The following is a 141206-nucleotide window of genomic DNA, read 5'->3' as shown; positions in this document are numbered from 1 at the left end:
TTTTGTTTTGGTTTTCACAAAAAAGGTTAGTAGCGATTGGACGTCTAACATAGTGAATGCCAGTGAAAATGAGGTAGGATCAGAGGCTACAATAGGGAAAGAACAAGTTAAAAATTACTTAGACAAGTTAGATGTCTTCAAGTCACCAGGGCTTGATGAAATATGTCTTAGAATACTCAAGGAGCTGACTGAGGAGATATCTGAACCATTAGTGATTATCTTCAAAACGTCATGGAAGATGGGGGGGATTCCAGAGGACTGGAAAAGGACAAATATAGTGCCAATCTATAAAAATAAGGATAACCCAGGGAATTACAGACCAGCCATCTTAACTTCAGTACCTGGAAAGATAACGGAGCAAATAATTAAGCAATCAATTTCCAAACATCTAGAAGATAATAAGGTGATAAGTAACAGTCAGCATGGATTTGTCAAGAACAAATCATGTCAAACCAACCTAATAGCTTCTTTGACTGGGTAACAAGTCTTGAGGATAGGGGGAAGTGGTAGATGTGGCATATCTTGACTCTAGTAAGGCTTTTGATACTATTTCACATGATCTTCTCATAAACAAACTAGGGAAATACAACCTAGATGGAACTACCATAAGGTGAGTGCATAACTGGCTCTAAAAACCGTTCCCAGAGAGTAGTTATCAGTGGTTCAGTCATGCTGGACGAACATAACAAGTGAGGTCTCACAGGGATCAGTTCTGGGTCTAGTTCTGTTCAATATCTTCATCAATGATTTAGATAATGGTATAGAGAGTACACTTATAAAGTGTGTGGATGATACCAAGCTGGGAGGGGTTGCAAGTTCTTTGGAGGATAGGATTAAAATTCAAAATGATCTGGACAAACTGGAGAAATGGTCTGAAGTAAATAGGATGAAATTCAATGAGGACAAATGCAAAGTACTCCACTTAGGAAAAAACAATCAGCTGCACACATAGAAAATGGGAAATGACTACCGACAGAAGAGTAGTATCTGGGGTTTATAGTTGATCACAAGCTAAATATGAGTGAACAGAGTAACACCGTTGCAAAAAAAGCACCCATTTTGGGATGTATTAGCAGGGGTGTTGTTAGCAAGACACAAGGAGTAATTCTTCCGCTCTACTCCACACTGATTAGGTCTCAACTGGAGTATTGTGTCCAGCTCTGGGCACCACATTTCAGGAAAGATGTGGACAAGTTGGAGAAAATCCAGAGAAGAGCAAGAAAAATGATTAAAGGTCTAGAAAACATGACCTATGAAGGAAGATTAAAAAAACTGGGTTTGTTTAGTCTGGAGAAGAGAAGACCGAGAGGGGACATGATAATAGTTTTCAAGTACATAAAAGGTTGTTACAAGGAGGAGGGAGAAAAATTGTTCTCCTTAACCTCTGAGGAAAGGACAAGAAGCAATGGGCTTAAATTGCAGCAAGGGCAGTTTAGGTTGGATCTTAGGAAACACTTCCTGTCAAAGTTGTTAAGCACTGGAATAAATTGCCCAGGGAGGTTGTGGAATCTCCCTCATCGGAAATTTTTAAGAGCAGGTTAGACAAACATCTGTCAGGAATGGTCTAGATCAGGGGTGGGCAAATTTTTTGGCCCGAGGGCCACATCTGGATGGGGAAATTGTATGCATGGCCATGAATGTAGGGCAGGGGCAAGGGGCTGGCAGTTCAGGGCAGTGGGTTGGGGTGCAGGAGGGGTATGGCAGGGGGCTCAAGGCAGGGAGTTGGGGGCTTAGGGTAGGGGGTTGGAGTGCAGGGTGCAGGAGGGGTTTGGGGTGTGGGCTCCGGCCCGGGCCACTTACCTCGAGTGGCTCCGGGGTGGCAGCAGTGCGCAGTGGGGCTGCCCTGCGCTGCTCCGCTCCCGGAAGTGGTGAGAATGTCTGGCAGTGGCTCGTGGGGGTAGGGTGGGGCAGGCGGCTCCACTGTGTTCTGCCCTCACCTGAGGGTACCACCCCCAAAGCTCACATTGCTGCGCCACAGGGCTGGCAATCCTGCGGGCTAGATTGAAAACCCCGATGGACCGGATCCAGCTCGTGGGCCATAATTTGTCCTCCCCTGGTCTAGATAATACTTAGTCCTGCCATGAGTGCAAGGGGACTAGACTAGATGATCTCTCGAGGTCCCTTCCAGGCATATGATTCTATGATTAAAAAGAACATGCACCATTAAACCATGTATGACCACCATGATACTTGCCTTTTCCTTATTTTAGTGTCTGCCCATGCAAATAGAGCAACTGCTTGGATCAGAGATACACTGTCAGTTCCTAACCAATATTCTATTTTCTGAAAGGTCATAGAAAAAGGCATCTGGGACAAAAACAAAAAAAGCCATTTTGACTTCAAATGACAATACAAATGACAATATAATAAATAATGGAGTAGGTCTTCCACCTGCCCTAAACCTCCTGGATAGAGGCAGTTACTTTTCTTGGTGCCAGTAGACTGGCCTTCTGTGTAAACTGTCTGCATGAACTGAAAAGGAAGAGCTATAGGGGTCCTCCTTAGCATGTTATTACACAAACTCTAAATATCTGGCATATCCATGAGTCTTTTGAACAAGGGGGAACCAAGGTGACATATTTTAAATAGAAACAAGTGCAATATCCATTTGCTTATTAATATCCTCTATTCTTGACTTCATTATGGATTTCACATTTTTAAAACTTTAATCATTTCTGATTTTGAGAAACCTAGTGAATGCAAAGACTTTTGAGTATATTCTAACCAAGGAAATTTACATGAAAAAGTCCAGCAGAGTAGTGCCACTAAGCATAGCTTTGGCAATTGCTGTGAGTGTATACTGTGACCATGAAGCCAAAAATTAATATTACTATATTGCCATTTGGGCAGAATAGAGTCCATACATGTCTTGGCTCTCAGAAGAGCAGCTGCGTTATTATTTGGAAGACTGATAATCTTCCTAAGAAATTTGTTTAGAATCACTTTCCAGTCCCATGGTATCATTCCATCCCCATATTTCAGCACCATACAAAACTGAGCTTGTACCTTGGCCTCAAACAATGTGAGGGCTGGTGCAATTAAGAGGCCTCCATGAGCCCAGGAAAAACATAACACAGCTTCCGTTGAATTTGAGGCCTTCGCTTTCGTCAGTAATCATGTAACGCAAGAGGCTGGTTCCTGGAAATAACGGATTGTGCTCAACTGTACTTGCCTGACATGTTGCTGGCTCCATCAGAGATTTTTCCTCTCAGCTTTTGCAATGGAAATTCAGGCTAAGAAGTAAACCACACACCATTCCATAAATATGCTTTAAAAAATAAATTTTGGAAATTTTAATTTTCCCTTCTCTCCCCTTCTATTCCCTCTTAGCCAACGAGTAAAGTGTAATGATTAACGTCCACAATTTAGGGCTTTTTTTTTTTTTTGCTACTCTGTAACTTTTCACTTAAAAAAATTACAGAGTGAAAAAGGGATGAAGAAAAAAAAATCCCTGAAGTCATGAGACTACTGCATAGGACCTTCAGCTTAATGTTAAAATTGAAATCAGGCCCTTAATGCCCTCAGACTATCTTTAATAATAAGTCCTTTTATAAAATTTGTAAATAAAGGAAGACAATATTGATACTAATTTTGAAATTAAAAGAATAAATGGAAAGTAAGATTGGAATTTGAAAAAATTGCTAATAATTACTATCAGTTTGTAATGACTTCAGTGGGATTACACAGAGTACTGCTAACTTCTTTCACATGGGAAAGAAATTACAATGGTTACAGTTATGCCAAAAACGCCACTTAAGCTTTTTTTAAAAACAAGACTGAAGATAAAAAAGAAAACTTGAAAGTACTGCAATAGGTCTAGCACTTTCCGTACTTATTGGTGGGATTCCTGTGTTATTTTGGTATGTTTGATGAATAGATGTGTAGAAGATAATTGTTTGTATTTACTGCGTATGGTTTGAGTTACTTATAGGCCAAAACACAGGAAAGTTTGAACATGAGCAGAATGTGGTATTTATGTGAAACGGTTATTTTCTTGCTTTAATTTTCACTGGTTTGTAATATCCTAGAAGCATGCTTTTTATATAGATTTTTATATTAACTCTTACCTCTTTTTTTCTTATGTGAAATAAATAAATAAGGATATGGAAAATGACATACTGTGGGCCACTTACTGCCTTAGGTCTGCATATATAACTGCAGCTGATCTCAATAGACATCAGTAATACCTAGCTGTTCCACACCATGGTACTTCCCATTAGAGGTGAAGTGATTTGCCCTAGGTCGCCCAGAAGGCCTCTGGCAGAGCCAGGAATAGCATGCAGATCTTCTGAGTGTCAACCCACTGCTCTAGGTTCACCAGGCCACATTGTCTCAGTGCAGTAATTGTTAACCTTTCCATGATGGTGACCCCTTTTGCTAAGTCAGAACTTTTGCAAACATCTTCCTCCCCCCAGTTACATTTACCTAGAAGTAAGAATAAAAAAATGTATCAGTGATCACAAGGGTAGGCCTATATAATGTATTTTGTGTGTATGTTTGGAGAGATGGTTACAGATTGCTTCACCTTGAAGGGGAAGGGTGTGCAGGAGGTAGGAGTGTGATACTTTCTTTGCTTTAGATTGTGCAACTTCCAACTGTATAACTTCCAAGGCCTTGCACTGCCCTGACTACCTTTTGTGTGACCCTCTGGTTGTGAAACACTGTCCTAGCAGAGCAAGAGCACAAAGTAGCTTCTACTTTAGAATTTGGGATCAACTGCGTTCCCTCTAGAAGTAGCAGCACCAGGCAGGGAACAGAAATAGACAAAGTGCGGCTGACATTTCTGTTTTTGATTAGGCTTGTTTGGCCTTTCATTGCCAGTTTCAGTTTTTCTTTCCTTTCTCCTTGTTTTGTTTTAGTGGGGGCCATTTCATTGGTTTCACATTTTTTCCCTCTGCTCTTTCTGAAAAACAAAATGAGAGGCACAGCCTAGAAGATGAGAAATAGCCTTTGCCCTGTCCAGTATTGGGTAATATTTGAAGTATTGGGGACAGGCGAGTCTAGGCCTGCCCAAAACTAAAGACTCTCCCCTCAATTAAGGGGGAGGATCCATTGATCCCAAACAACAATTGATTTACTGGGGACAATGAATGAAAAAACAGGAGTGGGAGTGGGGTCAAAGATTGAAAATCAGGGATCTGGTGGGGGACACTGAGCAGAGAACCCTCGATAGCACCCACTGCTAATCAAACGTGTCTAGGGAGTCAGTGGTTGCTCCCCAGAGGAACTGTGCCTGGAGGCATGATCATACCAGGGATTGGATAGGGATACTATTTTCCACTGAGTGCATCCGATGAAGTGAGCTGTAGCTCACGAAAGCTTATGCTCAAATAAATTGGTTAGTCTCTAAGGTGCCACAAGTACTTCTTTTCTTTATGCGAATACAGACTAACACGGCTGCTACTCTGAAACTAGACCATCTAGAGATTACTGAGTCTGTTACAGCCTTAGCTAAGAGCCACATGGCTTTTAGCTCATGCAGTAGAGGCTCCTGCACTAAGCTTCAGAGATCCCTGGTTTGATCCTGCTGACAGACACTCACAGTACTGTTAGTATGATAAAAGCCCCCAAACCACTGTAGTATGTAGCACTTCCCTGGCCCTGCTCTACTGGAAGCTTCCCCTCCTAGTGTATGTGACCCACCTATCCTTTGTTTTGTGTTTGCTAGGAGACTGGGAATCATGGGTGGCAGGTATAAGACGCTAAATGGGGCAAGAAATGCCAGATGTGGCACGCCTCCCTTTGGAAGTGTGCATGCCCTCCACCTTTGGAGTGCTGCCTCCGGAAGCTCCTGAGAAGTGGGGGCCACAGGTGCCCTGACCATGGCCCCACCCTTGCTTTGCCTCTTCCCACCTCCGCTCTGCCTCTTCCCCCAAAACCCCCCTTGCCCGCCTTGGGGAGGGGGGATACAGAGAGGTGTGAGTGGCGGGAAGTGGGGCCTCAGGGGTTGAGAGGAGCGAGCGGAGGGAGGCCTTGGAGGAGGTGGCGGAGAGGCACAAGCAGAGGGTGGGGGGCTCACGGAGCAGGGGTGGAGCGCAAGCTAGGCCTTGGGGGGAGGAGGCTGAGCCGGGGTGAGGCCTCGGGGCAGAGCAGGGGGATGGCCCATCCCCCACTTCTAGGGAGCTTCTGGTACAGATGCCCAGCCTCCCCAAACAAAAGAGTCACACACCACGTAGGCTGGGGATGATTGTGCTGAATCATACTGAGTTGGTTACTCTGAAGTGCAGAGGAGGGTGTTCAATGAGAAGCAGTCTTAGTTTGCAGGCTTGCACAGATAGGGAATTGCAAGGTAGAGTGTTTCATAGGTGAGAGAGGGGAGACAGATTACCCTAGGCATGAGATGCAACTTTCCTTTGGTGAAAAAGGGAAACTCGTTGGCTTCAAAAAATTGAGGCTCCCATCTGCTATTTTGGTTTTTGCTACAGGGGACATGTTGGTTGTTCCCTGATTTAAAGCAAACCAAAACCTCTTTGCCAATTTTCTGTCTTCATTTGCAGTTCATGTTCTGTGCTAACTGCTGTTTGTGAGCTTGTGTGTGTAGGTGCTTAAGTATGTTTTGTTTCTTTGCTTTCCAAAATATTGTACTGACAGCATTTAAAAATCTTATCTATTTCCTTAGCAGATTTTTGAAATCCCACTCACTTCAGCAGAACACATCTATGTTTGTTTGTCTATATTAGCGTACATTTTGCACAATTCAAATTTTTAGCTGATCCATTAAAGTTAATGGGATTCTGATATGTACTGTGGTCCCTAATAGGGGATCCTGATATAGTATTTGGGTGTGGCCTGCACAGAGTTCTTTTGAGGCCTGGAGCAAAATCTGAAACTGAGCTCCCTCCCTCCCCCAACCTTTCCAAATCCCCAAGGTTGCAAAAACACTGAAGGGAGGCCCTGGGGCAAGAGCAGGGAGGAGACTGGAGAGACAGCCTGCCATGCACCCAACCTGCAACTGCAGCTCCTCACCTGCAGTGCTGGGCCTGGCTCCCCACTCCCCCATTCTGGGTATTGTGATCTGACGCACAGGGTCACAGTACAAAACCTGAGTGACACTGTGACCCCATGCACTCGGTGGCAACACCACTCCCACAAATTTGTCCCGGTTGCCCCATTGTCATGATGGAGGGATGGCCAGGCCAAACCTGAGTGGCACTGTGCCCCTGTGTACCAGGTCACGTTGCCACTCAGTTTGGGGGTAGAGTTGCCAGGTGTCCAGTTTTCGACCAGAATGCCCACCCCCAACACTCCGCCCACCTGCTGTAAGGACGGACGGTCTCATCTCCCAGCTGAGGTGGGATCATACTCAACCTGAGTCTCAGGGATGAAACACAGCCCCTCCAGCAGCACCATTGGTGCCAGCCTGGTGCCCACTCCCCAAGCTGAGACACATTCAGTCAGGCCAGCTCCCAGCCATGGCAGGCAGTATCACAGCTAGATCCTGGGCAGCCCCCTGCCAACTACACTCCTCTGCAGATTGTGCACAAGGGCTGGAGCCTCATTTACCCAGGAAAACCACTCACCCAATGCTAGGCTGCCTCCAGGCTCTGCAGAGTCTCCTTTACAGTGCAGGTAGTTCGGCAGGGATCATGGGGCTTTGGGGTGTGGCCTTTGGGCAGCACTCACCCCAGGTGCCTCCTGGGAAGCGGCAACATATTCTGGTGGCTTCTAGGCATGGGGTGGCCAGGGAGGCTCCACACGCTGTCCCCAAGCACCGACTCTGCCCCCACAGCTCCAATTGTCTGTGGTTCCGGGCCAATGGGAACTGTGGAGTCGGCACTCAGGAGCAGCTCACCGAGCCTCCTTGGCCACCCCTGCGCCTAGGAGCCGCAGGGACATGTCACCACTTCCTGGGAGGTGCCTGAGGTGAGCGCAACCTGGAGCCCACACCCCACACCATACCCCAACCCCCTGCCCTAGCCCTGAGCCCCGTCCTGCACCCAAACTCCCTCCCAGAGCCTGCACCCTAACCTCTTTCCTCTGCCCTGAGACCCCTCCTACACTCCAAACCCTTCATCCCCGGCCCCGCCCCAGAGCCCACACCCCCAGCTGGAGCCTTCATCCCCCACTGCACCCTAATCCCCTGCCCCAGCCCAGAGCCCCCTCCTGCATCCTCAACCCCTCATTTCTGACCCCAGGCTAGTTCATCATTAAACCGTTACCAAATAATACTAGGGGCTGCTTCCTGGTAATAATACGTAGTGCTCCATTGTAATTGCCTGACACATTGCCGGCTTCACCAGAGATTTATTCTCAGTGGCAAATATAGGCAAAGAATGATACCACATGCCATGCCACAAAGGTTCCTTTAAAAAATTCAGTTTTTGAAATTTTATTTGTCCCATCTCTGCCCTTTATTTCTTTTTAGCCAATGAGTGAAATGAGAGGATTTTTTTGTGTTTTACTGGGGTTCTTGTTTTGTTTTTTTGTCACGTCGTAACCTTTCACTTGAAAAATTATGGAGTAGACATAGGAAAAAAGGAAGAAGACAAACAGGAAAGTTTGAACATAAACACAATGTGGTATTTATTTGAAATGGTTATCTTCTTGCATTAATTATCGCTGGTTTGTAACATCTTAAAACATGTTTTTTAGATAGAATGATATATTTACTTTTACTTCTTTTTCCTCTAATGTAAAATAAATAAATAAGGATATGGAAAACACTATGGACCCCTTACTGCCTTCAGTTTGAATGATGTAACTCCAATTGATCCGAATGGAAATTAGTAATACCTAGCTGTTCCATAATACTTCCCTTAGGTATCATTATCCAAACACAAAGAGGTGAAGTGACTTGCCACACGTCACCCGGCAGGCCAGTGGAAGAGCCAGGAATAGCATGCAGATCTTCTGAGTGCCAACCCACTGCTCTGTTCACTAGACTACATTGTTTCAGTACTGTAATTGTTATCCTTTCCATGATGGTGGCCACACTTGGGTTACACTCTGGCTCTCACCAGCCTTGGTTATGTTGCATGGTGACCCCAACACACCTCTAGCCCCAGATTTCCCCCCAGAACAGCATGTCCTGTGCTGCCCATCCCTCTCCTAGACAGTATAAATATTTGAAGTTCATTATTTCTTTAAGGGAATAATATGCTAACTCATTATTTCAAGCAGTTATTCAGACACTTCAATTTAAACACTCTGGATTAGATAAAACAGTAAAAACAAGTTTATTAACTACAAAGAAATAGATTTTAAGTGAATACAAGTAATGTTGCATAAAAATCAGAAATGGTTACAAGAATAAAAATGTTTACTAATGCCTAATTTAACAAACTATATTAGATTCAAACAAAATTTCCACCACATAGTCCAGCAGATTACTGATCAAACTGTCAGGTCAGGACCCCTCCTCCTCCGAGTCTACATGAAAGGATGGTCTCTGCTGTTTTTTTTTACCTGTTTGAATTTCCTTTGTCTTCCCTTCCTGCTTGATGACTCTGTTAACTGCTTAATGCAAATTAAGGCACACACACATTTCTTTGTTTAGAACAGACCTGTTTTCCAATTTCTGCCTGGGCAGGGCTATGGGTAGGGCCCTACCAAATTCATGGCCATGAAAAACTCATCACAGACCATGCAATCTGGTCTCTGCTGTGAAATCTAGTTATTGTAGGGGAGGAGCAAGGCTGGGGGCTCCTACTGTGGGCCAGGCTCTAGTTTTCATGGGAGAGGTAGGGGCACGAAGTCACGTTGGGGGGACACCTTTCTGCAGCCAGGGGAGGTTCCCGGAGGCAGGTCTTACCCAGCCTTGGGGAGCAGCCAATGCAAGGGAAGAGGACATACCATCCCTCCCCAGCCTGGCCCCTCCCTGGCTCCAGGCCCAGCGCTTAGGGATTAAAGGAGCCTTGGGTTGGGTCTGTGTGTGCGGGTGACCACAGCACCCCGCTGATCATGGGCAGTCACCCACTCGCCCGCCCATAAAACTGGTCCTGCTCCTCCCACTCATGTGACCCTCACTTCTGTGCTGCTGCCGGTGGCAGCGCTGCCTTCAGAGCTGGATGCCTGGCCACCAGTCCCACTCTCCGACCGCCCAGCTCTGAAGGCAATGCTGCCCCAGCACAGAAGTAAGGGTGGAAATACTGTGACTACCTACAATAGCCCTGCAAACCACCCCCCCACCCCATGACCCTTTTTTGGGTCTGTACCTCTAGGGTTACAACACTGTGAAATTTCAGATTTAAATATCTGAAACCGTGAAATTTACAATTTAAAAAATCCTATGACCATGAAATGGACCAAAATGGACCCTGAATTGGGTAGGGACCCAGCTATGGGGTTTGGAAGGTGCGTATGATGTATGAAACATCATACAGGGGAACCTTGCACCTTTCCATGCAATGTTGCCACACATATTTTACTAGCACAATAGTGCCCAGCAAATTACAAGCTTTCAAATGGCGCCTTACGAGCTACACTTTGAGCAAAGATTTATTACGCTAGCATGCAGGGGGCCTGCACACAGGGGCGCACGACAGCTTGTTTGGCTTTGATTGCCAGGTTCTGGTTCTTTTCCCTGTGGTTAGTTTTGGTGTGGGGCTTTATTGCTGGTTTTGCATTTTCTCCCCCCTTTCGGAAAAGCAGACAGTGCAGCTCTAGTGGGGGAACAGACCCAGCCTCGGCCCCGGTGCCAGATCCGCAGAGGGTGCGTCTGGGAGAGGGCTGCGCAGGACCCGCCCGTGACACCACCTGTCCTGGGGAGCGGGCACAACACTGCGTGTGCAGCCCGAGGGGCCCTGCCAGCTGCTCCGCAACCCCCTAAGACTCTGGAACAGGTATGCATCTGATGAAGTGGGCTGTAGCTCAAGAAAGCTTATGCTCAAATAAATTTGTTAGTCTCTAAGGTGCCACAAAGTGTCAGGTGTCACTAAGTGTCTCCTGCTCTTTTCTTGGAACGTGTCAGGGATCCAACCCGGCACATGGACGGCCTGAAGGCACACCCCTGCCTCCCCCATGCCACAAGCAATAGGCAACTGTGTTCATTGCCCCGCCCCTCTCTCGAGCGGTGGGAGGAGATGGAGAGCTCGCTCCGTTCGCTCCCTGGGGGCGGAGCTGTCACTGCAGCTGGCATGCGAGCGGGCTGGGGAGCCTCTCTGCAGCAGGCAGAGAGGGAAAGCGCACAGCGCATGCGTCACCTGGGATGGCATCCTCTCTGCACGTGGCTGTCCTCACTGATCTGTGACTGTGTCATTTCATTGTGTGTGGCTGGGGTCTCTGTGCGATCGTGTCACTGCGTGCACACCTGTGTCTAGCTGGGGGTCTCTGACTCTGGCCATGAGCCGGTGGGATGGTGTGCGCGCTGGCGGAGATAGCCGTACTCCGGAGGTATTAGCATTGTAAAAGCCCCACCACCAGTCTGGCACTGCCCTGCCCCAGGCTGCACCCTCCCTTCCCCCCTCCAGTATGTGACTCACCCATCTCGTTTGCTTGGAGACGGGATGATTGTGCTGACTCATGATAAGTTAGTTACAGTGAAGTGCAGAGCAGAGGGAGTTAAATGAGAAGCAATCTGTGATTTGCAGGCATTGCAGTGGCACTAGCAGCTTCAAATTTAAAAACACATACATCAGAAGATCACCTAAAATTACTGTGACAAAGTTCCTGCTCTACCTTGGGGGGTCTTGCGCTTATTGGGGGATTTGCTCACCTTGGATCTTCACGGCAGCCCTCAGCTTGGCTGTTTTTCTGAATTCACAGTCCAGGTCAACTCCTCCTGTGTCTGACCAGGAGTTGGGAGGATTTGGGGGGAACCTGGGCCCGCCCTCTACTCCGGGTTCCAGCCCAGGGCCCTGTGGAATGCAGTTGTCTAGAGTGCCTCCTGGAACAGCTGTGCAACAGCTACAACTCCCTGGGCTACTTCCCCATAGCCTCCTCCCAACACCTTCTTTATCCTCACCATAGGACTTTCCTCCTGGTGTCTGATAATGCTTGAACACCTCAGTCCTCCAACAGTCCACGTTCTCACTCTCAGCTCCTTGTGCCTCTTGCTTCTAGCTCCTCACACGCACACCACAAACGGAAGTGAGCTCCTGTTTAAAACCCAGGTGCCCTGATTAGCCTGCCTTAATTGATTCTAGCAGCTTCTTGATTGGCTGCCGGTGTTCTAATCAGCCGGTCTTAATTGTCTCCAGAAGGTTCCTGATTGTTCTGGAACCTTCCCTGTTACCTTACCCAGGAAAAAGGGACCTACTTAGCCTGGGGCTAATATATCTGCCTTCTATTACTCTCCTATAGCCATCTGGCCTGACCCTGTCACAATACTTAATAAAATCACTTTTATTTGTTGATAAACCCAGAGTATACCTGGGGGAGCAAACAGCTGTGCATATCTCTCTATCATTGTTATAGAGGGCAGACAATGAATGGCTTTACCCTGTATAAGCTTTATACAGAGTAAAATGGATGTATTTGGGGTTTGGATCCCATTGGGAACTGGGTGACTGGGTGTTGGAGATAGGTGAGCTGCTGAGCAGTTTTTGGTTAACGTCTGCAGCTTTGGGGGCATGGACCAGACCTGGGTCTGTGTTGCAGCAGGCTAGCATGTCTGTCTCAACAAGGCAGGGTTCTGGAGTGCCAAGCTGGAAGGGAAAACTGTCTCAGAGGTAATCTCAGTATATCAGGTGACAGTCCCAAGGGGGTCTCTGTGACCCAACCCATCACAGAGAGTTCCAAAGAGGATGGAGCTAGGCTGTTCTCAGTGGTGGCAGATGATAGAACAAGGACTAATGGTCTCAAGTTGCAGTGGAGGGAGGTCTAGGCTGGATATTAGGAAAGACTACTTCCCTAGGAGGGTGATGAAGCACTGGAATGGGTTACCTAGGGAGGTGGTGGAACCTCCATCCTTAGAGGTTTTTAAGGCCCAGCTTGACAAAGCCCTGGCTGGGATGATTTAGTTGGGGATTGGTCCTGCTTTGAGCAGGGGGTTGGACTAGATGACCTCCTGAAGTCCCTTCCAACCCTGATATTCTATGATTCTATGATATGGGTTAGCCTTCGTCTAGCCCTGAGTGTGGGGCAAGGGGCAGGGAGACCCAGGCCCCGCCTCTCCACTGGGTCCCAGTCCAAGGTCCTTGAAGCGATGGGTGATCCTGTTGCTGGGTTGGCAGGGAAACGTGAGGCCACTGCCTCGCTTCCCAGAAACACATCAGGACCAATGTCTTGTTTTCCTGGGCTGTTTCCTATCAGCATCTGGTTGTGTTGCTCCTTAGCTGCTGGGGCCTGGTTCCCGGTCTCCTCGCTGAGCAGCTCATTCTTCGCTTTCTCTTTGGGTTCCTCAGTCTCCCAGGGCAGCGACTTGCCTTGTCTCCAGGCCAGCTCAGGAGAGTCATCGCCTGCTGCAGCTGGTCATGGGTTTTGTGAATGGTCCAGCTCCCTGGGAAGGACATCTGGCTCTTTCCCTGGTCTGGCCCCAACTGAGCTGCAGGGCCCTTGTACTTCCTGCCCCTCCCCCACCCTTCCTGCAAGAGGGAAGGGATGGGGTTAGCTGAGCCCAACAGGGTGAGTTAACCCCCTCTGTGCTGGAATGAGGCCACTCAGCCTCCTTACAAGTGTGTAGCTCTATGCCTCAGTGAAAGGCTGTGACAGCAGGGAGGCATCTAGGAAAGGCTCTGGCAGCTCCTTGCTTGAACCAGCTGCCTCCTGCCAGAGTCTTTCCCCGCTGCCTCCCTGGTGCCAGAGCCTTTCCCCACTGCTGGAGCCTTTCACTTCGGTGTGGAAAGGCTCTGGCAGTAGGAAATGACACTGGTAAAAATAGCAGTGTAGACATGGGAGGCACTACTTGGGCATGTAGAGAGCCATGTATGGTATATACCCTAGGGGTTCAGGTGTGTAGGGCACTCTACTCATCTAAGCCATGTTTCATTGTCTACGTGCTAACTGTGTGTGCAATGTCTGTACTCAAAACGCTGTTGTAAGCATAGACATGGCCTATTTCTCAGGTATTATTAATGCTAGGTTGAAATTTGGCATGCCAATATGCAACCTTTATATTCCTTCACTAAAAGGTATTGGGGGAACATGGGGCGGTCTGATGCTGTTGGCGTTCTACTTGTGTGCCTCTTTTATTTTCAGCTGAACTTTTCAAGGCCTTTTCATGTGCTTATATTTCCTAGAGAGGGGTGCATTTACTTTCTATGTGGCATTACCCATAGTTTATTCCAGTCTGGATTCGTGGCATTTACCCAGAGTAATGTTACTTAATTTACTGTAATGAGGTATATTAGTCCATGGAGACCAGAGAGGGAAGTCTTAGATTCCAGTCTATCCTGTTCCAAGAATTCTGGACCAATGCAGATGCTGGGAGAGAGGAAGTGGGCCTGGAGTAACAGTATCTGGGAAAATCTCAAGCTATGCAATCCTTGTAGTGTAGGGTGGTACAAGGATTCCCTCTCTCTCAGCCAACCAGGACCAGCTCAGGGAAGGAGGGCAGCATATAATCAGCCTCTTCCCTCGTAATGGGAGAAGACATTGCTTGCCTGCCAATTTCTTTGAGTCCAGGAAGCAAGGACTGAGTTGTTTTGAGCCTGTCTCCAAGCTGTGGAGGAAGGTTGGAAAGCTGCATCCCAGCAGAGATGCTTAGGAGGAAAGGACTTTGTTATGAAGACTTTGAATTTTATTTGAAAAATTTGCTCCCATTCTGTGTGGAGTCAGCTGAAGGTTACTTAAAGCTAGCTCAGGACCAGTCTGCTACATTTACCAATAGGGATCCATGATTTCAGTGACTAAACCACACACCATTGTATCCAAACAATTAGTAAATAGAAGAAGAGGTTATCTTGGACAAGAGTGTCTAAATGGAATTAACATTTCAAAAGCATAAGTACTCTCAATTCTTTCGAATTATGTAGTGTTAGATTGCCAGTTGGTGTAAACCAGCACAGATCCATTTAGGACAATGGAGCTATGCTGATTTACTCTAGATGAGACTCTAACTTGCTATCTCTTGATCAACTTTTCCTTCAGCCAACTTATCATCCTATGTGGGTCAACGGATAACTGCTGTCCGTTCAGTTGAAAAATATCACAGGACGGTTACCTTTGCCAAGAGACTAATCTGCATTATTGTCGTTTAGATGTTGTCTTGTCCAGTGCTTCAGGAGCTGTCCTGCACAACTGCAACAGAGCATCTCCAGCATCACAATTATTTCCTTCACATCAACTGCTCTAGGATTCACAGTTGTGTGTGTGCACGCGAGTGCATGTGTGGTTTTTAAACAGCTCTCCCCAGCATCCAGAAACTTTTTTCACTCTTCCTTCATCAGTCTGTCTTGCTCCTAAAATCATAATAGTAAAGAAAATTGAGAGTAGCTTCCCAAACCTTCCTCTGATTTGTAATCCTGAGCCTTGTAATCAGACCGCAGCAGTATTCATTGCTTGAAGATCTCTTCTACACTGTTTACTTATTATAACTTTCCCCTTTTACAGTACTGTTTCCTAACATGCTATCTATTATCCCTGTGGGAATTTTTCGCCACTGTGCATGCGCAGAATTCATGTCCCCACAGATTTCTTTGCTTCCCCGCAAATGATTTTCTGACAGGGAAGCTGCAAGAGCAGTTATGCACCACTCCCTAGCAGTGCAGGTACATCGTTTCAGGTACCCGGAGCAGCCGGCACAGAGGTAAATAACAGCAGAGCCGGGGACATCCCAGCCAGTGACTCCTACCCTGAGCCAGGATCAGCTGCTAGTCCCGGCTGGGCTGGAGGCAGGAGAGGATGGGACTTCCTCTTTCTCTGCAAGGAGTGGCTGGGGCTGTGTCAGACCCACCCCCAGAAACCTCCCCCAGCTGCAGGAAGCTCAGCATCCTCCCCTGCTTCCTGCCCCCATCGCTCCTCAGCTGTGGCAGGAGGGGGGGTCACTGTACAGGGAGCTGCTCCCCCATCCACCCAACCCCCATGTATCTGGACCTGCCATTCCCAGACACCCCTGCCAAGCCTCACCTGTACATCCAGAACCCCCCCTAGCCCTCCATACCTGAACCCCACCCCACTGAACCTCAATCCCTGCATCAGGAGCCCACTGCACCCAGACCCCCTGCCTTTGGACTCCCCACCCCTGCACCCAGACCACCCCCCACTGAGCTTCCTGCACTCAAACCCCCACTCTGATGCCCCACCCCCTGCACTACTCTGAGCCCCCACATCCAGACCCCCATGCCACTGACCCCCAACTAGCTGCACCTAGACCCCCACCCCACCAAACCCCACTCCTCCAGCACCCAGACACCCGCATTGAGACCCCCATGCCCAGACCCCTCCGCTGAGCCCCAACAACCTTCATCTGGAAGCCCCTGCAGAGTTCCATTGCTCCTGCATTTGGAACCCTCCCAATGAGCCTCTGTGCATCCAGATCCCCCCACACCTAGCCCCCCCCCCACTGAACTGCCTGCACCCAGATTGTTCCACACAGAATCCTCTCACCCCATACCGAGCCCCTCCACACTTGGATCCTGCCTGGTTGAGCCTGCCTGCCCCACACCTGGTGCACCTGGCGCAGAGGGGTAGAGTCCCAGGGTCTTTCTGGGCACACCCAGGCCTTGTGCTGTGTCAGGGTCGGGTGCAGCCTCACTGCTGAGTCTGTGTCCCGGGGGTGGGAGGGCTGCAGGGTGATCTCCCACTTTTGTGCAGCCAGCGGCCTGTGCTCCCCACTGCCATGATGGAGCCTCTGCATTTACTTATTGAAAAATGAATCTTGCAGAATTTTAAAATATTGTGTGCAGAATTTTTAATTTTTTGGCACAGAATGCCTTTAGGAGTAATCTGTTCATACCTATCTATTCATTATAGGTTCTTATACTGCCCTCATCATTTTAGTATCTGAGTACCTTCCAGTAGTGCATGAAGTGACATGACTAATATCTGTTACTTGTAATTTGTTCTCTCCTCCTCTCCCCAGGAGGAGAATTACATGTCTTGTTTATTTTGGTAGGGTTATATTTGTGTGTGTTTGTTTTTTAAATGTGCATGCCACTGTGTGTTTAAGTTAGAGAAGGCAGATCAAAGAAGGGCATGTTGCACTTACAGTGGAAGGTGGTGAGGTTTATGATGCTGGTTTCTGCCTGATAAAATCTCTGTCTCTCATACACTTTGGCATATATTAATCAACAGTATTTTATTGCAACATCTAATTTTAATTTCCAGTTAAACCTCTAACATTACTTCTCTATTTCCTAACATCATCTCCTTTTTATGCTGTACTAAAACCACACAGAAACTGAATGCATCTTTCCTCAAGCTACATCTAGTTTGGACCTTTGGAGTTTGTAGGTAGACAGTAGCAGTTGGTCTTACTTGAGATGTTGGCTATACTTGAAACAATACCCAGCCCACCCATAGCTATCCCTTTGCAAACTATTATTTTGCAGGTATTTACATGTCATCTGTCACCATAGGATCTGGACATCTTGAATAGCGTGATAAGAACACTACAATCCCTATTGGGTGGCCAAAAACTTGCTTTCTTATGACGGTGTAATGGCAAAATTCATTGGCTAGCACCCATCTCATCACAGCACTCTAAAACCAACGCTAATTAAACAGATGTATCACCCTCATTCTTGAAGGGCAGCAAGCTGTACTCTCCAGTAAGAGGAAGTGAATTCCACAGCTGAAGGTCTTCTACTGAGAGATTCCTAAAACTGGGACTTCAGAATCCTCTTCCTGGAACGGAAAGCTATCGTGTCCCAACTGCACTGTGAGTTTGTATGTATGGATGTGGATGATGGTAATTCATTTTGAAGGGAAAATTTCTCCATGCTAGGTAGGTCCAGCATATGGAATCCCTCCTGGACAGAGTTCTTCATTTCATTAAAGCCCTCGTAGTGTTTGCTAGTAAGCCTTAGGTCTAGTTTACCCATGCAAACTGCATGTACAATACTACATTTGCATTTGAGAAGTAAGGTTGCGGTGACTCAAAATACTAGCATTCTAACAAAGTGTTTTTGGAGTTACAGTATTTTTTCTGCATTTTAAAGAAAAGGGGCTCCATTGTCTATGGGGAGAAATTTAGCATTGAGTATCAAACAAAATAGCCATGGAGGTTACAAAAAACCTTCAGGGCCATCTTGAAATACCCTAGTTGCATTGAATAGTGTTTTACAGCATGAGCAATCCCACTGAAGTCAATTAGACTACTTTTGGAACAAAACACTACTCAGGGTGAGGGAGGACCTCAGTATCTCAGGAATACAAGATCAATTAACATGGAAATGGGAGCAAATGCAGAGTGACGCACTTTTGCCTTGTGGTGTGCAGGGAGTTAGCAGTGCAACTCACATTAATATTTAAAGACTATCACCATTTGCCATACCAAAATTCATCCTAGATTCAGAATCTTCAATAATGATTAATAAGCTGGTTAATTGTGTGGCGTACTTGTGCAAAAGTGATTGAGAAATCCATGGATTCCACTTAGAACTTGACTTTTTTAAGCTCATTGGCATACATTTCCAGTGAAAATGAACTAGTTGGACTCATTATGTATTCTTTCTATATTGCTGACTGTTAGAAATATTTACATTATACATAAGAGCAAGCACAAAACATACAATAGGTGTGTCATTTTAAGCTCACTATATAATGTAAATTTTTTTTAAACTGTGCTTCTTTTCCCCTCCTCAGACTAACTAGCATTCAGGCTACCAGGTGCCAGAAGGTTTTGCATGCAGCATATAAAAACAAGTAAAGCTTTCTTTTGTTGGACAAAAACCTAGACAACACGTTTTTCATGTTTTTGCACAATAATAAACTTGCTGAATCAAGTAAAGAGAGTGATTCTTGGCAAAGCTTCAAGATTATAAAATACAAATATTAAAGTGCATATAATATTAAAGTGTTCATGACACTTAATTTATTTAAAACTGGTCATTGACCAGATGGTATTCACCCAAGAGTTCTGAAGGAATTCAAATATGAAATTGCAGAGCTGTGGTATGTAACCTATTGCTTAAATCAGCCTCTGTACCAGATGACTGGTGGATTGCTAATGCAATGCCAATTTTTAAAAAAGGCTCCAGAGGGGATCCTGGCAATTACAGGCTGGTAAGCCTAACTTCAGTACCAGGTAAACTGGTTGAAAGTGGAGTAAAGAACAGACTTATCAGACACACAGAAGAACAGGATATGTTGGGGAAGAGTCAACACAGCTTTTGAAAAGGGAAATTGAACCTCATGAATCTGAACAGGCCACAGAACCTCACCCACCCACTCCTGTATTAGACCCCTAACCTCTGGCTGAGTTACTGAAGTCCTCAAATCGTGGTTTAAAAACTTCAAGTTACAGAGAATTCAGCATTTACACTACTTTAAACCTGCAAGTGACCCAAGCCCCGTGTTGCAGAGGAAGGCGGAAATCTGCTGGGTTCTCTGCCAGCCTGACCTGGGGGAAATTCCGTCCCAACCCCAAATATGGTGATCAGTTTGATCCTGAGCGTGTGGGCAAGAGCCACCAGCCAGACACCCAAGAAGGTTTAAAAGGGATTTAAAATGGTGCATAGGATGGTGAAGGCCCTCCGCATACAGGTGAATTAAACCGTTAATGGACTGTATATAATGGTATGCCCTGAGCCACTGGGGTAAAATTGTCCTTTACTGTTCAAGAGTGGAGGGTGAAGAGTGGCCATCTTCAGTTTGCTTTTGATCACTATAAGATTCAGGGGTGCCTTTTTTTTTTAAGGAAGACATAAAAATATATTGGCTTTAACCCAATGTAGAGAAGTGAGTATTCCATAAACAATGATAATTTATGCACAGGATAGGAACTAACCATAAACAGTATGGCCAATCCCAAGTATTCAAAAATCATGAGTCAGGCCCGAAAGAATCATGATATTTTAAAGATGAATTTTTGTGGTCTCCTTTTGTCTTCTGGTTTTTGCACCTTTAGGGTGCACTCAGGTCCCACTTACAAGCTTTTCTCCTTAAGCTTGAGTGCTAGCATTTTTTAAAATAAAAACGGAGAGATTCTCAAGTATTCTGTTGGCTTAAAGAGGTGGGTCTTCAAGTAGAACTCCAACTGTTGTGCGACTCGTTGTTTATAACAATCATGAACTTACAGCTGGAAGATTTAATATGTACAGCTAACATAGTGTCAGTGGGCTGAGTCCATCAACCTTTATTTCTCACAAGAACCGGCAGATGGCATTGTGTGGCAGCACTAAAAATCAGCATGCTGAATGAAGTAAGCATTTATTTCACGAGTATTTACTGGTGGGTGGAACGTACTCATAAAAATTCCTGTTTAAGTAAAGTGTCTTAATTTATGCTTTAACGGTATGATCCAATGGCTATTGAAACCAAAGGGCATTCCATTGACTTTATAACACCAAGGACCTGAGCCAGTGTCCGTTAGACAAGTATCTGCCTTCTGACTCCGCTAATGCCGTATCTTGGAAAGATGAAAGAACAAGAAAAATCTGAGTTTGAGTGTCATTGTATGTGACATACTTGGGATAAAGTATTTATTTACTCCACTGGCTTAATGCAGCAGTTATTCTTCTAAATTTAATTATAATGGTAAGGTACTGCTTATTTTATTTCCCATTTTATAATAATACATAAAAAAGTGGGTTAAACTTTAAAGGAAACATTATAGTATAGTACTGATATCCTCACACCATGATATAGTTTATGAACATAAATATATCACTGTAAGGTCAATATAACAATAAGACAATTTTTTTTTATTCAAACTACTATTTCACTCTAGTAGAACAAGGTATGAACCTGTAACTTGAAATGCAAAGGACAAATAGTATTTATAACTTTAAAATGTTCACTTAAATATAATAAAAATGATTGTCAGAACTGGTCACCCCTTGCCTCCAAATAACTGTGCTTGTAAATAGATTCCAAAAGTATAAGTTCATTTAAAATTGCAGAGAGAAACTCAAGGAAATGAATACAGACTTTGGCTGATGAAATAATGTCAATGATAGTGTTTCAAATTGTGGTCTCAGTTATAACTACGGTCAGCTTAGAATTATTACAGAGAAAAGTGAGGTTTGGAAGCACTTGCATTCAGCTCTGCTATAGAGCTGGTTGGGAATTTTTCAATAAAATGGTTTTCATAAAAAAAAATGCTGATTGATTAAAATGGAAACTGTTCACAAAACAGGGTCAGATTTGATGATTCTCCTGACTCGAAAAGCATCTGGGGAAATTTTTTTCCAAAATTGGCAAAATTTTAATATTTTAGAAATGAAGAATTCTGGTTTTCACTTTTGAAGTAGCTTTTTATTTTGAAATTTAAGCTAACTGTGATTGACAAAGGTTAAAAAATGTCAAAATCACAGTGGAACATTTGGATTGACACAAATTGGAAAACTTTGTGACTTCCGTCCCCATTTGGGATGGGAAAAATTTTTGAATTCTCAAAAACAGTCATGGGATGGGAAAATCATGTAACATCCAGCTCTACTCAGCTATCTCACTATCAGATGTTCTCACTGTTGCTGAAAGACAATTACCTGCTCCAGTTGGAGTAAGGAGAGGCAGTACAACCACTTAATAGGTTGAGGGTGCTTGATATTGTGAGGTGAGAACTATATCCAAGTGTTTGATTCTTTGGTGAAAGAATAAATTTCTCCTGTGATGGGAGACTAGGGCCTTTGGTTTAAAAAATGCCTAGGCCAGAGGGTTTTTTCCCCCCCGGGATATGCCTATTACTGTACTGTCATGCTGAATATATTGAAATGTTTTTATTTTGCCCCTGCATTCTGATTTATTGTTGTCAAGAGAACTCAACCAAATGCACACAACAAGCTTGTCAGGATAAGGAGGGGGTTAGAAGGTGAGATAGCTGAGTTTGTTGGCGTATGGCTGCTCAGATGGTAGAAGCCTATACGAACAGAGGACTTCATATTCGGTGCAAGAAAAGAGAGAGAACACTTCAATATATCTTCATCCTCAGGAGGGTACAGCCTGTTGCCTCAGTAACTATATCTTGGGCTAAGAAACTCTTTGCCCTAGGGGTATTTTGGAATGTGAGGCTGCCATGTTTGTGGCTGACCTGTCAGTGAGGAATTCTGAGAGTTGTAGCAAAGAGACTTGCATAATCACATATCACAATTTTCAATCTGAAATCTCCTAGTATAAAAATAAAAGGAGAACAAGGAAAGAAACAAGTCTCTAGGGAAAAGCAGCGTGTGTCCTCTAACTTCTTGACATTCAACATGGCAGCAGACCAACAAATACTTAAAGGTGCAGTTCACAGAAAACAAAGCTCACTTACAGAGCCACATATACCGTAGGAAAAAATGTTCTCAGAAAATGCGTTGGGCCAGGTCCTGGGTGCGCGTTAGCAGCATTTTCTGCTCCTGGAGAGACGGGGGGAAGGGGGGACAAAGATAGCCTTATCCCACCTTTTTGCCTCCCAGCATATTAAATGGTAAAATTTGTTAAATCAAAAATTAATTATAAACACTTGAGTGTGTTTTCTGTTTAATAAGTATAGCTTTGGGCTTGGTATTCCCTTTATACATTGTCAAAATTATTATTACTACTATTTATGTTATGATAGCACCCAAAGCAGGCTATGGGCTCCTTTGTGCGAAGTGCTGTGCAAACATAGAGGCAGGCACAATTCATGCCCCAGAGAGTCAGAGCCAATAAGGTATCATTTAAGGAACTCATATTATTCTCCTGCAAAGTGCAGTAACTGTCCAGCTTACGCTTAATGTTTTGTTAACTTAGTGCTTAGTTTTTGCTGTGTTAGTCTATGAAACTTCCACATTGAGTACTTTAAAAGCTTAACTTTTAGTATATAGTATCTGAGTTTTTCCAGCCTCTCCGCTCAAGTTAATAATCTAGCCTTATTATCATGCTTGTTGATTGCCTCTGGAACATCTCAATATCCTTTCTGTACAATGCTGCCAGATACTTAGTGGAGTATTGTAAATGTCTTAAGAAAAGTAGATAAACTTATTCCTCTTGTTTATTGACAGACATATGTTGGTGTTGATGGTTTCATGATTTTGTCTCACACCCAGATTCCCTCTATGTGTTTGTGTAATATATGGGCCTCAATTTCCATTGGCTGTGCTGCCAATTTAGGATGCAACTCTGCAACTTGATTCAAACTCACAATAAGACTCATTGGGTTGCAGACACATACAAAACAGAAAGAATAATGCTTGCAGAAGCTTCTGCAAACTGAAACCTTTGAGTTCTGCACATCACTGTTTGAGTTTTTTTGAAACCTCAAACCCTGACATCTTACTGGCTGGATTATTTGGATTCTGATTTTGTTTGTGAATTGGGAATAAGGTACATTACGTTTGGTTCAGTGAAGCAGTTATGTATGTTTTCATGTGAACATCTTCTTAAGAGGTTTCTTGAAGTTTTTTCTCTATTGTACATAGTAATAACTAGGCCTTATATATTGGTTTTCATTAGAAGATGACAAAGTTACTGGTTTGGTCAATAGGGGAGAAGCGGTAGATGTGATAAATCTTGATTTTATTAAGGCTTTTGATAAAATCACACGTAACATTCTCATAAGCAAATTAGGGAATGGTGATCTAGATGAAATTACTATAAGATAGGTGTGCAACTAGTTGAAAGACTCTACTCAAATTTAAATTCAGTATACATAAGTACGAAGTACTGCACTTTAGGAATGAAAAATCAAACGCACAGTTACAAAATAGGGAATAACTGACCAGGTGGTAGTAGTGCTGGAAAGGGTCTGTGGGTTATAGTGGTTCAGAGATTGAATATGAATCAACAATGTGATGCAGTTGCGAAAAAAGGCTAATAACGTTGTCGAGTGTATTCACAGGAGAGTCGTATGAAAGGCCTCAGCTGGAGTACTTTGTCCACTTCTGGGCACCACACTTTAAAAAGGTGTGGACAAAACAGCGAGAATTCAGAGCACAGCATCAAAACGATAAAAGGGCTAGACAACCTGGCCTATTAGGAAGGGGTAAAAAAAACTGGGCATGTTTTGTCTTGAGAAAAGAAGACTGAGGGGGGACTTGCTAACAGTCTTCATTATGTTATGGGCTGTTTAAAAGAGGACGGTGAACAATTTTTCTTCATGTCCATCGAAGGTGGGACAAGAAGTAATCAGCTTTATCTGCAGCAAGGGAGATTTGAGTTAGATATTAAGAAAAACTTTTTGACTATCACTTTAATTAAACTAATTAAATACAGAATAAATGGAGATCAGCCAAATATAATAAATCCTATTTGTGGTAGACTGAGGGCCTGTCTACACTACTGCTTAAGTCAATGTAACTTACATCGCGTAAGGGTGTGAAAAAAGCCACTCCCTTGAGCGACGCAAGTTACATCAACTTAAAGCGGTGTCCACAGTTCACTATGATGCTCTCCCGCTGACATAATTTCCACCTCTCATTGAGGTGGAGTAATAATGCCGATGGGCGAGCGCTCTCCTGTTGGCATAGCGCGTCTTCACCAGATGCGCTACAGTGGCGCAGCTGCATTGGTGTAGTGTAGATTAGCCCTTAGTTAGATTATCATTTTAACAAACAAGTTTAGGATAATTATAGACCTAACAAGAAGCTGACCTTCAAATTATGATTTGGATGTTTCACCCCTTTTACTTTTTTAAGTAAAGAGTTCACAGTCTGACCATTTTTGCACAATACAAGAGTGGAAAAAGTCATTGGGTTGGATTCTCCATTACCTTGCAACCATATCACAAGGGCTACTTTGCACAGCCTATATCCGTGCAGTGTCAGAGTAAAAACACTACCATTTGGATTTACACTCACTTTACACAGACTTTGAGATACATCTATTAGACAAAAGCCATGCATAAACTGAGGGAAGGCAGGCCTGGGTCAGCCCTAGTCAAATGCAGAGTGCAGTCTTGTCAACCTCAAACATTCAGGAATTATTAATCAGCCTCCCAAAATCATGAGATTATTTTAAGCTTCATGAGATCTTAGAAAACAACACATTTTTGACTCTGTATGTGCCTTTAAATTTTTTTCATTGAGTCTTCAGTGTTCATGTTGTCAAGCTTTTCTCTGCAACAAGGGCTAAAAACATACTTTATTTTGAACGAAAACTACGATTCTCATGACTTAGGAGCTGGGGGCTGCAAGAAAAAACAGCAAATATTGTGAGATTTACAATCAGATCATGAGTTGCCAATATGCAGTAAGCAGCTCAGCTGCCCCCTGCTTTGAGGGCCCCTGAATTCCAGGGCTTAGACCCTCAGAGCACATGGCATGGTCAATTCTGGCTGGTCTCTGAAATCTCTTCACCCATTCTCTTTCTCAGAGCACAGAGAGAAGAAGCAGTGTGGTGCAATCCAAGCTAAAGAAACTCGTTTCCTGCATCCTAGTGGTCCACTGCTCTGCTCAAGCAGTTCAAACAGAACAGGGAAAGGGATTGGCACGTGACAGTATGCACTGTTCCACAGTCTCTGAGCATGCTTAATGTATTTAACCAGTGGTTGTGAAACCTTAATTCGTGGATCACCCAAGTCACTCCAGATGGTCAACAAAAGGAGAAGCTTTGTGAACCAAATAATGGGAGATTGGGCAGGGATTTGAGAAGGATGTTGCTCCATGAAAGGGGCTTTTGCTAAGTGAGGTGAATCACTGTCTGTTGTGACTAAGCAGTTTTCTATGCGATAACAGTTAATTTATCTCATAACACATAGTAACAGAGATTGTACCACAGTCCTTCCAAGTGTAAGCACATTGAAATAGTGATGAACTTGGCCCAAAAATCTGAGTACATCTTTATATTTTTTATTTCCATCAGCGGTATTTTGGGAATTAAAAGTTGGGTATTGAGATTTGTGGGAATGGCTCCTAATTTATTCTGGTTTTTTTTCTGACTCGACTTTTGTCATATTTTGCAACCCTTCTGATTGTTGTAATATACAAGAGCTGACTCTTGGTGGTATTAATGGTTATTAATATTTACGGGTATTCATTTTACTGTCACAAATATCTGTTCTAGAAAAGCTTTCTCCGATAGTTAAAAGCTTACATAGTCATGCCAAACCTTTAACCACATGATAGTCTACGACTGTTTTGAAGGACAGTAATTATGTCTGAGGGGTACTAGTGCTATGCAACTTTGTTGGAGTCTCACAAATCAAAAATAAACCAAGTAACTTCATCTCGGTTATGTCTTTTTGCCATGAGTGTTGAAATGTGCATATGTCTTGGACTTCAAGAATGTGACTTTTTTCCTTCCACTCCATTCCTCTGATAAGTGTTTTGTTTCAAACAAGCTTAAAAGTCTCAATGTTTTTTGTTGACATGGGCTCATGCTGTTATGTGCTGTTGGCAAAAGGGGCTCTTCATTCTTTGGTTACTTACTATTAAGTGGTTTTTTCCCCTTCCATCTGGCAGAGTCTCAAAGTGAAAACGAAGATTACAAATGCTATTGTGGGCAGCGTGCTGAATGTCTGAGTTACTGCAGACATTCTTATCCCATTTGTGTTAAATTTGACTATTGTCAGATAGAATTTGCATGTAAAAATTATTTGACTGTTCCATGTTGGTAAGCCTCTTGTGAGATTATATGCATTGCAGTAATGCTACTATTAAAAAATAAATACTAGTGCAAGAAGAAAAATTGCAGCCATCTTTATTTGACACTTTCCTTGGGCTAGGGCTTGGTGCTGTTTCCATTCTCTTTTCAAGAAGAGAGTAGATGAAGTTTAAAGCAACTACTTTTAACCCAGTTTAGACTGATTTTTTTAAATCATGGGTTGCCCATGAACTCCATCAACCAGTGCAAAGACCTTGTTTAAATTAATCATAGTTAGACCCGGCAGCTTAAATTTTACTGTCAAAGTTGCCTAAAACCCATCTGCGGTAACACTCTTGGGGGTGGGGGAGGGACTGCAAAACAGCTCTCACACTCCCCTGCCCACCCTCTCAGATGTGACTAGCTTTTGGCCACTCTCACCATGCCACTATGCATAAAGCCAACATTAGGATTTTGGGGCGGATCGGTGAGGTAATAATTTAGAGGAATTGTTTCTTAACTCCATCGCCATGAGCCTTCTGCTGAAAGAGAGATGGAGCCCAAAAGTTTGTGCTGGGGTCTCTATATAGCTGCCAATATTTTGTGCAGATACAAAACAAGTGGCCTTTTTCTTTTAGGCCACAAACCCCAGGAATCAGCTGGAGGCACAGAAGCTCTGTGCCTCTGTACCATCCCTGGTAGCTCCACTCCTTAGCGTATGGCATCTCTGCTACTGATGGCTACTCCCTGAAACTGCCTTTGAAGGGGTGATTCTACTGCACAGTCAACCCTTTTTATAGAAGTAAAAGCATATGTGTATTTCACCCTTGCATAACTCAGAAATGTTTGAATAGGTTTCCCCTTGAACTTCAGGGCTGATAGCCAGCCTAGGAAAACTTTAGCTAAGCCAAAAATACCTTTGGAGAAAGTTAAGAGCTTACACAAACAGAAGGTTTGTAATGGAAGTATCAAGGTAGCATACCCTATACCATCTATACTGTAACAGAATAAAAGGGTAAAATATATTTTGTAATACCATATGTGGTCTGCACACATCAAAATGTTGTCCATCAGAGTCTAAATAGCCTGATTCAATACCAATGTCATGCTGTTGTAACTGTACTGACTTCCATGGAGTTTACGTCAACATCAAATTAGAGTAATGTAGTAATGAACCGGCCCTTTGATTTAAAAATTAGCTTTCCTTATGTCTTGAAAGAAATAGCTAATGCATGATGATGCAGGTTTTGGTGTATGAGTAAGCCAGCCAGGCACCAGAGGGAGCTCACCTTAACTAAAAAGTTCTGAGGAAATAATCCTCCTGAAGTGGAGCTGAAGGACAGCAATCAACCTTTAGTAAATGAAAAGGTGAAAAACGAGCAGAGAACAGTTGAACTAAAACTTCTAATATGGCATTAAACCAGAGTAAAAATGTACTGTTACAGCATTTGACAATGTCTTTTTAAAATGGAGGGGGAAAACCATTGAAAGTCAGGAAAATCTTTTTTAATTGGAAGAATAGCTGTAAATTGGAAAAAAAAAACACCTGGGTTCTTACTATGCAATTCTTGAGTACAAGATGAACACTTCTCATACTGAACGTAAAGCAGTGCATAAAACTTCCTAGAAGGCTGTAATTCAGTGGATGCATAATATAATACAAACATCATAAACCACAAGGACTTAGCTCTAGAGACTTAGACATGTTAGCAATGTCTCTGTAATTGAAATAGGCACTTCAGAAACTTGTAATATATGCAGGATAAATTTCAGAAGTTGTTAGGCTTTAGGTTGTTTGAAGAAAGGCAGAGAGGGTACATGAGATGAGGAGGAAGATTAGTGTGGGTACAATGTCTAACAATGAATTTGTTCTCTTTAAAAATGAGATTTTTCAGGAATTTGAAGCAAACTCACACTGTACAAAAACTTAGTGGTTCTCTAAAATATTAACAGATCCATAGCTGCACAGCTCAGGATGCTTTTTGACCAGGTGTCAGTAGTACCTGCTGTTTGCCTGCAGATGGACTTCCTTCTTATGGAAAAAGTCTCTATCCCTTTCCTCCATCCTCTGATTCCTGCATAAATAAAACCCAGCTGTTTGGCTATGTTCTGCGAGCAAAGTTCAGCCTTGACATGAGGACACTTATCTGTATCAACTCCAATGACTTGCCCTGCTTAATCCACCTCTGAATCTACTGTTGCCTACAGTCTTGTGATATTTGGAGGTTTTAAATGTCACCTGATCTCTGTATTTCTGCCTTCCAGCTTATGAATTTTTCCTCATCCAAAATGTCCATCTTCTCCAATGGGGCTGAAACCAAGGAAGATGGCTGCCATTTTCCTACGGTCCTGGCATGTAGACTTGAGGCTGTCTCTAATAGAGATGGGCCCCATTCTCATTGTTTTTAAAGGGAGCTGAAACTATGATACCCCAAGGAGAAACCTACAGATGTGGCCTGACAGGCTAGCCTCCTGGGCCAGGAGCTCAGGGGAGGAGGGTCCTGCGGGTTGGATGTGGCCCAGGGGCCATAGTTTGCCCACCTCTGGCCTAGGGTGTCCCCACTCCAGGGTGCTTTCTCTGCAGTGATGATAAACTTAGTTGGTTTTACTTTTTCCTTATTGCCATCACAGCAAAAACACTGGTATGCAGAAGATAGAGCCCTGATTAGTTTGTTCTGCAGTTTCCCTTTGTGTTGGAATTGAGACCAAAAAGAGGAATGCTGAAAGAAAAACAAAGGGAGAAAAGGAAAACATGATGATGGGAAAGGTCCATAAAGAGAAATGGAAGAAGAAGAGGAATGAGTGAGAGGCTGAGAACAAAAAGGTGTAGTGCTGATCCTAAAACTGTAATCCTTTTCAACATGGGTAATTTTGACATCAAAGATTGAGTGGCCATGTGAGTCACTACTGGGCTACTAGAACTTTCTGTTTTCTGCTACAGTGGAATAGACTAATTCTGTTGTTGTCTCACCTGTTTTCTTATGAGTGCTCTATATCTGTTAAAAACAAAACAAACAAACAAAAGGGAGCTTTTGCATAACACTTTCATCTGTCTCTCATTCTTCCAAGGTAACTTACCTGTTAGATGGTGGCTCTATGGCCCTCAAGTTGCAGTGGGGGAGATTTAGGTTGGATATTAGGAAAAACTTTTTCACTAGGAGGGTGGTGAAACACTGGAATGTGTTACCTAGGGCGGTGGTGGAATCCCCTTCCTTAGAAGTTTTTAAGGTCAGGCTTGACAAAGCCCTGGCTGGGATGATTTAGTTGGGATTGGTCCTGCTCTGGGCAGGGGGTTGGACTAGATGGTCTCCGGAGGTCCCTTCCAACTCTGTTATTCTATGATTCTATGAAGATTTTTGTGGACATGCTGGTAGATTGGACCCAGGAGATTTACAGGTATGGGAAAGTGGGCAGAGAGGAATCATTGACATCTTAATCCTAAACAATGACTACTTGTGCCTTTTCATTTGAATTTGTGAAGAACCTACGGCTGAGGAACACTACCCCTCTTTCTGTTATAAGAGAAATTGAAACTGGCTGCTTTTCAACTCAGCCACTATATTGCACTCTGTTGTCATATGGTTAGATAAATTCCCAGCATGCTATGTTACCATGGGAAACTTCATATTTTTCTATTTAAAATCTCAGCTAAAGTAGATTAACAATAAATTATATTGTTTCAGTGCAGCACTTCAACATTTGAAATCAATAGATAAACTAAATGTTAGGAAAGATTATTGTTTATCTAATCTGTCTTCTAACCAGACAAAAGCTTTAGTCATATTAACTTGTCCAATTTAATGAAATTCGAGTGTGTTTTCTCTTCTCCATTTTCTAAAATTTAATGTCTGTGTTGTGTATTCTGTTCCTTCTATATCATCTTTCTAGTGGATGACAGCCCGGCGGGGTATTCTTCATGCAGAGATGCTCTGCTCAGAAGAACCAGCACATGCTCTGCAACTCTGGGTCAATTTGAGAAGTTCAGAGAAAATGGTGGAACCACAATACCAAGAACTGAAAAACAAAGACTTCCCCAAACCCTCCAAGAATGGTGTGACTGTGTCCGTCATTTCAGGAGAGGCACTGGGTATAAAGGTAAACTGTGATCATTGGTACAACTGGTGACTATGTACAAGTAATATCTACATTTGAAGCTTTAACTATTTATCATATATTTGCTGACAAGTTTAAACATCAAATGTTTTGTCAGCTCACTTTTGTTGTGAAAGGAGAGATCCTGTGAGTTTTATAAACATTCTTTGAAGGTTGCAGTTATATGGTAATTGTTCCATCTTGTCTTTTCTGTTTGGTAAGATATGTTTCTTGTAAGAAAATGCTGCATTACACGTTATTCCCTTAAGTAATGTACTATAAATCATGCATATGACACAGTTCTCCACTCAAAAAGAGCAAAGTCTGTGTGCTAGGCAGAAGATTCCTTGGCCTTTTGGAGGGATGCAGTTAACTGTCAGTTAACAGGCCCTAAAACAAGAAATGTTGTTGCAGCCCTTACTCACATTCGTAGTCCCTTTTAATTCAATGGGACTATTTGCATGAGTAGGGCTATTCAATATAAGGGTTGCAAGTTCAGGCCCTTAAACGTATATGAAGAGCTAAATAATGTTTCTGCAACAGGCTGGCAGTTCATCTGAAGCAACCCATCCTGTTAGCAAGGTTTGCTCTTGTTGGGATCAAAGCAAGTTGGGAAAGGCAGGTGCTTAACTGTTCAGCTGCAGTAGTGTGTGGGGAGGGCATAGGGATCTCAATTCTCTAGTCCCGTGTTCAACCATGTTGGGGGCAAACACCTTTTGTTGAGATGCACAAGTGGTGTGGTGAGCAGGCTGGCTAGTGGTGCCGGCAACAGTATAGTGGACCCTGCGGGCCTCGTTCTATCATGCCTTGCGCTTTGTGTAATCATTGACATCTAGGCAAAGTGGGTGTGAAATGCATCAGATCAGAATAGCAGCATTTCACACTCACTAGCACAGATGCAAATGATTATGCAAGGCATTGGGGAATCAGGCCCAGAATGAGCATGTCTGCTTGGGGCCATGACCCGAACCACTCAGAGTGCCTGGGTGGTGGCACTGTGAGGCGCACGTAGCAAATGGCTCTTCTGGGCACACTGCCCCACATTTCCAGCACCCAAACAGACTGTGTCTCTTTGGAAATCATAACGCTTCAAGCCATCTCTGCTCTCACCTTTGCAAAAGGCAAAAGAAGTTCCCATAGTCTCTGTACTCACTGGAGTCCAGCTGTATTTGAACCTTCTTTTTAAAATTTTGGCTGACTAACTGAATGTTGGCTGAATATATATTGACTAGGGCCTGATTCCCCCATTGCCTTGCCCTTTGTATGATCATGTAACATTTCTGAATCAAAATGGTAGCATTTTACAGCCATTCTGCACAAGGGGTATGGCAGTGGAGAATCAAGCCCTGAAACTATTCATAACATTTTCCCTGCTGACACTTCACAACAATGGATATCACTATTGTGCATGAAGTAAAGCTTCATGTTAATGATCAGTTAAAGGAGAATTTGGGGACTTTAGACCTGTAAATTCCTTTTGACAGCTCTTAGTGTGTACTTGTAATTCCTATTAATGGGAATTACAAGCAGCAGAAGGAAAGCTATAAAATGCTTAGATTTGTACTGGAAAAAGCAAGTTTTTGCAAACAGTGACCAGATAAGAACTGGTACCAGAGCAATTTCTAGATATTATTAGGGCAATTTGAAATATCAAACTCAACTTATTTGTTAAGTCTATGTGATTATGAAGTGTCTATTCCCTGTGTTTTTCTTTCAGCTGCAAGTAGACTTGTTGTGGAATGGACGCCAAGTAACCAATGAAATATTATTGTTTCACATTTCAAGTTCTGCTTTGAACTCATATTTACTAAAACCAGGAAAATTAATATAATTAAATCTTGGTTATTTTCATGGCAAACGATGAAGGTTCATAATCTTGGTATTTGAATCAATCTTTTTATTAGGCGTTTTATAAGCTAGTTAAATTGCACATAAATCTAGCAGCATATGAAAAAAATTGAGCCAATGTCCTCATATACATAATGTTACTAAGAGAAGACATGCCTTTGTAATCTACTGGAATGTGCATTGTAAAGGAAGACTGAGCTTTTGTATTTGCAGACAAGGTTACAAAGAAAAAACAAACTACACAGCTGGCTAGGCTGGGGCCAACTGCCCACACGTAGTGCTTGTGAGCCCGTCCCCTCCCTTTCCAAGGTGAATCCTGACCACTCCATTTTGCCTCTACATTCCACTGCTCTCATTAAACTGACCGTTACCTTGTAGAAGCAGGGCAGCAGACAGTTGTCTCTTTCAGAATGCTTGTATATTTTTCATCCACACCTAGGGGCAGTTCAATCTTGATGCCCATTGAAATCTGGGCCTCACATGGGACTGCCAAGAAATCGCATGAGCTGGAGTGATTACATCAGTCCTGCTTGAATCCTTGTACCACCTCCCTCCTTTCTACTGCATCAAGTTTGATCTTTGATCCTTGCTGTCAGGGCCCTACAGGAATGCCCCTGCCTAATTATCCAACCCTTAATTCAATGAGGCTGCATGGGTGGTGTAAGCAGGGTGGAATTTGGCCATCAGATTGTACCCTTTTGGGTCCAGAACACTTGTTGTCTTACCCTACTGGACTGTAAATCACCTAGTACGTTTTGGCACTACATAATTTTATATTGGGAGGTGGGTTGGAAGAGAACAGTCAACATGCACAACAGGAATAGTTTGTCTTGGACAACTCTTCTAGCAAGTCCATACTTGCATCTTTTAAAAGAATGATTCCTAGTCCCCTACTAAGAGCAAGTATGGCTGGGGTCATTTCCTAACTAAGGAAGTGTGAAGTAACTGGTTCCATCTGTAGCAGCAGACATTTAAATGAAGAGATGGGTGTGACAGGATCCCCAAAGTGCAGCCTGGGACCGTGGGACTGCTATGCCCCCTGAACTCTCTCCAGCCTGAGCCATCTCTCTCAATGCCTTGCTAGTGACGAGCAGCAAACCCCTCCAGGTGCTGTTATCACTCAGCACAACTGCATGTGGAGCCCAACACCCAGTAGATTGCATGAATGCTCCCAGAGCCACTCATGAATCACACAGAGAAAGGTACCAGCGCAATCCCCCCACACCAGCTCCCAGCACTGTACCCCAGGAATATACTTGCGCTCTTCAAGACAAGCCGTGTACGTTTATTAATTGGTTCACCACTTCATCAATGAAAAGTGGATATACACCAGCCTTTGCAAAACCTGAGCAGATCTGCCACACACTTCATACAAACCCACTGGTAAACATAAGCAGTAAAACAAATTTATTGACTACAGAAGATAGATTTTAAGTGATATTAGATGATAGGCAAAAAGTCAAAGTTAGTTACCAAAATAAAATAAAATATAAGCACACAATCTAAACTCTCAACCCTATTAGACTGGGCAACATCTAGATTAAGCAGTTTTTCTCACCCAACTGGATATTGCAGTCCTTAATATACAGATTTGGCCCAGGTTTACGGGACAGTCTCCTCTGTTGGAGTCCTGTCTTTGTCTTTGTTGCTTGCAGCAAAGGTGGGGGAAGGAGAAAGGCCCAGCATGTGGCCACCGTGTTCTGTTTTATACTTTTAGTCCCATGTGCTTGGGGAGCACAAATCCAGGCATGTCTGGGGGGTATTGCTGAGTCTCCAGGCAAGGTTGAGCATTTCTCCTGGTGTGGCCTCATGCAGGTGAGTCATTGAATTGTAGCTCCCTTCTTGGACAATGGTTGTTGATGGTTTGTTTGACACGCTGCTCAGGTGTTGGTTACTTTCTTTGCTGTTGCCTCTGGGGAGCTAATATCTGGCTGATTCCCCAATGTACAGCATGTTTTAGTGACAATCATATAGCACAATTCTCATAACTTCATATGCATTAAAGATATACATATATGGATAGAGAAATGACTTTCAGCAGATCATAACCTTTCCCCTGATACCTTACAAAGCATGCTTTATATGTAGATCACAATGATATAAAACTGAGGAATATGGGGGTTACAGGATGCTCCCCCAAGGTATAGAATGTCACAATGGGGAAAAAGTAAACAGTTTCAGGAATGCTCAGTAAGGCATAATCATCTTGTTGCGTTTTTTCTTGTCATTATTTTTGTTTGTTTTTGTGATCGGCACAATGCCTGTGTGGAACGTTGAGCAGGAATGAGTTAACTTTTCTGCTACACAAATATAGCTTGGTGCAGGTACTCCATTTCTGTTAAGGCTGCTCTTGAGACATAGAGAATGTACATGGTAGCATAGAGTATGGAATTTCTGTCGCCTTCTCTCAGTGGACATCAATGAACAAGGAAATAGGCTTTTGGGGAGTGGCTTTGCAGATGATAGCCTGCTACTATGGGTCCCCTGAAAGGCATTCATTGTGAACATCTTCTACAATATTTTCTACAAACTAGTATTTTATTTATTTCACAGGTCCCTTTATTTTAAGAAGTAGATACTCTCCCAAGGAATATCCATACTTCCAAGTCAAACTGTTCCCCATGAGCTTTGATCTTACAACTACAAGCATGAAGTGCTGCAACTTCATTTGTAACTCAGAATTGCCAAACAAACAGTGCTGCAGAATGCACACAGCTCAATTGGTCCAAAATCTTAGTAATGTTGATCTTGCCTGTGCTCTTGCTTATTCAGGGTGCAAGTCCTTGACATAGGGCTCGTCTTCACAATGGAGGTAAGTCGACCTTTATTCATCTACTCCAGCTAGATGAATAAAGTAGCTGGAGTCAATGTAATTTAGGTCAACTTACCCCGGTGTCTTCACTGCATTGCATCAACAGGAGACACTCTCTGATTGACTTCCCTTACTCTTCTCGGGGAGCGGGAGTCCTGGGGTCGACTGGAGAGCGCTCTGCCATTGATTTAGCAGGTCTTTACTAGACCCGCTAAATCAGTTTCTGCTACATCGATTGCAGCAGCGTCGATCTCCCCATAGTGAAGACCAGCCCATAGTTACCCGGGAATTACATTCCCACCTACTAGGATGGGATCAAATATACTCTTACATCGAAATAAAAATATTTGACTCACTACAGCATCATTATCAATATAATGGATAATAGTGAGAATAAACACACATCTGGTGCTCCACATTTGTACCTGGTGCTACAAAAATATGAATTTACAGTAGGACCTCTCCACCAGAGCAACAGAAGATGGAACTGGTCTACAAACGTTGTGCATAATATTGTGTCAGAGATGCAGTACCGACATGATGCTGGTTTTCTTCCAAATGGAAGAATTTATCTTATGCTATAAAGAAAGACCACTTATTCTCTGACTCATGGTTTGACTGGGTATCTTGTGGAGATTGTGCCGTTAGAAGCTGCTCAGCCAGGTAGAGGACACATAGACACTTGGATGTCCAAGGTGTTCTTTTGCCACTGCTAGGTAGTTGGTGGAGCCTCTTCTATCTATAGAGAAGCTAAAAGGGACTACACTGCTCAGATGGAGCAGGCTTTCAGGCAACACAGGCCATCCACATATACTCCTCTGTAAAACACCTTCTGCTGTTTCCACCCATAGTGTTTAGAACCCACATACTTGAGGTCTGCCCTCCTGGAATAATAGCCTGTCAACTAAAACAAAGGGTGTAGAATGGACTGATTGCACAATAGGATGGTTACTAAACAAATACACCAGAAAACTGCTATATTATTTAGTTTTTACAAAACACACCAATTAAAAGTTCTCAGTCTAACTTCATGGTTAAGATGGGAGAAGAGACAGCTGCAAGAGAGAAGGAAGAGAAGCCCTGACGATTTTGATTCCTTCAGTTGCTATGGCCAAAAGAAACTGGTAGGGTTGGGGCTGATGCTCTTTGTATGGTATTACCTTGCACCAAAACAGCAAGTCCTGCATGGGGGCATGTGTGCAGCCACTGCCTTGCAGAAGTTTCTGAATTTCAGAGCTGAGCGCATTAATACACCTAAGTGTGAGGGATCTATACTGACAATATCTGAAGGAGTAATAAACCTTTCGACAACACCAAGTCCCTTAAGAGTAAAAAATCAATGGGACAGTCTCAGACTTCCAAATAGCCAACTGTCTTCTAGCCAAAATTCAGTGCTATGCTTAAAAACAATCTCTTAAATAGTCATTGGAATAGAAGAATGGTGAATAAGACAATAAATTGCAGGCACTGGGTCTATTGCTACACTCAGAATGTTGGACAGAGTGTTAACTTTTGCCTGCCAAAAACTCTTTATTTTGATGCAGGAGCAAGTCCAGCAGCAGGGAGTATCCCTTGATAATCTGCATTTAGGAAATCAGTCTGAGAACCTGAAATCTATCACATTAAAACGCAAAATCCACAAAAAATAATAAAATACACTACATTGGCGTGTACCTTGTAATAACAGTATCTGTTCAGGTATAGCTACAGATATTCTCTTCTCACTCTGGAGAGGTAGCATCTGTTGTGTAGAGGGCACAATCTACTGGAAACTATCCACAACTCATTTTGGGTGTCTCCCTAACTCTCTCTTCTTACACATAGACCATAAGAATGATATCTGTTCTGTAAGACTTCCATGCTGTGCAGATATGAAACTATTAAAGTGGGGAAACTCCTTTTTTTAATGATGTAGAAAAGGAAGATCAGATGCTTCTGTTCTCCCTGTCCGAACACAAGAACAAGGGGAAGTTCAGTGAAACTGGAAGGTGATAAATTCCAAACTGACAAAAGGAAATACTTTTTATGCAATGTGTAATTAGACTGTGGAACTCATTGCCACAGGAAGTTGTTGATGCCAAAAAATAACAAGATTCAAAGCAGGACTGGAAATTGTATAGAGATAACAAGAATATCCAGAGTTATGTTTATTGCTAACAAAAATTTTGGAAAGGATATTTAAACCTCATGCCACAGAACTGAAGCCAGTCGCTAACTATTAGAGATCAGGATAAGACCTAACGTGGGAGGCCAGTTATCCAACATCTTTCTGATGTGGGGTTCTTACACTATCCTCTGAAGTGCCTATTGCTGGCCATTGCTGGAGACAGGGTGTTGGACTAGGTAGATTTTGGGTCTGATCCAGTATGACAATTCCTTTGTACACAGCACATAGAAACAAAGGGACAGTCTCCACTATACTCCATTTGAAATGAGCTAAAATTCCCTTGGATGACTCAAAGTATGCTAGGTTTCAGAGTAGCAGCCGTGTTAGTCTGTATTTGAAAAAGAAAAGGAGTACTTGTGGCACCTTAGAGACTAACAAATTTATTTGAGCATAGGCTTTCGTGAGCTACAGCTCACTTCATCTGATGCATTCATCGAATGCATTCACTGAAGGACGACGCATCACTCTCACAGATCTTGGGAGACAGGCCAGTCCTTGCTTACAGACAGCCCCCTAACCTGAAGCAAATACTCACCAGCAACCACACACCACACAACAGAACCACTAACCCAGGAACCTATCCTTGCAACGAAGCCCGTTGCCAACTGTGTCCACATATCTATTCAGGGGACACCGTCATAGGGCCTAATCACATCAGCCACACTATCAGAGGCTCGTTCACCTGCGCATCTACCAATGTGATATATGCCATCATGTGCCAGCAATGCCCCTCTGCCATGTACATTGGTCAAACTGGACAGTCTCTATGTAAAAGAATAAATGGACACAAATCAGACGTCAAGAATTATAACATTAAAAAACCAGTTGGAGAACACTTCAATCTCTTTGGTCACTCGATTACAGACCTAAAAGTTGCAATTCTTCAACAAAAAAACTTCAAAAACAGACTCCAACGAGAGACTGCTGAATTGGAATTAATTTGCAAACTGGATACAATTAACTTAGGCTTGAATAGAGACTGGGAGTGGATGGGTCATTACACAAAGTAAAATTATTTCCCCATGTTTATTCCACCCCCCACTGTTCCTCAGACATTCTTGTCAACTGCTGGAAATGGCCCACCTTGATTATCACTACAAAAGGTCCCCCCCTCCCGCTCTCCTGCTGGTAATATCTCACCTTAAGTGATCACTCTCGTTACAGTGTGTGTGGTAACACCCATTGTTTCATGTTCTGTATGTATATAAATCTCCCCACTGTATTTTCCACTGAATGCATCCGATGAAGTGAGCTGTAGCTCACGAAAGCTTATGCTCAAATAAATTTGTTAGTCTCTAAGGTGCCACAAGTACTCCTTTTCAAAGTATGTTGTTTTTCTTCTGAGCTTATGTACATATTAATATATGCATGTTGTAGGCAGTCACCTAATGAAGCTCTGGACAATGTGGATCACTTCTGCTATCTCTGCTCAATTCTTACCAGCTCACTTATCCTTGATAGGGAACTTTTGATGCTAGAATCGGCAAAGCTTCTATTACCTTTGGCAAACTTACCTCATGTATTTGGAGCAACAAGTTGCTAAACCTGAACACAAAGGTGGCTGTTTATCAGGCTTGTGTCCTGAGTACCCTCCTTTATGTTGGTGAAAGCTGGGTAATGTACTCCAAGCAGGAGTGGAGATTCAACAGTTTCCACCTCCGCTGTCTTAGAAAAATCCTTGGAGTTACTTGGGACAAACGGATCACCAATGACGAGATCCTTGAGACAACTGGCCTACAGTCTATGCAAACTACGCTGGACATTTGCAGGCTTCACTGGTTGGGGCATGTGGAGCACATGCCTCAAGATTGTCTGCCGAAGGCTGTGCTGTACAGTCAACTTAAGAACTGCTCGCGACGCAGAGGAAGGCCAAAGCTCCGATACATCAACAAGGTGAAGCAAGGCCTCAAGAAATTCAGCATTCCCACTGACCGCTGGGGAAAATCCTTCCCAAAATTGTTCAGATTGGAGAAGCTGGGTTAAGACTGGTGCAGTCACTGCAGAGAGCCATCAGACAGACCAGGCTGAGGCTTGCAGGTGAGCCAGGAAGCAGAGTATGCTTCAACTTTCATCAGGCAAGCATAGGCACTGACTTCTAATGGTGCTGGTGGATGCTTGACCCCCCTCTGCCCCCAGCCCTGCCCCGACTCCACTGCACCCCGCCCCCTCCTGCCCCCATTCCAACCCCTTCCCCAAAGTCCCTGCCCCAACTCCACCCCCTCCCTGCCCCTATTCGACTCTTTCCCCAAATCCCCGCCCTGGCCCCGCCTCCTCCCCTGAGCGTGCCACGTTCCTGCTCCTCCCGCCTCCCTCCCAGAGCTTGCTACTGCTGTTTGGCGGCAGCAAGCGCTGGGAGGGATGGGGGAGGAGTGGGGATGCAGCGCACTCAGGGGAGGACGAGGAGGTGGGGGTAGAGGTGGGGGGGAGTTTGGCTGCCGGTGGAACACCCTGGAGCTCTGGAGCACCCATGGAGTCGGCGCCTATGCAGGCAAGTGGACCTATAGCCACCGTGCGAAGGTTTGTTGCTCGTGCATCAGGCTCTTTTCCCATACCATTGCTAGGCACCCTGATGGACCGACTTTGTCATGTCTCCTTTCATCTGTCAGGATGTTGGACGTCCGTACCCATATAGCATACTGTGCGATGTCTTCATCTTAGGATATGGCATTCTTTCTGAAGGAGAGGTTCAGATGAGCAAAATTGTACAACAAAAAATAGAGTTCATGTCACCCGCACTGAGAATTAGTGTTTGGTGGAGGTGGAGAAGCTACTAGGAGAGGCTGTTCTAGATTTGATTTTGACAAATAGGGAGGAACTGGTTAAGAATTTGAAAGTGGAAGGCAGCTTGAGTGAAAGTGATCATGAAATGATAGATAGAGTTCATGATTCTAAGGAATGGTAGGAGGAAGAACAGCCAATGGATTCCAAGAAGGCAGACTTTAGCAAACTCAGAGAGTTGGTAGGTAAGATCCCAGGGGAAGCAAGTCTAAGGGGAAAAACAATTGAAGACAGTTGACAGTTTTTCAAAGAGACATTATTAAGGGCACAAGAGCAAACTATCCTACTGCATAGGAAAGATAGGAAGTATGGCAAGAGACCACCCTAGCTTAACCAGGAAATCTTCAATGATCTGAACTCAAAAAAAGCCCTACAAGAAGTGGAAACTAGTTCAAATTATAAATGATGAACACAAACAAATAACACAAGTATGTAGGGACAATATTAGAGAGGCCAAGGCACAAAATGAGATCACACTAGCTAGAGAAATAAAGGGTAACAATAAAACATACTACAAATACATTAGAAGCAAGAGGAAGACCAAGGACAGGGTAGGCCCATTACTTAATGAGGGGGGAAAAATAATAACAGAAAATGTGGAAATGGCAGAGGTGCTTAATGACTTCTTTGTTTTGGTTTTCACCGAGAAGTTTGGTGGTGATTGGACGTCCAACATAGTGAATGCCAGTGAAAATGAGGTAGGATCAGAGGGTAAAATAGGAAAAGACAAGTTAAAAATTACTTAGACAAGTTAGATGTCTTCAAGTCACCAGGGCCTAATGAAATGCATCCTAGAATACTCAAGGAGCTGACTGAGGAGATATCTGAGCCATTAGTGATTATCTTTGAAAAGTCATGGAAGACAGGAGAGATTCCAGAAGACTGGAAAAGGGCAAATATAGTGCCAATCTATAAAAAGGGAAATAAGGACAACCTAGGGAATTACAGGCCAATCATCTTAACTTCTGTACCCAGAAAGATTATGGAGCAAATAATTAAGCAATCAATTTCCAAACATCTAGACGATAATAAGGTGATAAGTAACAGCATGGATTTTTCAAGAACAAATTGTGGCAAACCAGCTTGATAGTTTTCTTTGACAGGTAACAAGCCTTGTGGATGGGGGGAAGTGGTAGTAAAGCTTTTGATACTGTCTTGCATGACCGTCTCATGAACAAACTAGGGAAATACAACCTAGCTGGAGCTACTATAAGGTGGGTGCAAAATTGGTTGGAAAACCATTCCCAGAGAGTAGTTATCAGTGGTTTGCAGTCATGCTGGAAGGGCATAACGAGTGGGGTCCCGCAGGGATCAGTTCTGTTCAATATCTTCTTCAATGATTTAGATAATGGCAGAGAGAGTACATTTATAAAGTTTGCAGATGATACCAAACTGGGAGGGGTTGCTAGCACTTTGGAGGATAGGATTATAATTCAAAATGATCTGGACAAACTGGAGAAATGGTTTGAAGTAAATAGGATGAAATTCAATAAGAACAAATGCAAAGTACTCCACTTGGGAAGGAACAATCAGTTGCACACATACAAAATGGGAAATGACTGCCTAGGAAAGAGTATTGTAGAAAGGGATCTGGGAGTCATAGTGGATCACAAGCTAAATATAAGTCAACAGTGTAACACTCTTGGAGAAAAAAAAGCAAACATCATTCTGGGACTTATTAGCAGCAGTGTTGTAAGTAAGACATGAGAAGTAATTCTTCTACTCTACTCCATGCTGATTAGGCTTCAACTGAAGTATTGTGTCCAGTTCTGGGCGCCACATTTCAGGAAAGATGTGGACAAATTGGAGAAAGTCCAGAGAAGAGCAAGAAAAATGATTAAAGGTCTAAAAAACACGACCTATGAAGGAAGATTGAAAAAATTGGGTTTGTTTTGTCTGGAGAAGAGAAGACTGAGGGGAGACATGACAACAGTTTTCAAGTACATAAAAGGTTGTTACAAGGAGGAGGGAGAAGAATTGTTTGTCTTAACCTCTGAGGAGAGGACAAGAAGCAATGGACTTAAATTGCAGCAAGGGAGGTTTAGGTTGGACATTAGGAAAAACTTCCTGTCAGGATGGTTAAGCACTGGAATAAATTGTCTAGGGAGGTTGTGGAATCTTCTTCACTGGAGATTTTTAAGAGCAGGTTAGACAAACACCTCTCAGGAATGGTCTAGATAATACTTAGTCCTGCCATGAGAGCAGGAGACTGGACTGGGTGACCTCTCGAGGTCCCTTCCAGTCCTATGATTCTATGATAATTTATTGCTTATACCCCATAAGATGATGGACTCTTAGCTAAACTTCCACCTCATAACAAGTATGTTGAAAACCTCTGCTATGCTGTGTTTTGCACACAGTGATAGTGAGGCTTGCGTTGTTCAGTATCTGATCTAATAGATTAACTACTCATGGCAGAAGCTTCAGGTGTAAGGCAGAATCTCTTTTATTTATCTGTGTATGTTTCAAACGTGTTACTTATTATTTATTTGTATTACCATAGCACCTAGGAGCCCTAGTCATGGACCAGGACCCCGCTGTGCTAGGTGATATACAAACAGGGTATGTCTACATGACAGCAGGGAGGTGTGATTCCCAATGTGGATTGATAGACTCCTGCTAGTTTTGCTCAAGCTAGCACATGAAAAAGCAGTATGGATGTTGCTGCCTGGGTGGTGGCTTGGGCTAGCTGGCTGACCTCAGACCCAGGGGGTCAGGCGGGCTTGGACTTGGGCAGCTAGCATGAGCTGCTGGGCTTGCAGTAATGTCCCACTCTGTACCCTTGGCTATTGCTCTTCTGCCAGACTCTCTGAAGAGTCTCCTACCAGCTCTTGCCTCATCCCTGTTTCTCCATGACTAAAGAACAATTCATGCCTTTCATTTCCTGCCTTGCTTGCACGAACAGTTGTGACCCAGAACTAAATCCTTAGAATTCCTTGCCTTAAAGGGCTACACTGGCTGTGCCTGTGTTTACATGGCCAGCATCCTGTTGCAGAATGTCAGAGATGGAAAAGACTATTGAGTGCTCCAGAACTTCTCCTTGCCAGTAAAGAACCATTCTCTATATTCTGATGTCTTGACCAGGCTAGTTTAAAAAGTACTACGTACTACTTCCTGTAGACAAGCCTCTCGCCTCCAGAGCACCTCCATGTGTTCAGGCACGGTATTGCAGAGGTTTTTTCAGCTTAGTACCCCCTTTAGCCATTCTTGTTCCACAGCGATCTGTCATTTTCCATGGGCTAGCCCTCCAGCCAGGTCACTACTTAGTGCATTCTCCTGCCGGCCCTTAAGGCCAGGGCACCTCATCACACTTTCCTTAAAAGATTATTCAGGACACCTCACTGTTAGGAAGTATTTCCTATTATTTTGCCAGTGTTTCCTATTGATGATATCATTCCATTACTCCTAGTTCATGCACCCAGTTAAGACACTAAATAAAAATATTGCCAACCCTTAGTTTCAGAAATCATGAATAGGCCTTAAAAATCATGAGATTTAAATTAAATAATACATTTGGGGCTCTTTTTATTTGCCTTCTGACTTCTAAGCCTTTAGAGTGCACATGGATTACGTTTTCAAGCTTGTCTCCACAAATATAGGAGCTAGATGCTTTGGTTGGTTGGTTGACTGATTTATAAGGAATGCTGAGATTCTCATAATCACATGAGTCCAGGAGCTGGGGCTTTAAGAAAAACACCAAATATCAAGATGTTGTTTTCTCCAGGTTTCTTCCCATCCTTCTGATCTAAATCCCTTTGAATGATTTTTATGTCCTGACTGCTGTTTGCAACTCCTCACAGGTTAGTAGCATCGGCAAACTTCATAAACATGCTATTTCTTCACTTTTCCAGATCATAAATTTACACATTACAAAAAACCAGATTTAGCACTGATCCCTGCACCACCTATTAGCTATCTCTCTATAACTCTGTACCTTTGCCATTTTTACCCTTCCTTTCCTGTTGACAGGTTTTCAAACCACATGACAGTGTTCCTATCCTAGCCAATTCACATTAATTTTGTAAGATTTTGTAAGACACAGGGGTCATCTACAGAGTGGGGTAATGCGCCCTATGGGGATGTGATTTCTAAAATGCATGAATGTATTGTGCATTAATGGTCCATGTAGACCTGCTGATGCTCTAAAGGTACTAACTAAAGATACGTTAAAGCATACTAGGAACCATTAGTGCACATCGGCAAGGTCTACACAGACCAATTAATGTGCAACATGTGTGTGCTTTAGAGCACATTACTTCTTCCATAGAGCACATTACCTCTTCACCTAGGCAAGCCCACGGTATGAAATGCTTTGCTGTAATCCAAGAATGATATTTACTGCATTTCCTTCAACCACTAGTCGCGTATGTATGTCAAAAAGCAATCATGAAAAAACAGTGAGCATAAGTAAATAAAGATGGAAGGTGTAGGTTTACATAAGGTATATATAATCAAGACCTCACTCTTAAGTAATATGGCAGAAACAGTATTCACAGCTGAGGCCTCCACGTCTCACATAGGTATTTTCCTTCTGCCATTCATGTAAATGGGTTTCATCTGTGTGAAGTACTGCAAATATGGCCAATATAATGAGATACCCTTGGGGTTTTATGGTTTTCATTGCCAGATGAAGCAATTGTCTGTTTTCAAAAAGGGGGGAATAGTATAACTGAAGTCACTAAAGTCTGAGATGGATACTAAACTAGATGAACCACTGGTCTGATCCAATATGACAATTTCTGTATCCCTTTGAAGCATACATGACATTATGAGAAGGCACGTTTTAGTTCCACCTTTTGCCCACTGCTCTTGTTCCTACCTCAGTACTCTGTACATTGGACAAGAGAGGGAGGCTCTGAATTAATAGTCCTGATCTCCTCTTCTTTCACAGGTCATTTTCTATAAGGTTTCAAGATTTAATAATGGGCTCTTCAGTCTGGCAGAGAAAGATATAACATGATCCAATGGCTGGAAGTTGAAGCTAGACAAATTCAGTCTGGAAATAAGATGCCAATTTTTAAAGATGAGAGTAATTAACCATTGGAACAATTTACCAAAAGTTGTGGTGGATTCTCCATTCCTGAGAATTTTTAAATCAAGGTTGAATGGTTTTCTAAAAGATACTCTCTAGGAATAATTCTGGAAACGTTCTATGGCCTGTGTTATAGAAGAGGTTATAATCATAATGGTCGCTTCTGACTTAGAATCTATGAGCATGTCCTGATTATACGCATTTAAAATAAGCAGGCCCTTTAAGGGGAAGAATAGTACTTTCTCCAAATCCCTCCCACATGAAGTCAGTTTTGTCAGCTCCTTTAATTTTATTTGTGAGTGTTGTGATAGTTGGTCATTCGCTCAAGGCCCTAGCTCCTGGAGTCAGATTATTAGGTGAAAATCTCAGCTTTTATTTATTTTTAAAGGAAATTTCTAGCCTCAATGGTTGTAGAGGAAATCTTGAAAATTGTGGTTCAGGAACTAGAAGGGAAATTTAAAATAAAAATCTTACTAATTTTTACACCTTGTGATTTTTAGGCCAGTCTCATGATTTTGGGGAGTCTGACCGATTTTTTTTTTGTAACACTTGGGGTTCTGTACTAGGTAGTCAAGCCAAATCTATCCATGCAATACCAAAAAGAGACAGAAACTTTCATCCTGACCCTCTGTCTAGCAAAAGGCACTAGCTTGATCTACCAACCTCAGGATACCACAGATGGATCGGACCACATAAGTTCCCCAATATTTTAAGATGCAGAATCCCTGTTAAGATTCATGTGGGAGGTTCTTAAACTGTTGTTCGTTTTTTCAGCTTGGGCTACAAACATGCAATATGGATAGGCTTGGCAGAATTCTACTTTTCTTCCTTTATAATTTTGATAGATGATATTGATGTTTATTTGAACCATTATTTAGATTTTTATCTATTTTAATTTTCACAGTTGTGAAAAATTATGCATTTAAGCATTTTTATTTTATTTGTATCAATTTAAATTTTCACAGTTGCAGGAAATTATGAGATGACATTATTAATGATAGTAGATGTTGAGATTCAAAAGGTTAAAGCTTTATGAACCATTTAAACACAAATTGTCAACATCGCATGTCAACACATACAAAGTAAATATCCTTAAATCAACAGCTCCTCGCTGTTTTTACTCTTCATTTGCTAGTTCAGGTAACAAACCGAATTCAAAAATCTAAATCACTGGATTTTGACTCTAAGAAGTCCTCAAGCAGCATTTTTCTTACTTTGCCTATCTGTAAACTTCGATTATTTATCAATGGAAATATTTTTTTTGTCAGTGTGTGTGCACAGTTAAATCAACGTTTACTGACATTTACTGGTAAAAATGTAATCCTTGCAAACTTAATATGGGCTTAGGCCATCCCTTCAGCATAGTCACCCCATATTTCCTATATCCTGGGATGGCATTCATCACCTGACCCAGTCCTTACCTTCCTCCATGCGCACACACATTCACAAAGGACTGACTGTGGTATATACCTGTGACTGTTTGTCACTCAGGAGCTGCTATGCTGGAGATCAGGGGTGGGGGGAGGGAGGAAATAAATGAAATAAGCAGGGGGTCATGTACACTAGTGGGGCAACAAAGAAAATAGCAAAGCATGCCCCACAGCTGTACATTACTGCGTAGTGTGGCTCTTGTTTTGCCACTATTGTTTTGTTGTATCTCCAACCAAAGCTAGACATTATTGCTCTGTGTCAGCATTGCTGGATTCTCCTGGTCTGCAGAATGTGTCTTGGAGCTTGCAGCAACTTGGCACATGCAGACAGTGCTGTTGGAACTGTCTGTTTCCAAGAAAATTGAGGTAATTTTTCAGTGTGGGAGAATGTTAGTGTTTGTGGGTCACTGTTGTTCTGACTTGGTTTATAAAGCTGCATGTGGCACTCTCTGTTGTCCAAATTGAATTCAAGGTCAATGAGATCATTGCAAACATGCCCCATATGTAGAGTGTGAACTAAATGGAAGCTTTGAATTCAGATTTATTACTTGATCATCAAACTGACAGGTAATTCCCTAACACTGACACATTGCACTGATTCTGATAGCCAGTATCAGGGGGTAGCCGTGTTAGTCTGTATCCACAAAAACAACAAGGAGTCGAGTGGCACCTTAAAGACTAACAGATTTATTTGGGCATAAGCTTTCATGGGTAAAAACCCCACTTCTTCAGATGCATGGAGTGAAAATTACAGATGCAGACATAAATATACTGACACATGAAGAGAAGGGAGTTTCCTCACAAGTGGGAACCAGTGTTGACAGGGCCAATTCGATCAGGGTGGATGTAGTCCACTCCCAACAATAGATGAGGAGGTGTCAATTCCAGGAGAGGCAAAGCTGCTTCTGTAAAGGAAAATAACAGAACATCACTGGCCATCACGTACAGCCCCCAGCTAAAACCTCTCCAGCACATTATTAACAATCTACAACCTATCCTGGAAAACGATCCCTCACTCTCCCAGACCTTGGGAGGCAGGCCAGTCCTTGCTTACAGACAGCCTCCCAACCTGAAGCAAATCCTCACCAGCAACTACACACCACACCACAGAAACACTAACCCAAGAACCAATCCCTGTAGCAAACCCCGTTGCCTACTCTGTCCCCATATCTACTCTAGCGACACCATCAGAGGACCCAACCACATCAGCCACACCATCAGAGGCTCATTCACCTGCACATCTACCAATGTGATATATGCCATCATGTGCCAGCAATGCCCCTCTGCCATGTACATTGGCCAAACCGGACAGTCCTTACGTACAAGAATAAATGGACACAAATCAGACAGGAAGACACATTTAGGCCCTGACCCTGCAGTCGGATCTTTGCAGGTGGGTCCTTGTGCCTGTGTGTAGCCCTGGTTCCTTGCATGGACACAAGGATCCACCTATGGGGATGTGACTGCATTAGTTAAATAGCTGATAATCTCTTTACCTTCTGTGTGTTGGAAGGGGGACTGGGCGGGGAGGTGTTGGTGTTTTTTTGAGAGAAGAACAGAACACTCTATCCTCTTATATAAATATTTCAGTCCCATTTCAGCTACCAGCTTCTCAGACCAGTATCACTCAATGTGGGTAAGAGATTAAGGCCCTCAATCTTGTATCAGGATTTTCAACAGCAGACCCCCTGCACTAGTATGATGTCCCATGGAAGCAGGGGTCCACACTGGCAGATCCCGATGCAGGATTGGGACCTGACATGGCTCTATACAGGAGTTAGTGGCCTGCAGTTGAGCCACCACATTCACACTGAGGTTTTTGCTATCTAGATAGGGACAATGGACAAAAGACTTCATTAAAAAAAAAAAAAGCACACAGGGTAAATGCCCACTCAGTCCTCTCAGGTCTGTGCTCAATGGAAGTCTTTGAACCAATATAAGATAAACAGCTGTTGCCCAGCCTGCAAATAAAGTGTGAAATCTGGTATGGCTTTGGACCCCTTTACAAACGGTAAGTGTAACGTGGGTACTTACATTTCACTCCTGGTAGCTTGTTTGTTCAATGATCTCATTATTAGTATTAAGGATTTTGCACAATCAGAAGTAAATTATAGGAAATACTGCTTTTGAAATTCTTCTGGGCAGGATGTGCATTTTTATTAGATTACCTCATCCTTGGAGAGAGAAGAGCAGGTCTGTCCAAAGTAGATTCTGATATAGAAGGCTGGCTGCCAGGCATAGTTTCAGTTTCTGGGTTTACACTCTCTAGCATGTAGTAGAGTTGAATGATTTGATTTCAGTGACCGGTGTGTCCAACACAACAAAATACAGAAAAGTGGTAGCCACTGTCATCAGGGTTAATCATTTTGAATTTAAAGTTTATTTTAAGTAGAAAATATACTAGACTTGTTGACATTGAATGCCCTCTGGCAAGAATTCCGCAGGTCCACATGGTAGTGTTTATTTTTTTCTCCCTTATAAAAAGAATGATCATCTTAGTCTTTCTTTCTTTCTACATACCTCTGCTCCTGATGAGCCAGTGGTGCAACAGGCTTAAATGACATCACAAATAAGGGGGGTCATAAGGTACACATCTGTCTGGGCCCCACTATCATCTTAAAAGCATGCCACGTCTGTGGATAGGTAGGGAGGTGTCTATATCTGCGTGCAACAGCCTTATCAGTCTCACAAAGGCTGTACGTCAACCCATCTGTCTCACTGCCACTGGCCCCACTGGCTGTAGTGAAACTGTCACTTCCACAATGTGTGAGACCAATATCATAGATCCTTAAAGTCCTTCGTGTGCGGGAGTCAGAGGGTATGTCTGCATGGGAATAAAAGACCCATGGCATGGCCACATCTGGCCCAGGTCAGCTGACTCAGGTTTGCAGGGCTCGGGCTGCAGGGCTAAAAATTGCGTAGCTGTTTGGGCTTGGGCTGGAGGGTAGGCTCTGGGACCCTCCCACCCAGGGCCGTCCCTAGGGGGGTGTGGGGCCTTGGACATAGGCACTGAGTTTCTATCTGCCGAGGGGGTACTCCCCCCCAGCTCCGCCCAGGCCCTGCCCCACTGCACCCTTGCCCCCCAAGGCCCCACCTTGCCTCTTCCTAGCCCTGCCTCATCTGCTCCCACCCCACCTCTTCCCCACCCAGTTCCACACCCTCCCCGAGTGCTCTGAGCCCTCGCTCCTTTCCCCTTCCCCCCAGCGCCTCCAAACACAGAAAAACAGCTGATCGGTGGTTGGCGCTGGGAGGGAGGAGGAGGCGCTGATTGGCCAGGCATGTCAGGGCAGGAGACGCTGGGGGGAGGAGGAAGTTGGTAGGGGTGCTTCTCCTCGCCCTTGCCTGCCTCCCCTCCCTGCCCGCCTCCTCACGAAGTGCAGGGCCCCCCAAAGTTCGGGACCCCATACAGTCACCCCAATTTGCCATACCATAGGGTCAGCTCTGCTCCCACCTTGCAGGGTCCCAGAGCTTGAGTTCCAGCACAAGCCTGAACATCTACAAAGCAATGTTATGGCCCTGCAGCCTGAGCTCCGCAAGCCCTAATCAGCTGACCTGGTCCAGCTGTGGGTACTTCATTGCTGTGCAGACATATCCATAGAGGCTAGCAGTAAGAGCACTATTTTGCTTGAGGCTTTCAGATGCTCTCCTGTGACATGAAGAAGAAATTTGAACTGAGTTAGTGGTTTAAGCTTTATTCTGGGTGCAAAGTCATTTGTTGCCATTTTTATAATTTTGCAATATTTAATTATATTTTTCAAGTTGTGTATGTTGCCCTGTATATGTAAATAATGTTACCATTTGTGACAGGATCCCCCTGGAGTGCAGCCTGGGACTGTGGGACCACTGTGTTCCCTTAACTCTTTCCAGCCTGGGCTGTCTCTCACAATGCCTTGCTAGTGACCAGCAGCAAGCCCCTCCAGGTGCTGTGATCACTCAGCACAACAGCATGTGGAGCCCCACACCCAGCTATATTGAATGAATGCTCCCAGAGCCACTCATGAATCACACAGGGAAAGGCATCAGAGCCAAATCCCGCCTCTCCCTACCCCCCCCTCTCCCCCCAGCTCCCAGCACTGTATCCCAGGAATATACCGTCTTTCACTGCTCAAGATGGGCAGTGAAAATTTATTGATTGATTCACCATTTCAACAATGGAAAGTGGACATACACCAGCCTTTGACAAACCTGAGCAGACCCATACTTCATTCAAACACACTGGTAAAGATAAACAATTAAACAAATGTATTGACTATAAAAGGTAGATTTTAAGTGATATTTAAGTGATAGGCAAAAAGTCAGAGTTAGTTACCAAAAGAAATGAAATATAAGCACACAGTCTAAACTCTCAACCCTATTAGACTGGGCAGCAACTAGATTAACTAGTTTTTCTCGCCCCACTGGATATTGCAGTCTTTAATATACAGGATTGTTCCTTAAACCTGGGCCAATCTCCTCTGTTGGAGTCTTGTCTTCTCAGTGTCTTGGTTGCTTGCAGTGTAGGTGGGGGCAGGAGAAAGCCAAGCCTGGGCCCCCTGTGTTCAGTTTTATTCTCTCAGTCCATGTGCTTGTAGAACACAAGTCCAGGCATGTCTGGGGGGCATTCCTGAGTCTCCAGGCAAAGTTGAGCAATCCCCCTGGTGTGGCCTCATGTAGGTGAGTCATTGAATTGTAGTTTCCTTGCTGGACAATGGCTGTTGATGGGTTGTTTGACACCCCGCCCGGGCTTTGGTTACTTTCCTTGCTGTTGCCTCTGGGGAGCTAATATCTGGCTGATTCTCCAGTTGACAGCATGTTTTAGTGACAATCATACAACACAATTCTCATAACTTCAGATGCATTAATGATATACATATATGGACAGAGCAATGACTTTCAGCAGATTGGAACCTTTTCCCGATACCTTATAAGGCATGCTTTATATGTAAGATCACAATTATATACAGATGAGGAATATGGGGGCTACAGGGTGTGCCCTCAAGATATAGAACATCACACAATTATACTTTGTTTTTCTTTGATTTCTATGTTTCAGATTACATACTCATCACAATGTGACAGCTTGGATTTTTGTGGCTGTATCCCGAGCTTCTGTAAATTGGTGGTGATATGTCCAAATTAGGGCTGTCAAGTGATTAAAAAAATTAATTGAGATTAATCGCACTGTTAAACAATAATAGAATACTATGTATTTAAATATTTTTGGATGTTTTCTACATTTTCAAATATATTGATTTCAGTTACAACACAGAATACAAAGTGTACAGTGCTCACTTTATATTTATTTTTGATTACAAGTATTTGCACTGTAAAGAAACAAAAGAAATAGTATTTTTAATTCACCTAATACAAGTACTGTAGTGCAATCTCTTTATCATCAAAGTTGAACTTACAAATGTAGAATTATGTACAATTATGTATGCATTCAAAAATAAAACAATGTAAAATTTTAGAATTTGCAAGTCCACTCAGTCCTACTTCTTGTTCAGCCAATCGCTCAGACAAACAAGTTTGTTTACATTTGTAGGAGATAATGCTGCCCACTTCTTGTTTACAATGTCACCAGAAAGTGAGAACAGGCATTCTCATGGCACTGTTGTAGCCGGCGTCACAAGATATTTAAGTGCCAGACGCGCTAAAGATTCATATGTTCCTTCATTCTTCAACCGCCATTCCAGGGGACATGTGTCCATGCTGATGACAGGTTCTGCTCGATAACAATCCAAAACAGTACACACCGATGTATGTTCATTTTCATTAACTGAGTCAGATGCCACCATCAGAAGGTTGATTTTCCTTTTTGGTCGTTCAGGTTCTGTAGTTTCCGCATCAGAGTGTTGCTCTTTTAAGACTTCTGAATGCATGCTCCACACCTCATTCCTCTCAGATTTTGGAAGGCATTTCAGATTCTTAAACCTTGGGTCCAGCGCTGTAGCTATCTTTAGTAATCTCACGTTGGTACCTTCTTTGCATTTTGTGAAATCTGCTGTGAAAGTGTGCTTAAAATGAACAGCATGTGCTGGGTCATCATCCGAAACTGCCAAAAACATGAAATATATGGCAGAATGCAGGTCAAACAGAACAGGGGACATACAATTCTCCCCCAAGGAGTTCAGTCACAACTTCACACATGAAGGAATCAAATTCCATTTTGAAGATTTCAAATTCTGTGATTAAACTGGTGGATTGTTAGTCCAAGGTTATAGAGAGGGAGATGGAGAAGAGAGAATATACACTACCGCAGGAAATAAGTTACAGGAAAAAACACATGGGATAGCTAGGAGCTATATTTCACTGTGTATATGATATTGAGAACTCCTTTCTGGGTTCGGGCTATTTGTAGCGATTTTGATATTCACATATTAATGTACAGTGCATACATTTAAAACTTTATTGCATCTTCTTATTGTTCCTGTTTAATTGTGTTTCTGGTATGTCATCCAACTCCTTCCTGTCCCATTTGGGGACAGCACTTTTTATATATATAGATGGCGACTTAAGTTATTAAATTCAATTTTGTTGTGAAAAATTGAAACAGAATTACATGTTATGTTAGTATAATATAAGATGCAGGAGCACCAGCATATTGTGATTGCAGTGGTCACATTGCCTGGGGGAGACTGGAAAAGGCTTATATGATATCCAGTCCATCTCCCTTCCCATGCATAATTGTTTTCTGCTGTACATTTTGTATTGTCTTCAAGAGTTAGCTAATTCCCTAATGGCCTAAAATGAATATATTCCATTTTTATTGACTTATATATGTTCACAATTTTCAAAGGATCCTGGGCCTGTTTTATATAAATCATTATTTTACAGGGTCTTTTTACTTATTGATTATTCAGATCTCTTGTCTTTGTTTTTCTTGCAGAAGTCCAACTTTTAAAGAGGAGCTCAGGATCTCAGCAATTTGTGAATTATTAATTTCATCCCTTCCTTTCATTTTATTGTTTAATTTTATTTATTTTGAATTTATATATAAAAGGATACCTTTCCCTGGGTGTTAACTTTTTCTTATATTTTCTGGGAGTTAATTTATCACAATAAAAATCACAATAGATAAATGGCAGCATGCCACAAAATCCTGCCCTTCTGCAGAGAAAAATAACAAAAATCCTCATCTCTTTTTCCCAAAATTTACTTCTGCCCCACTCCGTTCAGCCCTCCCCAAACGTCTTTGCAGCATGCCGTGATGGTAACCAGATTTGGGATATTTTGGACAGGAGGTTAAGGGAGAGAGAGTTCTACAGTTAGGTGGTATCAGGGTAGCAGCCGTGTTAGTCTGTATCCAGAAAAAGAACAGGAGTACTTGTGGCACCTTAGAGACTAACAAATTTCTTTGAGCATAAGCTTTCATGAGCTACAGCTCACTTCATCGGTGTGGTAGTCACTGAGCATGCCCTGCCAGCACCTCTCTCTCTTACAAACTTAATGATCATTAGCTTCAGTCCCTCTGATAATTGCAACTGTGACAGGACTGCATGGGGGAAAAAGGTGATCTCTGAAGTAGGTAAATCGTAGGCCAGTGTCAACCCCTTAAATTTCAACAGACAGCCAATGCAGGTCATGAAACACCAGTATCCTGTTCATAGAGCAAGATACTCCACTTAGCAGCAGGCAAAGTGTAGCATTCTGCAGTAGCTTCAGCTTTCAGAAACTTGGGTTTAAGGTTTTTCCCCTGCAGAACATGTTGCAGAAGTCCCGATCTAACGGTGGTGAGAAGTTCCTTCCTAGCCCTGTCAGTGGATGGTTGGTTTATGCCCAGAATCAGTAGAGTTTATATCCCTTATTTTAAAAATTCAGTCTAGAAATTCTGGATATGCTCACTATTCATATTAATTTCTAGGTCTCTCCCTCCCCTTTTTTTTAATTCGTTGTCCTTGGCCTCAATGATATCTTGTAACTGCAGATTCAACAGGTTAATTGTCATTTTCTTAAATTGTTTCCTCTTATCAGTTTTAAACTCTTCACCTTTCACTTTAATTGAATATCCCTTTGTTCATATACTTTGAAAGATAAAGGATAAGTATGATAATGGACTTGAATGACCTAAACTGTAACTCCTGAGGTTCTCTGATAACTTGGACACTCATTATTTATGAAATAGTTATTTAGTCTTTATTAACAACATTTGATTACAAAGCAAACAGTTGAAGTAAAAGCGTTTGTTTGTGTCTTTGATTTCTCTGTTGGTACTATTAACATTGCATACAGAAATATTACATGTGTGTGCAGCCTGAATCTGTGGTCCAAACTGCTTCAGGTATTCATGTTAATTCATTCATTATTGCTTGGAGATGAAAAAAAATTAGCTTCTAAATGAGTTTTTTAACAAGCCGTGGAGAATGAAAACTAAACTGTTGTGCTTTGATGTCTTGGAATTTACTCTTAGTCCTTTTAATATGGGTCAGGTAACCTAATCACAACAATCACATTCTTTGTTAGCAGTCTCAGCAGGGAAGGCAGGAATTGATTTGGCATGGAGACTAACCTCTCACCCCTTCAGGTGGTCCCCTCAGGAAAGCATGGAGGCACATAAATGGATTAGTGTGGGGAACCTTACATTGCTGGCTGTTAGTTCAACACTTTCCATGAGCATTACATTCATCTGGTTGTGACAATAGTACAGCTCTGTGCAACAAGTGAAACACAGATCTATTTCCATTCCATTCCTGTTTTCACATTTGTTTTTGTATTCCCTTTTCAGACTAAGCTTTTCCATTGCATTTGTACCCTCAGTTCATAGTAATATGATGGGAATATGACTAATGTAGATCAGTATCCTAATTGTTTTAACCAATAATGACTGATGGGTAGGGTATTTCCTGGCAGCTAGTGACCATCTGGAGGAGGCCTTTAACCCATCTGGTAATTAACTGCCAGGAAATGATTGACTCTGACGTTGTTATAATCTGTTATAAACCAAATAGATTTTTTTTTCTTCCCTCACCATGTCTATTGCACTACCTACCTCATGTGCTCTCCCTGATGAATATTTTTTCTTTACTGAATAATTTATTATCTGTATATGTAGTTGTCCAAGATGCACCAGGAGCTTTACAGAAATAAAAAATGTGGTTGCTGCCCAGAAGAGTTTACAACCTGGGGCCTCAATCCTGCATTTGGATCTGTTCAGTGGACCCTTGTTGAATTAAAAGGGGCTCTACAACAGATGCGAAGGTCTGTCCACTCAGATTCAGTTGCCATATCAAGGCCTACATTTAGGTATAAAGCTACAAAATTGGAAACAGACAACAGGGGGATTATGGGTAGGGAAAATGATGGTTACAATAATGTGCAGCATCCCTAAAAGATATATGTAGATGAATGTTTGCATGTAGGATAGTTATATAACAGTAACCACCCAAGAAGCAGCATTGACTGGCTCTGCATGAGACCTATCTGTCACTGGTCAGAAGGACACATCACTCTAACGCAGAGCCTTGAAGAGGAGGAAAAATTGAGGGACTCTGGGCAGAGCCCCCGCAAAAGTCACTATTTGCTCATACCATTCATAATGTTCCATGAATTGTGCGCAGCTCCGATTCTAATATCCTGATGGCATGTCATCAGTATGCATCTAATCACAAATGCAAACGGAATCTGTGTGATTTCTTCATTCATCTGACAGGAAACAACTATTTTAGGAGAAAAGAGCAGATAGGACCACTAATTATGAGATCTGAAGATGTGGGATTTTCATACCTCAGTTACAAATTGTAATCTGATCAAAAATTGAATCACAATTGGAAATGCACCATAGTGAATTAAAAAAGTGTGTCCTCTGAAAAACATTAAAACAAAAATATCTTTTAAAATGATACTATAAAATACTTATGGAAGCATTTGAACCCACATGTTGATAGAATTTATAACTTTGTTGGTATGTAAACTCCACTTCATTTCATCGTATTTTATTTGTTTTGTCTGAGTATGGCAATAAAGTGCCAGCATTAAAAAGGTTCAGTAAATCAGCTCTGATATGTAGAAAGCAAATTGATGGAGGACTTAGTGTGCTTTTGTCTGTCATGCTTGCATTAGAAAATGCAGTTTTGCCTCATTGGTGCAGCCATGATTTCATTGGGCTATACAGCTTACATGTGGCAATGATTTCATCTCATAATTAAGAAAACGTTTACAAATAAAGCCTGAGGAAGGAAGGAAAGAATGTTCAGAGTGATAAAAATTACAGACTTGTGAATGGGAAGTCTTTGAAGGGTATGCAGTGTGGGTAATCCTTGGTTTTAAAAGGAAATTTGTAAGTATTGATTAATGACACTGTGTTTTTTGTTTTTTTGGGTTTAATATGGAGAATCTGCATATGATTAGAATGGGCCACTGCTAACTAAAGGCCAAATTCTGAACTTCTTACTCACTGCTTGGTCATGGAATTTTCCACTGAAGCCAGAAGAGTTTATCTGAGCAAGGATTACAAGAAAATGAGCAAAGACTTCAGGATTTGGCTTTATGATTATATATCTTAGGCACTTAGGAAGTGGTGGAGATATTTTTACATGTCTGGTAGCACTGCATAGTTAAGGGTCCTTTATAAATCATCTTCAGGATGTGCATAACTTACAGCTAGACTGGTCCCTTGGGTATGTGGAAGGGGGAAATGTCAACTCCATGGCAACATATTCTGTCCCGAAGCCCTCTGAAGAGCTCTCTGTGGAGTTAATGGTTCATGAGCAGAGAGAGACTGGAAGGGGAGGGTGGAATTGGTTTACTGTTTGCATCATCTCTCCCTATTTCCCATGGGAACCACTAGGAAATCCACAGTCAAATGAATTCTGAGGCTGAATTAGCTTTTTGTATGGAGCCCTTCCACTCTGTGAAACCTTCCTTTAGGGGAGGGCTCCCAAGGCAGCTGTAAACAGGGAAAGCCCTGTCAGCACAGCTCCACCATGGTGAGTGACTTCAGAAGCACAAGGTCCCTGCATGGATAGCTCTGTCCTTTGATTACATAGGCAGATCCCCTGAGATCCAGACACTCTCTAGGCCAACCCCCGCCTTTTGTTTAGGGATGAGAGCTCCATACCTTTCCCCCATCCCTGAGGAAATGATCTGGAGGCCTCTTCAGGAGTTTACCTGTTAGTGGGCTTTTCCACAGTGGGAAATGATCTGGCCCGTGTCTATGGAAACTCGCTCTTGTATGAAGTTGGCCTGTAAGGTTAAAGCCTAGCTGCAATTTGAAGACACAGAAGAGTAATGTAACATGGCTAATAATATTTGTGCCTTTACAGAAGAATAAAAGGAGGCAAATTTACTAATTCTGTGGCCTTTTTTGTGCTGTGACTTTAGAAGCAGATTTTATTTTTTAAAGGATGGTTTTGCAGTTCATTAATCCATACATAAAACAAAGCCCTTTGGGTATTGGGTATTTAACAATATGAGTTAACCCACAAAGATGCAGATAGTTTAAACCAGTCTAGTGTACATGTGCAGGAAATAATATCCAGACGCATGTCTGTTATATTTTGGATGTGATGGATAAGGCTGTATTACTTCGTCAGCGATCTCCTACAGAAAACAGTAAATGATTTTGTCGTGAACAATATAAAATCTCTGTAAAATTCCAACTCCCTCTTTTAATTCTTCTCCATCCCAGATTTTTCTAATAGTTCCTAACCCTTTCCTCTATTGTTGATTAATTTAAGTTTAAGCACTGAGTTTATGCATTCATGTGATCTCCTTCACTGTGCTTTGCATCTGCAATGAGACAACTTATTTATTATCCATTTATGTAGGACTGTAAAGTGTGCACGGTACTTTACAACTGGTCAGCGTGCCATACAAGGAACGTCATCACTGCTCTAAGGTGCTCATGGGCTAACGGCATAAATGGGAATATTTCTTTAAAGAGTTCTCAGAAGCTGCTTAAAAGACAAGATGGAAGAGGCTCCATTGAGATCCCTGATGCAATTTCAAAGCCAAAAGACTGAGCCCATTGTGTTCATTACAATGAAGGTGAAAGTGATCACTTGCTAGTGGGAGGCTCTGCTTGGTCTTGCTTTAGGTAAACAAAAGAAAAAGCCTCCTGTTTACAAATCATCCTCTCTCCCCCTAGGATGGATTAAAGGAAGAGAGAATGCTTAATGTCAACATCCTCCCTGTTCCAACATAACAATAAAATTACTCTTTTCAAACTAGAGCTCAAAGGCCACTGAAATCATCTTGAAAATGTTACTTTGTGTGTGTGTAAACAATGAGACAAAACTCACCCACTACTTAGGAACTGTTTATAGCATGCTGATGGTACTAAATCTGTTATCAATAACTTTAGAGGCCACTGTTGTTCATTACAAACTTCATTTGTTTTGTTCCAATCTGAGTCCTTGTTAGTGTGCATAAAAGGCAATTTCTGCAGAAAGTCACGTCATAAAATGCAAAATTTTTAGTATTCTGCATTCTGAGTAAAATGAACACTACTGTAGTTTGAAAAAATATTTTGTGAAAATGGCTACGTTGTTGTTATTCAGTGACCTAGATGTGTCATGGGAGGGCTGTGTAAAAACTGTCTATTGCACCCTGCCTTCAGATTTCGCTATCATTGTTCGTTCACAGATTCTTTACAGCGTGCTCTGTCCTGTGAAAACAGAAGAAGACATAGTCCCTGTTCCAGGGATAATCTCCTGCAAACATTTACTGTCAAGTGTAGTGCTCATTGCTACAGTAGTTCCATATGATATATCTACATTTCAGAATTTTTTGTGGTCAAACATGAATCTTAAATTGGCTGCTGCAATACTGACTGTCAATCAGTGTAGATGACCGAAAATCATGTTCAAACTTGTGTCAACTCTTAGTTAATCTGCTAGCTGATGTTATGCTGAACACAATTTGCTCTAGTTTATATTGGCCAGTCAGCTGTGGTCAGCATTGTGTCAGCAAACTCAACTCTTCACACTTCATGGTAAAATTTTATAATGCCCATCAACATCTGTAGGACTAATGACACTGAGCATCCTTCTGAAAATGTCTTATAGAATTTTGAAGCGATGAAACCAATGTATTTATATAGAAATCTAATGGAGTCCAATAAAAACTACTCTAACTATAGAATTTAATAGAGAATGATAGTGTTTCTAGATTTTTTTTAAACATATAGAATTCTATAGCAGTGATAGATTTCTTTATTAAATTCTATAGGATGATTCAAATCCCTGTAGCAAGGGGTTTTTTTCTATTAAATTCAACAGCACTTTTCTAAAAGGACACTAGCTTAGTAGTAAATGTTTCCAGGAATGGGCTCTGCATTGTTAACTATTTTGAGGGAAACATTCTGCCAAGACTGCAATGCTATCAAATCTAGCAACACTCCACTGGGAGGTGACTGAAAAATCAGGAGAAAATGGCTGTCAGCATTTTGGAATGGACTGCCTTTTCCTAGATACATTCTGACAGCTTAACCAAATTATTCCAGCTAAACAACTTTATATAACAATAGTGAACTTATCAGTTGCTCCTGTATGTTTGTCATCCAGTTGTTTATATAAGATCTAAGAACATTTTAATAATTATATAATACCTTAGAAGGTTCTGAGATAGCTTTATCGCTTGTCTCCTAGGAAGGAAGGCTGTACATATTGGAGGATTTTCTTTTGGGGGCCTTTTTCATGCAAGTCTGGAAGTGCCTCTTAATTAGAAAAACTTCCAAATAAGGATAGGCCAAGTAACCTCCCCCCGACTGGAAAAAGTATTTTATTGCAGTAATAGTCCTGTTGGATATATTTATTAGTTTTATTTGCTTCTGTTCTATTAACATCTGTTGCATGCGTGAGATTTCATTGTTGTTGCTGACTTCTCTGAGGAGCGTTTTTGTACAAAACAAGGAAACATAATCATGAGAACACTGGCATCTTTCAGATTGTTAGACAGTTGATAGCCAATATGGGTATGCACGCATGTTTGCCTGTAGTCTCCAAAGGCCAAATGTAATATTGTTGATGGAGATGGGGGTTATGCCTGTGCTTAAAAAACACCTAGATTTTTTAAAAAAAATCTTGATTTTCTTCAATATTATGTAAACGATAAGAATGCATGTATATAAACCTATTTATCCAGCTTTTGGTTAGCTGAAAGTCGGGCATGTCTCTACACATCTATGCATTTCTCTTCTGCTTAGCTTTTCTAAAGACTTGTACTGTGACTATCATACCAAAAAGAGAAAAGGCTACTCTTCACACAATTTCTTTTATTGGATGGGCTGGACACTTCCCATGAGTATACAGTGTATATTCCCAAAGGAATAATGGCTTCCTTGAAACAAGCAGATGTAGGGAACATTTTAAATATTAATCAAAAACTGTTCCTCCTCAACTCCAACCTCTCAGTTGGTAACTTTGTAACCTTGGCATAATGGTTTACTCTGAACTTTTCTCCTTGATCCTGTATTTTTGTGAAGCTGCCACTATACCAGTGGAAACTCCTACCTTGACTCCATTGCTATAGAAATCTTCATCTTTCACTTCATCTCCTCTTGAGTACTGCAACAACCTTCAGTATTGAATAACTAGAACTTGGGGAAGCAGACTTCATATGTACAGTGCTGTTGCTTGCCTTCTTGCACGTACAAAGAATATCTTATCCTCAAATGCCTTTACCACTATTCATCTCTGGACCCAGTTCAAAACTGTATAAGCCTTTCCCATGAGAATTTGACTTTATGCTACTTCTCACTCCCCCTGTTCTGTTAGCACCCAGCCTCATTCCCTCCATGCAATCTCACCGTTTTTGGGTGTAAAAGCCATTTTTCTGCAGGTCTTGCTATATGGAAGAGCCTATCTGTAACTCATCACCTCATTCACACTTTCAAACATTTCATATCTCAGCTGGAAATACAGCTTTTCCCCTTTGTCTTTACCTCTTGAGCTCTCTCATTTTTCTGTAATGTATTTATTATTTAACTTTGTCGTGGAACTATTTAAGTGTGAAAAGTATTTTGGAAAATGCTTCATATGAAAGATGCTACAAAATACAGTTAAATAATTGTAGTGCTGAAATGATCTTCAAATACTGTATGGAGTGTGTAACTCAATTTTTTTTTTGTTAAATAACAATAAACTCAGTTATTCATTTGACGACATGCTATTTATTATGTGAAAGTCATTGTATGATATCAAGGTACATTTATAGAAGTGACCTTTTTCTCTCTACTTCTTCCCTAGTCAAAGGTTTATACTCGCACACCAACATTATATCTGGACTTCAAGCTGGACAAGGAGCCAAGCACATTCAGCACAAAGGTAGGAAAGATTTCATTGACCAGTTTAACAAAGACATTGAAGCCACTTCTCCTGTAATGGGTTGAGTATGAATCTCGGTATCTTTGTATCATTATAGGTAAAATATTCTCCTTATGGAGTGTTCTATATCCTCAGAGTTTAAAAGTTAGTTACCCTTGGCCAAATGCTGCCCTTGAATACAGGGGCATAATTCTCATTGATGTGAGTATCGTCCATGTATCCAAGGGCTGAAGATCCTCCCTGTATCTAAAGTATAATACTAGGTTATCAGGCCAAATTTTCTTGTCTGAAAACCATTAATAATTGGGAGATGTAAAACTAGTCCAATTCATGTAATTTTGGGAGACTGGTTTGGAGAAAGGGATGTGCCTGGTTTGGATCCACTAGTTGGCAGTGACTAAAAATGATTACCATCCTCACCTGTGTAGTGGCTTGAGTGAAAGGATTGGTGCTCTCAGATTTGGGGTTGGGGGTTCACATCACAGTTGGCACTGTAGTATCTTTATCGCTGTTCTCAGTGGGGAGATTTCAAAGTAAAGCAGCAAGAGGACTAAACTACTCTCTTCCCTTCACTGCATTAAAGTTGAAGCTATTGGTGAGAGAATTTGCACACAGTTGCCTGTACTATGCCTTGTCTGTGGATAAATAGGGCCTCCACTCTCTGGGATTGTAAATCCCAATTCACAGCAGGGTTCAGTGGCCCTTCCCTCACTGCGGGGGTGGGCCTTCCATTACTTTGGTGGACTGTGCTCACCAGTCCCAGTCATTGGATAGGCTCACCACTAAATTCACTTCAGTTGGGAAACATTAAGAAGATTAAAACCAAACCAAACTAATAAACAACCTAAAGTTAATTGGTTAGCTCTCTGTATTGGTCCATGAGAAGCCAATTCAAATATCTTCAAGAATCAGCCATTTTCCTAATTTGATAGCAGAGAAGCAGTTTGACAAATGGTGGAACATTATTAAAGCACAGACTACTTGAGCCTTAGAGTTTAGCTGTGGTATTTCAAACATTGTTCTCTCACTATTTCCTTGTATGTAGAGTTTTAATATAGCCTTTGTAGATTTGTTAATTAATAGATTACACTCTGTTGTATAGCAAATACCAATACAATGTGGAGGATTTCCCACCAAATCTACTGTAAAGAAGCATGGAAACAGTGTAACAATATGGGATTTTCATGTACATCCATTTTATTCTATAGTGACTACTAATGCACCCTATTTCCAATTTTTTTTCTGGGTCATCTTCGTGATCCCTTCAGACTAGACACATCTAAGAGTTCAGCAGCAGGTCAGTTACTTTGCTTCCTCAGAAAACAGATGTTTATGCACAGTATTTTTACAATAGCATCCGAAGCAAGTCAGTAAAATGTTGCCCATTACAATCTATGTCACTTGCAAAGAATCTAGGGCCCAATCCTCCTTCATGCGGTAACCCTTACTCTCGTGAACAGTCCCAGTGACTTCAGTAGGGCTCCTCATATGTGTAAAAATTGGCAGGACTGGTCTCATAATTAGCAAAATCTCCATCATTACCAAATTCCTTCACATTTGCAACACATTTTTGCTTGTTAGCTTGAGAAAAAAGAATTCAGTGTTGTTCATTGCTGTAACTGTTGTAAAGTATTTGCATAACAAATTGATTTTACTTCTAGTAAAACAATGTAGAGTTGTTCGCTGTCTTACATTTATGGCAGGGGAGGAGGGAGATAATCTCAGAATTTCGGAACATGCTGCATATACAGAAAAACAAATTACCTGTATATGCATTTGTCACAGATTTCATCAGATACATTACTCATGTACCATACAAATAGTAAATGTGACAAGTTTGGCCTGACATCTCATCTCAAAATATATATATACCATGCCGTCATTCTGTTTGTGTGTGAATATATAGCAAACTGTCAATCATTAACGGCTGTGTTCACTCCATTGCACATAATGGGCCAGAACTTGGCCTCCAATAACGCTGCTTTTAATAGGACAGCTGGGGTTTCTCTCAGTGTGGGGGATAGCTAGGTGCATAAAGCTGATACCCTTCCCCTTCTTGGAGGTATGTCAGGTGTGGCAGGAGGCGTGGCAGTCCCTGGCTGTGGAATGGCCCCTATAATTAGGAGACTCTGGCTTCAATTTAGTAACGTATTTAAATACCTGCTTATGTCTCATTCACTTAATGGACTTAAGCCCATGCTTAAGTGCACTGCTGAACTGAAGCCTGTAACCCAGCCTTCTGTGTGCGTGAAGGTGCAGTGCATAATTAAGCAGTATTCTATTTGCTATAAAACCAGTTCTTTTCAACCCCTTTATAAACGGTGTTACGTGCCTGCTACAACATGGATGTTTCAGAGAGTGTCTGTAGATAAGCATAATCAAATTGAGCATTACCCTTTCATCATGCTTTTCTCTCTCTCTGTATGTTACCAAATTTCCAGTACAAAATGTCAAATCTAATATTGTGCACTGGGCAGGAAGGAAATCAGCTTATGGGAGCACACAATGGCTCACCCCAAAAAGGACAACCTATCAATAGAGCATCTTGCAAGTCTTGGCTGGTTCATTTCTTTTCTTTGATATTTCTTCAAAAAGAATTCTCATTGTAATTGTTTTATATATTGTAACTTCACTGTACCTTTTTTCTTATTGTCTGAGGGTTGCTCATCTTGTGTTGTAACCGTTGAAATGCTTGTCATATGTGTGTTGCTTTTATGATGATGATGTACCTCCATAGGTGGTGTGGACTGAGAGAGAGAGCACTTCAGTAAATGTTTTTACTATACATTTGTGCAGGAGCATGGTTTCCCTTGTGTGCAAATGTGGGAGAATGGAATATGAGGTGCAGCTTGCCATTTTATGAAATACTGAGCCCAGTTCTTGCCACAGAAAGGCAGGCACAATTCCCATTGAGGGCCATCTTCTTGCTGAGGATGGTGGCAGGGGCCAATATGACTTCACTTTCTCCCTGTCCTCTTGTGGTTCCTTCCCAGTCCTTCCCCCATTGAGATAGTTTCTTCTTTCTCCCACAAGGTGCTTAGGCAGTGTGACATTGCACTCTATATGATTTTATAAAAATATGCTAATGAGTGTGAATATAATGTAACTGGAATATGCTTCATGCAAAAGGTCTCTTGTAAGGTATTATTACAAAGCTTATAATCTACTGAGTGTGGTCATCCTATTTGGATAAACATATCACTCTTGTATCTGAAACTAGTGTGACAGGGCAAGGCCAGATGGCTATAGAAAAGTAGTGGGAGATAGATATATTAGCCCCAGGCTAAACAAATCCCTGGTACCAGGATAAGTGAAATGGCAGCTGCTCCAGGTCAATTAAGACTCCTGGGGCCAATTAAGAACTTTCCAGAAGGCAGGGAGAAGGCTAGATTGCTTGGGACACCTGAAACCAATCAGGGGCTGGCTGAAAGTAGTTAAAAGCCGCCCAGTCAGTCAGGTGGGTGTGCATGTCAGGAGCTTGTGGGAGGAAACTGTGCTGTTGGAGAGGCTGAGAAGTACACACCATATCAGGCACAAGGAAGGAGGCCCTGAGGTAAGGGTGAAGTGGAGCTTGAGGAAGTGAGGGCTGCTGTGGGGGAAGTAGCCCAGGGAATTGTACATGTCATGTTTCTAAAAAGTCAGCTACTATAGCTGAAACTATTAGGGTCCCTGGGCTGGAGCCCGGAGTAGAGGGTGGGCCTGGGCTCCCCCTCCCCCCCATTTGCCCCCTGATTAATCACTGAGACTGGGAGACAGAGACTGTGCAAGGAAGGATAGCTTCTCCTCACCTCCCTCGCTGGCTTATGATGAAAATGGCTCAATAGTCTGTGACCCTTGTCTCTAGAGAGAGAAAGGTTATGTAGAGGGTCACGGTGAGCCTCTGAGGCTAGCGAAATCCGCCAGGAAACACAGGACCCACAGAGGCAAGGACAGAACTTTGTCACACTAGAAATATGACATATGACTCTGAGGTCATATTGTAGTTATGCAAAGTGTGGACCATTAATGGGTGGTTTGGAATCTTAATGGCTCCCATTAACCAGGACAATTACCTGTAGATGGCTCTGTTTTACTTGTAAGTCTTCCTGTATACCTGTGGGCTGGCAAGTGGGTAATGAAGTCTTACAGTGACACGTGATCATGTTACGTGAACTGGAATCCATCCTTAACCTAGTGCTTTTCCATTGAGAAGCTGGGTGGGAACCCAGAGGGACAAAGGATTCTTGCCTTATGCAAAAGATATATAAGTGGGTGGAACAGAACAAAGGGGGCAGCCATCATGAGAAATCCCCTAGCTACCACCTGAGATGGAACAAGGGCTGTACCAGGGAAAGGTCCTGCCCAGGCCAGGAAGGTGTCCAGTGTGTGAAAGAAATTTATTGAAACATCTGAGGGTGAGATTTTATTTGTATTCAGTTTTATTACTGTACTAGACATAGACTTGCATGTTTTATTTTATTTTGCTTGGTAATTCACTTTGTTCTGCAACACAGCGGGATCAGGGCCTCCCTGCTTATTCTTACCTCTGCTTAGAAGATTAGGGTCCTTCCCTCTGACTGGGTCCTTGTGGTGGGGGCAAGAGCCCCATGGCACCACTTGCTGGGGATCCATGGGACTGTCTTCCTGTGAAGGGGTTGCTCTTCCACCTCACTGGGGGCGGATGCAGCCCACACAATGGGGAGAATGGGCTTGATCTGTCTCCTGTTGAGTAGAGCTCATTGGGTATTTTCTGACAAAATGTTTTTTGCTGGAAAACGTTACTTCATCAAAACTGAAAGTGTTCATGGATGAATCTTCCCCTTTGAAAAAAAATGGAAAAAAATATTTTCCTATTTTGGAACTTTTCATTTTGAAATTTTCACTTATTTATATTTCAAAAAGGTTTAAAAATGTAAAGAGTAAAATCAGAAATGTTTTGAAATTATTGAAACACAATGTTTCGATTGACCCAATCAAAGTTTTTTTCATATTATCAGTTCACAAACATTTTTGAGATTTCAAGTTCTCGTCTTGGTCTGGCTTGAGAAGAAATTTCAAAATCTCAAACTCTCACAAGATGAAGAAACCATTTCCCGTCCAGCTCTGTAGTCAAAGTCACTGTGAGCCATTCCACTGACTTCAGGGAGTGCTGGATCAGAGCCAGTATTATTCACTCACTCACAAGAATGATGTGAACACTTATCAGGGTTTGCACAGTGCTTTGAAGATATGGTAGGTGATGTATGTGCTAAGTATTATTAAATGGATAGTGTCAGGTCAAATTTTTATCCACAATTTAAGGTTTTGTAAAAACGATTATTTACAAAATCTAAAACCCATGGAAATGTTACCATGGCTATTTTTTAATTCCAGTGAGAAGAGTTTTCTTAACCATACATTCCTCTTTTCTGTTTGTAAAGCAAACATCACAACATTAAATGAAGTCATGAAAACTTGAAAGTGAACATGACTAAAATTGAGTGTAAGTGAAAGTGACTAGTTTATTTTCAGTGACCACTGTGAGAAATATGCAAAATCAACAAGCAGTAGCAGGTAAAATAGTTATGTCAAGTTCTTCCACTTTTCATAATCTAAAGTGTTGTTTGCCAATAAGTAGGAAAATTAGAAAATGATTTTTTTTTACTTTTAAGGCTTTTGAGAGGAAGCAGTGCAATTTAGTGGTGTAATACCATACCCAGAGTACTAAACTGATCTAGAGCTCTTAATACATACCGGGGAACCTCTTCAATAAAGGGTTGCACAATTACACCCTGGAGAGCCTTTGTCACTCTGAAGCACATTTCCCTTATATACCCAAACATTGATACAAGGGGATTTATTTATCTTCATTCTTTTCTCACACTGCTGAATACTGACTTACCTGTATATTTTCCTTCATAACTGGCTTTTTTCCTGTGCCAGTGTCCCTAGCGACTCACAGAATTCACTCTCTTTGACAGAGGGACTGTGATGTCACATACATTGTATTAGTGTCTCAACTATATTAGTCCAGTCTGTTCTTCAGAGTAAAAAATTGTGGAGGGGAAGAAATTAGTTAATGTCTGTGACAACACTGGGTATGGTCATTTGTGGCTTTTTTGAGGATTGGGATGAGCATGAAGTGTTTTCCAGCTCAGAAAACCTGCTTCCATGCTGAAGACACTGGTGCAGCTTTGTATAGATTCACTGGCAATCGTCCAATGGTGGGAAAGCTAGTGACTAATCTACCTGAGTGCTCTCACTGTTGCCAGCACCTATAAAGCTGCACCAATGCTAGAATAACAGTGAGAGAATTTCTGAAAATCCAGAGTCTTTTCAAGTCTTCTGCTGAAAAGATGCCACAGTTGGGAAGTGAAATGAATGGAGTAAGAGGGATTTTAGAAGGCTATCATGTGAATTTGTGAGATACCTTTCTGTAGGATTGGAAAACAAGCCACATTTTATATACAGTGATTTCACTATTTAATTTTAGATCTACTGTTTTTGCAGTCTGTGATCATCATTATCATCATGGCAGATCCCAACAGGACATAGCCTCCTTGCAGTTCGAGCACCACCCAGATTGATGTCTAGTTATGTCTGCCATGCGCAATCTTACCATGCCACTGAAGCTTCTGGTGATCACATGATCGCCAGACATGTAGCAGCATTCGTTGGTAAACACACTTCCTAATTCAGGAGTCCTCTATCCTAATATAAGACTGTACCAAGAAAGCTGCTGACAGAGGTGGCTGGTGGATTTGGCTATGGATATCCTCATTGCTGATCTTGTCCTGCTGCTTAGTATGGAGTAGCTGACAAAGATAGCGAGAATCAAAACTACCAACCCACCACTCTTCATCCTTCCTCAGCACCCACATTTTACGGCTGTTCAGTAGAGCGGATGTAACTGTAGTCCTATAGAGCCACAGCTCATAGCAAGTTCAATGTCATGACAGCCCAACAGAGGCTGCTGAAGGGCCCGGGACATGGTGGTGGCTGCTGCTGATATATGAATGTCTGCAGTTTTTGAGCATCCTCCAGCACTGTCTATGATGTTGCCCATGTATTTGGCAGTTGCCACCTCCTCAGTGTCCTAACCACACAGGTTAATACTTGACTGATTGTAATCTGGAGCTGGAGGCTGCTTGATGGTAACAGCCAGGAACTTAATTTTGTCTGGATTGATAACCAGACCAATGCACTGTTTCTTGCCCAAGCAGATCAGCCATCAGCTGTAGTGATTCACCAAACTGAGCCAACATTACAATTTCATTGGTATATTTGAGGTCTCAAAGGAAAATGGTGTTCTGTTCAATGCCTACTGCCTCCTCAAGCTTGTCCATCAGCCAGTCAGTGCTGATATTGAACAACGGAGGTGACTCAATGCAGCCTTCCCGAACTCGAACGTAGTTTTCTGTTCCATTGTAGAGCTCTTCAATCAATGACACTATCTTCCCAGAGATGCCAAGTCACCTCATCGGCTTTCACAAGCTTGCTCATTGCACTGAATCCAAGGCCTGATGGAAGTCTATAAACAGTAATGTGCCCAGCTTATTAAATTCAGCCATCTTCTTAAAAAGCTGTCTCAAGGGAAAGATCTGGTCGATAGTGGACTGATCAGGTCCAGAGCCACACTAAATATCCCGGCCTCTACCATGAAGTGTATCATTGATTTGAAACATTAACATGGATGATGATAATAACAGCGTAATACCTCGATGGTTGCTACATTCGCCCTTATTGTCCTTTTCTGAACAGAGGCAGAATAACTCATTTCTTCCAGTCATCTCAGATGATAAGAGTGCACCAGATGGTCTGGAAGAGCCTGTGTAGCCATGGTACAACAATACTCTCACCTGTCTTCAGCACCTCAGGGTTGACATTACAAACCCTTTGTGGCATCCCACATTTCAACTTATGGACTGTGATCCCGGTCTCTTCTTGGTTGAAAAAAGATGGCAGTCCTGGAACTTCCTGACCCGCTTCAATCAGAAGATGCACAGTAGGCGGTGGACTGCTGAGGAGTGTCTTGAAATGAGCTTCCCATTGATACAACTCATCTTGCAAACTTGGACTGACTCTTCACTTGGCAAGCTGGTGCCATCTTCCCCTACAAACATTGCAAAGTTGAATAGAGGATGTGAAGGTTTTGCCTGGGGACAGCCTGATCTAAACAGGCTGCGTGAGTGGACCACCAGCACAATGACATGATGACGTTTTGCAACTTACACATAGGGTCAAATGCTGTCTTCAGCTGTGAAGATGGACTTACGCATACAAATTCAGCAGTGGATTATTTTGAGCTACAAGAGGAGCATATTGCAAATCTAAAAGAACACTCTGTCCCTAAGCTTAGTATAGAAATGGAGAATTTAAAGCCCCAAATATCCAGAATGTTATACACTATATTGCTGTTTCCCAGATACTGTACATACAATCACTATCAGAGAAAATCCATTATGGTGTCTTATGTCATCTTTCTCATTTTTATTCTAATAATAAGTGTGTCTTTTGGCCTGCCCATGTTTCCAGTGAAATCAATAGTAAAACTCATATTGAGTTTACTGGGGAAAGGACTGGAGCAGTAGAAGTTTTAGCAGAACTTTTAAGCCTGGGACCATAGTGCAGAGAGAGAGGTCGTTGGCAGAATGAAACAACACCTTCCTGAAACAATAGGATTATAATAATGCTAATTAAGTGCTGTGTTGCAGCTACCTGTTTTCAAGACTCTATGCTTAACCCATTTTTCCATATGTTTCTATTTATGGAGAAAGCTGTTGAGCTTACAATAGAAGTTTATATACTGAGTTTTTCCAGGCTAATGACAGACTGATAAACAGGGCCCAACTATCTGCGTGTTCTGGGCCTCAAGCCCAGAGAGTTGGGAAGATGTAGATTGTTACAGTTATTCTCTGCAGTAGTACAGTAGTACACCTATTAGATGTGTTCTTTAAATTTAGAAAAAAATAAGGACTTGGAAGGAAAATCCAGAAAGTATTTCAGAGGGGCATGTACTTAGATTATGCTTTCTTACTGCTATAACAAGTCTCCAGCATAGATGAGAACTACATAATAATAGCTTGTATATACCACTTTTAGATTTCCAAGGACTTTCCAAAATAGGGAAACTGAGGCACAGAGCAGTGAAGTAACTTACCCAAGGTCATACAGCAAGTTAGTGGCAGAACCAGGACTTGAACCTTGGTCTTTTGACTCTGTGACCTGCCTTAACTACTGTATCAAGCAGCTTTTTGCACAGCACACATCTGAGGGCGGGGTGGCAATGTAAGTGTATTCATTCTTTGGGATTTTTAAAAGAATTTTTTTTGGGGGGTGGGGGCGTGTTTTCTTTTGGAAAACTTAACAGGTTGCCTGATTCTTCCACTACAAGGATACAAGTAACTCTTAACGTCACTAGCACTACTTCTGACCTGTGCCAGATGTAACTGTAGACCAGACAAAGTTGCACTGTGTTCATTTGTTCGTTGGTAATTATTGAATTTAAATATAATTATTTGCAGAATCCTTGTTTCTGCAACATTACCATTGCAAAGCGAAAACCAACCAGAAAAAAGATCTAAAAATGTGAAGGTTAATATTTCAGCAGCAATGTTAACTTGGCTTCATTGCACAAAGCCAAATATAGGACAACACATAGGGGATATTAACCACTATACTTACGAATCTGATCATTAATTGAAAATCATATAAACCTTTTTAACTCACCCTAATGACTGGGAAACCCATGCAAATTATTGAATTTTGGACGTTACCAAGTATGTGAATGAGTAGGACCTAATACAATCACCAGTGAGAATACTATATATCTCAAATGAGAAACCACAGCTTCTATTAAATTTAATGATTTCCTCCAATAACATTAAAAGAGAGATTATTACAGAACAAGAATGGCATCCTTACATTTAATTACTCTCCTCTGTGGCTTGCATGGTGAGGGTGTGACTATCAATCAAGTGCAGTTAATAATAGAAGGAGGCTTCTAAACTAAAATATGTGGTAAAAATCTTATACCAAATGACAGAAATTGACGCAGGAGATGGTTGGTATGGATTATACAGAAAATATTTACTCAGGGTAAATTCAGCATTTCATCTTACAGAAGAGAAATGAAGAAAGTTAGCAAGGAACATCTTGGAGAAATTAATGGGCCAAATCCTCAGATGGTATAAATTGCTGAAACGACACCAGCCAAGGATCTGGCCTCAGGTGTTTAGAAGAATTGCACAAAGAAAAAGGGTCCAATTCGATAATAAACTGTTACAGCAGGTAAGGAAAATGTGTTACTGATAGAGAAAACTGAGAAAGCTCTGAGGCTAATACAGAATTACTGTGAGGAAAGTAATAAAAGTGGATACGATTCTGGAATTTACATTTCAGAGCCAGGAAAGAAAATCCATAAATATATCTTATGAAAGAAAAAAGAAGGCAGACTTAAGTGCTTTTCCATCCAAGGAGATTTGCATGGAATTTGTGGTATTTTCTCAGAGACTTTATGCAGCCAAAACAAAAGGTGGAGAAAAGACATACTGAAAATGATTTAAAACAGGCAAACATGCCTAAAATCTGAGGGCACTGGCAGGAAAGTTTGGAAGACCTCATTTCAATCTGGGGGAAAGGGACATGCAGTTAAAATGTCTACAATCAGATGAAGTAAAAGATCCGGAGGGACTATTTTGTGAATTCCGTAATTAGTCAGTGGCCTGTCTGGTCATGCAGTAAAGCTATTTAAAACATTTCTACAAAGATGGAGTCTCCCAGATTGTATATAAGAGGAAGGGAAAAATAAATCCAGAGTGTATATAAAGTACTGTGATGTGCCAAATTCTTTGTGCCACCCACAAGTGTTAGAACTGCTCAGTTTTATACAGACAAGGTGGGGTGAGGTAACATCTTTTATTCTGCCTGAAGAAGAGTTCTCTGTGGCTCAAAAGTTTCTCTCTCTCTCCAACAGAAGTTGATCCAATAAAAGATATTGTCCCTCACCCACCTGGTCTCTCTAATATCCTGGGACCAACATGGCTACAATGCCACTGCAAAAAACAATTTTACAGAAGCCTAAATCAAAATGGGGGATAAAAATGTGCCCCATAAGGGACACATGGGAAATTTTTCCAAAATGAATCATGTTGGAGAACTTTGAACAGGTTTTCCTGGCTATTTTCAGTGACCTTTCTGCCCTCTTTCTGTGCTAAAGTTCCACACAAATAACAAGAGAAACTAGATAACTTATACAAGGGAAATAGTAAAAGTGACCACAGAAAATGAAACAATAGGAAAAAATATCTAATTGTTTCCAGTTATAGCAATCTTAGGGATTACTTATAATGATAGTAGATACAAAATTTTCAGATGAAAATATGAGCTTTTAAATTGCTGGTGTCCCTTTAAACTGAAATAAATCTGTATAATTACGAGAGCCACTGTGGAGCGTATCGTGGAGAATGGAGCATACAGTATCAGTATAATTCCATGCAGTGTTAAATATGAGTACATTAACATTATGTATGCTTACCTTTAATATTGTTTGATTATATTTCAGGGTGGACATCTTGTATTTACATGCTGTCTGGCAATCTGTATGTTGGTAAGTTTCCCATTAAATTTTATTTCAGTTGTTCATAGGGAGGATTCAACTTATTAAAAATTACTGTTCTGCAGGAAAAAAGGAAGATCAGACCTACAAATAATTTAGGTCCCGTACTTAAAAAATTAAAAATAACAAAGGTATGTGGTTTAGTGCAGTGATCTGTTAGTGCAATCGTTTATACAGTGTACTTCCACTGGGTATCAATACATGTGCCATTGATACCATCAGGTTTTAATAAAAAGTATCCCAAAGAACATATTTACATTAAGAGATTATACATTTTCTATATATTTTTTTCAGATCTGTTTGACAACATAACAAAACTGATTATGGCCCCTGTCGGGCAAGCTGTTCTATGTAGGCTGACTCCTATGCCTTCACAGAGTCCTCATGGGGCTCCACACAGGTGCAGGCATCCACCCTTATAAGGCAACTTGTGTGCTGTGCTCATTAAAATGGGCTTTAGAGCAAATGACATAGACATTGTCTCGAGCAAATCAAGAAATATGACTAGTGTAACGTTCCATCTCTTTAATGTTTTTTAAACAAAGACTAGTCAGTTAATAATAATCTCTAGCTCTTATATAGTGGTTTTCATTAGTAGCTTTCAAAGCATTTTACAAATGGGGAAACTGAGGCACAGAGTGCTGACATTACTTGCCCAAGGTCACTTAGCAAGCCAATGGCAGAGCTAGGAAGAGAACCCAGTTTTCCTGAGTCCTAGCCCACTGATCTGTACACTAAGCCATGCTGCCTCCCATAAGTGGGCCCTCTCTCCTTCAGTCATTTGTGAGTGGAGCCAGCTGCTGGCTCCCATATGCTTCTAGGCCAACTTGGTCTGGGGAGAGCAGGTCACTGTTCCTAGCTCTGGGTCTCTCAGACACACTCCTGGGTGAAGAACCTTTGCCTGACACCCTTCCTTGGGACATGGGGCTCTACAACCCGGCCACAGTAAACCACCAAATCGCTGCCTCAACCCTTCCAAGCCCCCGGTTCCTTATTCACAGTGCCTCAGAGTTTCACCTAGCTGTGGGCATGCTGACCTTCTTTCAGAGACAACGTAGCAGGCAAGCAAGGGATACAGGCTTAGCAAAGGAATTTCTTAATCACAATCACTTTTAGGTAATGTGACAGGGCAAGGCCAGATGGCTATAGAAAAGTAGTGGGAAATAGATATATTAGCCCCAGGCTAAACAAATCCCTGGTACCAGGATAAGTGAAATGGCAGCTGCTCCAGGTCAATTAAGACACCTGGGGCCAATTAAGAACTTTCCAGAAGGCAGGGAGAAGGCTAGGTTGACTGGGACACCTGAAGCCAATCAGGGGCTGGCTGAAAGTAGTTAAAAGCCGCCCAGTCAGTCAGGTGGGTGTGCATGTCAGGAGCTGTGGGAGGAAGTTGCGCTGTTGGAGAGGCTGAGTAGTACACACCATATCAGGCACAAGGAAGGAGGCCCTGAGGTAAGGGTGAAGTGGAGCCTGAGGAAAGTGGGGGCTGCTGTGGGGAAGTAGCCCAGGGGATTGTACGTGTCACGTTTCTAAAAGGTCAGCTACCATAGCTGATACTATTAGGGTCCCTGGGCTGGAGCCCGGAGTAGAGGGTAGGCCTGGGCTCCCCCCCAATCTTTTCCCCCTGATTAATCACTGAGACTGGGAGACAACAGAGACTGTGCAAGGAAGGATAGCTTCTCCTCACCTCCCTTGCTGGCTTATGATGAAAATGGCTCAGTAGACTGTGACCCTTCTCCCTAGAGAGAGAAGGGTTATGTGGAGGGTCACAATGAGCCTCTGAGGCCAGCGAAATCCGTCAGGAAACACGGGACCCACAGAGACAAGGACAGAGCTTTGTCACAGTAATCACTGTAGAGTTACAGATCTTTGCAACATAACAAACAGTCCTGAAACACAGCCTGTTCTAGACTGTTCTCAGTATTTCTGAGGTCTGGTCAGCATTTCAGACTGGGCAGACTCTCCTGTCTTTTCTGTCTCCAGCACAGTCTTCTGGCATGTGGAGGTGGACATCCCCCTTCTCATACAACAGTGACCCCTTAAATACACCCTCTGGAGCTGTTTTGCAATGTGCTTATGATGAGTATAACTATTAACAGTAGGCTAACTTTTGGCTTTGCCCCAGGCCTATGGAAGGGGCAGCACATAGTTACACTGCGCCAGGAGCAGACCAGGAGCCAGATTTAATGAGTGTCCCAATCTGGTTCCTGGCTACCCCTCCTGCTCAGGGGACGAGGAGAGGTATCCATGTCAGCCCTCTACCCGGCACAGGATACTTACCCCTGTGTGCCAGCTCAGCTGCGCTTGCTGGTGCAACATGTGGATGGAGTCAAGGTCCCTCCCATTCCATGCTCCTGCCCACATGTGCAAGAATGGAAGTAGCATCACGGAGACAGCTGTCTCCTGTGTTGTAACCTTCCAGATGTGTTGCTCATGCAGGGGTGTGCGGGAGTGTCTCACATCACCTCCTCACTCCGTTGTGCAGGTCTGCTTAGGGCAAGGCACAACCTTGCTCTGTGTTGGCAACCAATAGAAAAAGAATAAGACTTGGTAGCAGTATAAAGTTTGATTGCATGTCCGGCGGTGTTTCTAGCTGAATATTTGCATTCAGTTGGTTTGGGTAATATACCTTATAATACTAGCAATTGCGGACTCTTTTCATTCTTAGCTCCAGAAAAAAAGAAATAAACCCATTGGGGAATACATAAACAGTAGCTGAGATAGTCACACTCTAAAAATATTACAATGTACATGTAGAACCTGGTTTTTCAGGTTGCTTTTCCTTTCCTTTTACAAATGTTTAGACAGCCAAATCTAACAACACTTGCAGCAGAACTATTTTCAGTGGGGCTTTTCTGAACAGCACTGTTAGATTTAGCATTCTTGGCCAAAGTGAGTGATGGAAAATATTTATCTGATTTGGCTGTATTTATAACTGACAGCCATTTTAAAAACTTTTTTTTTCTCTTGAAACTTCCTTTTTTAATTAAAGAAAAATAATGATATTGATAAAATACTAGAGAAATCACCTGTGAACATAGGTACTATCCTCTTTCCTGCTACTCGGCAGCCCTTTTGCAAACATTTTACACCTAGTCTTTTTTTGCAATATTGACTAAATTTTGTAACATCTTACATTTATTTTCCAAGGACCTACCATTCAACTATGAAGCCAGAAATTGCTAGAACGGGAACAAAACGTTTGGATTACATCTATATCTGTACCTCATTTTAAGTGATCCTTCAAATCACAACTTTATGGCTCCCATCCATGCACTATTAAAATGAGTGGGAAGGAGCAATAATCCCATATAAAGTCCGACGTGCAGTTCCTTGGCAGACTTGTGCTAGTCAAGTCTAAATTCTGATTCCCTGGAAGAACAGTAGAAGAGAAATCACTTAGGAAGCTATAAGGTCATTCTTAAAAGGATGCCGATGCTATGTTCAGAATATGGGCCACTTTAGACTTTATTTTATTGCTTTGCAAAGTCCAATTCAGTTTTCAAAATGAATGCTTCGGTGTTCTTTCTGTGTATAAGGAACAAATTCATTCCAGCAGTCTAGCACTCCTTGAATATCAGACTACGGTGTGCACACAAAGGAACACAGATGAGTATATTCACTATCCTTGTACAGCTGCCCTTTCAGCGATGCTTGATAGCTTTTAAGGAATCTTAGCTCTGTCCTTCCACGTGACACATGGCGACGCATCCTTTTCCAATTTCTTCATGATTTTGTACCAGTTAACCAAGCCTACAAGAATTACATTAATCCCAATATACAAATGTTTGTCTGAAAAGGGTTCAGTACAATTTCATTTGTCCATTTTTAAAGCCCTCCCCATGTTGAAGGGCTTAGAAATGTCAGTACAAGAAAATAAAGTCATTTCTTACTCCTACCATAATTCAAGGTGTTAGTTTTGTAAATTATTCCCACCCTGAAGCCTACAACTAACTCAGAAGTCCACAAATCAGGTAGGGACAAGAGTTTGGGATTAGGGTAGGCGTGGGGGAAGTCTTCATATCAACCAGAAAAGCCAGATCACATCCTGCGTATCTGTGACTAACAGTCTTTCAAGGTGAAAAGGGCCCATGTAAGGTCCTATTCACCACTTAGGCCTCACTTGCACCTTTAATATTGGTCTTAAGAGGGATCTAAGTGCAGGGGTGAAAGTAAAGCCAAAGACTTACCAGTATGGGGGCCGGCTCCAGCCCCCGGAACGGGTGGGGCTGGGGGTCAGTGTCCCCTGCCAGCCCTTCCACGCTGCCTGGCTCGCGCTGCCCAGGGCTCCAGAGGCGATTTAAAGAGCCCAGGGCTCTGGCCGCTGCTGCGGTAGCAACAGTGGCGGCCGGAGCCCTGGGCCCTTTTAAATTGCTAGCCCCAGGGCAGCTGCTCCTTTTGCGCCCTCCCCCCCCCCCGCTGCCCCCTCCATTGGTGGCCCTGTCAGTAGGGACCCAGCAGGCACAAAAGGGGCAGCAACGTTAAAGCACTGCCATGGCAGCACTTTAAAGTCAGCTGGGTACGGGCCGGTACTGGCAGCCACTTTTTACTGGTACACCATAACAGCCCGTACTGGCTTATTTTCATCCCTGCCTAAGTGGTAGGTAGGGCCTTGTGAGGGACTGCTACACTGGGGGTGAAATGCACTCTTAAAATCAATAAAAATCCTATTTGAATATGCACCAAAAAGCTTTCATAGGAATATGACTATTAAAATTCCAGGCACTCCCCTCCTCCCTGTCTCTTTTTTTATCCTTTTTATTAACAAGCGTGTTAACACTAGTGCAGTTCTCAATATTTTCTATCCAAAAACACCATGTTACAACAGAAAAATGGTTAGGGGCTCTTCTCTCTCCCTTCGCCTGTAGCCATAAAGAAAAGGAGGGCAGCCATCGCCTCCCAGACCTGTTTGCAATCCCTGGGTTGAGAACTCACGTATTAGTGTATCAGATGCATTCATCTCCATCACACTTCTTCTCTCAACTGGATAGTACTCTAATTCCTATGGCCATGGTCTATCAGAGGATGCACATTATAGACTTGACAGAGGGGGAGAAATGGCCTTTGTTCATCTGCTGCAGAAAGGAAATGAAAAGTAGAAGACAACTGGGGTGGACAGTGGGTATGTGTGAAAGACAGAGTGGGAGTGTTAGAGGAAGATGAATTAAAGAAAAGCATGCATGTTCTTAAATAAAATAGCTCTCAGCAGAAGGGATGACTAATTATTTCATAATTTGCAGCTTTGATCGTGTCATGCATTGTCTTTTTACATATCTCGTCTATTCAAAGGATCTGACGATGCCCAACAGAAAATAGAACCCCAGCGATATTGGATGATGGTGACTGTGTTCAGTTAGAAAACAAGGTAATCCTTATCCTCTTCTCATGCTTGGAGTTTGTAACTCAATTCTGTAAAAGATTTTGGATGGGAATTATTAACATTATTTCTTTGATTGGTATTTCCATCAAATCCCCCCCTCCCCCCCGACCAAGTCTTTTACTGCACAAAATGTGACAATTTACCATAAGAAATGTTAGGGCCAGGAAGAGGCCAGGCATCCCAGAATGCATGTCCTTTTCATAACTGGTCTTAAAACTGTTTTCTTATTTTTTCACTGTACACATCAATTCCCCCCTTGCGCTGGAAACACATCTAGATTAGGGGTGAAATCCTAACTGGGGAGCTTTGCCATTGACTTCAGTGAGGCCAGGATTTCACCCTAGGTGTTTGTTTCAGCTCCTTTATAATCCCTTTCATAATTCTGAAAATTCTAACTGGGTCAAAGTGAAGTGTCCCCTTTCACAAGAAAGGCAAAGCTCAATTTAATTAACCCTAAAAAACCAGAGAATCATAAAATCATAGAAGATTAGGGTTGGAAGAGACCTCAGGAGGTCATCTAGTCCAACCCCCTGCTCAAAGCAGGACCAACCCCAAGTAAATCATCCCAGCCAGGGCTTTGTCAAGACAGGTCTTAAAAACCTCTAAGGATGCACATTCCACCACCTCCCTAAGTAACCCATTTCAGTCCTTTACCACCCTTCCAATGAAATAGTTTTTCCTAATATGCAACCTAGACCTCCCACACTGCAACTTGAGACCACTGCTTCTTGTTCTGTCATCTGCCACCACTGAGAACATCCTAGCTCCCTCCTCTTTGGAACCCCTCTTCAGGTAGTTGAAGGCTGCTATCAAATCCCCCCTCACTCTTCTCTTCTGCAGACTAAATAAACCCAGTTCCCTCGGCCTCTCCTCACAAGTCATGTGCCCTAGCCCCCTCATCATTTTTGTTGCCCTCTGCTGTACTCTCTCCAATTTGTCCACATCCATTCTGTAGTGGGGGCCACAAAACTGGATGCAGTACTCTAGATGTGGCCTCACCAGTGCTGAATAGAGGGGAATAATCACTTTCCTCGATCTGCTGGCAATGCTCCTACTAATGCAGCCCAATATGTCGTTAGTCTTCTTGGCAACAAGGGCACACTGTTAACTCATATCCACCATCTCATCCACTGTAATTCCCAGGTCTTTTTCTGCAGAACTGTGCTTAGCCAGTTGGTCCCCAGCCTGTAGCAGTGCATGAGATTCTTCCATCCTAAGTGCAGGACTCTGCACTTGTTCTTGTTGAACCTCATCAGATTTCTTTTGGCCCAATCCTCCAATTTGTCTAGGTCACTCTGGACCCTATCCCTACCTTCCAGCATATCTACCTCTCCCCCACAGTTTAATGTCATCCCCGAACTTGCTGAGGGTGCAATCCGTCCCATTATCCAGATCATTAATGAAGATATTTAAGTGCTTCAAAATGAATTCCTTGAGGACCTGCTCCTAACATGAATCTCAATCAGCCCCATCTATACCCTATTGAGATCATCCTGCCTTCTTGCTGTGTTCTGACTCCACCTTGGGTTCGATTCTACTCCTCACTCACACTGAGAAGAATCATGGTGTGGGCAGTGTGTGTGGCAGAGACACACGGAATCCAGAGTTGCTTGTGCTCAGACACAGGCTGGTGCGTGAGTGAAAGCTCTCTCTCTGCTTAGAGGGGACCTTCTTCTAGAACTCAAGGACAGGAATTTTGAAGGAGATAGATTTATTTATGCATTCACATGTATTCACTCCATTGGTCCCAGGCCCTAAGTGCATTGCAAGGTGTAAATAAAACAACATGGTGTTGGTCATGAAAAGGGGCAGAGTGACAGCCTTGGAGATTGAGGTTCTCAATAGATTCACAAAACACATCCAGCATGAGTAGCACTAGCTTCCCTGTGCCACCACAATGTCTGAAGGCAGTCCGGGAGGGAGTACCTCAAGGGGTCAGAGGAAGGGAATCATGGGTACCTATCCAGACTAAAAATAGGTTTGTGTTGTGTATAAGGGCAATGGACTCAAGGGAGAATGAAAGGAGAACTCATTCTCCATGTCCACTTAGTACTCATTCTTTCACTGAGGAACTCATTCTTTCCTGACAGGGCTGCCAACTGGTGACACTGTTTTCTGTGTCCAAGATTCATGTCTACTAAGGACGTGGATTTAAGGTGACCTGCTTTTTCATATAGGCCACTGACCAGCCACCGGATGATGGTGACTAGCAATTAGTCACCTAGGCTTCAATGCCATCAACACAATATAAATGCCTAGACAGAGAGCACTGGATTTGAACTGGTAACCCAGATGTTAACAGCACATTACCAATCCCTGTGAATCAGCCAGTCCTTTTGGAGTGATTTTTTTTTAATAGGAAATGCAATGTGAGGGTTTAACTGGAATCTTTAGTAAACATTATTGATGGTTACAAGATCAAATAAAGATCAGGAATGTGCTAAATGAAATCTTAAAATAGTTTTTATATGTCTTAAAAGTACAAAAAAATCATCCTATTAGAGCCAGATATGAAATTTAAATATACACTCTGTATAACACATTAACTTCTATATAAACAACCACTGGGGATAGACCATTGATTCTCCCTTGCTGATGTCAGGGAATTGATTTACCCTTTTATTGACCTGAAATTTGTAAATGTTAAAATCCAGTAAATGTTAGTGTAAATAACCAATATTTCATCCCCAAACTTCCACTTGTATCCTATGGGTTTTCCTTTCAAGTTAGTATGTTGTTGTAATAGATGATCCTGGAATGGAGATGAGGCCTGATAGGGCCATGATAACTCTCATGGCTTTGCTGTCATATACCATTCCATCTATACGTTCATAGTTTATACTCCCAAGTGAATTATGATCCTTCTATTCACTCTGAAGCCATTATTGCACATGCCTATACTGCACTGAGGAATAAGGATATGTCTGTAGAGGGTATCTTAGGATCAGCAATAGGCAAAACGTTTCAGAAAAATAAATGTCATCCCGTCCTAATTTCTGCCTGCTGTCTATATAGCCAACTCAAAGCCCGTAGTTTAGCTTAGTTCGCCCATAGCTCCCTACCTGTTATCTCCATTATACCTACTATCTTTCTTTGAGAAGATTACATTATGCAGTATGGAGGGAGGTTGTCTTTATTCCAGAGCCTCCATGCTGAGCCAGGCCATCTGCTCTGTTGAGCTCTTACTCAGGCCCATATCTGCAAAGGTACTTAGGCACCTAAGTCCTTTTTTTAGGCACCACTCTGATCCACAAAACTCCCACCCAGCTGCTGCCTAACTCTGCAGGTGCCTAAACTTGCTCAATGCCTAAGTTTTTTGTGGTAAAAGTTCCCTAGGGGCCTATGTTTGATTCTGGGCATAGGCACTGCTGTCTCTACTCAAGGTTCCTGGGCACATATCTCCTGCTTAAGCCCTAAAGCAACCCATGAACTGGAGGAAGATAGGCACGCCTTTGCCTAACTAACCTGTGGGGCCAGATCTAGTAGGTCAGCTCAGAGGCCAACTAACTCCACACAAAATGGCCTGGCAGAGGGGGAGCTCATTTATAAACTTTACCCCGTGGTGAGAGCACTCATGTGGGATGGGGGAGACCACAAGTTCAGGTCCCCCTCTGCCTCCGAGGGAGAAGGGATTTGTACAGGGATCTGCTGCCTCGAACCACTAGGCAATAGACTCATTCTTACTCTCTGGCTCCATTAATATGTAATTATTCAATTAAAGTGGAATAGATGCAATAGGAGAGATTCAGGGAAACCCACATCAGAATACCATGTAGCCTAGCGGTTAGGGCACTCCCTTGAGAGATGACAGACTCCTGTTCTCCTCATCAGGCAGGGGCAGGGGGACTTGAACCATCTCCTCCTTCTCCACTCCCTGGCTGTTCTGGGTGGAGTTAGGCAGCCTCTGAGCACACCTACTGGATAGGCCCCGCATGTTCGTTAGGTGGAGGAGTGCCTGTCTTCCCTTGGCTCATGGTTCACAAGGAGAGATAAGCGCCTCTCTGCAGCCTGGACATAGGCACTTAACTCTGTGAGAGGGACAGGGCTTAGCACACCCCCCTCTCTTCCATCTCTCCCACTGGCTAGCTTAAGCTGCTCCCTGCCTAGTTTGCTGGCTTTGTGGTTCGCATTCTAAGGCACCTCTCTCTCCCCATTCATTGTGTAGGAAGCCTAGACAACTAACTCAGCTCTGTGGATCACAGTTTGCTCTGTGATTTTCTACGTGCCTACGTCCCTTGGTGGATCCAGGCATCAGTTACTCAGTTCCTGCATTTTCAGCAAGGATGGAAGGGAGGATATAAAGGGAGAATAAAAGTGGCTTTAAGCCACCTTGCACTCCTTATATGGTAGGGCCAGGCAGAATCTTGTCTGGCCCCGGGTGTAAGTTAGGCTAAGGGCAGCTCCAGTTTACACTCTACTTATCATGGTCTCCTATGGGTACTGGGAAGCAGAAAATTGTCATAGTATACCCAGGCCACACTCTTTCCTTCAGAGCCTGGGAATGGGCCTCAGGGAGCCATTTCTGCTCATTCTAAGGCCTTTTTATTCTCTGACAGAGCAATGTGACAGAATCTTTAGCAAAACTGAGAGACAACTCCTGGGACTTTGCCAGTATGGTTGCCAACTTTGTAATACTGTATTTAAAAACTGGACACTCCAGCACGAGTGTTGGATCCTCCCCTTTGTCACCCCTTCCCCCTGAGGCCCCACTCCTACCCCGCCCCTTCCCCCCAGGCCTCACTCCTGCCCCGCCTCTTCCCCCAAGACCCCACTCCTGCCCTGTCCCTTCTCTCTGAGCCCCCCTCCCTTTGCTCGTCTTTCCCCCTCCCCACATTGCTCACTGCTTTTCCCCCCTGCCCCCCTCCCTGTGTGGGTCAGGAGGGACTTGCCTGTGGAGCCAGGGTTGGGAGCTGCAGCCACCTGATGCAGGCAGGAGGTGGTCCTGGCTGAGTAGAGGTTGTCGCAGGTGATGACTCAGCACCTCCCCTGCCCGCAGTAACTGGACTTTGGGTGTCCAGTCAGTAGATCTGACCAGACACTGTCAGGTCCCCTTTCCGCTCAAAAACCAGGCACCTGACCACCCTATTTGCCAGTCAAATGGAAACAAGGTGTCAAGGTTCCTTCCCCACTCTGAACTCTTGGGTACAGATGTGGGGACCTGCATGAAAGACCCCCTAAGCTTATTCTAACCAGCTTAGGTTAAACACTGCCACTACCAAAGTGTTACACAAAGAACAGGAGAAGTGCCCACTTGCTAACGTCTCCCCCCAAAAATATCCCCCCAAGCACTACACCCCCTTTCCTGGGGAAGGCTTGATAAAAATCCTCACCAATTTGCATAGGTGAACACAGACCCAAACCCTTGGATCTTAAGAACAATGAAAAAGCAATCAGGTTCTTAAAAGAAGAATTTTAATTAAAGAAAAAGTAAAAGAATCACCTCTGTAAAATCAGGATGGTAAATACCTTACAGGGTAATGAGATTCAAAACATAGAGAATCCCTCTAGGCAAAAGCTTAAGTTACAAAAAGACACAAAAACAGGAATATACATTCCATTCAGCACAACTTATTTTATCAGCCATTTAAACAAAACAGAATCGAATGCATATCTATCTAGATTGCTTATTAGCCCTTTACAGGAGTTCTGACCTGCATTCCTGCTCTGGTCCCGGCAAAAGCATCATACAGAGAGAGCCTTTGTTTCTCCCCCCCACTCCAGCTTTGAAAGTATCTTGTCTCCTCATTGGTCATTTTGGTCAGGTGCCAGCGATGTTATCCTAGCTTCTTAACCCTTTACAGGTGAAAGGGGTTTTCCTCTGGCCAGGAGGGATTTAAAGGTGTTTACCCTTCCCTTTATATTTATAACACAAGGTATTTTGTGTCACTTATCACCAGAAATTTTATAGCACAAGAGCTCTGATTAAAACTCCAAAAATGCCAACATTTCACTTAGTTTTTATGTAACTATGATTAGTTCACAGAGATGAGGGTTTTTTCTGCGTTCCGCCATGATGGGCTGAATTCTGTTCACCTTACTCATTCATATGGTCCCGCTAACTGCTTAGGGTTTGGCCTGAGTCTAAAATGCACATGGGGAAACCAATCTTACATCTTCTGTTTCTGTTATAAAGTACATCATCTTCGATGAAATGTAATTGCCACTTGGCTATAATCTGACCTCCACCCCAAGGTGCAGTCATGCTACCATCTGTTACCAAAGCTCTTCAGTTGCACAAGGCTACTATAGGTGAGGAATGTTCCGTCAGATTTCTTTGATATCCTGTGGGCTCTCAATCAGTAGCCACTTCGATTGCCTCACTCTAGAATTTTAGTGTAATCTGTAAGCAAATGACTGCAGTAAAAACCCAGCAGATAGTGTATCGACTTGGTTGATGTTATTCCCTGCTGAGATATGTAACGTTGTTCTGAGTGAGGGGTAAGTTAAATGCCAAATATATGCACCTCGTCGGCAGCACTAGCAATGCAGAAGTCATGGGCAGGAGTAGCTATGTGAATTCTCTTGCTTGCTCCCTAAGGGGAATTGCTTGTAGACAGGGAGTACGGTGAAGGATGTTGATGTGATTTGAAATCTTGTCTTTCCTTGACAAATCATGTGTTTGGCGTGGTCCAAAAGTGTTTATTCAGTTGTGCAATTGGTGCAGTCTATACCCATTGTGTCCCACGATGATTGTGCAACAGCAATACATGTCCTTAAGACAATGAGGTTCTATTATTATAATTTCCTCCTTGCAAAGCATCCAGCAGTTCATCTCTTTTGCTTGCAGTCTCTTCAGTATGCAGCAACACATTTGTTCACTGCTCCAGGGCACTGGGATCACATTACACTTTCCTTGCTTATTGTACATTGACTGCTTATGAAGTGTCAAATTGACTTGGAATTGTTCATCTTGGTTTTTACACCTTTAGTGGCTATATTTGTTACCTACTCCGTAACCCTCATCTGGACAGGTAATTACATTCTGACACCACTTGCCCTCTAAGGACCACAGCAGAGTATCAGATTCCAGCATGTGAGCAAGTCTTTGCTATAGTGGGCATTGGATGTTTGAATTCACTCCACCAGAAACCTGCCTCTCCTCCTTTTTTCCCTATTGTCCAGCACCTTAACTCTTTAAACCCCATATTTTATATTTTTCTCTTCCCTTATCTTATGTTAGATTTCCTCTTAGATTTTTTTTACAGTGGAAAGACAGGGGGTTTTATTCTATTTTAGAACATTTGAGGGCATTTTTGAAATAACAAGAAAAACAAAATTGTGAATTCATTGCACTACATGGTAGTTAATGTTTGGTGACCATTTCAGCTGTGTTCTGACTACATGTCACATAAACACACGTTAAGGGCCACAAGGTAGTCAGCCCATGCAGAGGTGTGCAAAGGAGAGAGAGCACAAAGAGCTTCCATTCTCTTTTATCTCCTGTGTTGCAGGAAGCCACAGTTATAGCTGGGGCCCTACCAAATTCACAGCCATGAAAAATGTGTCATGGACTGTGAAATCTGGTCTTTTGTGTACTTTCACTCTATACTACACACATTTTACAGGGGAGACCAGCGTTTCTCAAACTGGGGGTCCTGACCGAAAAGGGGGCAGTGGCAGGGTTCCAGATTATTGTAGGGGGTGTCATAGTATTGCCATACTTACTTCTGCACTGCCTTCAGAGCTGGCTGGCCAGAAAGCGGCGGCTGCTGGCCAGGCATCCAGCTCTGAAGGTGGCACTGCCAGCAGCAGCATAGACGTAAGGGTGGCAATGGGCGGCCGGAGAGTGGCAGCTGCCGGCCGAGGGCCTAGCTCTGAAGGCAGCTGCACAGAAGTAAGGGTGGCAATACCATACCATGCTACCGCTCTCTGGCCTCCCAGCTCTGAAGGCAGCACCGCAGCCAGCAGCAGTGCGGAAATAAGGGTGGCAGTACTGCTATCCCCCCTACAATAACCTTGCGACGCCCCCACACTATATCCTTTTGGGTCAGTACCTTACAGTTACAACACTGTGAAATTTCAGATTTAAATAGCTGAAATCCTGAAATTTATGATTTTAAAATCCTATGACCATGAAATTGACCAAAATGGACCGGGAATTTGGTAGGGCCCTAATTGTAGCCATTGCTGTCCTGATCAGTGGCTCTGTGGGCTAGTGCCCTTAAGGGTGTGAGTTGCATCAAAAGGGCAGAGAGGAGGCAGGGTTTTGGAACACCACTCCTCCACAGCAGCCCGTAACTCTGGCTTGCTACAGACGGGATGTTGCACGCTCTTCAGCATAGGGACCATCTCCTTGGATGTGTATGTACAGCGCATAGTGCAATAGGGCTCTGATCCACAGGAAAATCTCTCTAGGTGCTACTGTAATATAAATATGAAATAAGGGGTGGCACAGCAGTTGTTGTCTCCAGGAGATTTGGGCACAGTGTCTCCCATAGAAAGCTGTTTGAAAAATATCAAAGTATTCTACATTTTGATGATTTATTTCTGCATTTTTTTTTTACCAGCTCTCCTCCTGGATCTTCCTGTTGGGGTATATGGGCCTTGCACTGCCTCCTGTTCTGGGCTAGGCATTAGTGGCATAATCTGGCCCTATTTATACACTAAGCAGTGAATTCATGGTTATTGTCATTCATATGTGCTAAAGCTGAACAATCATCCTGCAGATATCTAAGGCCCTGATCCTGAAAAGAACTTGGTACAGATAGAATCTTGTGCTGGCACAGTGCCCCATTTCTCTGCCTGCATTCAGGGGTCCAACAGCATGGAGTAACTTGCAGGATCAGGGCCTAAATTGGTTGTTTGATCATTAGTAATAAAAAAATATATATACAGATCAAACTCAGCATTTAGCTTTACATTTCCAAAACACTGTGCTAGTATGCCTAGAATGAAGTTTCTGGTTGCAACAGTCATGATATTAACAACAGTGTGTTTACTAAAACCATCTTTTAGAAGTTTAATAATGTGTGTCTGTTCATTGATAAACCTAAAATCAGCATTTAATTGCTATGTCATAAATATCTTGTTAAATCTAAATTAGATCCTTATTTGAGACACTTGAGATAATGACCCAATTTTTTTTCCTTGTAATTGTAAGTGGAACAAAAGGTCTTCTGTGTGTGGATTAGTTATAGGGAATGTGTAGATTCCCTCATAGGATCAATTTACAAATACTTGCTTAATGATTTTAGCTGGGAATTATATTAGCTTCCTGAACTCTGTTTAGTACAGGAACTTGAATTGGTGCAAAATCCTGTAACTAATGGTTTCAAATGCAAAAAATGTGATGAAGTCATCTGTTATTTTGAGGTCAGGGTTAATTAACTGCTTCTATTGAGCTCATATTTTATTGTTGCAGCCTGAAACTACCAGTTTAATTGGTGATAATCTAGGGCCTGATCCCACAAATCCTTTTTCATGTGAGTAGTCCCATTGGTTTTGGTGGACTACAGTGAGCACACTTCACAGAATCATGCTCTGAATGTTTTGCTACATGTCTCTGGATTAAGATGATTTTTGTTTCCAGTGCTTCTCTTTTTGTTTTGTTTGGCATGTGGAGATGTTGGTCTGGAGCCGTCCTTGGGTATAATCTGTTGTTAAATACCTGAAAGGAATTTATTTTCTCACCTGAATTTTCACACTAAAGTACATGTGAGCAGATACTATACAGAATGAATTTGATACCAGAGGAAAACGTTCTGTTCCTTGTTTTGTCTGTGTGGCACCATCCCCTCCCTGTGCTCCCATGAGGCCTACTAAGAGCCATCTTGCAGCAGACGTACCTCCCCTCAGGGAGGCCCTGTCAAGTAGCTGTCTCCAGTTCAAAGAGTATAAAACCAAAGGGTCTTCTGCTGCTCCTAGGCTACCTTTCACTGTGTCCATTCCTACAGTGCTGAACTTCTCCTGAAGGCCCAGCCTCGACTTGAGCCACTAGTCCCCAGGGTTTCTTCTCTGGAGTCCTTTCCCTAGTCTGGTTCTCCCTGGACTGGATACTTATTCCCAGGCCATCTGCCTGGGGGTTGACCTTTCCCAGCCTCCTCCGGCCATGCCACCCTCTCCTTCCAGGGCCAGTCACAGGAGACCACTTTCCCCTGTAGCTCTCTTCTAGCTGAGTCTCCCAGCTCCCCCATCGCCCAGCTCTTCCCCAGCTGGGTCTGATAAATGAATAGAGCCACCTGCTCCACAGCCAGTCAGGATCAGTTGCAGAGGCTAATCTGTGACAGGCGAGACTGAGCCTATCTCCCCATAAAGGGCCAGCCAGCCTGTGACAGTCTGTAAAATGTCTGTCTAAATATAATCTATAATAACATAATCTAAATATATGTTGCTATTTAATTCATTCAATTTTTCAGTGTAGGGTCCTGAAATAAGCTATTTTGTCTTAGTCGCTGGTGAGCCGATTAAAGAATCCGTGGTACAGCATGGTAAGCGTTTCTAGTAAACAAACCACTGGTTGGTTGATGATTTTGTCTTGTAAACTGGCAGAAAGAATTCAAAGGATGTGGGCCATCTCCCATACCTGCCTGCTTTTGAAGCCTGTTATGTTCCTCTCCATCACAAATACAGTGATTGAAAATGAAAGTCAGTGCCTCCCATGTTCCCCAGCCAGTTTGTTTATATATGAGATAGTGCTGTTGGATTAAAGGTGTATTCTTTGTATTTCTATAGTCTAAAAATAAAATATACTATATTTTTTAAAGTACTATACTTTTCACTTTTTTTCCATCGATGTTCATTTGAAACATTTTAAAAATAACGTGAACCGTGAAAAAAACTCCATGAAATCCATTAGGGACTTCACTATAGCTTTTGGTTTTTTTGTGGGGGAGGGGATGGAAGTGCTCAGAGACTAAAGCGATGGGTGACAGTTGTACGCTGGAAAATGAAAGACATCTGAGTCAGGACATGATGTGGTGGGCAGGGGGAAAGTTGGGAACCATGGGTGCAGATAGTATGAGCAAGCTGTTTCCTAGAAAGTCAGGGAAGTTAGAGTTTCTCCACATTTCTGTTGACTCTTTGCTTTGTCCCTGCCTTTATTAAAAACTTTAAAGTTTGATCCAAATCCCATTGGAGTCAACAGAAGACCTTCTCTTGACTTACGTGGGCTTTGGGTCAGGTTCTTAAAGGGGAGTCTAAATATAACTGTCTAAACCTGCAGCATTTAACTTCATTTTGTAAATATGATGGAGTCTATGGCCAGAAGGGACCATTGTGATCATCTCCCCTGACCTCCTCCATAACACAGGCCATAGAACTTCCAGAGATACTGTTGAGAATTTCTGCCATATTAATAAGACTTAGCTGTTAATACAGCACTTTTCATCAGTAGCTCTCAAAATGCTTTACCAAGGACATTGCTATCATTAGCCCCATTTTACAGATGGGGAAGCTGATGCACAGAGAGGTGAAGTGCCTTCCCCTGGGTCGCCAAGCTGGGAAGAGATCCCATATTTTCCAAGTCCCAGTCCAGTGCTCTAACCACTACGACACACTCCCTCCCCACTCTAGAGCACACTGAGTAGTGCCTCCGAAGGGAAGTTTACAGTAAAGCAAACAGGGTCATGGGCAGTACTTGGGATGGATAACAGTGTGGGAAGGATAGCAGAGAAGCCAAATGTTAAATGAGGCATTTCAGTTTAAAATATTTTTAGATTAAATAGTATTTGAATTTAAATGATTAGTTAATTAACTGATTATAATGTAGTGGGAAAGGGCACTATACATACAGGTGAAATTCCCCCTTTGGCAAAGGACCTGAAGAAACCCTATGATTCCCCTTGCAAATGGAGGGAGGGAGAGAAACAGACACACAGACGGGGAGAGAGGAAGACTTAGCACATCCCTCCTGGGGAAGAGAACTTCATGCCAACCCTGAATGAACCAGTACAGCAGGGACAAGCCACAGTCACTGGGGACAAACTGGTTGGCAGGGTAGAATGTTGCATTCAGAAAACAGGTGGTAAAAGACTAAAGCCACAAATAATATAACTGTGTGTTTCAAAAATAATTTCTCTATTAAGTAACAGATCACAGCTGAAAATACTGGATTAAAATTATTTTCTATACTAGGGTCGTTTGTGATGAATACTCAGGAAGAAATTATACAAGCCATTGATGATTACAGAAATGCAAAAAATGGATTTGAGAGAGCTGCCACCTGGAAGTCAAAGATAGGAAACCAATGATCTACAATGTTAAGAGTGTAGCTGGGTGTTTCATATTTACATCATAAGCGTCTGATCCTGCAATCCCTTACACATGTGAGTAGTTCTGTTGCCTTCAGTGGAGCTACTCATATGAATAAAAATTACTAGATCAGGCCAGTAGTATATACTTAATATACCCAATTACCAAGCATGTCTGTGTGATTATTGTTTTTTGTGGGTTAACTCTACATTTTTGCATATGTGTGTGTATGTATGTATGTATGTGTATATATATATATATATATATATACACACAAATGTGGGTGGAAAGTGCATTAAGTCATTTTGTTTTGGTATACAAAAATATGTTTCTCTTTTGCTGCAATAAAAAGACTCTCATTTTAAATCTATTGCTTCATAAGTTCTCTTTAAAAAAATCATTTATTTAAACTATTTACTTTCCTTTGTGACACTCCATTAAGTAAATCTTACAGCCCTGAAGATATAAAAGAGTATGTGGTCATCTCCCCTTTTTTAAAAAAAACCGAGGGAACTAGCTATTGTAATACGTGTGCTGTGTAAGAACGTGTGCTGAAGTTTCATGTTTCAGGTAATCTTTTTAAAATAATGGCAGTCTAGATTGCATCAGTTAGTTTAAAAACTGCTATGCTATTGGTAGGGACAGGATGGGATTAGAGCCAAACTTTGACTCTGTTTCTGCCAAAGTCTGTATCAGATTTAAGACACATGCTTCTGCAAGCTTCCACGAGGGTTGTGAAAAAAGTTTTAATACAGAGTTGGATTACAGCTCTCTGTAGCTCAAAACATTGGCCGTTATACTACCATCTTAAAAGGCAGCTGTAACACAGAGCACAGAATATAGCATATTTTTAAAGTTTCTGGACCACAAATTAATTGAGTCCCTTTGTGAGTCCAGATGGAAGATCAGTTAATAACATTAATGTGAATCTGATTACCTGATTACTTGTGAGATTATCAGATAAAACCAAGCAAATGCTTAAACTTTTTTCAAATGTATCTAAAGAACAGTCTAGGAAATGACATTGTCTAGGTGAATTATAATTGTGTTGGATGAGACAACAGTTATTTACTTTCTCACGTGCTTATTCTGTTTGGATTTACAACTGAAATTCTGGAAGTTTTTTTTTTAAATTGTTGCAAGAAATGCATTTCGAAACAGAGCCTTCCAGCTGTATGATATCAACTGCGTAGTAATCTGTGGATCTTAAACATCAGAATGTACAAACCGTGGGCAGCCTTGAATATTTTCATGGTGTCTTTTCTGCATCTCCTGCAGGGATCTGATTATGAGTATGGACCTGTGAAGGTAGGTGGGCTTTAATTTACTAATATAACAAATCTCAATTGTCTGAGAATACATTAATTGCATTGCATGAAGTGGCGGTAGTGTCTAAATGATTTTTGTTTGTTTACCTATTTGGTTGTGTGAGTTATTGTTGTTCAGTTACACCGATATGAAGCAAGCGGAGAGGAACCAGTATTCTGTACTAAATAGTTTAATCCATAATCATTGTTTAATAGTTTTGTCCTTTTGCCACTTATAAAGTTTCTGCCTTAAATAAATCCTTTAATATCGGTCTTAAAAATAAAAAATTAACTTGAAAGTCAGAAAATTTAGATTTCTTTTAAAAAATAGACGTTCCCTATCATTTTGCATTAGTATGTTATCTAGGGAATTACTTACAAGGTATAGAAAGATTTCCTCTGAAGCACTTGTTCAATAATTTGTCACCAATTAATGTCTCTTCTCACGGTTGTTAAAAGGCTTTATCCAGGTTTCTAACCTATGTAGTGACAGATAATAATACAGCATATTGACCGGGGATACAGTTTTCTTCTGGGATTTGTACATTAAAAATTAAGATGAAGCATCCTCATGAATGTGGGATTTTTCGGATCTGACTTTTTGAGAAAATGTAAATACTCCCAGACAGTAATTTCTAAAGGAAACCAAGTGTCAAATACGATTCCTAGTTTGTAGGATTTCCAAGTCACAGTTAATCCAGTGTGTGCTCCTGAGACACTAGCAAGTCCTCGTGCCATTAAGGAAAAAACAACACCACCAGCTAACACTCTTGTTCTTACTTCAGAGAATGTCTTCCTTTGCTAAGCAATGACCACACACTAGTCCATAAAACACACTGAATTCTGACCTCTGTTTCAAGAGGCTGGGTTGCACACACAAATGCAGAGATCCACTACAAGAATGACAATTAGCATTAGTGCATGATGTGTGTTTTGAGAATGACAAATGACTAGTCCCTCTGCATCCTCCTAGTATGAAGTTTTAATTTACAGCATGAACAGTCTGTAATTTGAAACAGTGAAGACTAGTATAATCAGTCTGCTCATTTCCTTTTCACCTTGATTGACAAATCATTGGTTTCTCCCATGTAGATGACTAATCCTATGTGTGACTGGGTGCACAACAGAAGTAAAATAGGTGATGAGAACTCTGTCTGCAGATATAGCACAGAGTGCTAATTCAGTATATTGGTAGTCCAATAGTTATGTGAGTAAAAAGTCTTTCATTGAATTTTGCAACAATATACATTCTCCCAAGAATAAATGCAATGGCTTATTTAGCTATGACATCCTTAATAGCTTTTCTCCATACTGTATGTACTATGATGCCACTGTCATACAGTCTTTTCAACATATGTACAGCTGTAATGGTTGACATTTGGCTGCACTGTCAATTAGTCACAGTTTGGCCATAACGTATTACTGCAGTATAAGACCAGTTACACTCCAGCACTAACATGAAGGTGTGGTGTAGGTCAGTCCAAAAAAAGATCTGTGTTTCAAATAGACTTCACCATGTGATAAAACCAAAGTTAATTTCTCTGCTTTCTCATACTTAAAATATTCTTCTCTTTTTTTGTGAAGAGAGCTTCATGATTGAGTTTTAAGCACATTTAAGTTTTTAGATATTTTACTTCTTGATAGCAAGATTTTGATATTATTTTGGCATTTACTACAGATGAATTTCCTAAAAATACAAGTCTTTAATGTAATGGTGTTTAACATAATCCATAGATTCCTAGCCGTTAGGGAGAGAAAATGCCATTTGATTAATCTAGTCTAACTGCCGGAATTTTGCAAGACTCCGATCTACAACGCTTCTACTATTGTCTGAATAAAGACATTTTAGAATAATTTCTGTGATGGCAACTTGGCCTCTTCCCCTATTAGTTTAACCACTGCCCAGTTGCTCCTCTTGGGTAAGATCATCTCTTCTGTTATGCAGTACAAAAGGGAGTAAATGGACCTAAGAGGCCATGTGGAGAGGAAATATAGCTATGTGGGATCATATCGTGATTTATCTGGTGCTATTCAGCTCTTAAGTATTTCTCCTGCATGCAAGTAGCAGCCCTGTCACCCCAGAGTGTTGCATATGTAACCAAGGATGCTACAAACATTATTTTAGTTGCAGAACACAGAATATATATAACAATTCATACCATAATCTTCTAAAGCTCTTTTAAGTCAATGGGCGTTGTGCTTGAGTAACAACTACAGAATAGAGGTGTGTGCAGTATATTAAAAATTACACTCACTCTCGTGTCATTAAAGAACATTAGTTGGGTTGCAAAGTCAAGCACGCAAAAGTCAGAAAATGCCAAAATTAAGGTTGACTTTTGCGTGCTTGACTCTGCAACCCTAAATGATATTTTACATACAAAAAATTTGTGGAATTTCCCAGATTAACAACCTCCCTCCTCCAAAATAACATCATGTGGCATCATATTGCCATCCACATAATTCATCAGCAGGGTTGGAACCTTTAGATCCACCACAGACCTCTGCCATTTGAGGTAAGAGAGTAACTAATACCAATGGTAGGTGTCTCCTCTATGTGGCCCAGCGCTGGTGGGGGATGAGATACACACTTTGCCAGTAGGTTTCACAGATATTTGCTGACAGCTGAGGGATGTTGAGAACCCCAGGAATTTTGGGTTGCATTCCAGGCTCCGTAGGGTAGTGTCTCTAGTGGGCACAGACCCTTCTGCCCGTTTTCCGCCCCCCCGCCTAGAATTGCCAACATCCCTTATTTTTTCATCTCTGTACAACAAGACTGGGACTTGCTGAGTGCTGCAAAAAGCAGGTAGAAATATGCCTGGTGAATGTAGATGAGTACTGCTTATTCATTATTACTGATGAAGATAATAGTAATATCAGGAGGAAGGGTGGGGCGGGGATGCGAAGAGAACAGTCCCTTATTTTTGAAATACAGTGTTGGCAATCCTACAGGCCTCACCCCAAGCTTGAACCCTTCAGCCCTGCCCAGTCTCTTCCCTACACCCAGCTCCTCATCCCAGACCCATTCTCCTCATCTAATTGGTCCTAGTATTCTGTTCTCTTCTTCCTCATCCCACTCCAGGTATCCTTGCCCAGCCAGTCCCAGTCTTCCCCTCTGAGCAACCATCTGCCCCCCTCCCCACACCCAGTCCTAGTCTCCTTGCCCCACCGGTTCCAGTTCCTCCCCTCCCAGCATCTCCATCTAAGCTGTTTTTTCTCCCCATCATCTACTCGCTGATCCCCCTGCCCACCTTCCCAATTCCCACTGGCTCCCAATCTCCATCTCCCACCCTGGGCTCCTCCTCCAGTCTCAATGTCCCCACCCCACCGGGCTTCTTGTCCATCTCTCTTTGCCCAGCCTGTCCAAGTTGTCCCCTCACACCCTGGCTCCTTGTTAGATATGTCTCTCCTGCCCAGTAGTTCCCAATCCCAGTCTTGATAGTTCCAGCCCTCCTTCCCCAGCCCCAGCTCTGTCTCTGATCCCAGTTCCCTGCCCCAGCTTCAACGTCTCCCCCCACCCTCCCATTTCCCTCTGTGGCTCCCAGTCCCAGCCACCATCTCCCTCCCTGCCAGCCTCTAGTGCCAGTCTTCCCCCCTCCACCTCCAGCCCCTTATCCCAATCTACTCCCCCTCCCTCCCCCCATCAGGTCTGGCTCTTGATCCCTGTGCATTCAGTTTAGGCAGTGTCCTTCTCCACGCTCCCTGAGCCCAGAAGACGGGGCATTGCATGCACCGAGAGACAGACTCCCTGTTTTCAGTTTTGGGGCCTGTGCCTGGCCCAGCCACCCTTCGCTGCAATTACAGGGAAAGTCCTGCTCAGCTTGGGCTGGAGCATGCTCAGTACAGACGGAACCTTTAGAGATTTCAGCTGCTAAACTATAAATCATCTCTACAGAACGTGTGAGAGCTGTGCTTTTTCAAAGGCTGATAATTTGGGTGGATTTTCATGAGAATGGGAAAAGGCACATTCCTGACACACAGGCCACCTGCTTATCAACCTTCAAGTAACTGCTCCACAGCATGGGGGGGAAGAGGAACTTCTAAATTAAAGGTCACCTGTTTTTTAACATGAGCTAAATGATGTATTTTTCTGTAAACTCATTCATGGAAATGGCTGAAGCATTTTGGCTGAAACCTTCCAAAAACAAAATTCAGCCAGAGGCAGACATTTGCCAGGATAAAGTTCATCCTGAACAGTTAAAGTTTGGTAAAGTTATGAGCAACTGAAAACAGCGTCTTCTAATGGGAAGTGTGGGGCATCTTTCATAATAGGTAATGCTGCCAGCCCCATCTAAAATAATGGCAGGCATCAATAGTGACTCTACAGCGGAGGTCATGTTGAGATTGGCACAAAATTGGAAATCCTTTTATTTCACACTTTAACGATTGGATTTAGGCTGCAAAATTTGGCACACTGGCCATTCAGACAACAATTGCATTTTCCATGTCACTTTTTTGAAATTAGTTATTAATTTTTGCAGAGGAAACATTAACAAATATTCCCTAGTTGACTATCCTGACAGTCTCTTATTTTTAGGAATCTGCTGGCTAAACAACCCCAACCATCTTTTCCTGTCTCTCTCCCAGAAATTCTCTATTTTTAAGTATCAGAGGCAGAGGCCACTTTTTCCAGAACTTTAAAAAGAACTATTAAGAGAGTTGTTTCTTTTATTCGTTGTAACCCAACTGATCTCCACCAAGAAAAGCCAATGGAACTGCTCCAATCCGTCAGCTACTTCTGTTTCCAACACTACAGCTGTCTTTGTAATGAAGATGCAAGTTCCTCATCTCTGACAAACTTGTGCTTCAACTTTCCCTGCCCCCTTTTCACCCTCTGCTAACCCCTCTTTGAAAGGGAGAGATGAAGCCTAAATTGTCAGATTCACAGCCCACCTCTGCTGCTGAAGTCTGCTACCTCTGGCAAACCTCCTGTAGTTATTAGAGAGGAGCCCTGGACTTACAGACCTGAGGAAGACCATTGTACTGGAACTCCTCTGCTTGGCTTAACTGCAAGGTAAGGGATTCTAGATATTCCCCAGCCCCATGAAAACCACTGTACCTTCTCCAATTGCTCATGGACCCACACACAGTTAAAACCACTTTTCTAGGCACCCCACACTCATACAGTTAAACCTGTAGAGGCTGTTTGCAGTCCAACAGTCTTCTGGAGGCCCATCAGACTGTGATTCCCACAGGAGGCTCACCAGATGTAGAAACAGCCTCCAGAGCACAACTGGTATATCCATTCCTGCGGCATGGCCCTCACCAGTCCACCCAGCTTGCTCTGCTGCACAATGTGGAGAAAGGAGGCACGGGTCTGCCTTCAATATGATCTTCATCCCCAGGGGCACATAGCGAGAGCATGCCTTATGCCTGTGTGATCACAGGGAGTGTGAATGTAAATGTCTTCATCTAGGGTGCCCAAGGAGGAGAGAGATTCTACTTTTCCTTTCCAAAAGCCAGTCACGCTCTGTCCCTTAATGACCACACTGGCACTGTCTTTCAGACAAAAACTATGCATCAGTGCAGTGCCATCTGTAACCCTGCTGTTGAGGTTAGGAAATTGGAAGCGGTGGAGTAAGTGCGTGACATTAAATTCTGAGGCTGACCTGGTTAAAGATGAGCTTGTAGGCTGCAACACCCTGAAAAACCAAAATCCAATTGAGGAGATTTTGAAAATCTAAAACACAGCATCCTAGCTCCTTCTCGAGTGCCAGCTTTGATCAGTGGCTGTGTTCTGCAGAAGATTTTGCCCACCTTTCATAAAAAGACGAGTCCGTGAATTTCCTATCACATCTGGCTCTTTCCTTGTGGAGGCTACAACACCTGGCAGCAGAGCCAAGCACACAATGACCAATAGAAAGGGAGTTTCAAGGCTGCTGGAAAACATTCCCCACTTTTATCTAGACATCTCTTCAGTGTTCCTTACACCTCACTTTCTATAGCAGTTAGCAAACTATTTGAAACTACCAGTATGAAACAGTGGCTTTTAACGATATTTCTCGCTTTTGCTGTACCTTTGCTGATGTTGATTCAAGGTGAATGAAGTTGATAGTCACTATGAGCAATATCTTAAAAAATCCACAAAATGTTCCTATGCTTTCCCTGGAGAGTATGATTTCCCTCCAGTAAGTCATGGAGAAAGCCGGTTTGTTCCTGGCTTCTCTCTCTCATCAACTTTAAAAGTAACACAGGAAGATTAAAGCAGAATTCTGTTTTATTGCCATCCCACACTGCATCAGTCCTTGACTCTTTTTTCTTATCAGTTTGGAAAGGAAACTAATAACGCTGTGACCTTAGCTAGCACAACGCTTGTTCATGAGAAACAGCAGGAAAAATCCTCCTGACTGCACAGTCTCAGTAGGAAATGTAATATCTGGAGATTCAGCAGACCTCTCTTAATATGATGAACTGTTGAGGGTAATCAAACACAGGCTAGCAGATGCTTTCAATCAATCAGCTGTTTGAAATAAAGACAGCAGCTAATTAAACATGGACATCAATCTTGGCCCACAACTGGGAGGCTATAAAACTGGTGGGGAGAGGCTATGATAGATGGGGATTGGAAGACATCTTCAGACAATCATGGGGGTCACCATTCTGCTGGTTTGGTGATCAGAGTGAAATAAAAATAAGCAAGTAACGTGGACAGAGCAAACATTTACTTATTGATGATCTTCCTCTGCATCCCTTACTCATGCCTTATCTACATAAGAGATTTGCTTCAGCTGTACCACCAGCAACCAGTCATCAGTGTTGTTGCACTGGTGCAAACTCCTAGTGTAGACAAACAAAGCAGAAACAAGGATAGCCTGCTTGAAAAATGGGGTAAGCTACTCTGGTGCAAATTGGGGCTTGTAGCTAGGGTGACCAGGTGTCCCGATTTTATAGGGACAGTCCTGATTTTGGGGTCCTTTTTTTTATATAGGCTCCTATTACCCCACACCACCTGGCCTGATTTTTCACACTTGCTGTCTGGTCACCCTGCTTGTAGCAGATTTGCCAGTCTCAGTAGTGGTTTTGTACTGGTGCAGGTGCTCCAGGGGCTTGCTGCAATCCCCAGTGTGGATGAGGCCTGAGTCGTGTTTATTCACATGCACGGTATTGACCATTCGCCATCCGCTTGAAGCAGCGTATTCTTATGCACTGGTTTAAATCTGGGGTTGGTTTTGTTGAAGGCTTTTTAAAAATCATCATCATAAAAAACCTTGCATAGCAGTTGTGTTGTTACAGTGAAGCGACTGGGGACTATGTTTATTTTAAAGCCTTTTGATGCGGCAAGTGAGTGAGCGCGCTTATAAAAGCCGGCCACTGCTATATCAAAAGGGGCTTTAAAATAAATGTCATTTTCAGTCCGTTAGGGCTAACTCCTGTCCTGAAGACACAGCCATAGTAGGGAGTGGAGGGGTGCCCAACTGCCCGAGGTGAGCAGTTGGAGGCATTCTGCTCCAAGGAGGCAGGATTCCTCTCCGAGCTTGCTGGCACACAATGAAAGCACACATGCAGAGCTGTCCCTTGGGTAGGGCAAATTAGGGCACTTTGGGGGGGCCCCGCTCTTCGATAAAATCGGGACTGTCCTGATATTTAGCCCTTTGTCCAACGTCCCGACCAGTGTATGGTCAGAATGCCATTTGTCCCGATATTCAGGTGAGGAGGCGGGCAGGGAGGTGAGGCGGGTGGGCGAGCAGGGTGAGGAGGCGAACGGGGAGGTGAGCGGCAGGTGGGAGGGCGGTGAGGAGACAGGCGGGCGGATGGTGAGGAGGAGAGCGGCGGGTGGGGTGGGTGCGCTGGCCAGACAGTGAGGAGACTAGCGGGGAGGTGAACTGTGGGCAGGCAGGTGAGGAAGCGAGTGGCAGGTGGGCTGTGGGGGGGGTTAGGAGGCGAGCGGCGGCCAGGTGCACCAGGTGGACGGCAAGGAGACTTGCAGGAAGGCTGATTTGTCCTGGGCCATGCACCCGCCTAGGGACAGCCCTGCACATGTGGTACTACACCCTTACTCCCCTTGCACTGTGCCCGTCCCTTTGGGGCTACTATGGATCTTCCCTGTCTCCTCCCCATCCCCTTAGGGGTACTGTGCATGCTCCTGAGTGCAAGGTTTGCAGTTTTGCCGAGCTCTAGCACAGACTGTGCAGTGACAGGGCAGAAGGAGAAAGGTCCTTGCGACATTCCTCTCGACCCAACACTGTGCACCCATGTAAGGGGCCAGGCAAAATTTGGACTTTCATGATGACTGTGCAAAGTCGTCTAGTGTATGACTTCTGTCTCCTCAGCTGGGGATACAACGCCATCTAGGGTCCTTGGGATCTAAACAGAACTGCAGCAGGTAGACAGCTGGTGGCGTGCTATGGAATGGATGCTATTTTGCAAGACTGAATGGGCATCACAGTGAGGTTTGGAAAGGGACGATTCCAGGGCTTGTTTTGCAGGTGGCTGTATTTCAGCCATCGGCACTTTTCTAGCTGTGGGTTTGAAACACAGCAAGTTTCCTGCTGTGCCTGATGACACGTCTGCAGCACCACTGACTGCAATGGTGCTGTTTACATGGAACTTAGGAGTTAGGTTTGGCTCCTGTTCAAGCGCAAGGAGTTTGTATCCTGTTGGTGTACTCTTTGTAGTGCTGCCAGTGGAGAATGATGCACACAATTGTCCTTTCATTTGAATTAGGAATGTGATTCAGAAGCGTTTTCCTTTGGATACTTGACTGAATGGCTAGGGAAATATTACTTAAGAAAAATTACAGTTCCAGGAAATGATATGCATATGGGCGAGGTAACATAAGTTCAGTCAGTGATGGCAGTCGCTCGGCATTATACAGTGACATTTAGAAATCCTGCTTTTTTGATTGGCTAGTCACAGACCTAAGTCTTTTATTAAAGCAACGCAGGTCAGAGCCAGATACTGACAAAACTGCAAAACAACAGAAAGTTCCACGGCATTAAAAGAATATTTGTAATGCATATTGCATATTCAGAATCTCTAGTTCGCTTCTCCATCTCTGGAACAGTCCAGCATCATTGTCCAAACCCTGAGGCCTTGCAAATAATGGACAGTTACCAAACTGAAATGGCAACTCCCTGGAAACATTCATATCCCAGTGTAATAGAACATTTCTTGACATGTGTGTCCTGTCACAATGTTAAACTAGCTCCTAACATTCTCTATGATGCAAATATTACTAATTAGTGTCTGGAGTGGAATTCTGTACTGTTCCAAGCCTACTAATGTCAATTTGGAAAGAAAATATTACAGCATCACAGGAAAGTATGGGTGAATATGGTATTTATACAAACGATGGTCCAAAGAATATCCAAAGAGCTACAAAGCAGATGGTACCATTTAACTCGTACTGACTGATTTAGACAATCCCAGTGTGTTTATGATGCCCCTTCACAGCCCAAGCTATTGGATTTTGCATGGGGAAGCATGCGTGTGCGTGAGAAAGGGGTATGGAATCCACCACCTCAACTATTGTGGGCAAGTGGGCTGAGACGGGGCAGGTCCCCACCACCTCCAGCCTGCTTCTTTGCTCTTCCTGCCTCCCCGTAGCTGCCCTTCTTGCTTCTCCTCCCCCATCTTCTCCTCCTCACTGAGCTTGTCAGCTCCTTACCCACTCAGTGGTTTCCCATCCAGAAGCTGTAGGAGTCTCCCTCCAGTCTTTCTCTCTGGCTCCCCCAATATAAGTAGAAGGTGGTCTGGTGGCGGCGGCTGCCTCCCCAGCTCTCCTTCTGCCTGTGCAGCTCCTTAGCCCCATAAGGATCTGGACCAAACACTTAGAGGAGGGGGCAGTGGGCAGCACACACATGTTAAAAACAATAATAATTGAGATGAAAACATGGGCCCCAATCAGCCACCAGCCAAGGATGGATGGAATGCATTTGGCATCTTCCCTATTCAGATACAGCCCCTGGAGCCGTCCTGAGGGCCACTAAAAGGGCGAAGAATTGCTGGAGCACAGATCCATGCCTGCCACATGCTACCTCTGCCTTGGAATGGTCTCTGCAGCCAGGGCTGTGGTGGTGGTGATCAAGAAACTCCCCATGGCGATGGACCTTCCTAGGGGAGAGATTGAGGCTGTCCTATGGCTTGTTTGCACCAGTCTAGCTAGAGTATAGGGATAGCGCTGCACTGCTGCATCGGGCCCATTCTTGTTAATTTCATATTTAACTGTGGGACTGCTGTCTCTGTGATTAGCCTCCAGAATGGCGCCTGGTTTGTGTTCTCTTGGCCGACTCTGCACGTCAGTAAGAAAACCAAGAGATCTATATTAGAGCGGTGTGAAATGTTTATGTTACAAACTCCAAACTCACTGAGAGCTTGCTATCATTCTTAAACCTTGCAACCTGATTCTGAGAAGTACTGTTGTTTAAATGGGAGAGCAAACTGACTCCCTAAACCCTCCCCGACTCCTTTCTGCAAGCATACACCCACCTCCCCACCTTCTACTACAAAAGCTACTACTGGCTAATGGAGTGTGGGGTGGATATATTTGTGAGACTCCTTTTGATAAAATATTAGCAGCATTTAACTGCAGCAAGTGAGACAAAAAATTGAATTAACCTGAGTTTATTTATGGCTTTACTTTAAAATCTGGTGAAAATCTGCAGGGTTTTTTTTGCTTCCTTTGAGTTTTTCAGTTCATCCAATTCAAAGGCCCAGATTGAAACCCAGAGATAGGAACCAAAGCACATTACTTTGCATATGTCTCTGAGGACTTTGATAGCATAAGCATACTGTTAAAGTGCTAGAAGTCCTATCTGCATTTGCTGTAGCTTTACAAAGGATGCAATTCCAGTGGACCAAATCAATCAAAATATAGAACAGCTGCTTTCTTGAAATCACAGTGTAACTAATACAGTTTTGCTGTGAAAACACATCACATTCAGCTAAGCCAGTAGCCATTTTATGACCATTTTGTAGCTATGAATGCGAAGATTAAGAAGCAGAAGATTAATTAAACCTCCTACTTCATGGAGTGAGTTACTAGAATATGGGAGATAGGAAGGAACTTTCCCTTATGCATGGGATCGCACAGCTGGAACATGATAAGCATGTTTCCCTGTCTCTGAAGTTTTAGGTATTGGTCCAAGAATGTGCTGCCAAGATTTTAACGAGGGACTCCCTGAAATGTTCCCCCTCTGTCGGTGACACATGTGACATTCCCTGGGTAGAATACTCCCCCTAACACAAATCCATCAATCCCATCCTCCCTCATACAAACTCCAGACAAAACCTGATTAATGTTACATATTTTTTACTCCCAGAAATCCACCCGCTACAGACTCCCCCTCCTCCTGCCTGACTGGCTTGGAGCTGCAGGGAGTACACAGTGCATTGCCTGTGTGGACCTATAGCTTCAGTGGGGGGATGCAAGAGGTCACGCTGGTAAAGAGCATATTCAGAGCAGGCTGAATACTTTAACAGCCTTAGCATTTGGGAGCGTGTTGTGAAACAATTGCTGCTGTCTGTCCATGATTATCACATCACTATGCAGAGGACCACGCTGGAGAGTTTGGGATATACCCCAAGCACAACTGACACATTTTACATAACCAGTATGTACAGAGGGGGGCTGGGGGGGGGAATCTTTAAGTCTTTTCCAACTTCCTGCTGCAGAAATTGAGTCCAGCTGCATATTCTTGTCAACCCTAGCACTCCATTTGTGCACAGCACGTTTACGTTTTCAAGGTTACCTTTGCAATGCAAAGAGCTGAAGACTGACTTTTAAAGAAGTAAAGATAAAATTTTCCTTTACAGGGCCCCAAAACTGGCTCTGTCAACAAGAGGCGCATCACTGTATGGGCCCTGCTGTAACAATGACAACAAATTATATGTTCTGAATGATACAGTGGGATAGCTTACACTTTTTTCTCAAGTGTTAGAGGCAAATTTCCTAGCCTGTGGTAAGAGAGGTGAGTAGCAATGTTCAAATAACTTAAGTCCAGATTAGTGAGCCAGTGAGTAGCTTCAGAAGTGGTTTGGCATAAGTCTGGCATGCCACGGCAAACAATCAAAGTGGGCACTGATTTACAATGTGGTCCATAGTTTGCGACTGGTGTGCACTGTCACACTGTGCATTGTCTCTCATCTTGCAGAGCTGTAAGAGATGACAGCATCTGCTGTGCAAAGTTCTGAAATGGTTCAATGCGGACCATTGTTTCCATGATAGGTTGAAGCCTGGGAGTTCTTTAGTGGGGTTGGCAATCAGATGTTTGTTTGGGACATTAACATTATCCCAGAACTCTTTCCAGTGTGCCTCAGAATGGAATGAGGATGCTTTAAGAGCTTTAGCCCAATCCCCAAAAACCTTGCAAGATTTCAGATGTGTCTTTGGAAGGTTCTGGAGGTAGTCCTGAATTGTTAAATTCAAGTTGGCCGTGGTTTGCCTCTACTCATGAGCTGTGTGTGTCTCTCTCCCGATTTTGGGTAGGAGCACATGTGCCACAGTGGGAAACCATTAAACGAGTGTTCATTTTAATCCATCATGGCATGAAGTTGCACATCCAGAGATCTGGTAAGCGAGCTGTCCGCCAAACAGGTGTGCAATATTAAACAGCCAAATAATGACCATTTAAAGCTAGAATGAGGTAATGCAACTTTACTGTATAAGTATTAAGCCAGGCTTCCTATAACAAAGCAAGAGGCCATCAACTGCAGGATCAGCCCATTTCATACAAGACAGCAATGTTAAAATTGGAACTCTATTACTAGGAAGCCAAATTACTTGTTTAGGATCACGTTGGTAATTAGCAAAGTGCTTGATGTGCACATTACTGCAGCTAATGATTATAATGTGTAATGTGCACATCAAGTACTTTTATTAATTTATAACATTTATAATAATACTTATAGGCAAGTACTTCACAGTGGATAGTGTTACAGATGGGAATTCATGTGTCATGATTTCATAGCTGAAATAGATTCAGAAATATTGTTGGAATGTCGAGAAATAGAGAATTTCCATAATGCTACTCAGAAATGACATGCCATTGCTGGTGATGTCATAATTACTGCAAGCCAGATCCTAGTTTGTCAGCCATATGGTAAAGCTGGACTCTTGATACAGGATTTTATAGGATACCGCAGTTGGTTGTTAATAAGTCTTTGATTTACTCTTGCAAGTCTGAATGTTTTCAAGCTGCTCAAGGTTTTCTCTCATAATTTTAGTATAGAGCACTGCAAACGTGAAAGTCACTGTTGCACTGTAAGTCTACAAAAAACAGGACGATTCAGCTGCTGGTTTCCCAGACTACTGCCTATCATGCTGACTAATATTGTTTCGTTTCCTTGTACTTCCCCAGCTGCCTTTCCGTATCTATCCATTGTCTCTTGTCTTTAACATAGATTGTAATCTCTTTGGGACAGAGACTGTCTTGTTCTGTGTTTGTACAGCACCTAGCACAATGGGGTCCTGATCCATGACTAGAGCTCCTAGGCTGTATGGTAATAATAATAATAGTTATGGTGATATTGGAATTCCTTAAGTGGCGTTCATGCCGCTGCAGAGCCCACACAAGCCTGCCACCACTGCTTAAACCCAAGAGTGGATGGCAAAACAGAGGAGCCTCCACATAATATATGGGTCTTTGTGGTGGCATTACACAAGCTGGTGATGGGGTAGAATGGGAGGGAATTTGCTATTACCCACGGTTTCCCATTACACAAGTAATACCCAAGTAATTCCACAAGTGGAATTCCACAAGCATCCATGTCCTGATTCAGGAAAGCACTGGAACGTTTGCTTAGGTGTGAAGGTGGTGTGGGTAGGACTTTGGGGAGATGATTTTATCAGTTAAATAAGATTTTCTTGGGTTTAAATGTGTTTGAATATAGAGTGAAAGGTACAAGTGGGGCCATGGTCAAATTAATCAAAATGCAACCTTGTTTTTTAGTCCAGCTTTCTGTCTCTCATTCTGCACTGGATAGGCTTCACAATAGGTACATTTCCTTAAGTGAAGAGTTGATTGTTGCAGTCCTTGAAGACAGTGGCTTTTGATTTGCAGATACGCTTGTTTCTTTTCCAGTTCCTCACATGAATTTAAGACCTGAGTATGTCTTTCTTTTTTTATTACTTTGCACTCATCTTTTCCCATTTGTGCCAAATTCCTGCATGAGATGCTGAGTGGTCCAAACTCCAAACAAATTAAAAGTGCAAAGTCCATCTGTAACAGCCCAGCAGTTTATTAGTCTTAAGCATCCCTGTTAGCAGATGTTGATCCTGCTGGGAAAGTGTTAGATGGGTTCTGCTGACTTACTGGTGCAGATGGCTCTACAGAGAGTTCAGATGTAGGGTGTGGGCTGAGCAATCCTTGGGAAGGAAACCTAGGAGCAGATGAGCCTAGGGAGAAGGTGTTACTGATATTTATGTCATCTGAGTGTGGATTGTTTTTGTCAGTAAAGCCCAATCTCAGGACAGGGCTGAGTTTGCACTTTATAGATGTTCTGTGTGGTCTGTGGGCCAGATCCTCATCTGATGTTTATCAGCACTTTATTGAATTCAGTGGAGCTATGCCTAATTCATACTCACTGAGGGCCTGGCCTTGTCTTTGCAGGTCAAGGTGGCAAGGCTTTTGCTCACACCATCTTCTTTTCCATTCCAGTGCTACCTATTTTAGGGGGTTTTAGGGTTCTGGACTCGTCTCAAATTATTAGAGAGAAGATAGTGTGGCAGACCCAGACCAGTGGGGTACAGGAGTCTGGTAGAAGGCAAATATAGTGGCCACTGGATGAATAGTTTTCTGTTCCCTGAGTGACCAGAGCAGGGGCTGCACTAGAGCAATCAGGAACCTGCTGAACCAATTAAGACAGGCAAGCTAATTAAGATACCTGGAGCCAATTAAGAACATACTAGAATCAATTATGGCAGGCAGACTAATCAGGACACCTAGTTTAAAAAGGACCTCCCATCAGTTAGTGGGGGGCATGCCAGGAGCAGGGAGTGAGAAGATGTGCTGCTGGAGGACTGAGGAGTACAAGCGTGATCAGGCTTCAGGAGGAAGATCCTGTGGTGAGGATAAAGAAGGTGCTGGGGGGAGGCCATCGGGAAGTAGCCCAGGGAGTTGTAGCTATAGCTGTCATGCATCTGATACAGGAGATGTAGACAGCTGCTATCCACAGGGCTCTGGGCTGGAACCCAGTGTAGAGGGCGGACCTGGGTTCCCCCCCACCAACTCCTGATTGGACACAGGAGGAGTTGACCTGGTCTGTGAGCAACACCAGAAGGGAAGGTCTAATTTGGAAAGGGATCTGGCCTTTCCCCGACCCACTAGGTGGGACAACAGAGACTGCAGAGATTGTTCTCCATTTCCCCCATGCTGGCGAGTGCTGAGGTTAGCTGAGCGAACGGCAGGTTTTAGCCTTTAGCACAAGTGGCCAAACTGAGGGGCGCCATGAACCTCTGAGATGAGCAAATCCACCAAAAAGCAAAGGACCCACCAAAGCAGAGGAGGAACTTTGTCACAATAGGTGTTAGCCCTTTATGGCTTCTTCTGGAAATACAAAAGTTATAAGTATCTAAACATCCCAAAGTTGACCTGATGAATTTTTTCTTGATGTCTGTGAGATTGTTCTTAGCCCAGCGCAGGAAAACAGATTTTCCTCTTATTGTTGAAGGATAGCTTTGGAAAATCTGAGAGTTCAGTGTTATGGAAAAACATACAACTTGATGCAAGTACAAATATGATTATTACCTTCTGGTATGGAATCTGTTCTTACAGTTCAAAAATAATATTGAAAATGGTGGGAAACCAAAGAGCCTGGGATCAGTCATGTAAACATAAGATTTTGGTTTGATATTTGTTTTTGGTGTCTTTCTGCAGAACCTCTTACTGCAGGCCATAGCATTTGTATTTTGTCATTTGTAGTGTGTGCTTTTTGGTATTTGAACGTTGTAAAACTTGTCAGATTCACCATGAAATAGCTTGAAACATGATTTTGTTCACTTTGGGGTCATGTGTATGAGTCTATCATGACTAGTTTCTCATGACTCTCCCAAATCATTGTAGATGGTAAGGTTTTTGAGGCATGGATAGTGGTTTCATTAGCTTGTGTACAGTGCCTAGCATAATGGGATTCCAGTCCATGGCTAGGTACTATCACAATACAAATAATAACAGTGGAAATGACAGAAATTTCCACATCCTCCTGGACTGAGCTTAAGGAAAGGGGAAGACAGTGAGTAAGAGATCCCTCAGCACCAAAATACTCCAGCCTGACCAACCCACCTGAGACTGAACTACCTGACCACAGGTAAGTCTGATCAGACCCGCACCAGACTTATTTCCAAAGGTAGAGCCTTGGCAGAAGGAGTAACTGACACCAAACTAGAAAGCACAGTGAGGATCAGAGCAGTGTGTGATGGAGGGGGCAGGCAGGAGGTGGTTACAGAGCGAATTGAAGTGAAAGAAGGTAGAGATGGGGTATCTGGAATAGACCGGGGTATGGACCAGCAGAAGAAGCCATGTCTGGAATGTGCAAAGAGTGCAGAAGGGATGGGATCAGGGCAGTGAGAGGTGAGTGGGAGGTGCCCTCTGCACATTGCTTGAAGTCAGAGATATCCGAGAAAATGCAGTTCCAGTCATCTGCCAAAGCAGAGGGGAGCTCCCCTCCTTTTCCGTGCTTTTGGGACTTGATCCTATGCTCACTGAAGTCAATGGCAAAGCTCCCATTGACTTTAATGGTTCAAGATCCGGCCCTTGATAAGCAGCACTCCTCAAACCACACAGCCCAGGAGGAGGGGAAGTGATGAGCACTGCCCTTCTGTTTCAACCAACTTTAAACCCTTGTCCCCAAAGGGAGGCTGTGGTGGAGGGAGGAAAAGACATTTGAACAGTAAGCAGGAGGTGGACTTGGGAAATGCTAAAGCACCCACCTTCTGGGGAGCCTTTCCATGATGTGTCATGTTTAAAACCAGCACAGCTGCTCTCTTTTAAGATAAGGCCTTCTGGCCTCTGTGTGTGTGTAATGTGTTGTCTGCTGTAGATTTGTAGCAATAAGCCGGCAGGATCAGTCCTCTTCTGCATGTTTTACAGCACCAGGCAACCATATGGTGCTTCATGTATAATATTATTTGAAAGTATTAGTTTTCATGTTTTCACTGTACGGGGTCATTTTTAGAACAATTTCCTTGAGACGTGTATGTTCTTGGATGACTTTGGTATCAAACAATATTCATTGCTTCTCTGACACAAGAAACAGTGCATAATTCTGTAGAATCCCTTCTGTCTCAGAGTTCACAGCGCTATGGATAATTAACAGGTTTGCTGCATTTTCACACGCTTTTCAAAAGTTTTTATTTTTGAATGCTCTTAAATTATGAATAACCATGTATACACAATGTGACATTTCTGGAAATAGGAGAAACACAGTTTATTACAATATCCCTGCCAATAGAACTATGATTTCCATATTATGCTCTCTGAACTGAACTTTTCTGGCTCTTGTTCCACTTGACTCTGAGTGGGAGACCCAACTCAGAAAACCTCCCCAACCTCCAAAGAATCTAGGCTGCTGAATATTTGTTAGGACTGTGAAACGGCTAGTTAAACATTACCTGAAGTCAGTCTTCCTCTCAATGCTACACAGCCTTATCCCTTCTTGTGACAGCCTTAAGAAGGCTAGTTCGATCTATGGTTTGAGGGATGACGGCCTTCAAGGTCCCGAGCACTCTGTCTGTGATCCGGCAAAGTGATCTGGCAAAGTACTGAAGTACTAGCTTAAGGTGTGAGCGGTCCCAGTGAAGTCAAAACATGTCCTTTACTCCCTTAAAGCTAAACACGTGCTTAAGTGCTTTTCTGAATAGGGATAGACTTAAGTATGTGCTGAAAGACATGCACATGCTTAAGTGCTTTGCAGAATCAAGGCCCTAGTCTGGAGGGAGCCTTTTCAACTGGAAGGACAATTGTGCATATGGTGGGGCCTTTGAGGATGACGGGCAATCTCTGTCAGTAAGTGAAGTGGAAATGATTATGGAATACGAGATGCTAGGAGCAGTGCTCTTAAGGGAGCAATGGTTTATCTCAGCAGCTGTTGCCTTAGCAGTAAAGTGCTTCAGGGCACCATAGATTGGGATGGGGATTACTGGGGAGAAGAAAATGGCTATAAAATTTTTCCCAGCCCAAAAAGAATCTAATATATGAAAAGACCTGGAACTATTCCATGTACAGGTCCACAGCTGGCTCAGCTGCACTTTAACACTGAGGGACTTGGAACAGTGAAGAGTGATTATACCTGTATAACTAAGTGGTATGGCTTTCTAGCGTAGACAAGGCCATAGATTCACAGTGATCATGCAGATGTGTTCATGCTTTTCTGTTTATTGTGTTCTTTGGTCTTAGTGTTGTCAGACTTTTTTGCCTGATTTTTAGGAAATCCCTTTAACGCCTCCCTCCCCCCAAAGAACAAACAAAATATTCCTCCTCAAACCACTGGCCTTCATGCAAAGTACAGAGCTATCTCTTTGAATTTGAATAATATCACAGTCTCATTTTACAAGTTCCCTTTAATTTAAATCTGGTTTAAAAGTCCCAGGCACTGTTGGTTGGGCTGGAATGACTTATTGCAATAATAAAGGACATCATGCTAGTGTTTGAGGGTGTTTATCATTCTATTCCGTTCTACTGCATTTGAGCTACTTATTCATTAACTTCTTTATTATTTGTCCTACACTCTTAGCATCTGTGGGATCAAGTAGACAATTTACAAATGGAAAAAAATAGGCAAAATTCTTAGAATGAATTATTTATTACAAATTATTTTGTCAGCTTTTTTTCAGCTTTCCTAGATCAGCAGAACTAGGATGGTATTGCAGTTCAGTATTTGTAATAATGATTCACATTTATATTACACTTTGGGGCTAGATTTCCAGAAGGGTTAAAAAGCACTTTTCAGGCTTCGCTAAATGTAAACAACATCAGAAATCACTTTACTCACCAGTGAAATATAGCAGCCTGTAAGATGAAACATGACCACTGGCCAGAATACAGAGTAACACTACATATAGGCTTAGGATAGCAGTGAATAACTTATTTCAAGTGAACTAAGCAGGGAATTTTAGGTAGGTGGAAAGTACCTAAAACAAAGTTGGCCAGAACATCCGAGTTAAAAAAAAAATGCCACGGATGTTTTGATAATTAACAGCATATGTAGTCAGTCCGTTGGTTTTACATCTTGTCCAGAAGACTGCTCCTCACACAGCATGGTGTCCCCCGACTGTATATGGAGTACTGTCTTAGTGCTGATATAGATCTTGGACTATTACCTGCTCAATCACCAATTTCATATATTGGGGTTTCCTTAATGTTCTTTTACTTATAAGAATTGAAGTTTTGCTTACAAGAATTGATAAAATAAGATCCCAGGGAGGGCAGCACTTCATCATGTGGCAAAAAATTATTACCATGAGCCCCATCACAGCACAGTACATATGTGCACACACACAGAGAAATACTGTATGCATCCAGTAAGGAATGCCCACAATAACATGCTATAGCCATTGCTGTAAATTCACTTGTGAACAATACTCTCTGTGACTACAATAGTTTTGCTTGAGTAAGGTCTGCAGGATTTGGCCAATAATTAATACCGGAAAACAGGTAAGATTGTTGTGAACAGGCAGACTCTCAGCACTGTGCACACCCTGGGTTAATGTCCAAAACTCATCCCCCTTCCTGCGGTTAGCCTTTAACAAACTATGAACCTCAGTCGAAGTTTTCTCCTGAGTTTGGTTTGTTCCTAGGATATCTTCCTGCTGAGCCTCCCTGTCGATGGCCTTATACCTGGTTCCCCAGTTCTTTGGAGATATGCGAACCCTTTACCTTCACATTGGTTAGAGCTACTCGGAGTCGTCTGTTCTGCTGAGTCAGCAGAAATAACACTGTAGGAAGGGCACTAATCTTTACATGCGGGCTGAGTCAGCAGAAAACCCCGGTATTTCTATATAGAGTCCTGGAACATGACACCTTCTCACAAATGGGGGTATTTTATTAATACTGACATAGGGCCCAATTCACCTTGTTGCCTGATAGGTACAATTCTGCCTTTGGGGTGGAAGAGAGCTATATCATTCCAGCAGGAGCTCCAGCGGGCTTTGTGTCTCAGGTAAGCGCAATGTCTCCTGGAGCTGCCTCACTGTAAGGAAAATGCTGTTTTTTTGAAAGTGTTGTTCTTATATGCTGCATTCTGTACACATTGCAAGTGCACTGCCCTTCTGATGTTCCTCTTTCGTCATAGAGGGCATCTCTGTCAGCATTGGAACGGTCAGAACAGCTGATAAGGAACGCAGCCAGTCTCGAAGAGCTGCTTCGAATCACTCACGCGGAGGACTGGAAGCTGTGGAAATGCAGACTAAAACTCAAAAGCCTCTCCCATTTAGATTCCAGATCTGCGTCGCATCGCTCCACCAGATTTGCTGCTGCTTTCTATGACATTGAGACACTGAGAGGTAAGTGTGTGGTTGTTCATGAGTCATCAACTTCATCTTCAGGATCACCAAGCACATCTGTGACTAGGAGTTAAATAAACAGGCATTCTTAGAATAGATCAACTTCAGAGGGGAAATGGTGAACAAGGAAAGCCATATCATATGAAGGAACGTGTTAGGCGACAGCCTGCATACGTCTCCCTGGTTTATGGTCAGAGCTGGTTTAGTGCTCTCTGTACACAAGCCAAAGAAAAGATATATGAAATATGGATTTGCCAGTCAACAAAACAAGAGGAGAAGTAAACATGCAGGAATGGCTTGGAAAGGCTGGCTGAGGAGGACTGCCAACAGCAAAATGTTAAGTCCTGGAATTTGCCTGCAGGCAGAAACAAATGAGCTTTACAGAAAGCATTGGAATTCCTACTTTTATGAGCTGTGGTCTGATATAAGACACCTCATCAGCAGAGAGGTTGCCATCAATATGTATGGGTGAAAGCTACCTAGCAAGGAGGTACTGCCTTGATCTTCTTTAAGAGGTCTGAGAAAATCTATCTGGAGAGTGGAAGTAGGTGCTGAAACAAAAACAGACTTAATACCCGAATGAGATGTAGGTTAGTCATAATCTAGATCCCCACTTAGAATGAATTAAAATACAACTCCCTTCAAATGAGAGAATCAAGATTTAATTTAAGTTCATTGAACTCAAACAAAGAGACAGTGATTGTTCCTTGATGAAGTGAATAGATATTATATGACAGACCCTTATTATACAAGCTGTGAAGTAACAAGGTGTAAAAGATCTGTTCCTTTTATTGTACAGTCCTGAACTTGATATGATGTGACTACAACCAGAATATTCACTTCCCTGTGTGGAAGCCAGAAAACAGTGATCCTATTCCCGTATGACTTCTAGGATATTTGCAGTCCCTCTTTCACATCTTTGCTGACACTTTCACATCTTTTGCTTTTTCATCTCTGAGCTGGAGCACAAAGACACAGACCAAAATGCCCTCACTAAATTAGCTTTTAGATGATTGAATGGGATTTAGACTCAGAGTCAGAATTTAAGGCCAGAAGGGGCTACCAACAATCTGACCTTCTGTATATCACAGGCCACCAACTGCCACCCAGCACTCGCACACTAAACCCAACAACTAGAATTAGATCAAAGTACTACAACCCTCAAGCAACTTAACTATTGTGTGCCACAGGCAAAGGACAGGAGGGACCAAATTGCACCAGCACCTGAGGCCTCTCCAATGGCAGGGAATTGATTTAGTGAGATATGCTTACATGAGCCAAGCAAGCAACCAACACCATATGCTGCAGAAGGCGGTGAACCCACCCACCCCCGCACATGGTCTCTGCCAGTCTGACTCGGTGGAAAATTTCTTCCTGACCCTGAGTATGACAGTGAGTCCAACTCTGAGCATGTGAGCAAGGCTCATCAGCCAAGCACCAGAGAGAGAGAATTCTGAGCACCAATCCACCCTATCCTGTGTCCAATCTCCATCTGTAGCAATCTCTGTTGCTTCAGAGGAAGGAGACCAAAAAAAGCAGAATACATTAGCGCAAAAATATCATTTCCTGACCAATGCAGGTGACTGGCTGAAGGAACATAAGACATAAACCAGAGACCCCCCCAGGACTACCAAGAGCAGTTGTGCACCACCAAAGGCAACCCCGTCGCACAATTCCATTCAGATTTGTCAAGCCCTGTCTTAAAACTAACTACGTTGTTTGTTGCCCCCACAATTCCTATTGGAAAGCCATTCCAGAGCCTCTCGCCTCTGATGGCTAGATACCTTCTAATTTCCAACCCAAATTTATTCTTGTGCCAACATTTTTCTTAAACTTAAATAGCTCTTCTCCCTTCCTGGTGTTTACCACCCTGACCTACTTAAGAAAAGTGTTCCCACCACTCGCAGAATTTATTTTAAAGACAACAAAATCCTAGTACATCATGATCTGAGAACGCCTGGAGGGGATAGTTAAAGGACATGGAATTTATCTATGCACCTTTAAGAATTATGCACAGAAGCATTAGCAGTCATGATCTAGTCATTGTACTGAACTAATGTCCAGTGCCAGTTGCTAGGTTTTTCTATAGAAAACTTGAAATCAACCTTTAGGTTTCTCATTTAGTGAAACAGCAAGATTGCAGACAACTGATAATCCTCCATTTTGTCCACACAATGACACAACAGATGATCCCAGCAAGTGGCACTGGTGCAGTGTATGGCAATAGACTTTTATCAACACCTAAAAGTAACATAACTGCTCAGCTAATAAGGTTAGAAGAACAGTCACTCTCTCAAAAGAGTAGCAAGTGTAAACAGATGAATCAATAGTCTACAGATGTCCTTTACTTGTGCCATCTGGAGGAACTGTTAGCTTTCTTTTCCCTTTAAAATCTAACTCCAGATACAGAGCTGCCAAATATCCCCACCAGATCCAGGTGAGAAAATAATTTAAATTCAAATAATAAAAATTTTGTGGTAGAAAAATCCTGTAGGTCTTCTTCCCCATCTTCTAAGGCAGAATTATTCCAAGGCCAACTCTATTAATGTTTTAATATGCCCTGAATCACCACAGAATCTGACTGAGCACATACTAAAATCATACACATAAACTTATATTTCTCTTCCCCTCTCCCAGTCATCAGGGACTGATCTCTGTCTATGGTGTATGTTTTATTTTAATGTGGTGGTATTGTGTGAAGACTAGGTCAAAGACGTAGATGCTCATCACACCATTGCTTGTCTCTCTTTACTGGTTCCCCATGAACTACCAGGGCAAATTCAAGGTTTTGTTCTTCATCTTCATCTTACCTGAGCTCCATGAATATGTAACTCTCACATGGAAGAGATCAGAATGACCACAAACCTCAGTGCTTGCAGAACAAAATGTAAAACCCACTTCTCTGACCTAGTCTCCCTATAACACCTCAGTTTTTCAAAGTGATTAAATAGTGGGAGAATGTGTGCTTGAAGAGTATTTCTGTTATGCAAGTGACATCTTGAATGATTATGTGCACACAATTAAATTAGTTTGGAGAGCACATTGTTTTCTACTTTAACAGGAAGCCTAAAGTCAGATTCTGATCTTGATACACTGGTATCAAATGGAATAACTCTATCGACTCTAATGCAGTTACTCCAGGTTTACACTGCTGTAATGAAAATCAGAATCCCTGCCCCAAAGTCCTAATTGCACAATGGCAAATAAATGGATCCTAGGCAAAGATGTTTAAAAGTGACTGGTGATTTTGGGTGTCCAATTTGAGACATCTTGATGGGGCCCGATTTTAAGAAAGCGCTGAGCACCTCCCTCTGAAAATCAGGTTCCTTTAAAGTGCCTCAAGCTGGGTATCCAAAAATGGAGGCACTCAAATACACTGGTCATGTTTTAATGTCTTTGCTTATCGGTGAGATCCTGTCCCTATTGAAGTCAATGGGAGTTTTGCCATTGGATTCCACCCCAGACCTGCTTCTTATGCCTTTTTAACTGAATGCAGTTATTATTTTTAATACTGTTCATAATGATTGTGCTTTCTGCAGTCATAGATGAGGAATGGCAAAAAACTCAGTGTGTGCCAAGGGAGACCTGCGTGGAAGTTGCCAAAGAGCTAGGTACAACCACCAACAAGTTCTTTAAGCCTCCCTGTGTGAATGTGTTCCGATGTGGAGGTTGCTGCAATGAGGAGAGCCTGGGCTGTATGAACACAAGCACAACTTATGTTTCAAAAACGGTAATTGAAACCATTTGTCTTCCGTCTTGCCTGTCACTGGCTCTGAAACAAAGTGAGGGAAGAGGATGCTGGGCCACTGAAAGCCAGTTATGGAGATACCTGAGGATACAGCTCTTCTCTACAGTCATAATGATAAGAATACATTTGTATTGATACAGAGTGAATAAGGCCTGGTGAATGATGATTTAGTGCCATTTTATACTCACTTTACAAAAGTATACATGACGAAACCTGGTTCACAGCAGTGGAGAATAAGTTCATGTGAATGGACTATGGTCTCATGTAGCGTTAACGAGTTTAATTCTTCTTTATTCTATAGTTATTGAGACCTGGGATTGCCTGATGCTAGTGGCTCATGGAGACTCCCAGCACCACTGACCTAATAGATTCTGTAGGAAATCTGATGTGTAGTGCCTCAGAGATAAGTTCTAAATTTTGAAAATTGTGACTAGTGATTTTAGGTGTCTCATCGTTTGGGTGCCCTGCTTCACATGCCTTAAAGAAGCTTGATTTTTCCAAGTGTTGTGCAGCTTCTCTTTGAAAATCAGGTGCCCTCAATACAAATGCCTTAGGTTTTCAGTGCCCAAAATCATAAATTGCTTTTGAACATGTAGGCTTAAATCAATAGGCAGATACTGCTAAGTAGCAACAGGCAGCAAATAACCTGAATTTTGCAGGCAGCACTATTAATTTACAGTTGTTAAAACTTTATGCCTTTATAGAGATGCATTAAATTCTACTTATGAAAAGTTTTTGCACTGGTACAAAATTCATGGACAATTCTTTAGAGAGAAAGTTAAAATATTCCTGGAACAAGCATTCTAAACCAGTGGTCTTGATCCACCTCTGTTATTCCAGTTGTGTATCAGTGTAATTCCATTGATTTCAGTGGAGTTGTGCTGGAATAAAACTGGAGTAACGCAATGGTGAATTAGGCCCAATACCTTCTATGTGCAGGAGGTCAGACTAGATGATCATAATGGTCCCTTCTGACCTAAATATCTATGAATCTATGTAGATGTTTGTTAATCAGTTCTATTTCACATCAGGAGGAGAGCGCTGTTATGAGCTGTTGTATGTATACCACAGATGTCTGACTAACTCAGAGGTCTGGGTTAGGCTAGAAATCATTTATTTATTCATGTAGTTATGCTTGGAGCAGTAGTTCATAAGTCTGTTAAAAAACTAAAGTTTATTCAATTCTGCGGAGTGTAACATTCTTTCAACTTCCTTCAAAATAGCTATTTTCAAAAGCTTTTGAGTACATTCTGTTCCCAGATACAACCATATAAATCCAGAATTATTCTACTAAAGTCAATTAAGTTACTCCAGACTTACATCAGTGTTACTGAGAACAGAATTGTTCCCTGAGCTCTTTATTTCTTTACAGAAAAATTGTAGGCTTCATGGCGAAACATCCACTGGAGGCTGAGACAGAGATGATAAATGAGTATCTATATAAGTGATTGAGGTTACATTGCTAATGTATGTGAAAACAAGTTCCAGTCATCTACATGTTTTTCAGCTTTATTCCTGAAACATACTGTTGATTGCTCAGCAAATGATATTTACAATATATTATTTTGTTAGCCCTGGGTTGACTAAGCTGATCAGTTCCTAGCTCAGTGGGCATTGCTTAATTTTCCCTTTTGGTTAACTTGGGTCAGACCTGTGGTGGCTACCAGAAGAAAAGAGGAAGGGCAAGGGGGGGAGATGGCAGTGGGGAGGAAGCTGGCATTTAAAAGATTTTAAGGAATAATGATAGCTGTATAATAGAAACTGAACAGCATATTTCATTCTCCTAGCTCTTTGAGATTTCAGTTCCTTTGACAAGTGTGCCAGAGCCAGTGCCAGTCAAAATTGCCAACCACACACATTGTAGATGCTTATCAACTGCTCAGCATCACCAATATGCCATCATACGAAGATCTGTCCAGTACCCAGAGGAGGATGGGTAAGGCTCTGTAATATTTTGTAAAGACACAGAGTATACTGCATTAACTAGGAAGCTCTTTTATTTTAAGTCATTCACTACTGCTTTTTTCCATCTTTTGCTTTCCCACTAGTTTTCAAACATCCTGGGTATTCTTCAAACTTATAGAGCCAAACTCAAGCCTGCTGTAAACAGGTTTAGTCTGCACATATTTGGCAGCCAGATTGAGGCCACAATTCAGCAATTACCTAACTAGAAGCACTTGGGTAAGCCCATCGCAGTTAATGTACCTACTCATCTCCTTAAAGTTAGGCCTGTTCCTAACTTGTGCATCATTGGATTGGGACATCAGTGCAGACTGCCACAGTGTTCCTATCTAGGGTAATATGACACCATGCTTAATTTGTAATGAGAGGTGCCAGGGCTCAAGCAATTTTTTTACTTTCATAAAATGGCCCAGAGGCGCCAGGGCTATGAACTGCCAAGCCTAGAGGTGCTGAGGCTCAGCCCTAGCAAGCCCTGGCATGAATTAAGCACTGCTATTGCCATTAATTCATATAATACAGTTGACAGGTCTGGCAGTAAATACTTGTCTTGAGCACACTAACTGACTAGTGTTTTTCAGGTTTCAGAGTAGCAGCCCGTGTTAGTCTGTATCCGCAAAAAGAAAAGGAGTACTTGTGGCACCTTAGAGACTAACAAATTTATTAGAGCATAAGCTTTCGTGGGCTACAGCTCACTTCATCAGATGAATAGAATGGAACATATAGTAAGAATATGTATGTATATATTTTCTTACTATATGTTCCATATATTTACATACAGAGAAGGTGGAAGTTGCCATACAAACTGTAAGAAGCTAATTAATTAATATGAGCTATTATCAGGAGAAAAACACTTTTGTAGTGATAATCAAGATGGCCCATTTAGACAGTTGAGAAGAAGGTGTGAGGATACTTAATATGGGGAAATAGATTAAATATGTGTAATGACCCAGCCACTCCCAGTCTCTAGATACCATTAACTTGGGTTTGAATAGTTTGCATATTAATTCAAGCTCAGCAGTTTCTCCTTGGAGTCTGTTTTTTGAAGCTTTTCTGTTGCAGAATTGCCACCCTTAAGTCTTTTACTGAGTGGCTGAGAGGTTGAAGTGTTCTTCTACCAGTTTTGGAACGTTATTCCTGATGTCAGATTTGTGTCCATTTAGTCTTTTGCGTAGAGACTGTCCGGTTTGGCCAATGTACATGGCAGGGTTCTTGTGAAGCTTTTTTCAAATACCTGACCATATTGTTTTTCCTTCTAGTTGCCCCTTTACCAACAAACTTTGTCACAGTGGCTTGATATGGGACAGCAACAAATGTGAATGCGTGGTAGATAAAGAACATCCTGGCAGAAGGGAAGGTAAAAGTAGTATTGTTGACTGACATTTCTGCAGCCACCATCTCTATCTGAAGGAGCTTGATAAAGTTCTCTCCTTTTTCTCATTGAGATTTCTCTTGGATTCTAAATCAGTAGACTGCATTGCCTTATTATATAGCACTCTAGTTGTAAACACACACACAAATGGTGTTACCTCATCTCATTTTCTTCTGAGCATTTTTGCCTTTTCATATTAGCAATGGGAATAAGGAATAGCAATGTACTGGAAGGAATTAATGTAGCTGGCAATCACTCTGAATTGTCATTGTACACAGATGACTTAGTCGTTTATTTAGGGGGCTTTCAACTCAGTATCCCCCATCTATTCACCTGTATTCAAGAAATGTTCATGTTTTTCTGGGTTTAAAATAAATTGGCAAAGATATTACCGCACAAATTCAGGGCTACATTCTACCTTCATATATAGTGCACACATGAAAACCTGACTGAAATCAGTAGGGTCGTATGAATAAAAATGTGCAGAGTGTGGACTTCTGCCCCCAGTAATTCGAGAGTTTGATCCTGCAAACCATTCCTCACATGATTGGTTCTTATAGGCTAGACATGGCATCAACTGCACTTGAGAGGAAATGTGCTTGAGAGACACCCCTCTGAGGCATAATGCTTCCTGTGGTCCCCTCATGTGTCGGGGAAGGAGGGAATGTTTCACTCAAGCCTTTTACAGGCTCTTTGTTCGCTTTCCCCTTGTGCCCAGCTCGTTCCCTGGCTGGCAAGCTGGCACTCAGGGTTGAGCTGTGACTTGCTCCCTCTCTCCTCAGTCCTCACCCAGTGCGTGGAGAGAGTTATGCATGCAGGCAAGACCAGGGCACACTCTATATGATACCAATGGGGCTACTTGTGAGAGTAAGGTGCTCTGTTAGGCTACTGGATACAAACTGAACAGAACAAAGTTAGTAGCAATGATATGTAGACATGACTTCTAAGAAAGCATCCATCTTGGTATATAACCATACGGTCATTATCAGCTTTGCCTCCTTCCTGTTTTCTTGGTGGAGAAGAGTTGAATCCATAAAAGAGATCAACTGAAAACTTTCCTTGGGGAAAATAAACAAACTGCTATAAATCTAAAGAATCTTTCAAGATGAACATATTGAGAGGTATTAAAATCTCCCTAAATACCATACCATATTTATATTCAGGTGGGAAATAATGGGAATCAATATACCTGGACTACATGGACACAGAAGAAAATCTTGTCTTTCTAGATGATCTTACATTCAACAAAATAAAGAATACAAACCAGTAATAAAAGCAATTTGGCAAGCATTTACATTCCTAGGCCAGTGACCTAAAATAAAACCACATAGCTCCATAAACTCTTCCTATCTAGTACACTCTCTTAGCATTAATAGACAAGAAAGCAATTTTACTGGGACACAGGTTTGTCGTCCTGGATCAGATCATTAGTCCATCAAGCATGGTATCCTGGCTTTATCAGTGCTAAGTATTTGATACTTTACAGGAAGACCAAAGTGTGGGGATGAGGGGGGCACCAGGCAAACTCATATTGCACCTAACATCTAGCCGTTTGTGCTATGGGCTAACAAAAGGATAAATAGAGTGACTTATAATAACAGTATTATGCCTTTTACTGATGTAAGGCAAACATTTGCAACAATGAACAATCATTTGCTGCAGTTTGACAGTAGCCTAGACAAATTAATTTTAAATAAGACCTTGAGGCTAAAGCAAAGAGAATTGAACAATCTACACCAATTAATATATGCCAAGGCTCATCACCCAAGGAAGGGGGTGGGGATCATTTCACCAGAAACTATGCAGATTTCCGTATCTTTAAATTATATTTGCTTTTTATTTTGTTTGGCTGTTAATTTCTGGTATTAAGTTAACAACGATGGAGGCTTCCCTCAAATAATGAGTATATCCTTTCTGGCCATTGAGGTCAGAGCTCAGATTCCAGAGGTCATAGTCATAGGTTAAATTTCACATTCCATAGGTTAAATCCAAGACCTACTTATAAAATTACAGGAAATTACCATTCCAATGACACATTCTATGCTATGACCTTTAACCAGGGTGTGCTGCCAACACTTTACTAAGGGCTCTCATAAAAATCTTCACCTTTTGCCATGATAAATCTCCTGGTATGCCAGGATGTGCATGTTTGCAGAGAAGGGGTGAGGTATTGAGGAGCACAGTCATTTATTTTCTGCTTTTACCATTAAAACAAAATGTTTTCTCATTGCCCTCATCATATTAACCAAGAAGAGTGCTTAGCAAACAGACTTAGACTAGGCTGTACCTTGCTAGAATTGTTTATACTTTTGTTTCTGAAAAAATATACTGAGTGCATTGATTGAGAAGCACAGTGTTGTGTGTATGTTGTTTGTACTTTGTATTGGATACATGTTTGGTTTTTTAAATACCTTAAGTAGCTACTGTATTCAAAAATCAAACTCCTTGCAAATATTTTTTGTAGGTGTCCCAGGGGAGGTTGTTTGTGTCAGGGGTGATTTAGCAGTATAGCTCCCTCAGAGGCAAGGAAATCATCCCAATCTTCTCTTCAGTTTGGTGGAGGTCTCATCCAGCATATTAACTCCTAATAGAAATTCTTAGGATCAGATTCCCCCTTCATGTACACATGCATAAATCCTGGTGGTTTCAATGGAATTTCCACACATATAATCTAAAGCAGAATCTGGGCATACAGACCTTATTGCCAAAAGATTTGTCTGTTACAGGACTCCCTCCTCTTGCTGAGCTGGCTAAGTGTGGACCACATATGGAATTTGATGAAGATAATTGTGAGTGTATCTGTAGATGGAAATGTCCCACCGATTTTTTCCAAAATAAAGAGAACTGCAGCTGCTATTTGTGTAGGGAGAGCCAGGAGAGCTGCTCTCAGAAACACAAGATATTTCATGCAGAAACTTGCAGGTAAGTGTTTCTTCCCTTTCAATTTCACACCTCTTAACATAGTTGGGCAACATGAAAACCATGTTCTTTTCAATTAAGCAATACATATGAACTTTTAAAATACAATTCACTTTTGTAGTTTTGGGGGTAGTTGTTTTTTAATGGGTTTGCCAGTTTTCTTTGCGGTCCCAATCGGTCCCATCTATTGATATAGTGTCATTTAATGATGAAACCAGAGGACAGGAAGTCAAGACCCTGGGTTGTATTCTCGACTCTACCAGATACTCACTGTGTGACCCAGGGCAAGTCACTTAACAAATCAGTAAAATGGAAATAATACTTGTAGAAGGTGTAAGGTTTGTTTAGCTAAAGCACTTTGAGACCCTTGGACAATAGGTGCTACTTAAGTGAAAAGAGGAGTTGCTAATACTTGTTATGTAGTTTCTAAGCACCCTTCATGCACGGACATATTTGTTTCTAATATCTGGGGAACGATTTCTTTAACTATCTTATCTGAAGACAGTGTATGGCCCAGAGGGTTTGTGATGGGATTTGGAGCCTTTCATTTCCAGGTGGTTCAGATTCAGTCCATGTCCCTTGTGACTGACAGTCATTACCATCTGACTCCTGTGCAGTGGCCTTTGGGAAACAAGTTAATAGTCTCAATATAATTCATAGCAAACAGGTGTCCATGTGACAAAAATCATCATCACATAATACCTACCATTAAATGAGCATATTTTCTCACCACCTCAGCGGAGTACTCAAGGACTTAATGGGGGTGGGAAATTAACTATCCTTTCATGCTTAGAGATAGACCCTCTAGGTCAGGGCTGAGGTACCTTGAAGCTGTGTGGGGAAGCCTGCATTGTCTGTGTTGTATCTGTCCTGTCCTGTGGATAAGCAGAGTGCTTCATCTGCAAAGATATCACTTCAGCACCATTCGGGAGTACTGCATTCACATAATTTAAAAGACATTGAACTAGAGTGGCTCCTTCACTGCTCTGAAGGGGCTCAGAAAGAGGCGGGGGGACTGCTAGCTCCACAGTATTGCTCCCTCTCCTGGGATTCTCTATGATGTGAGGACTCTGCAGGATTTCAAGGTCAAGAGGGCATGAAGCAAGGAAACAGCTACTCTCTTCAGCATTGCCATCTGGTGGGCCCTTGGGTTTCCACTTAGGAATCTGATTAGAAATTACTTTACTCTTTAAAGCAACATTAACTTGGGGGCACTCTAGGGCTGCTACTGTGCAACTGCTGGGAAATTCAGGCAATGGCAGGACATCTTGTTAAAGAGAAGGGATGTCAGCAGAATGATGTGAAAGGGGAAGTCCTCCATGCAGATGCCTCTCTTTATCTAGGTTTCCCCTTTCATGTGGAACTACTGGACCTATCCATTCCATGTCTTCCCAATCTCCTCCCATGCAAGGGCATTACATTTTGGGTAAATATGCTAAGATGCTGAAAATGTTGAAGGATATACAAGTGGAGAGCTATCACATTATCATGCCCTCCCCCCTCTCTCTCTTTATTAAACAGCTGTGAGGACAAGTGCCCATTCCAACCCAGAACATGTTCAACTGCAAAGCCAGTGTGTACAAAGCATTGTCGTTGTCCAAAGGAGAAGAGAAGCTCTCATGGGTCACAAAGCAAAGAAAATCCTTGATCTAGCTTTCCCCCTCTCTCCCAGAAACACACTGCTTTGCAAAGTAGCTGTCACTGACTTTTAAATCATTAGTAAACATGGGACATCTTCCACATTAATCGCAGAAGAATGAATCCAGTCTGCATTTATTTATTAGATTAATCACTAACTATTAGTGGACCCTCTGGGTCATTGATAGCTGTCTTCTAATGGATAACTACAGTAGAAAGATTACCAGCTGTAGGAAAGGAAGAGTGGAAGGAGCCAAGTCAACACTGTTATATGGAGGATGAGACTGGTATATGTGTAGTAGAGTGAACGTCACCGTCCAGCAGTTCAGGAATTTGAACTAAATAGTCTCTGAAATCTTAGCTAGTGCATCTCTTTGGTGAAACATTCTTCAGAGCTTCAGTGTACAGAATTTGGCTTCTAATATGTTCAGCACTGAATGATTTGATCTACTGTCCAGCTTTGATTATCATTTTGAGTTTATCATACAACTACTGTCAGATGTGCCATATTTAAATGTATATAAGAAAATAAATACTTCAGTTATTCAAGCTGTTTATTATCCTATGTCATCTCAAACAAATGCATACCAAACAAACCCACCCCACAAAAGGGTCAAGCTATGGCTTTGTTGGGTTTGTCCCCACTGGAACTGACCCCAGTCCACACCTAGCTTGGAGTAAAGACACTTGGTAAATCTGGTTGTCACAGTAGTTTGAATAAAGGATTTCATTTCCCACACCGGTGATGGGTTTCAGTTTTGGGGGGAGGTTTGGCTCCTGCTGTGGTGTGTTGGTGCCCCACTGAGGTGGCACTCACACAAATACCAAAATACCCCCAGAGATTTTTTGGGAAGGCAAATTCTGTTGAGGGCTTGTTTTACTCTTAGGCTGTGATGCTATGGAAATAGAGAGTATCTTCTGAAGGCTGGAATTCATTTCACCCACATAAGACCTGAGCAATGGAGCGTTACGCAGGCCCAAGAGTGGGAAAAGGCTGGGAAGCCCAATCATATGAGTCACTTAAACCTGGACTGGACAAGCCTGAAGAAAATACTGTCAGGAACAACCCTACACTGGCAGTGGGATGGATTAAATAACCTAACAGATCTTTTCCAGTTCTAAATGTTATGTTTCCATATGCTGTTTTCAGAAGATAGAAGCCCAGGAGGAACAGTGGAAACAAAACCGGACTGCCGGACATGACATAAGGAACAGAAAAAAATCTTTGTAATGTGTGGGCTGAGCATTATTTTCTGGATTTGTACAGGCTTAACATTTGGATTCCTTTAAAAAGACAAGGGCCAAATCCTGCAGTATTTACTCAGGCATTGGGCAAATTTCCCATTAACTTTAGTGCATAGGCACGGGAACTAGTGGTGCGGGAGGTGCTGCAGCACCCTCGGGCTCCCGGCTGCTGGCCCCACACGCCCGGAGTCCCGGCCTCAGCCCTGGGGGTGGGGTGGGGTGGAGTGGATAGTGGTAAAGGGGCTTGCTTTCAGCACCCCCACTATTAAAAATGTTCCACCGCCACTGCTTTAGTGGGATTTTTATCTGAGTAAGGGATATTGGATTTGGCCCTAGACAAATGTTCTGAACAGTTACTCCCAGACCTTCTATCATCTGGCTATTGCTGGTGTACTTGTGGATTCTCCTGGCATACTCTCTTCTCCCTGATAGACTTCAAGTTCATACACCTATTCGTTATTGGACAGGTTGTCCCGGCCCCTTCTGCAGGTTCCTCAAGGGGATAGAAGAATGCCACCCCTCCACTTTGCTCAAAATCCAGGGATGGACATAGCTCCTCAGTTGGACTTGCTGGCAGATTAGGCAGCACTGGTCCAATAGTTACTGCAGCTTGTACATTTCCCCAATATGTCACGGAGCTGTCGGAGAGACTGCACTTCCTGAACACCACGCTGCCTCCCATTTTGGGCCAGGGCCTACATGCGCGAAACTTTGTTATATAGCATTGTTTGCACAGCTAAACAATTTTTTAAGAAGTCAGGCAATACAATTCTATACCCAACTGACAAGGAAGAGGCATTGTTAACATTAGGTTTGCTACGATGTAATCCCAAGGAATGATACTCTTAAAAAAAAAAATAATACAAAAATGAAGGCCATGATCCTGCAAAGACTTATGCATGTGCTTTATTTTACCAATTTTGAGTCATTCCATTGACTTCCATGGGACTACGGCCAGTGTACAAAATTAAGCACTTGCATGAGTCTTTGCAGGATCAGGGCTGCCTTCTTGTCCCCCGTCCCCATTCCTTCATAATACATAGTATCAAAGTTAACATTAGCAAAAAGAAAAGGAGTACTTGTGGCACCTTAGAGACTAACAAGTTTATTTGAGCACAAGCTTTCGTGAGCTACAGCTCACTTCATCGGATGCATTCAGTGGTAAATATAGTGGGGAGATTTATATGCATAGAGAACATGAAACAATGGGTGTTACCATACACACTGTAAGGAGAGTGATCAGGTAAGGTGAGCTATTACCAGCAAGGGGGGGGAGGGGAACCTTTTGTAGTGATAATCAAGGTGGGCCATTTCCAGTAGTTGACAAGAACATCTGAGGAACAGGCGGGGAAGAGGAGGGGGAGGCGGGAATAAACATGGGGAAATAGTTTTACTTTGTGTAATGACCCATCCACTCCCAGTCTCTATTCAAGCCTAAGTTAATTGCATCCAGTTTGCAAATTAATTCCAATTCAGCAGGCTCTCGTTGGAGTCTGGTTTTGAAGTTTTTTTGTTGAAGAATTGCAACTTCTAGGTCTGTAATCGAGTGACCAAAGAGATTGAAGTGTTCTCCAACTGGTTTTTGAATGTTATAATTCTTGACCTCTGATTTGTGTCCATTTATTCTTTTACGTAGAGACTGTACAGTTTGACCAATGTACATGGCAGAGGGCATTGCTGGCACATGATGGCATATATCACATTGGTAGATGTGCAGGTGAACGAGCCTCTGATAGTGTGGCTGATGTGATTAGGCCCTATGATGGTGTCCCCTGAATAGATAGGTGGACACAGTTGGCAACGGGCTTTGTTGCAAGGATAGGTTCCTGGGTTGTGTGGTGTGTGGTTGCTGGTGAGTATTTGTTTCAGGTTGGGGGGCTGTCTATAAGCAAAGACTGGCCTGTCTCCCAAGATCTGTGAGAGTGATGGGTCGTCCTTCAGGATAGGTTGTAGATCCTTGATGATGCATTGGAGAGGTTTTAGTTGGGGGCTGAAGGTGATGGCTAGTGGCTTGCTGTTATTTTCTTTGTTGGGCCTGTCCTGTAGTAGGTGATTTCTGGGTACTCTTCTGGCTCTGTCAATCTGTTTCTTCACTTCCGCAGGTGGGTATTGTAGTTGTGAGAATGCTTGATAGAGATCTTGTAGGTGTTTGTTTCTGGCTGAGGGGTTGGAGCAAATGCGGTTGTATCGAAGAGCTTGGCTGTAGACAATGGATCGTGTGGTGTGGTCTGGATGAAAGCTGGAGGCATGTAGGTAGGCATAGCGGTCACTAGGTTTCCGGTATAGGGTGGTGTTTGTGAGCATTGCTTATTAGCACCGTAGTGTCCAGGAAGTGGATCTCTTGTGTGGACTCGTCCAGGCTGAGGTTGATGGTGGGATGGAAATTGTTGAAATCATGGTGGAATTCCTCAAGGGCTTCTTTTCCATGGGTCCAAATGATGAAGATGTCATCAATGTAGCGCAAGTAGAGTAGGGGTACTAGGGGACGAGAGCTGAGGAAGCGTTGTTCTAAGTAAGTCATAAAAATGTTGGCATACTGTGGGGCCATGTGGGTATCCACAGCAGTGCCGCTGATTTGAAGGTATACATTGTTCCCAAATGTGAAATAGTTATGGGTGAGGACAAAGTCTCACAAAGTTCAGCCACCAGGTTTGCCGTGACATTATCGGGGATACTGTTCCTGACGGCTCGTAGTTCATCTTTGTGTGGAATGTTGGTGTAGAGGGCTTCTACATCCATAGTGGCCAGGATGGTGTTTTCAGGAAGATCACCGATGGATTGTAGTTTCCTCAGGAAGTCAGTGGTGTCTCGGAGATAGCTGGGAGTGCTGGTAGCGTAGGGCCTGAGGAGGGAGTCTACATAGCCAGACAATCCTGCTGTCAGGGTGCCAATGCCTGAGATGATGGGGCGTCCAGGATTTCCAGGTTTATGGATCTTGGGTAGCAGATAGAATACCCCAGGTCGGGGTTTTAGGGCTGTGTCTGTGTGGATCTGTTCTTGTGCTTTTTCAGAGAGTTTCTTGAGCAAATGGTGTAGTTTCTTTTGGTAACCCTCAGTGGGATCAGAGGGTAATGGCTTGTAGAAAGTGGTGTTGGAGAGCTGCTGAGGAGCCTCTTGTTCATATTCCGACCTATTCATGATGTCATTAGCAAAGCTTTTCTTGTCTCTCATACAGTTGGCCAGATTCCCTACAGCTGATGCAGGAATTCAAAAAATCCCTAAACCTGCTAGGCCCCTGATGGCTTGATGGAGATTTACCTGAAAGGACACCATGTCCCAGCACTGCCCTCCCTTGGGTTTCTATGGTGTAGAAGGGTAGATTTAATGGGAACCCTGCTGATGGAAGATGCACTGAATCAGTACATCCATCCTCCTACATCCCTGGTCACCACAGCCTACTTTTTGAGCGGTGCTGGCTCACTCCTGTCCTTCCAGCACAAAGGAGACGGCAGCTTATTTCTTCAACAGTAAATTCCTGCGCGGGCAGATCTTCTGCCACCAAGGTCCTGTGTCAGTGTTTGTGCTGCTGGAAGCTGTCCTTTTCCATACTGCTATCCTACCCGAATAGTGAGAAAACAAAACTGGAGCATGTTCCCAATATTCATAACATGCCACATAACAGCAGCATGTGGAAAAGCTGAAAAGTTTAAGCATAACACTGCAAATGCCAGTTCTGTGGGAGGTTCTTGATTATTATAGCCTCAAGACGGTCCGGGTGTTGCAAACACCATGGCAAAGACCGTAAATCCTCCATTTGGAAAACAAGGACTAAAAGGAAAACACTGACGGGATCCTTTGTTGCAGTTGGAAACACAAGCAGATATGTAATGACAAGAGTTTGATGAGGATTTATAAAAACCCTTTGAGGATATTTTATTTGACAGATACTGGAAATGATCCATTTTGAAATCTTTAATGTACCATAAAAATAAATGCTTTTTATATATCAACTTTCATACCAATATATTATAAAATGCTTTACAGATTTCATAATAGAGATTTAGTATAACAATGCAGAAGACTTAAATGAGGATTGTAAAACTGATGGCAGATCTGTATTTTGATTGATGTCGTTAGCTCTTCCTATGACTAAAAGACCTCCACTGCAAAAAGGTTGCTTGAACAGAGGAACATCTCTGTCTGAAATTTGACATGCCTTTTACTATTGTGTTCAGCCTGCATTGCTTTTCAAACATATGGACTGTTAGCCGATGGCCAGGGATGTTTGGTGAGGTGCCAGCTATGCCCGTTTATACCATCCGTGACTTTAACCGCTAGGACGCACTGTCCCTTCGCGGCGGGCAGCCCGGGCTAGGCTGACGGATGCCCCAAGGTCCTAACCACCCGTGACTTTAACTGCTAGAGCTCAGAGCTCCTTCGCAGCGGGCAGTCAACACTGACTGACAGGTGCCCCAATGGCAGCACTAAGAGCCTCTCCACACCCGTGACTTTAACTGCTAGAGCTCAGAGCTCCTTCGCAGCGGGCAGTCAGGATTGACTGACAGGTGCCCCAAGAGTTTGCCCCGTGGAGGCGGCACAACTCAACGCTAGGCTCTTAGTACTCTCACCTAATGGCCAGGCTTTACAGCCAAAACGGCTGAGGTTCTTTAATTGTGTTGGCTGCTTCACAGTAAACCAGAGAAACAAGTCAGGCTTATGCATAAATGGTTACCAAAATTTATTAAACTAGATTCTAATCATGTGGTTACAAAATTGCTAGTGCCTACTTATTTAAGTGTAGAGATGTTACACACACAAACAAGTTACAAAACTGAAGCTACAATCCCAAAGAAAGAAAACAAAGTATAGAGCTCTATTTCAAAATATGTGTACACTAAAGATAGGAGATCAGGTGTGGGTGCTTCTTACCCTCCTTGCATCTCTCGATTCCAGCGGTGCCAAGCCAGGATCGGTCACTCAATTCCGCGGAAAGACGAATAAGGGACAAGGCTTAGGGACCCTCTTAGCTGCAGAAGCCTTGGGAGGCTGTCACTTATCTGACCAGCAGATAGATAGTGAAAAGCACTCAAAAATCATGGTGCTGTAGGTCCCCTACTTATACCTCTGTACTCCTTTATTCTCTTTCTCCTTTCTTATGCCAAATTGGGGCTGGTCTGTCTGGGCGACGCCAGCTCTCGCAAGAGTAGTTTACACTTGCAAGGGAGAGAAACAATAAGTGTTGACTACTGGACATTCCTTTTATTAGGGTAAATATTTTCCCACCTAGGATGTTGGTGTGTGTGCATCATGCTATTTAGTAGGGGCTAAGAGCCATGTCTGTCACAGTGCCTCTGCCTGCTGTGAGCCTAATCGTTGTATATGTTCCCAGAGGCACATTGTAGCAGCACACCTGTGCTTCTCACAGCTTCAAAGGCTGTGCTGGAATTCATGTTAAGTGCCCTGTTCCGTGTGTTCCCAGCAATGCTGGTCTTGGGGGGGGGGGGGGCTGTCTGTCTGGCTACATGGACCCTGATCTACAGATCTCATAACCAGAGTAAGAATTTTAAACTTTCCTGTTATAATATATCATAATTTTTACATAATCAGAACTGTCTACATCTGGATTCTGGCCTTTTCAGTTCTCCTCTATACATTAATATGTACATTAGGATTCAATACGTTTGAATAATAATGGCTAATTCCTCATAAAGCCAATATGAAGTTTGATTAGAACACTAGTAATTACTGACTAACCCTTTCACATCTTCCATGTGTTTTTCTTGGACTGAATGAGAAACATAATAAATTTTCAACACTGATGCAGCCCCCACCTTTGAAACAGTCAGAAAAGTATTGTCCACTCATGAAAAATTTACTTAAATTCTGGAGGGACAGAAGCATGTGTTCTGCCTACATGGGGAGGTGACAATGAAGAACTCCAACCAAATCTGGTAAGTATAAATAACCTACTTATTTCAAAACAATCCATACTTTGTATACTTGTGGAAGGGCCTGCACCACATGGAATATGCAATAGAAAGCTGAGAGATCATTAAAAGATTATTGTTTTTTAAACAATATTGCAGTATCTATCCCTGTCCCTCATGCCCTCTCCACTTGTGGATCTCCAGCTCTGTAGTATTCGTTCCCCGGCCCATTCTGCAGACCATGCAGAGTTTGCGATTTGCAAATAGAAGAACATGAGTGGCAGGATGGGCATGGTCTGTACATCATCTCCTCCACCTCAGACTTGTGAGGATTCCTCACCTAAATTAATACTGACTACCACCATCAATGCAGGCCTACTCACATTCCACAACCTCCCCTGAAGGAGCTGTCCAGAGCCACTGTCCAGTACAAAATACCTTGAAGACTAGAGAGAGGAATGGACAGGGAGATACTGTGGCAGCAGAGATGGTCATTCAAGGCTACTATTGTATGTGGATATTAGTCTGATTCAGAAAGCTGAATAGCATCTGAATGTTAGGATGCATGAATTAGACTAGCAGCCTATTTGTCCATCCCTTTCAAACAAGAAAATTAAAATGATGGTGTTCTCATGCAAAAGATCTGCTTCTCTTCCTTCTTCCACTGGTGTAAATCAAGAGGAACTTTGTTTAAATCAATAATTACACTGAGGTGGCTACATTAGCGTAAACAAAAGGAGAATCAAACCTGCCGGAGTGGGTTTGAGTTACCTTCTCCAGGCAATGGGACTCGTCTTTCAACTGCAAAACATGATAGAGGCTATCACCTGGTAATCCATATAGATTTTGGATTCTAGCTGGGAATTACCACATGTGTAACTACAAGTGGGTAACAAGGCAAATGAATCTATGCTACTTACATAATCTATTCTACACTGAATGATAAACAAACCAGGATGTACAAATGATGTCCTGTCATCCATTTTCCCTCTGTCAGCCTCCCATATCAATAGTTACAGAAAACATCAACAAGAGGTTTTAACTCAGAGGAAAAAAATCTAGTTTACATTAAATTTAAAAGGAAACTGTTCCCAGTCAGTTAAATATGATGGGTGGTGTCAGCGCTTGGCATCCCATCTCCCAATACCCTTTTTTTATTCTTACCATATCTTACAATGCCCCTAATTTTTAAAGGCCCTTCCTTGGGATGACCCCTCCCTCTCGCAGAGGAAACCTGGAATCTCTTTCTTCCAGACCATGCCAGCATTTTTCCTTGGAAAGCAATGTAAGATGCCCTCTGCTTCTCAGGGGCTGAGAGCATTGAGCCTCTGCAGAACAGCAAGTGCTGCCAGGTTTCTGAAGAGCCAAATCTAACATACTTTAAAATGTTTATAATTGGATAGGCAATGACTCCCTGATTCTACATTGTTAGATTTTTTTTAAAATGTGATATTTGGTTGTTGAGAAATAATCTAAGGTTGGGTGACAAGATAGCAATAGATCAGGAAGTGTTTCATCTAGTTTCCTGGCCTGGAGTGTGCTTGGTTACAATGGTGATTCTTTCTTTATGAAGACTCTAATTCTAATGTTTGGTTTATTTGCAGTTATTTCACAAGCCCAGGTGAGAATGTGATGAACACTAAACTGATTAACCCATCACATTCTCTCTCATCACATTCACCCAACCCGTTATCTGAATCCACGGACACTGTTGCAGGGTAAAGTATCTATCTAGGGTTTTCTATTGAGTCCATCACCTAAGTACCTAAATTAAGTTACTCCCCTGGAAAATTATATCTGCATGGCAACATCCCTAGTGGATTTCATGGAGGACTTTACTTTTCTTTCTTTCCCGATAAAGAACTACTTGCTTGTTACCTTACTGGCAAGCATAGTGCATTACTACTGAGAATAATCCCAAGGAAGTTAATTAAAAGGGGGATGGACGCTGTTGACGTGAACACTACTCAGAATTGGAATGGATGTTCAAACATAAATGTGCAATATTTGTCCAGCTCTATTCTTGAAGCAAAAAAGAAATTATATAAATACTGGTTTCAGAGTAGCAGCCATGTTAGGCTGTATCCGCAAAAAGAAAAGGAGGACTTGTGGCACCTTAGATTTGTTAGTCTCTAAGGTGCCACAAGTACTCCTTTTCTTTTTATATAAATACTGTATTACAAAGCAGAGCTCACAAAATTAATAAGAACTATGAAAGATTTGTTTACTAGATGTTACCCATTTAATGAACTGTAACATTTTCTTTAATTGGATTAAAATGCGCTATTATCAAAAGACCTTTAAATCCATGTAGTCTATCTCCAATCTGGGATTATCCTGTGTATCCTTTTAAAGAAATACTTGTTTCACTTTTTTTATTGATTTTTAGTTAACATTACAGTTGAGTACTCGTTTTTTATAAAGTAGGCTAGCTTTTAACCAACTGGCTAAATTTTTCACTTCTGCCCTCTAAGATTACATAGTTCATGATACAGTGTATATATATGTATATATATATATATATATATATATATATATATATATATATATATATATATATGTATATATATATATCCTTTTAGATGGGAAATGCAGTTTGCTCTTAATCCAAGCCCTGTAGAAGGCATCCAAGATGCTACAGCAATGGGTACCTCAAATGCTTGTAGTACTAGTAATAATGAATTTAATAATCTTTGCACTTTCAGTTAGATAGTTGAAGGAAATAACTATAATATATCACATTGTCACAGAGTCCTTTCACACGGCTGCTGGGTTTACACAACTGCATTCAAACCTAGGCAGGCAGTGCCTTGATTCACAACACACTTGGATCAGTAAATTTTAAGGCTCCTCTAGCTCCATCTATTGTTCTAACAGCATTTTCCCTAATTTATACGAACAAACCACTTTCCTTAACATTTTCATGCGAGAACCATCTTAGAGTTTTTGCCATTTATTTTGTACTGATTTTATGGCATTAATTATAAGGATTATTTTTCTAAAGGGATGATGTCTAATATTGGTTATTTAAATTCAAAATCTGATTTATCACAAAAATAATTATTTTGTAAGATTGGCCTTCCTGGATCTGTGCTAACATTGTTGATGCACAAATGGGGAAAAACACGTGTCCAATCTGTCCAGTTTGGGTCCAGCTCCAGGACTAGGGAGCTGGAGGTTTAGATCTGTACCCTCTGTGCAAGTTAACACACACAAAGCCGTTATTAGGGTGCTCTAAAAGGTCCAGTGAAGAAAAGTGAGCAAAGAAAAGTGTAGGCTGAATATTGGGTGAAATTACATAACAAGGCACATTATCAGGATCTGATCCTGAAGTCTTCATGGGGGAGGACTGGAGGACTGGGCCTTCAGATTTTGGAATGGTCTCTTAACGTTGAAAGACTCCTCTCTATCTTGAGTCACTTAAAACAGGACTGCCAAAACAAGTGACAGCACACTGAGGGGAACAATCCTACACTGGCAGGAAGCTAGACAAGGTGACCCAATAGGTAGCTTCCGTCTCTAATTCCATGGTTGAAAAAAAAAAATAAGTTCAGCTGCATTAGAAACAGTGAATGGCAAGGAGCTGGCGGGGATCTGAGTTTGCAGCGTGGAAAAAAGACAACTTATTTTCAGGACTCTGAGAGGGCATTTCAAACCCGCGAAATAAGTACTTTTTTACGATGTATATGTGTCATTTTATCCATGGACTGTGCTGCTTAACCCTTTGGTTGGTTATTTAAAATCTTACACCAACGTAAAATCTTGTCTGTGTCCATGAGGTTTTATAATCTACTAAGTCAGAAGATTTACAGGTGGGATTTTAAGGAAAAACAAGTGTTTGGATATAATGCCATTATCCTTCTTGACCAATTGTTGGGCTGTGTCAAGTATTTGACTGGCTCTACATCTACAGCAATGAGACTCAGACTGCAGTGGTTCAGGAGCCAAATTAGTGATCAACATTACCCAAAAGAACCACAGTAGTGTAAATTCATTGTTTCCTTTATTCTCTCTCTCAAATTCTCACAGCAAAATGACTGACCAAGTATTATTATTTTATGAACTACAATTGGTTAATGATCAAGATGCTTTTACTATGTTGTTTAATAATTAAATCACACAGTTAATATCACGTACTGCAAAAAGTCGCAGGAGACCCATTAAAGAGCCACTTGTGGCTTGCGAGCCTTAGTCCGAGTACCGCTGATCTACAGAAATAATGCAGCACCAGTCAGTCTAGAGTGTTACAGTAACCTATTATTCTCACACTTTCAAAAATTGCTAAAGTGGACAGTTTCCTCTCTCAACGTCTCAGGCAGCAATGCCAAAAATCTCCACTCTCAATTACTATAGAATACCTCCAGCCAGAAACACAAAATGAAAACCAAGAACAGTTTACCTTTCACTTCAGAGTAGAGGCACAAAATATCAATTCCCTCTTCACCTCAGAGCAGAGGCAAAGCTATCATGACCACAGACCAAAAACCCTATTTTTTCCTCATATGCCTCTTGGTTGTTCTTTACTACCTCCTGCTCAGCTTCGCCTAACAATCTTGTTCTATACCTGGCATTTAAGGCCCCGATACTCCATTGTGGGACTATTTACAGTAGTAAAGTCAAGCATGTGCATTTAAGTGTTTACAGAATTGGGGCCTAAGCCAATCTCTATAGGGCAGAGCCCATCAGCTTTCTTCAGTCCAAGGAAGAAATTTAACTTCCTTGATGCCAAACTCTGAGCACAGTACGTACAGCCCATCACAACTCCATTTGATTTCATATGATTCTTTATTGGTGCATGTTTGCTACAGTGCTGTAGTATAGATGTCAGGAACATCATCACTTGGGCCTGGTCCACACTATGAGTTTATGTCAGATTTAGCAGCGTTAAATCTAATTAACCCTGCACCCGTCCACACAACGAAGCCATTTTTTTCGACATAAAGGGCTCTTAAAACCTATTTCTGTACTCTTCCCCAATGAGGGGATTAGCACTGAAATCGACATCGCCGTTTCAAATTAGGGTTAGTGTGGACGCAATTGGAAGGTATTGACCTCCGGGAGCTATCCCACAGTGCACCATTGTGACCGCTCTGGACAGCACTCTGAACTTGGATGCACTGGTCAGGTGTACAGGAAAAGCCCTGGGAAATTTTGAATCTCATTTCCTGTTTGGCCAGGCGAGCTCATCAGCACAGGTGACCATGCAGAGCTCATCAGCACAGGTGACCATGCAGTCCCAGAATCGCAAAAGAGCTCCAGCATGGAACGAATGGGAGGTACTGGATCTGATCGCTGTGTGGGGAGAGGAATCCGTGCTATCAGAACTACATTCCAAAAGACAAAATGATAAAACATTTCAAAAAATCTCTGAGGCCATGAGGGACAGAGGCTACAGCAGGGACGCAACACAGTGCTTCACGAAACTTAAGGAGCCCAGACAAGCGTACTAGAAAACCAAAGAATCCAACGGACGCTCTGGGACAGAGCTCCAAACATGCTGCTTCTACGCTGAACTGCATGCAATTCTAAGGGGGGCGCCAGCACTACCCCACCCCTGTGCATGGACTCCGATGATGAGGTACTCTCCACCATGCCTCAGGATTTTGCGGACTGGGAAGATGAGGAGGAGGACGACGAGCTAGAGGAAAGCACACAGCACACCGTTCTCCCTGACGGCCAGGATCTTTTTATCACCCTGACTGAAATACCCTCCCAACCCAACCAAGCTGCAGAAGGGACCTCTGGTGAGTGTACCTTTTTAAAATATAATACATGTTATAAAAGCAAGCGTTTTTTAATGATTAAGTAGCCCTGAGGACTTGGGATTCATTCGTGGCCAGCACAGCTACTGGAAAAGTCTGTTAACGTGTCTGGGGATGGAGCAGAAATCCTCCAGGGACATGTCCATGAAGCTGTCTGGAGGTACTCTAAAAGCCTTTGCAGAAGGTTTCTGGGGAGAGCAGCCTTATTCCGTCCTTGATGGTAGGACATTTTACCACGCCATGCTAGAGGCAAGTAATCTGGTATCTTCGCATGACAAAGCCTGGCAGTGTATGGTCCCGGTGTTTGCTGGCATTCAGGCAACATCCATTCTTTATCTCTCTGTGTTATCCCCAGGAGAGTGATATCGGCCATGGTAACCTGGTTGAAATATGGGAATTTAATTAAGGGGACATTCAGAGGTGGCCGTTCCTTCTGGGCTGTTTGCCTGTGGCTGAAAAAGAAATCCTCCCCGCAGTTAGCCACGAGATGGGGTGGGGGGAGCACTGGCGCTGAGCTGTTCACGTTTGGCTAGCAGGGATCTTCCCTGATACCAGCCACACAGTGGGGTGAGGAGTAAAGCAATCATCCCGGAGAATTGGATGCGGGGTGGGGGGGTTAGTTTGGTTTCTGCTGCTGCATGTTAACAGGAAAACCGCAGCACTAAAGTGCCAACTCAACGTGCTTTGCTTGGTATGGGAGAGGAGGGCGCTGCTGTTATGAAGGTTGCAGAAGCCGAAAGACTATGGCTTACCATGGCCGCCTGCAAGCCGAATTCTGTTGCCCGGCACTGCGTGTATGATCTCGAACACCAAAGCCGCAGGCACTCAATATAAGATGAAAAATGCGACCTTGTACCAAAATCACATGTCCTATGTAATGTGAATAGTGTTGTTCACCGTAAAAGAGTATAGCCATTGTTCTGTAAAATGTATCTTTTTAAATACTTCTCTCCCCTTTTTTCCCTCCAGCAGCTGCAAATGTTTCAAGCCTTCCTCCTCCGACCCAAAGGCTATCTCAGATAAGGCAGCGAAAAAAACGCACACACGATGAAAATGTTCTCTGAGCTCATGCAGTCATCTGGCACTTACAGAGCTCAGCAGAATGTGTGGAGGGACACAATAGCAGAGTACAGGAAAGTGGCTGATGAACGTGAGGAGAGGTGATGGCAGGAGGATCAAAGGAGGCTTGATGCAACACTGGGGCTTCTGCGGGATCAAACGGACATTCTCTGGCATCTAGTGGAGATTCATGAATGGCAGCAGGATCATAGACTGTCGCTGCAGCCCCTGTTTAACCACCCTCCCTCGTCCCCTAGTTCCATAGCCTCCTCACCCAGACCCCCAAAAATGCGGGGGGAGGCTTCGGGCACCCAACCACTCCCCGCAGTGGACAGCCCAAGCAACAGAAGGCTGTCATTCAAGAAGTTTTTGAAGTGGCCTTTTCCTTCCCTCCTACCCTCCTCCTACGCCCCCACCTGGGCTACCTTGTGAGTTATCTCCCTATTTTTATAATCAATTAATAAAGAATACATGTTTTTTTAAACGATAGTGACTTTATTTCCTTTGCGGCAGGTAAACAAACTGGCCCGGCCCGGCAGGGGCTTTCCCTGCACAAGCGGCAGAACAAGTTTGGGAACGACTGGCGTACAGACTGTCCGATTTGGCCAATGTACATGGCCGAGGGGCATTGCTGGCACATGATGGCATATATCCACACTGGTAGATATGCAGGTGAACGAGACATAAGGGTGGCAACTCTGCAACAGAAAAGCTTCAAAGACAGACTCCAACAAGAAACTGCTGAGCTTGAATTAATATGCAAACTAGATGCCATTAACTTGGGTTTGAATAGAGACTGGGAGTGGTTGGGTCATAACACAAATTGAATCTATTTCCCCATGTTAAGTATCCTCACACCTTCTTGTCATCTGGTCTAAATGGGCCATCTTGATTATCGCTACAAAAGTGTTTTTCTCCTCCTAACAGCTCATCTTAATTAATTAGCCTCTTACATTTTGTAGGACAACTTCCATCTTCTCTCTCTGTGTGTGTATGTGTGATATATATAAAAAATATAAAATCTTCTTACTATATGTTCCATTCTATGCATCCGATGAAGTGGGCTGTTGCCCACGAAAGCTTATGTTCTAATAAATTTGTTAGTCTCTAAGGTGCCATAAGTACTCCTGTTCTTTTTGCGGATAGAGACTAACATGGCTGCTACTCTGAAACCTGTTATATAAATATAGTGGGCTCAAAGATCATAGCTGCTAAGGCAGGTTCCTGAATAAAAAGATGTCTCTGAGAGAATGTGGGCCTATCCCACTGAAGGTTTTGTAACTCAGTGTCAGACCCCTGAGTGACATCTTTTGGATCTGGTGTTGCCCAGGAGTCATTGTGAATTTTCTCAGGCTGAGATGGAAAGAACTGCAGTACTCCAGACAACAAGTGACAAACGTATAAACTGCTGTGACCAATCAACATCTTAAAAGGATTATGAGTTTTCTTGATAACTGGTGATTCTCCAGGATCAGCATGATCCCAAGGCTGCATACCAACAATGCCAGAGAGGTTGATGCTGAATAAAACCTTTAAGTGATTACCTCCTTTTACTGGCATTACTTTGCTCTTTCCTGAATTTAAACAACAAGGAGTCTGGTGGCATCTTAAAGAGAACAGAGTCTTTAAGAAAAGGAGTACTTGTGGCACCTTAGAGACTAACCAATTTATTTGAGCATAAGCTTTCGTGAGCTACAGCTCACTTCATCGGATGCATTCAGTGGAAAATACAGTGAGGAGATTTATATACACACAGAACGTGAAAAAATGGGTGTTTATCATGCACTCTGTAAGGAGAGTGATAACTTAAGATGAGCTACTACCAGTAGGAGAGAGATTGACAGAGCCAGAAGAGTACCCAGAAGTCACCTACTACAGCACAGGCCCAACAAAGAAAATAACAGAACGCCACTAGCCATCACCTTCAGCCCCCAACTAAAAACCTCTCCAATGCATCATCAAGGATCTACAACCTATCCTGAAGGACGACCCGTCGCTCTCACAAATCTTGGGAGACAGGCCAGTCCTTGCTTACAGACAGGCCCCCAACCTGAAGCAAATACTCACCAGCAACCACACACCACACAACAGAACCACTAACCCAGGAACCTATCCTTGCAACAAAGCCCGTTGCCAACTGTGTCCACATATCTATTCAGGGGACACCATCATAGGGCCTAATCACATCAGCCATGCTATCAGAGGCTCGTTCACCTGCACATCTACCAATGTGATATATGCCATCATGTGCCAGCAATGCCCCTCTGCCATGTACATTGGTCAAACTAGACAGTCTCTACGTAAAAGAAATAATGGACACAAATCAGAGGTCAAGAATTATAACATTCATAAACCAGTCGGAGAAATCTCTGTGGTCACTCGATTTCTGACCTAAAAGTGGGCTATTCTTCAAAAAAAGACTTCAGAAAGACTCCAACAAGAGACTGCTGAATTGGAATTAATTTGCAAATTGGATACAATTAACTTAGGCTTGAATAGAGACTGGGAGTGGATAGGTCATTACACAAAGGTAAAACTATTTCCCCATGTTTATTCCTCCCCCCCACCTGTTCCTCAGATGTTCTTGTCAACTACTGGAAATGGCCCACCTTGATTATCACTACAAAAGGTTCCCCTCCTCTCCCTTGCTGGTAATAGCTCACCTTACCTGATCACTCTCCTTACAGTGTGTATGGTAACACCCATTGTTTCATGTTATCTATGTATATAATCTCCCACTATATTTTCCACTGAATGCATCCGATGAAGTGAGCTGTAGCTCACGAAAGCTTATGCTCAAATAAACTGGTTAGTCTCTAAGGTGCCACAAGTCCTCCTTTTCTTTTTGCAAATACAAACTAACATGGCTGCTACTCTGAAAAGAGTCT

General features: G+C 42.6%; 2 protein-coding genes and 1 long non-coding RNA gene across 3 annotated transcripts; 2 read left to right on the top strand and 1 right to left on the bottom strand.

The window, feature by feature from the left end:
* The first annotated feature begins 26913 nt into the window (after window positions 1–26913).
* On the top strand, window positions 26914–91007 carry PIR (pirin). Its single transcript, XM_074943520.1, is given in 11 exon segments — window positions 26914–26955; window positions 29533–29566; window positions 29810–29859; window positions 30352–30558; window positions 61787–61835; window positions 61838–61864; window positions 73386–73430; window positions 78729–78758; window positions 78761–78804; window positions 89180–89246; window positions 90892–91007. Coding segments are annotated over 11 exon segments (711 nt in total).
* On the bottom strand, window positions 47446–61166 carry LOC141983174 (uncharacterized). The gene is made up of 3 exons (XR_012638313.1): window positions 61052–61166; window positions 56129–56257; window positions 47446–47527 (listed from the first exon to the last, which is right to left on the bottom strand). It is a non-coding gene; the product is annotated as an uncharacterized LOC141983174 (long non-coding RNA).
* Window positions 91008–91786: 779 nt separating the features above from the next.
* Window positions 91787–125102, top strand: VEGFD (vascular endothelial growth factor D). The gene is made up of 7 exons (XM_074945977.1): window positions 91787–92316; window positions 112539–112749; window positions 116289–116479; window positions 118285–118433; window positions 119716–119813; window positions 122555–122750; window positions 124269–125102. The coding sequence occupies exons 1-7, from the start codon at window positions 92227–92229 to the stop codon at window positions 124393–124395; spliced, it is 1062 nt and encodes a 353-aa protein (XP_074802078.1). The 5' UTR covers window positions 91787–92226; the 3' UTR covers window positions 124396–125102.
* Window positions 125103–141206: the final 16104 nt, after the last annotated feature.

This window comes from Natator depressus, chromosome 1, assembly GCF_965152275.1.
Source record: "Natator depressus isolate rNatDep1 chromosome 1, rNatDep2.hap1, whole genome shotgun sequence".
In the NCBI taxonomy this organism is placed as follows: Eukaryota; Metazoa; Chordata; order Testudines; family Cheloniidae; genus Natator; species Natator depressus.
The sequence above is the reverse complement of the archived record's forward strand: the minus strand, read 5'-3'. Positions and strand labels throughout refer to the sequence as shown.

What these genes read in the sequence shown, in the direction of transcription:
- VEGFD (XM_074945977.1), top strand. Translation starts at nt 92,227, where the DNA reads ATGTACAAACCGTGGGCAGCCTTGAATATTTTCATGGTGTCTTTTCTG. An exon ending in CAACTTATGTTTCAAAAACG is followed by an intron (nt 116,480 to 118,284) that starts GTAATTGAAACC and finishes TCATTCTCCTAG; the next exon opens with CTCTTTGAGATTTCAGTTCC. An exon ending in ACATCCTGGCAGAAGGGAAG is followed by an intron (nt 119,814 to 122,554) that starts GTAAAAGTAGTA and finishes TGTCTGTTACAG; the next exon opens with GACTCCCTCCTCTTGCTGAG.